This window comes from Pipistrellus kuhlii, unplaced genomic scaffold (genome assembly GCF_014108245.1).
Source record: "Pipistrellus kuhlii isolate mPipKuh1 unplaced genomic scaffold, mPipKuh1.p scaffold_m20_p_9, whole genome shotgun sequence".
Classification (NCBI taxonomy): domain Eukaryota; kingdom Metazoa; phylum Chordata; class Mammalia; order Chiroptera; family Vespertilionidae; genus Pipistrellus; species Pipistrellus kuhlii.
The window spans coordinates 60,447,274-60,569,169 of NW_023425595.1; the positions used below are offsets into that span (position 1 = coordinate 60,447,274).

The 121,896-nt window shown below is 40.8% G+C and overlaps 1 protein-coding gene and 1 pseudogene across 4 annotated transcripts; both read left to right on the forward strand.

Annotated features, from left to right (window-relative positions):
• The first annotated feature begins 1,697 nt into the window (after window positions 1-1,697).
• On the forward strand, window positions 1,698-2,435 carry LOC118713788 (annotated as a pseudogene).
• A 55,010-nt stretch (window positions 2,436-57,445) lies between these two features.
• On the forward strand, window positions 57,446-119,933 carry ZC3H12C (zinc finger CCCH-type containing 12C). 4 transcript variants are annotated; one of them, XM_036428295.2, is made up of 7 exons: window positions 57,446-57,684; window positions 70,401-70,469; window positions 90,089-90,840; window positions 107,221-107,360; window positions 110,419-110,653; window positions 111,749-111,855; window positions 112,731-119,933. In XM_036428295.2, the coding sequence occupies exons 3-7, from the start codon at window positions 90,161-90,163 to the stop codon at window positions 114,122-114,124; spliced, it is 2,556 nt and encodes an 851-aa protein (XP_036284188.1). In that variant the 5' UTR covers window positions 57,446-57,684; window positions 70,401-70,469; window positions 90,089-90,160; the 3' UTR covers window positions 114,125-119,933. The 4 variants fall into 4 exon arrangements, with proteins under 4 accessions (XP_036284188.1, XP_036284187.1, XP_036284189.1 ...); XM_036428294.2 differs by lacking the exon at window positions 70,401-70,469; XM_036428296.2 differs by lacking the exons at window positions 57,446-57,684; window positions 70,401-70,469 and adding an exon at window positions 82,862-84,276.
• Window positions 119,934-121,896: the final 1,963 nt, after the last annotated feature.

Consider the following 121,896-nt stretch of genomic DNA (forward strand, 5'->3'; position numbering starts at 1 on the left):
AAGGCTCCTGGGCATGTCTGGCCCATCTTGCTCAGTCCTAATCAGCCAGACCCCAACTGGTCAGAGCATCTGCCCCCTGGTGGTCAGTGCACATCATAGCGAGAGGATGAGCAGCCTTAGCATATCATTAGCATATTATGCTTTGATTGGTTTAACAGTTGACCAGTCAACTGGACACTTAGCATATTAGGCTTTTATTCTAAAGATTACCATCCAATATTACCCTAATAAATTTTACTTACATTTTTTTATTTAATGCTTTAAAAAGATTATGTAAATATATAATTCAAAATGTAAATGTCATTTGGTATCAATGGTTAAATAACATTCAAGAAGACAGCTAAGATGCCAGGTTGAAAGCAGGTGAAATGTGACTGCTGGCACATGAAAACATTTCAGCAAGAGAGTTAGTGAAGGATCAGGGAGTGAAGAATCCTATATAATAAAAGCCTAATATGCTGTGTCTAACCATTTGTTTGACCATTTGACCTGTAACTATGACACGCACTGACCACCTGGGGCAGATGCTCCAACCAGTAGGTTAGCTTGCTGCTGGAGTCTGGCAGTCCCTCGCTGGTCAGCCAACCTCCCATGGCTCCTTCCCAGCCCCAGTCATGCCTGGCCTGCACCCGCTCACAATCCAGAACCCCTTGGAGGATGTCAGAGAGCTGGTTTCAGCCCAATCCCTGCAGGCCAGGCCAAGGGATCCCACCAGTGCACAAATCCATTCACTGGTCCTCTAGTCATTAATGTAATGCACAAGTCAACATTGTTAGGGTCAACTCATCATCTATGCTAACAATAAATACAATAGCAAAGATAACCCAAAAATATTTTATATTTGCTCTTGAATTATAACATACTAGAGGCCCAGTGCATGAAATTCATGGGGGCGGGGGGGCGTGGAGGGATCCCTCAACCTGACCTGTACCCTCTCTAATCTGGGACCCCTTGGGGAATGTCTAACTGTCAGTTTTGGGATGGGGCCTAAACCTACAATTGGACATCCCTATCACAATCCTGTTCCACTGGCTCCTAACCATTCACCTGCCTGCCAGTCTGATCATCCCTAATTGCTCCCCTGCTGGCCTGATAGCTCCTAACCACCTCTTCCTTGGCCCCTGCCACTGTGGCTTTGTCCAGAAGGATGTCCAGAAGATGTCTAGTCTAATTAGCATATTATCCTTTTATTAGTATCGATTATTTGCAGTAGATTTATCTTCCCACCATATTTAAGATTTGGATATTTATTCCTGATGGATGGAAAGAAATACCCAGTACCATCCTCAAGGGCACATGAAAGTCAGAGAGATAATACTTTTCCAGAGATATTTACAAAATAAATTGTGTCAGTCAGTGAGTAGGAAGTGAGGCCTGCGATGCTAAGAGCATGAAGGGAAGCCAATCACAATACTTGATTGCTTTGCAGGCCATCTGCCAGCCTTCAGGGGGCCCAGGGATTATCATGGTTGCAAACGCTACTGGCTGCATTTACTCTCCTTTCCCTCAGGCAAATACCCACCATTTGCACTATTGTAGGTAGAGCATGTGGATGACAGGCCTCAAAAAAGTAGCGACTCTTCTGAGAACCCAAGCCAGAGAGTCCTAAGTGAGAGCCTCCTGGGCTTCTTTCAGGCCAGAGAAATCCTGAAGCCAGGAATAGCCAATATATGCTTTGACACATACTTTGGACGCTTTTTTCAGGAAGTCCTGCAACTACCCTCAAAACTGAATGTATTGTAGAACAGAATTATGGCCAATGCTGGCAGAGTCTATGCAGAACTTTGCTTCATGGTGTTCTGGGAAAAACCTTTCAACTTATTGACTATTCTAGTCAATATGATGTATGTGATTTTAAATACATTGGTAACATTGTTTATTATGTGTTCTGGACCATCAATCAAGCCTGAAATTCAAAATTCAGGTAGTATTGTCTTTGCAGAAAATCTTAGTTGACATTTTTAATGAGTCCAAAGAGGTGACACTGTGATTGCAAAAAGCCCAAGTGATCCAAAATCAAATATTTGAAAAAGAGTAAATGGTTTGGAAAGAGACAAAATTCTTATCATTATAGTCCATTAGATTTCTTTAAAAGTCATACTTATGTGCCAACAGATCATGTTTGGTTAGAAGATAACAACTTACAGAATCCTACAATTCCAGGTACTGTATACCTATTCCCCATGGACTAATAAATAAGAGGACATACTTCTTTGAGATTTGGCTTTAGAATAGATTTTGAATTTCTACGTGACAACTCTAATGGCCACAGATTTTCTGATTATTATTCTTTTGATTTAATTATTATCTCCTATTCAGAAGACTGTATTATTGCCACTGAAAGCATGTATTTACCAAGAGAACAATTTCTATCTAATAAAAAGGGAGCACCTACAATTTTGTGGACAAGTCCAAAGAAAGTTAATATAGATTAATTGAAAGATGAATGAGCTAAACTACGTGCTGAGAGTGGCCCAAAGAAAGACCCAATTTGCAAAGTAATCTTTCCAATTCTTAAGAAGATGAACTACAATTTATTAAAATTTCTCTATAATATTAAATTCTAGGGAAGGAACAACTAGTTTCAAATCTGAAGCTGAGGATCCTTAAGACCTTGATTAAATTTAGTTTAAAACTCTCTCTCTCTCTCTCTCTCTCTCTCTCTCTCTCTCTCTCTCTCTCTCTCTCTCTCTCTCTTCCTCCCCCCACCATATCCTATACAATAAAGAGGTAATATGCAAATTGACCATCATGCCCTCAAGATGGCTGCTTACAACCAGGCCAGCAGGAGGGTTAGTGAGGGATGACCAAATGACTGAACAAGAAGGCTGCATGGGGTGACCAGGCTGGCAGGGAGGGTAGTGAGGGATGCCCAAATGACTAAACAGCAGGCTGTGTGGGGTGAACAGGCCAGTGAGGGGCTGTGAGGGGCAACCAGGCCAGCAGGGGAGATAGTAAGAGGCAACTAGGCCAGCAGATGAAGTGCAGTTAGGGGCAACCAAACCAGCAGGAGGGGAAGTTCGGGGCAATTAGGCTGGCAGGGGGGCAGTTAGGGGCAACCAGGCCAGCGAGGGGGATACAGTAAGGGTCAATCAGCAATTAGGAGCCAGCTGTCCAGGATTGTAAGAGGGATGTCCCAGATTGGGAAGTGCAGGCTAGACTGAGGGGACGCCACCCTCATGCATGAATTTCATGCACCAGGAGTCTAATATATATATATTAGAATTCTAATGTATATATATTAGAATCCTGGTGAATATGAATATCTGAGACATAGCCTTAACCCCAAGAATCAATGAACACTCAAGTCAGCACAAGACCTCCAGGCAGCTAAAAACATCTTGACCTAAGTTATTTAAGTTCCTGAGTCCTAAAATAGAATGACCCCCTGGATTCTTTCTCATGAAACTAGACCCCAGAGGGACACTGGAACATACCTCAGAACTATCCTCCAGACTTAAGTAAATGATTCATCACCTTTACCTCCAACCAATCAGCCGTCAGCACAACCCCAAACCTTTAACCCATGTCTCATTATTTTGCACTCTGTAGTCTGTAATCTACAGACCTTTGGGAAGTTTGGGCTTTGGGGCATTAGCTTGGTGTTCTCCTGGGTGGCACCCTCCATATTACAATAACCAATACTCTTCTCCATTGCCATTCTTCGTGTCTGGTGTTCGGCTCTGCTAGCCTCAGGTGGACAAATTATTTTATTCTGTAACAAATCCTCCTCACAGAAACAGAAAAAAATCATAAAATACCAGACACTTCCTGAATGCTGAAAGTCAGGCATGTTGTGGACAAACAGGGAAAATGATCTGATTTGTGAAGTAAAGGTGAAACAAGATCGAAAGATCTCACCAAGCGCCAACTCTGGTTCCCACCCTGGAAGTGGTGTTCCCAGTGCTGTGAAAAGAAAGTTAATGCGAATCTTGGCACATTTCACCTGCAATCACTGATAACGAATCATAGCTAGAAAAAAAAAAATGTTGCTTTGACCATACACTTTAAAGTAATAATAAATCAAATGGACACAAAACTCTGGGGAGGGAGGGGATGTGCGGGAGGGAGGGAAGGGGGCCAAAAAAAATCAATAAAATATATTAAAATAAAAATAAAATAAAGTAATAATAAATCTAAGGCAAAGTGGTGTTTGAAAACCCAAAATTTTCCATCAGTCCTAGAGGTTGGTCTTTCTTCTTAACTGACATTATTTTCATTGCCCTCAGTGTGGCTTAAGATTTGGGAACTGGTCCTGTGTGTTTAGCCAGAGGGCTGACACCTAGGATGCAAGAAACAGCTCAGGTGGCCCCAATGTCAAGTTCCCAATTGAAAGTCCCAAAGTAACATACACTCAGAACTGCAGAATTTGGGAGCTCTTCTCAAAAGCTAGCTAGAGAGATGCTCAGCCCCAGAGTAAATGAGGACCTTCCTTTCAGAGATATAGGCTCCAAAGAGTCCTCACCATCAGGAGACAGAGCAAAGAATGCATGTTAAGATGAGCACTCACTGGGATGGGGTGTTTGGTGATTAAGAGCATAAATCCCAGAAACACAAACTCTACCTGGCTTCAGAGTTGAACTCTGCTTCTCATTAGCCTCTCTCCGAGAGCAAATCATTTAATTTCCCTGCACTTCAATGGCCAAGGCTGTAAAATGGAAGTATTGATAGTACTTAAATCAAGCACCTAATCATAGTATTAAAGATTAAATTAATTGATACCTTAAAGCACGTAGTGTCATGCCAGGGACCAATAATTATTGTATTATGCCTGTGTTTGATAAATAAATAAAATGATCTCCCCGACAGCATTTAGGGGACTTTTTTTATAAAGGAAGTTCTTTGTCTTACTAGTTCCAGATGCATAGCCTGAAGTCCTATTTACTCACATCGGTGTGGTAGTTTGGAAAGAGCGTGCCTCATACCACCTCAACACACAAACAAATGGAAGCTTGACATTTAAAGCTGAAATATTGCTGCACCCAGTTAGTCTCCAAGGTCAAAGCAAATCTCTTAAGAAGTTTTTTAGCCCTAACTGGTTTGGCTCAGTGGGTAGAATGTCGGCCTGCAGACTGGAGGGTTCCAGACTTGATTCCATTCAAGGACATGTATCTTTATTGCAGGCACATCCCCAATAGGGGGAGTCCAAGAGGCAGCTGACTGATGTTTCTCTCTCATCCATGTTTCTAACTCTTTCTCCCTCTCCTTGTAAAAAGAAAGAAAGAAGCAATGAAATCTGCACACAAGACATGAGCCATGTCACTGATCAGTAATGAGGGCAATAGGCTCCTGTATCTCTCAGATGTCCTCTCAATAAGGCAGACTATAATCGTTGCTTCGCAGACAACTGAGCTCCATCAGAGAAGGTTATCTGAATGCCCCTACGTGATAGGTCAGTGGGAATTTGCACATATTTGACATTCAATAAACAAATAAAAAATAGCAAATATGTATTGTCTGAGCATTGTACATTTACATAATTATATCCAACTAGGGGCCCTGTGTATGAAATTCGTGCACTGAGGTGAGGTCCCTCAGCCCACCCTATCCCCTTTCACATACTAGGAGCCCTCAGGGGATGTCCAACTGATGGCTTAGGCCAGCTCCCCGTTGGAGGCAACCGGCCTGATCAGGGAAAGGCACCAGCCCCATCATCCCACTGCTGCAGCCACCAAAGTATTTTCATCAACACGGACTCCAGTCTCTTCACCATGAAAAAATGATAACTTTCTTTAGCCATTTTCAAGATGTGTCTTTCATTGGACATGACATTTCTTTCTTTCTTTTTCTTTTTGTCCTCACCAGAGGATATGTTTCCATTGATTTTTTCCCCTTCCCTCAGATCCCAGGCTCGGCCCCTGCCCAAACCTAAATCCCTCCCCTCCCTCCCCCCTCCCCCGCCCCTCTAATCGCTGGTTTGGAAAGCTCCCCCTCCCTATCCTGCCCCTCCAATGGCCAGCTGGGAGTGACCTGGGTGCCAAGGAGGTTCCCAGGACCCAGGTGTGTATACAAACTATCCGCCATCTTTATTGGGTTAATTTGCATACTCACTCTGATTGGCTGTGGGTGTAGTGTAGGTATGGTCAATTTACATGTTTCTCTATTATTAGGTAAGATATTTACTGTGGCAAGCATTTTTCTAAGTGCTTTCCAATAATTCTGTAAAGTTATTACTAATTTTATCTCCAACTTAAAGATGAGGAGTATGAGGCAAAGAGAGCTTTACATTTTTTCTAAGATCACACATGAGCAAGTGTCACTGGAATTCAAACCTACACTGTTTGACTCCAGAGGCCATGCACTGAATAAATTTAGGATGCAGTTCAGAGAAAGGGTGTGCCAGTCACAGAAGCACGCTGTTCAGTTGTCAGGAGTTCCATAACTGCAGGCTACCGCTATTTCAGGATCCATAGGTTCTGGCCCACGGTCAAGCTCTTCCTGGGAGGTCAGTCCCCCACCAGCAACCACAGCTGAGGGTTCTAGGCCTGGCTGCTTGTGCCCAAGGCAGGCACTCTTTGCTCTGGAGCTCTATTAGGTTTGAAAAAACTGTCAGATCTGCACAGTGGCCTGAGGCTCTCCCTACTTAACCCCGATTCTCTTCCCTTCCCTTCCTGCTTTCACAGAAGTTACACCCAATCAACTTCTTGCACTATTAACTCCTCTCAGCATCTACTTCCCGGAAGAAATACCTGGTCTTTCCGGGCACATATCTGGCTGAGATCTCACCGGTAAGGAAGGAGCCTGAAACTTGAGTAACAAAAGTCTGAGCTGAAGACTATGAGCGGAGACCTGGCACGTGAAGGTACATGCAGGCATTGGCTGCCTCGCTCTCTCATGGGCACTAAAGCAATGGCCTCACACTGCTGTGCCAATTTGCTGACAAAACTTTCATCTTCACTCAAGGACTGATTTTTGTTGAATGGAGAAGAGACCACCTAAGAGGCAGAGACCCCTACCCGGGAAACAACTCCAACTAGCCAATTGCGGAGTCAAATAACAAATTTTATTACAGATTCGAATCTGGGCTGCCGCTGCCAGGATGGAGCAGGCAACAACAGCAGCAAGCAGTTACAAATCCAGCTTTTTATGCACATTTCAAATAAGGGGGTCGTTTCTATATCACTTAACCTTGTGGTTGCAAGCATCGGCCAGATGGCCTAATCTCCCTTCTTGGTTCGTTCTGTTCTTTTAGCCTTGACTAACCCAGACTGTTGACTTGGCCTTCAGGTCCAGGAGGGGGAGGGAGTAGTAACTTTCTACCCTCCAGGCAAGGTCAGTAATTTTCGACTCCTCAATTTTCCTCTTATGCTAGGATATCTGCTCTCCTTTTGTGATTTCAACACCAGTTAAGTGGATAAAACCTGACTTAATTGCAGAGCACAGACAGTTTGGCACAAGTGAATGCATCCTACTCTACTCCCTCTGTTTTATCTGAAAGAGAGCACAATGCCTTGTCCCTCCCCCCACAGCTCCACAAGGAAGCTGACTTCTTCCCTGGTGAAAGACAGACTGTTTGCCTTTTCAAAAGCCCACTAATCTTTCATGTTCAGTCAATTTATTAATTTATATTCTAGTACAGTAAAATACATAGAATCATATTGTAAAATGGTAAAACATTCAGATTTCTCTACCACAGAGTCAGCTTCTTGGAAATAAAGATAGATAGAATATTGCAGTAAAAATTGACAGGAGATAACTTATAGATTTTTAAATTGCTGAATATGTATTAAAGAAACCTTTAGGGAGCCATATTATAGAAGTATTTATATAGTAGATAGGCATGCCAGCATGTAGGTGGCAGTATTATTTAGGGTCCTTTGCTTATAAGTAGTAGATAACAACTCTAGCTAACTTAGGTCAAAGGTGTATATTAGGAAGACATGAGATTCACAGAAAGAATGACAAAGAAAGCAGGAACTGCAGCAATTGAGCTGCATGCAGAGAACTGCGTAATCAAGGAGTCTTGCTAGTGTGGAATAGAAATCCATCTACTGTCAGCACCATTGTCCTGTTCAGGATTCAAATTTCAGGAAAAGAAGAGCAGATTGGCCAAGCTTCATCATTACTCAGTCCTTGGGGAGGAGTAAACAGAACTCCTGATTATAATCCCAACAGGCAATATCCATTGGGAAAGAGATAATTCCTAAAAAGAAAATCAGGTTGTGTAAAAAAAGAAAGGAAGGAAAGGAGGGAAGGAGGGAGGGAGAGAGGGTGGGAGGGAGGGAAGTACCTCATATATTAAAGTACGTCATATAATTGGGATTATGGAGTATTTGTCCTCCTGTGACTAGCTTATTTTACGTGCATCATGCACGTAAGATAACTAAGCCATGAATGCTGAACAGCCAAATACCTTTAACTGTCACACTTTCCAATTAGCACTAGTGAACACATTCAGTAAGATGGAGATGACTTCTATCAGCCTTGGGGCTAATCAGTCTTTGGCGGAAAGCATACATGTGAATAAGAAGTTTCAGTACTATTGCATCAGTTCTTTGAGAGAAATATAGATAAATCAGAGTATCTTTTGAGGGGGTGTGTGTGTGTGTGTGCAGGGAACCATTCTGATAAAACCATATAAAGAAATGTTAAAGGGACTAAGAATAATTAGTCAGTAGAAAAAGGTCTCCAGAGGGATTGGTTTGCTGCCATTACATATTTGTCACACATTGATGACTTTATAGTCACTGTCTTCCCAAGAATTAGACTTAGAACCAGCAGGGTTCAGAACCAAGAGATAAACGCAGAATAAATGAGAGGAGCTTGGATCTGCCTTCCCTGGGAGTCAAGTGCTAAAAGAATTCCTAATGTAAAAAAAAAAAAAAAAAAAAAAAAAAAAAAAAAAAAACAAGAAGAAAACACAGAAAAGGGTAAAGCTGGGTTAGGAAAGTGTATAAGAAGAGAATTTAGTTGATATAACTATAGTAACAATAATAGCTCTACTCTCAAGAAAATACTGTATACTAGGCACTATGTTATACTCATTAAATATGACTGTATTTCAAACTTTCACACCTCAGTATCCCTAATGCAAGAACAGAGCAATCAGGGGGGCAAGACAAAAGAATCCATAGAAATGGTAAGATTGTTGGGGGTTCTTGAGTCTTAGATTAAAATGTATGGGGCCTTTAATTTTGCATTTATATTATGGCTTGTTTGGAAGCCTTTCGGAGCACCATTGCATAAATCTGGGGGTATGCATATTCCAGTTTCGGAAAGGCAGTCCAATATTTAGAAGGTTGTTTTACAAAATATTTAGAACTGTCTGAAGATGGATTGGATTACCCAAGTAAACTTGTATATAAACAGGGTGATTTCTAGGCTATCAAGAGTGAGATCAAAACCGTGCCCAAGAAAAAAAGTAGAGTCCTTCTACTTAACCGTCAGAAACACACTCAATCCCTATCCTTTAGCATCATCCCCACATCGGCAGTTCTAGGCACAGTGACCAGTAGCAAAAGATCAAGGACCGATAGAAGTTTTTTAAAAGGCTACTAAGTAGAAAACCCAACAAACAGATAGGAGGAAATAACTATTTTACTACTTACACATGCTCTGAGTTCCATTTCTCCTATTTTTGATGGTGAACAATAACATGTTCAAGAGACTTTGTCAGTGAGCCAGAGAAACAGTACATTTATTACATTATTCAGACTTGAGAGCTAAAAGGAATCTTCAGATTCATTTAGTCTCACTTTCCTCCGGTAGCCGTGGAGAGAGCTGAGTTCCTGTGAAGTAAAGCGGCTTGCCCAAGATCACGCAGTTTGAGGGAGAAGCTGCGACCCTTCATTCCCAGGCGAACACTCTTTCCGCAATGACAGGGTGTGAGGTGGTGGAAAGAGCAGCTTTAAAAGGTACACTCAGGCACAGCCAACCCTCTGGCCCTATGACCCAGGGCACGTTGCTTATCGTCTCTGAACCCACTCCCTTGTCCGTAAGGTGGGAATAATACCCACTTCAGTGGATGCTTCCAACACCTTAAAGAGGGAATGTTCACAAAGCAGGCAGTGCAAACCTTGTTGAGGAGTTTCTGGGAACCCCACACTTACTGTAGTCCCCCTCTAGGTCTCTCATGGAGGTTGCTTACAAAAATACTTTTGTTCTCCAATTTCCTGCCTTCTTTATCGGGTCGTTCCCCAAGTCTTCTTGCTGGTAGATGGTTTTTATAAGAAGAATGGACTTTCCACTCCTCTTTCCAAATCACACGATTGGGAGAGAGACATAAAGAGTCAGAGAGATGGGCCAACGCAATGAGATGTTAGTGGTTGAGAAATCTGGATCTGGGGGATGTTAGAATTCCTTGTACTTGACTTGCAAGTTCTCTGTTTAAGTATAAAATAATTTCAAAACAAATAAGTGTTTAGTGAAAAGATAAATCCATACCACCACATGTTTTTCTTCCATACTAAAGCCCTGTTGCATAGCAACTGGAATAAGGTTTTTTAATACTACATGCATCTTAAAACATATATTAGTAAGTGCACCTTTTTTACCCCTCTGTTAAGGTTTGCAATTAGTTTTTCATTTGTTGATCACATGATACAAAGAGGAATTGTAGGCTTGGAGGACAATCTGGAACTTAAAAGTGCCTTGGTCTGAATGATATATGTATAGTCACCCCACATTAACCACCAATTAAGAGGAGGTCATGTGCTAAATTGGAAAAGTCCCAATGTAAGAGAAAGCAATGGAGAGTCTTTTGTCCCAAAAATAGCACAAATAAATTCCAGCTGAGAAAAAGCAAAAAAGAAAAAAACAAAAGCAAATTTGTTTTTCTTTCACAGTGATCTTGAAAAGAAATTAAAAAAAAAAATTGGAGACTCATTTTCTGCTTCTTTTAGGGAAAAAATAGGCTCAACAAAAATTATCTCTAAAAAAACCACTTTGGGGTTAATAGTTCTAAGAAACAAGCGTCAGCTAACACTTTTCTTAGAGGTATGTATCCATGCATCTAGACATAATATAAGGTTGAAAGGAACATGAGTAATCTTCTCATTTAACCCTACAAGACTGTCTTATTTGTCTTTTCTTTTTTTTACCCAAATGTTTGCCACTGTTGAGCCACTCCTAAGGCATGAATTTTAACATTATCTCTGACACATGGCCATTGGCCAACACGTAGACTCCCTACCTCAAAGGCCAACACACTCACTACTTCTGGAGGCAGCCCTATTTATTTATTTTTCAGGCACCCGTAACTGCTATTGGCTGTCTTAGACTGAGCCAAAATATACTCCCTGTGATTGTACTCACCAGAGAAAAACACGTTAGGACACATGAGAAGTGGGTAGACAAAGGACAAAACGATGTGATTTAACAAGCCATAGAGTGACAAGGGCTCTTAGAGGTCTTTTTGAACTTCCATTTCACCAGATATGTAAAAATAATCTATGTGAGGAGAGAAGACAAGAATACTGACATTGTGAACAAAAGGAAAGGGGGTGAAAGTGAACCAGGCCTCCCTATGAACAGGGAGCGTGTTCATGCTTTTTTTTTTATAAATACTAATGGGTGAGAGGGGCCAATGTCCGAACTATAAATGCCTAAGGGTTCTCCTAGTAATGAAAGAGTGAATGTGAAAAACTCAAATGAATCACTGTCTTGATTCAGACTACAAGGCAGACATGGCAGTGAAAAATGTGTCCCAAGAGAAAGGGTCGTGCCTATTAAGACAAGTGTAGGGTGGTTTCAGACACAGCTTTCCTGTGCTCTGCTGAAAAGCCTGCTGATCATTCTCTACAGAGGGTGTCCCATTCACTGCCTACTGCCCTGGGAGCAGGAGCAGAGGCCAGACTGAAAAAGATAAGTTGTAAGTAAAGTGCATATAGAGGGGCCACCTGCCAAGGGTCAAGGGTTAGGTTTAGGGTCATTCTCTTTATTGGTCTGTTTTTGTCCTGTGAGGGCATGAAATATTTCTGGTTGTACATAAAAAAATGCAGTTTTGTGGAGAAAAGAATGATGCTTCATCTCTAATTGACTGCAACCCTGAGCAAATCCCTTAACCTTTTCATAGTGTCATCTGGGACTAAAAGGAAGGATGCAGCACAGGCCTTCCATTGGGTCTATTCTATTGGATCTTGTATTTACCCATATTATTTTCTCGATCATGGGTGCTGTGCTCGCCAAATTCCGAGAAGGGGATATGTACGTTTTTCTACCAAAAACATTTCTCCTAGCAAATAGCCGTAGTAACGGGCAACATTGTTGAGGAGTTTCTGGGAACCCCACATTTACTGTATAGACCCTCTCTAGGTCTCTCATTGCTCTCAGCCAAAACCCAACCGAGAGCTACTGAGGGAGCAAGTTGGTTCCAGAGATTATGAGTCACTCACAAGACCTATTACCAACTTCCTCCCCCAGGAACTTGTGGTTTCCTAAGCAAGTCCAACACCATGGCCAGTTTTCTTTATATTTAGGGTGATGATGCCCAAACCCTACAATAGACCTGACACAGCACTTAAAAGTGTACCATGGTGTCTAAAAGCGGCCCTAAACAAGTTGCTAAGCTTATTGGTGTCAGGAATTAGCAGATATTTTGTAGGTAAGCACACTAAATCTCAGATCTAATGTATTTTGCAGTTTATAAGTAATTTTTTGCTTTATTTATTAAATATATTTGGATCTCTTGATTTAAAAAAAAAGTAGCATCAAGTTAAAAGTTTGTAGCAATACACTGAGCTTTGCCTTTTGTTTTTTTAATTGTAATTTATTGTGATAAGATTACAGCATGAGATACCCTCTAAACAAATTTTCAAGGTTATAGTACAGTAATTTGTTGGGGAGGGAGAAATACCCCCCCTGCCAAAGGCAATTCCCATTTTTTTAGTTCTTTTGGAGTGACTAACAATGAAACTGACACAAGAACAGATTCATAGGAGAAAAAATACAATTTGACATGTGTTCATGGGAGATCTTAAATGTCACTCAGAGAAATGATGAACCAATTGGCTTTTAGACAAAAATAAGTAAATATATTTGTGAAGATTTGACAGGACAAAGAAATTTAAGTTTGGTTACTCTTCGTGAGAATTCTAGGTAAAGTGTGGGTTTGGGTAGTAAATCAGTACAGAAGTAACCAGGTTTATTGATAAAGGCTTCTTGGCCCTGGATTCTTAACTTTATCAATAAGTGTGTCTCTCTCCTCATCACCACTTCCCCACATCCCACCCAGGGAGCAAGGATGGCACCTTTCACAAGGGAGATTTATTTCCTGCATTCAAGAAGACAAGAGAGGTTTGAACCAGCTGCTATAATTGAACTGTAATTGAAAGTCACCAATATGTCCTGGTGGATATGTGGGGGCAGCCTGCCTTGGTAAGGTACCTGTTTGTACAGCTGACCTCCAGAACTTGTTCATCTTTATCAACTGACACGTTATGCTCATTGATGGGCAACTTCCCATTCCCCCCCTCCTCTGCCCCGGCGACCACTACTGCACTCTTTGGTTCTATGACTCTTTTAGGTGTCTCATAAACGGGGATTGTGCAGTATTTGTCCTTCTGACTAGCTTGCCTCACTTAGCATCATGCACTCAAGGTTTATCCATTTTGTTTTGTGTTGCAAATTTTTCATCTTTTTAAAGGCTGAATAGTATTCTATTGTATGTAGATACCACATTTTTTACCTGTGATGGCATTTTGGTAGTTTCCACATCTTGCCTGTGAATAGTACTGCAATGAATGTGGGAGTGATAATATCTTTTCAACATCCTGATTTCAATTCTTTAGGATAAATACCCAGAATGGGATTCCTGGATCACATGGTAGTTCCATTTTTAATTTTTTGAGGAACTTTCATCTGTTGTCCACAGTGGCTGCAAGAGTTCTTATTTCTCCACATCTTTGCCAATAACTTATCTGTGTGTTTGGCTGGTTTTTGTACAAGCCATTCGACAAATGTGAGGTTTTACTCAAATTTCCCTGATGACCTTGAACATTTTGTAGGCCATTTGTATGTCTTCTTTGGAGAAATGTCTGTAGAACTCATTAGTCCATTTTTATTTTATTTTTTAATATATTTTATTGATTTTTTTACAGAGAGGAAGGGAGGGAGATAGAGAGTTAGAAACACCAATGAGAGAGAGTCATCGATCAGCTGCCTCTTGCATGCCCCCTACTGGGGATGTGCCCGCAACCAAGGACCTTTGAGTCTGCAGGCCAACACTCTATCCACTGAGCCAAACCGGTTTTGGCTCATTAGCCCATTTTTAATCAGATTATTGATGCCTTTCTGAATTTTACTTGTGCCAGCAAAGACCAAAGTAATAACTTGAATGGAAAATAACAAAAAAAGAAATAATATAAGAATAAACTGTTTCACTTCCTCAGAACTGTAAACCTAGTCTTGCCCAACCCTGTATATTAATTATAGTAACTGAAAACAATTCCCTGACATCTGGATCCTTATGACTTTCATGAATTTTTATGAATTATGGCTTATTTAATTTTTCCAATTTTCCAAATAATTCAGCCGTGTGCTATACCACTAAAGATAATTAATAATGTCTTAACTCTAATGTTGTCATTCTTCACCAAGTATTCCAAAGGAATGAAAATATTCCAAAGTATTCCCTAAAACGAGCTATTATTTTTTCTGTTTTAATATAACCTTCCCACAAATCCACACTACACCTGTTTTTTCTGTTTTTAGATTCTTTTTGTCTTCTCTGATCCAAGTTTCATGGTGTGCTTTTCTGTTCCTTTTCCAATAACCTTATCTTTTCTTTGTTTCTGATGGTTTCAACTCCTGCGCATTCATTGCATCTTCTTCGTATTCCTCTCTGATATCTGCTGCTGTGGGTTTCCTTTGTGTCCCCAGCTTCAATGCGTGGCTTCCCTCCCATCTCCTCCCTCCCTCACAGTCCTCGCTTCCTTCAAGCTTCTTTGTCTTTTGTGCTGCTGATCAGAGCCACTCAGGCTTTGAGAAGGTCGGGAGGAGTCAGGATTCTGGTCACAGCTAATGATCCAACCGCTCTTTAAGCTGCAGGCAACTTGTAACATTCAAGCAGGAAAGGGAAGCACGGAGAAAAGGCTCTGCCACCACCTCTCCAGCAATGCCAGTGTTCTAGCAACGTGAAAGGGGCTCCTTCTCTGGAGTGCACCACTTAGCTTGCCTCATTCAACTAACAGATCTCCTTGTGCTCGGGCTCCTGGAGTGACTGCTGAAGGTCTTTTCCCATCTAATGGAATTGGGTTTGGTTTACGGTTTGTTGTGTTGTTTGGTTGTTTACCAAGAAAGCCATTTCACTTCTTGTGCTTTGCTTCACCCCCCTGCCTTGCTGGGAGATTTTCTAGTGCTTATTTACCCTTCCACAGAGGAGACAACAGTTTGTCTGTGCCTTGGTAGTACCACACTGGAGGGAGTGTCAGGAAACAGGGCGGTCACACACACAGCAGGGCCAACAAGGCCTCATGGGGCATTTTTCAAGCACGGATTTCTGAGCGCTTAACAGTTCTTTGTCAGGTTTTGGAGATGAGACAGGGGTTTGTTAGATGTGTTCACTGCCCTCCAGGAGGTAGCAATTTAGGTGGGGCCACAAGACTAATACAAACCAAAGAGATAAAGTAATCAAGCAAGACCATCCGAGATTAAGTGAGGGAGACAGATTGTAAGTGAAACCGAGGGTACTCATAACTTTATTCAATTTAGCTTTGAGTCCTAGCTCTAAAAATCATCAAGAGAAGAGAGAGAGAGAGAGAGAGAGAGAGAGAGAGAGAGAGAGAGAGAGAGAGAGAGAGAGAGAGAGAGAGAGAGACTGCCTTTTTCTAAAATAACCAGCAACCCCAAGGCAGCAGAAGACAGTAGCTGAGATCTGACAAATGGTAACATGAGTCCAGACCTCCAGCAGGCTAAAGATAACATCGTAAATTATGTTTCAGTTCCTGAGTCCTTAGGTGGAATGACTCCCTGGCTACTTCCTGAGACCCAATAGAGGGACACTGAAAAAACTCAGAGCTGTCCTCAAGTCTTGAAGAAATTATTCACCACCCTTACCTCACCTTGACCAATCAGCTCCCATGTCCCCAAGCTCCTTAATCTATGATGTCTTGCGATTTTCCCCTAAATAATCTATAACCTGCACATCATTGGGGAGTTCAGGCTTTTGAGCATTAGCTTCCCCTTTTGGGTGGCACCATTCCTATGGAAATAACCACTATTTCTCCACTGCTATTCTAGGTGTCAACTTTTTGGCCCTGCTAGTACCGGTGGACAAACTCTTTCTGTTCCGTAACGTAAGAGCAGCTGGGTTAAGATAAAGGTAACATCAGGGCTGACAGGGAGAAACAGGAAGATCCTCTTGCGTTGAGCTGCGCCAGGAAGGGTAGATAAGGACCCTGGAAGGTCAAGAGGATTCTAGGCCACAGGTGTCACACTACTCACACTACATGTTGGAGTGCCCCAGGTATTTGTCCTTGGCCCTTTTTCCTTCTCTATCTGTGTTCTTCCTCATGGCTTTAAGACTACCTAATCTAATGGGTTACTGATTCAAATTTATGACTCAAGCCAGGATCTTCCTATTCCAGACTTGCACTTTTGCTCACTTGATATTTCTAATTGGTTGTCTGATAAACATTTACAACTTAACATGACCAAAATAAAATTATTTTTCCCCCCTAAAACCCATTCTCCCCTAAAGACTTGCCTATCTAATGAAATTGCACCACCAGTCACCAGTTGCGTAGGTTGGGTATCTGGGGGGGGGGGGGGGGGGGTCATTCTTAATTCTTCTTCTTCCCTTGTATTCATTTCCAATCAGGAAGTCTGACATTCAGCTCTAAAGCATGTCACATGACTCCACCATGCTTGTCACTATAACCCTAATCCAAGCCACCATCATCTCTCCTAAACTATTTCATAGCCTCCACCTGATCAGCCTGCCTCTACCATTGACCCTATAAGCTTATTATCTGCACAACAGTCAGAGCAATCTTTTCTAAGGTGAGAATCAGGGCATTTGCTCTCCATTCCAATAGAATAAAATCCAACTCCTTATCGCAGCTCTGCCTGATCTGACCCCTGCCTCCTTCTCTGACCTCTTCTCTCACCATTCAGCTCCATTCACACTGGCCTTTCAATGCTTCAGTCCTCCCAAGCTGAGACTAGCCTCGACCTTTGCACCAGCTGTTGCCTCCATCTGGAAAGCCCTCTCCAATCTTAGTGTGACTCCCTTTTCTGTTTAGTCTCTTCAGCTGAAATGTCTTCTCAAAAAAAATTTTTTTCCCAAATATTCTAGCTAAAACCAATAATAAAAATCATTTCCTATCCTTCCTCACTGTCTAATTGCAGTGTTTTATTTCCTTCACAAAAGCTATCTGGAATTATACTGTATGTGATTTTTTTTTTTCATTGATTATTTTTTGCCTCCACTGAGTGTAAGCTGGGTGAGTACAAGCACTTTCTCTAGTGCTAGAAAGTGCTCAACAGATGATGGCTAATGAAGGAAGCTGGTGTGGAATGAGGCCTTGTACGCATGGGCAGAAATTCGGTCAGAATGAGGGTTCACAAGCTTGGCAGGGCACAGAGTTCAGGGTGAGGTGGAGCTCACAGGATGTATCCTGTGCACAGACACTGATACTATCTCCTCATCCAAGCAATTTGGATTTTGGACTCTGGAGAAGCCCTCATAGAGAAGGGTTCAAATAAAATGCATGCCACTAGCATTTCTATACTTACTGAGGACACGTGAAGACTACCACAATGGTAGGTCACGCCACCAGTTTGATAGGAAGATGATTAGGACCTAAAGCAGGTCTTTTCCTACACGCTTTGAACTTACTGTTGTATTTGGTCCTCACAACAGTCACATTATAAAGCAGATCTTATCGTTCCCATTTTATAGATGAGAAAAATGGACCTCAGGGAAGAAATGTGATGCCAAAATTTTATTAATATTACCTCTACTCCTATATCCTACCAGAGATATCCATCTCTCCTCCACCCCTATTCCCACATACTAGTACATAAAGACTCAAAAGTCCTCAGTTCTGCTCTGTTCACCCAACAATATCCTTGCTTCTGTTTATGTTGCAAAAGACCTAAAATAATCTTTGTTCCTGCTGATTCTTCCTGTCCCCAGAATTCTGTCTCTCTTCCTCATGGACACAGACAACAGTATGGTGATTACTAGAAGGAAGCGGAAGTAGAAGAGAGTATGGGAGAGTGTGTGTGTGGGGGGAGGGGGGGGTGGGGAAAGGGGGGAGAGAGAGATAAGTGGTGATGGAAGGAGACTTGACTTAGGGTAGTAAACACACAACACAATGTCCAGATAATGTATTGTAGAACTGTACACCTACATAATTTTATTAACCAATGTCACTCCAATAAATTCAAAATTAAATTTTTTAAAAAATAGCCGAAACCAGTTTGGCTCAGTGGTAGAGCATTGGTCTGCGGACTGAAAGGTCCCAGGTTCAATTCCGGTCAAGGGCATGTACATTAGTTGCGGGCATATCCCCGGTAGGGGGTGTGCAAGAGGCAACTGGTCGATGTTTCTCTCTCATCGACGTTTCTAGCTCTCTATCTCTCTCCCTTCCTCTCTGAAGAGAATCAATAAAATATATATTTAAAAAAAAATGAATGATGTCTTTCTTTGACATTATACATGTTATCTTCTGTTTCTCACCTTCATGATAGTTAAGCTTTTCCTTTTCTTTGCAGCCTGGGAAATATTCGCTCTAGAGTTCATCTCAGAACATGTCACCTGCCCATCTCCCAGCACCCCTCAACGAAGATAGGCAATGATAGATTTCAACAGACACCTGAATGCGGTTCTCACACCATTCCAGGCCTGTGCTATTTTCTGCAGGATGGTTTAACCTTGTCTTTCTGAGACCTGGCTGGGCTCCTTAGATCTCAATGGGTTCCACGCTCTTTCTCCCTACTTGAGTTCTCAAATGACTATTTAACATCAATATTTCTTTCTGTGTTCATGGCAGGTGGTAATTCATCTGTAAATGTTCACTTGGCCTTGAACCTCTTTCACAGTATTCTGCTGCTATCAGAGGAAAGCAAAGTACAGTACAGAGGCACTTACCAGCATGCCAAAAGTCAATTAGACCCTTATGCTGAGCATCCTTGCCAAGAAACTTCACATGGGCTTTAAAAACACACAGACACACACACACACACACACACACACACAAAAACACAAAAAAAAAAAACAACAAAAAAAAAAAAAAAAAAAAAAAAAACCTGTGCTTTCCAATATCTCAGGGAGGTAGATGTGTGTCCTAGACTTTACAGGAGAACAAAATGAGGCTTGGTATTTAACTATAGCAATCAAGGTACTAAATTACAGGAACATTCATTTTTTTTATCTATTCATTTGTAATATAATAGAGGCTCAATGCATGAAGATTCATGCAAGAATGGGCCTTCCTTCCCCTGGCTGTGAGCACCGCCTTCACTCTGGCTGGGAGCCACCTTTCCACTTTCCCACACTGCCCAGAAGCCCAGAGCACCTGGAAAGGGCAACAACACAAATGTCCTGCCCCACCCCCAGCCACTTGGCGCCTGCATATGCAAATTAACCCACTATCTTTGGTTAATTTGCATACTCACTTCTGATTGGCTGGTGGGCATTGCAAAGGTATGGTCAATTTGCATCTTACTCTTTTATTAGTGTAGATAAAGCCCTTCTTGTCAGGTCAAAGGAAACCAATTTTTCATCAACTTCTTATCAAGCCAATATCATTACTGGGCGATTCTCTGCTGCTGAAACTCCAGTATGTAGGAAACTTGAAAAATTCAATATGTAAACAATTTAATTTTCCAGTGACTAAAAAAAAAAAAAAATACAACATTTTTATTCCCAATATTTATCATTAAGTATCTCTCTAAAATGTGAGCTCTTGTTTCAGCCCCATTGAGCATGGAATAGTGGTCATGATTTACTCTATTTCTACATGATTAAGAACCTCACAATATTGTGGGATGAGAATTCTGAAGAGTAATTATAATTAGAACCAAGGTCCTTAATCTGGGGTTCCTGGCTGAACTTCACAGTTTATGAGCCATCTGAAATTGTGTACAAAATAGTACACATTTTTCTATGGAAAAAAAACAACTGGCCATAACTTTCAAGTTTTCAAAGGGATTGTAGTAAAAATAGACCTTCTTTTCTATATGCAAGGTATGTAGAACATGATATTATTTCTCTAAAGTTTTCAAAACAAAAAAGTTACATAGTTCTGGTTTATGGACCTACATAAATGTAATAAAAGTATAAATCCTGCTTGGAGTTGATAAACACCCAATTCAGAATAGTTCTTACCTCGGTGACTTAGTCTGCTTGGGCTGCTGTAACAAACTGCCATAAGCTGGGTGCTTACATAACAGAAACTTTTTCTCATGGTGGGGAAGTCCAAGATTAAAGTTCTTGCTGGGGAGAGCCCTCTTCCTGGCTTGCAGACAGCCACCTCCTCACTGTCCTCATGTGGAGGAGAGAGAGTTCTGGTATCTTTTCTTCTTGTGTTAAGGCACCAGCCCTAGAGGGTTGGGGCCCAATTCTTATGACCTCATTCAACCTTACTATTTCTTTGCAGGCCCTGTCTCCAAATATAGTCACTTTGAGAGTTACAGCTTCAATATATGATTTTTTTAAATTGATTTCAAAGAGGAAGGGAGAGGGAGGGAGAGACAGAAACATTAATGATGAGAGGGAATCATTGACCAGCTGCCTCCTGCATGCCCCCTACTGAGAATCAAGCCCAAAACCCTGGCATGTGCCCTTCACCGGAATTGAACCCAGAAGCCTTCAGTCCTCAGGCTGACACTCTATCCACTGAACCAAACTAGCTAGTGCTGAATTTTTATTTTATTTTATACAATTCAGTCCATAGCATTCTGGGAAGGGGAGTTGAAAAGGGAATGGGTCTGGAGAGTTTCAACTTTATATGCAGTACATTCTAAAAAATAAATAAATAACCAAGTGAGTGTGACAACATGTTGAGACCTGACGGGGTAGGGATATATAAATTTTTTGTGGAGTTCTGGTATTCTAGACAAAGGAAAGCATTGTATTTTTTAATATTTTTTATTTTTTTAAATTGCAGTTTACATTCATTATTATGCCATTTAGTTTCAGGTATGCACAGCCTAGTGGTTAAACAATTATACCTCAATACTTCACAGTGTTCCTCAACATATTTCCAGTACCCCCCTGTTAATAATAACATAGTCATAATACATAGTTAATTAATAATGCATAGTTATAATATTACTGCCTATATTCCCAAAGCTGTACTTGACATCCCTGTGACCATTTTTGTGACTATCAATTTGTCTTCTTAATCCCTTCACCTTTTCACCCAGCCCCTAACCCCCTTTCTTTCTGGCAGCTCAGCCTGTTCTCTGTATCTAAGTCTGTTTCTATTTTGTTTTTTTTTTCTATTAATTTTGTTCTTTAGATTCCACATGTAAATTAAATCATATGCTAATACAATTTTGTTATGTAATTCTTTTTGCATAAAATTTTTTTTTTTAAAGAAACAAGCAAAAATCCTTATGTAGATACCTCTGGAATGTGAGCTCCATGTGAGTGAGGAGTTCATTCCTTTTGTTCCCTGCTGTATCCCATCACTTAGAACAGTGCCCAGTCCAGAAATAGCCTTCGCTGCCTGCTGAATTCAATGATAGGACACAGGTAGAGGATTAACATGTCTCTTTCTAGTCTAAAATAATCAACAACCGAAAAGTTTTAGTAATGTTGTGTTCAGATTCTGGAATTTCTTTTCGTAGGTGCCTATTATGAATCACATTGACATGCAGGAAATATGGTCCTAAAATGACAACACAATCATTGCAGGGAACCTGGCTATTGAGAGAGGAGGGCAGGGCGAGGTGAACTCCTGACTGTGAGGCAGGGCGGAGTTATCCTCCATTTTGTGTAACTGGACCCTAGCCCTCATCCAACCAATCAGGATCAGCCAAAGCAGTGACATCACTGCCGGTGTAAAACCTTGGGGCTGGGCGAAATTCCCGCTCTCATCCACCATGCAGTCGGCATGTGTGGGACAGAGCCCATGTTAACATGGAAGAGGCTCTCTTGTTAATTGCATCGGACTTGGCTTCCTTCTGGTCTTTGGGGATCACGGAATCTCACAGAATCTCGGTACAACAGCTATGACACATGGTGTCTTACTTACAGAATTGATATGAGTCAGAAGAGATTTGGAGTTAAATCTGACTTTTTAAAAATGATTCCTGCCAATCACATTCACTTCTAAAGGAACACGATTACCTCACAGTCCCACTCAGTGACAGCAGCCAAGTTTCCTAACACAGAACCTAGCGTTCTTGACTGTAGGTGATTGTACCCAGTGGGAGCCAATCTTAGGGCAGCTCATCTAGAGGTTGACCAAAAGTCTATCATTGCTTCAAAGAGATGAGCAGCACCAGTCAGATTCCTTTCAGGTATAAGGAATTCAATGGGAACTGACAGACTGAGCAGTTGATAGCAGCAGTAACAACTAAAAATTAAGAACTGTCAGGAAGTAGATGGGGGAGACTAGCAGAGTAAACCAGGTAAGGATAAAAGTTCTAAGAAAATGGAAACTCAGAGGACTCACACGAAGACAACAGGTAGAGAGAGATTAGAACAGAACTACAGAAAAAGAGAGGCTGAAAGGGAAGGAGAGAAGTGCCTGAGGGTATTTCTAAAACCAACAGCAGCCCCTGCTGAACATCATCTAGTCAACCCTCTTATTTTGTAAGTGAGAAATCTGAAGAGGCTGGTATTTGCCCAAGGTCAACAAGAGTGATGGGGAAGGATGCAATGGTGTTTTCATCGTCCTCTGGTGCTTTTCTAACTCTTAGAATGCAATGATCCAGGGAAGAGGGGGAAAAACAACTCCCAGGATGTGAAGGCACAGTCTAAAGCAGGTTGCTTTCCCATTTTAGATTTACTCTAAAAATGTTGCAGTCTGTGCTATAGTGTCTCTGTTTTAATATGCATATAATACTATTTAAATGCATGCTGTCAAAGGCTGTCATATTTGGTCTCACAGTTCTAAGCTCTGCCCAGAACACTGACTCAGCCTCCCAATTTGAAAAGAATGCCTGTGGCAACTTCAGATGGAGCTCTTTGAATGGTGAGCTCTCTTTCTCTGAGCATAACAGATACTCATTTGGACCAGATCAGGGAGATGAACTTTGGAAGGAATCTTGCATCCTAGGAGTCCCTCGAGCTTCCAGACTTTTCTTTAACAACTGTTTCAGCAGCTTTGTCCATCTTGTCATATCCTGTGAGAAAGCCACCCTCCTCCCACCCTCCTGGGGGTGCATATGTTCTCACTGAGACCTTCACCTCAGTGGGCTGTTCCCACTGCATTCTCAGTCTACCCGAGGGCTCCCCAAACAACATAGCTGCATTGCTACAATGCCTAGAGCACACTCACAGGTGAGTGTGAGACATCTCTGTTCATTTTTTAAATTTATTTATTGATTAAGGTATCACGTATTTGTCCTCATCCCCCCCCCCCCATTCCCATCTCAAACCCCTCCCCTGTTGTCCATGACCACATATGCATGCACACAAATCCTTTGGTTGATCTCTCCCCTTACCCCCATCCTCCCCTACCTTCCCTCTGAAGTCCGACAGTCTGATGGATGCTTCCCTGTTTTTGTTAATCAGTCTATGTTGTTCATCATTTACTCTAGATGAGTGAGCTCATGTAATACTAGAAATACACTTATATGATCCAAAATAACATTGCTGACATGTACACATAAGGAACTGTTTGACATAGAAATTGAGACTCAAAAGAACTGTTGGCCCAGAAAGAAACTCATTACAGACTGATTCATTTTCCTCTCAACATAACCATTATTGCTTGAAACATCTCTGTTCTTAAATCTTCCTGGATCGCAGTGGGGTCTGCTGTTTTCCAGAGTTTTTCACCCCTTTGCTGGGGAACTACCTATACAAACTTTAAAGTCCTCTCACTGTCGTAGGCTGAACAGCTCAGATCGCTCTGGTTCTGCACTTCCTTTCAGGTCCATGTTCTGTGGGCATCAGCTTCCATTGCCAAACAGATTCATTCATGCATTTTTACTAAAAGAAAGAAACATGGATCTAAGCAAAGTTTGTGGTATCACATAGATGAGTCAGGGTAAGCCTCATTGAAATGTGAGATTTCTGCAAAGACTCAAATGTAGTGGGAGGGTGGCCAGGAGGTTCTTTGGAGGAAGATCATTATTGGAGGAAAAGCAAAAGTGCTCCAGCAGGAGAACCTGATGTGTGTGCGGAGCAGAGTGAGCAAGGAAGGGTAGTGGTGAAGGGGATGGGAGCAGAAAGGGGGACTGATTCTGACTGGACCGGAGCTTGGAGCATATGGTGCAGGTTCTGGCTTTTCCTCTGAGTGAAATAAAACCATCTTAGGCTTTTGAACCAGAGAAGTGACATGATCTGATTGGTTTCCAAAAGACACTACAGGCTAAGAAGATGTTCTTGTGAGTGGGCAGCCTGACGCAGAATGTCTGAGCTTGGCCAAGCAGGGAAAAGATGGTATCCCAGGTAGAGGTAACCTGGTGAGCAGGAAACAAGGGAGATGTGTGGGGAAGGGTTTTCCAGAAAAGAACCAGCATTCTTGACAAAATGCCTGATTCCAAGGCTCAGACAGGGAAAGTATATGATGAGCCTGGAACATTTGTATCTATCTCTCTCTCTCTCTCTCTCTCTCTCTCTCTCTCTCTCTCTCTCTCTCTCTCTCTCTCTTTCACACACACACACACACACACACACAGAAAAAAAAAAAAAAACACCAAGAAAATGTTCAAAGAATGATAGGAACATAGCAAAAGGATACAGAAGCCAACTTGAAAGAGATCCCACTAACCAAATTAGGGACAATTTGAGCATAGAAATAAATAATTATAGTCACCTGTAAAAATAAAACAATAAAGTAACATAAATTCAAAACAATATAGAAAACCATGAGTCCATACAGATACAAAAAATCTTTTTTAAAAAACATATATTTTATTGATTTTTTACAGAGAGGAAGGGAGAGGGATAGAGAGTTAGAAACATCAATGAAAGAGAATTATCGACCAGCTGCCTCCTGCACACCCCCTACTGGGGATGTGCCCACAACCAAGGTACACACCCTTGACCAGAATCGAACCTGGGAACCTTTCAGTCTGCAGGTCGATGCTCTTATCCACTGAACCAAATTGGTTTGGGCCAGATACAAAAAATCTTATATAATAAAAGGCTAATATGAAAATTGACCGAACGACCGGTCACTATGACATGCACTGACCACCGGGGGGGCAGATGCTCAGCACAGGAGCTGCCCCTGGTGGTCAGTGTGCTCCCACAGGGGGAATGCCGCTCAGCCAGAAGCCGGGCTCACAGCTGATAAGTACAGTGGCGGTGGCAGGAACCTCTCCCACTGCAGCAGTGCTAAGGATGTCTGAGGGCACCCAGATTGCTGGGCTGAGGGGAACCCCTTCCCCCACCTGAGTGTATGAGTCTTGTGGGGTCTCTAGTACATAAATAAATTGTGTTATAAAAAAGGTATATTTATATAATTTCCAAGTGACTTCATGCAAAATATTTATTAATTGCAAAGAGGAAGGAAGTAACTTTATAGTGGATAACATTGGCAAGCACTAAGTGATCAAAATGAATCACATCTGTAGCAAAACAAATTGAAATTCATAATGCCACCTAATAAGATGTCACAAGAAAAGCACAACTCATTCTGCAATATACTTGCCAAAGCAGCATAATTTGAATCTGTTTATGAAGAAATGTGAGACAGATTCATATTGGGAACAATTTTATAAAATAACTGGCCTGTGATTTTCAAAAACATCAACATCTGGAAAGTCAAGAAGAGGGTGAGGAACAGTTCCAAACCAAAGTTGTCCAAAGAAACATGACAATTAAATTCAATGCCGGATTCTTTTGCTATAAAAGGCAATGGAATATTATTCAGTGCTAAAAGGAAATGAGGTGTCAATTTATGAAAACACATGGAGGAAACCTAAATTCATATTCCGAAGAGAAAGAAGCCAATCTGAAAAGGCTACATATTGTGTGATTCCAACAGAAAACTATGGAGACAGTGAAAAGATCAGTGGTTGCCAGGAGTTGAGGGGGTGGGTGAGTAGGAACGAATATGTGGAGAATGGAGGATTTTTAGGGCCTGAAACTACTCTGTATGATACCACAATGGTAGGTATGTTGCATATCTGTCCAAACTCATGGATTGTACAAAACCAAGAGTGAATCCTCATGCATTCTTTGAATGTTGGGTGATAATGTGTCACTATAGATTCGTCAATTATAGAAAATATTAGAGGCCTGATGCATGAAATTCATGCAAGGGGCTCAGCCCTCGCTGTTGCCACAGCTTCGTCTGGAAGGACATCCAGTCTAATTAGCATATTACACTTTTATTATTATAGATTAGTGGCCCAGTGCACAAAATTTGTGCATGGAAGTGAGGGGGTTTCCTCAGCTCAGCTTGCACCTTTTCCAATCAGGGATCCCTTGGGGGATGTCCAACTGCCACAACCAGCACTAAACCAGCACTTGGATATCCCTCTCACAATCTGGGACTTCTGGCTTCTAACTGTTCACCTTCCTACCTGCCTAATCACCCCTAACTTCTCTGCCTGCCTGCCTGATCACCCCTAACTGCCTATGCCTCCCTGCTTAATTGACCCCAACTGCTCTCCCCTGCAATCCTAATAGCCCCTAACTGCCTCTGCCTGCCTGATCACCCCTAACTGCCCTTCCCTGCCATTTTGATCTTGTCCCCAACTGCCCTACCTTGCAGGCCTGATCTCACCCACAACTGCCCTCCCCTGCTGGCCAATTTGGTTCTGATTGGTTGGTTTCTATGTCAATCAATGTCAAAAGCTCAACCTCCTAGACAGCCATTGGCTCCTCACAGTTCACCCAGATTTGGTTCTGATTGGTCAGTTTCTATGCCAATTAGCATCTTCGGGCCTGTCTCCAGGCCTAATCAGACAGGCAGGGCTGATCAGCAGCCCCCATGGAGTCCCAGAGAGAAACAAAGGCATGTCTGCTGGTGAAGCCTAGAGAGAAAGAAAGAGGCAACAGCTAATCAATAGCTGCCACAGAGACCCTGCCTCTCTCTTCAAGCCTCTCTCTGGGCCTGATTCACAGCTCCCTCGGCAGTCAGTGCTGAGTCGCCATGACAACCCAGTACTGACTCCAGGACTGACTTCCAGTAGGTTGAGCCTTCAGCTGTATTGGACATTATGGACCCTGGGTTTTTATGTATTAAGATACCACTCTGGTGGAAGATGTTGCTAATGGGGGATATATGGGAATTCTATGTATAATACTTTCTGCTCAATTTTCATGTGAACCTAAACTTGTCCTAAAAAAAAAAATCTATATATATAAAAGGCTAAGTGACTGTTCGATCAGCAGCTATAACATGCAATGACCACCAGGGGGAAGATACTCTAACTGGTAGCTATGATGTGCACTGATCACCAGTGGAAAGCTGCTCAACACAGTAGCTGCCAAGCTGTGGTGACTTATCAGAGGCAGCTCTCGGGTGATGCACCCTGGAACCAGAGAGAAGGGAGCCCGGTTCCAGGGTGCGTCACCTGAGAACTGCCTTTTCACAATCCAGGACCCCTCAGATGATGTCTGAGAGCTGGTTTCAGCACAATCCCTGCAGGCCAGGCTGAGAGACCCCAGTCCCACCCTGCCAGCCACCTTCTAAATAATTTCCTTTCAATGTGCATGAATCCATGCATTGGGGCACTGGTAGTCTTATAAAAAAAGTGAAAATGATAAAATAAATAGTTTTTTATTTACAACATCAAAATTTTAGCTCTGATAAACTGAATAATATTCTACAAAGAATATCATTCTCCTAAAGATATCAGAGACAAAGAGTAGATTTGTTACACTGAATACAGCATTTGCTTTAAAATTAATCTCTCCATTTAAAAAAATGTCACTTGTTTATAAGATAGCAGTTTTTTTATATTAATCTGAATTGTCCTGGATTTTACCTTCTTGCCTCCAGTGGCTCTCTATCTAGAATTCAAACCCAGATTGTGTTTTATGGGTTCAGATAAAAGCTGCCTAATTCTAGGACACAAATGTCAACTTAATCTTATGATTGGCAATCTGAAGTCAGATTAGAGAAAAGGGAAGGGGATATCTTTACAGATTTTTCACATAGTAAATAATAGTAGACATAGTAGAAAATAGTAGACATGTGATTAATATGTTAAGAGGACATAATAGATATATAATTGATAAATAGGTCAATGGATTAATGAAAGAATAATTAATAAAAGAATGGATGTGTTTATTATTAATTTGTAAAATGATTAAAATGTTCAGCTTATACTTAGTGCTTCTTTTCTTTCTAAAGTTTGGCTTTATTTTTCCATTTCTTTAATTTATTGCCTAAAAGGACATTTTGTCTTGGATATTTTCCCAACATTTAAATATTTTAAACATCTTTAAGCCTATTCTGCTTTTTCTTTACTGTCAATAATGTCATCATTCTGTGGTTATGGTATGGTATGTGAACCCTGACAGTGTGGCAAAGAGCTTAACTCTATGTTAGATGCCAGAGAATAGGGTGTTTGGGGGTAGCGAAAAAGACAAAAGGGATTAAGAAGTACAAATTGCCAGTTATAAAAACAGTCACAGAAATGTAAAATACAGTATAAGGAAGTTTTCTGGCTTTTTTTTTTTACACAGGTTTTCAATTTCTTGCTCTCTGTCTCTTCTCCTTCTGGTACTCCCATGTGGAGGATGGTACACTTGAAGTTGTCCCAGAGCCTTCTTACACTATTTTCATACTTTTGGGTTATTTTTTTATCCCAGTTCTGATTAGGTATTTCTGCTTCCTTATCTTCTAAATCTCTGATTTGATCTTCTGCCTCATCTACTCCACCTTTGATTCCCTCTAATATAGTCTTCATTTCAGTTAATGTAATTTTCATCTCTTTTTACAGTTCTCTTTTAAATATTTCTAATTTCCTTTTTATGTTTCCTATCTCTTTGTTGAAGTTCTCACTAAGTTCATCTACTCTTCCAACCCTGTCTCCCTCAGCCACAATCCCCACTGTTTTTTATAGCCAGAGTTATGGGGGTTTCTCTTCCCAGCATTGGAACCCTTTACTGGTGTTGGACTGAAACCCATCCATCCTCAGGGAGGACCTCCATAGCCAAGATATTCCTCCTGATTTTAATCCACCACACCTGGGAATGGGACCAGCCTGTTCTGAGTCTCCACCCCTTCTACCAGTCTTTATATGACTCTTTATAGCCTTAGTTGTAGTATTTCTGTTCAGCTAAATTTCAGGTGGTTCTGAATGATGGTGGGTTTTTGTTTGTTTTTTGAGGAGGTTGTAGCTTTGTTGTGATTTTTATGTGGTTTGGGGAGGATGGGAATACTATGTTTACCTATGCCATCATCATAACCAGAAGTTGGTTCATTTTTCCCCCCATAGAAATATTGTTTTGTTCCAGAAGCATTTGTTAAAAATACTTTAATCCATTGAATTGACTTGATGCCTTGGTAAAAAAAAAAAATCATATATATATATATATATATATATATATATATATATATATATATAATTTTTTACCAAGGCACCAAGTCAATTGTATGATATATGTAATCATGCATGTTGAGCATATATGAAAGAATCTATTTCTGAGTTTCCTGTTCTGTCCCACTGATTTGTCTATTCTTAAACCCATACTCACTATTTTTATTATTGACTCCAGTTAGGGATGCAGGCTCAATCCACAGTGTGGGGCGTGCATGAGGCAGCCAATCGATGATTCTCTCTCATCATTGATGGTTCATTCCATCTTTCCCTCTCCCTTCCTCTCTGGAATCAATAAAACTATATTTAAAACACTTTAAAATGTAGCTACAAATTAACAAGGAAATTAATAAGTGAATGGTTAAATAAACCATAAAACAAAATGTGGAATAATTATGTAACATTTACCAAATTTTTTAGCATGCAAAATCTCACATGCATAGTGCAGTTTGTAAAGCAATACATATAGATTGAACCTTCTTACCCATTTTAAATTATATATAGTAAGTTTTTAGAAAAATAGAAGAATATACTTACAATTTAATAAATGTAACTTTTGGGAAGGCTAGTGGAAGTAGATAAGAATAGAGACCTTTTAACATTTTGTTATTTATATTTTCTATTGTTTGAGTCTTGAATTAGATTACACCACTTTTATTATATTGTGTTACTTGATATTGCTGCTATTCAACCATTTGACCTATGAAAATGGAAACGTCATAAGATTCAGTTTAATAGAGTAAGAATTTTTGGTGTATTGCCTTTGTAATTTAAATAAATAGATAAGGAGAAAAGAATATATATATATATATATATATATATATATATATATATATATATATAAATTCCCTTAGGACTGAGATAAATGACCAGGATTAGCCAGAATGCTCTAAGGATTTGTGAGAAGCCATCCAAAAACATGGCAGTACTCAGTCATTTATCACTTAAAATGGCTGTCCAGTCATCATATTGTCATTGTGCTGTTTGCCCAGAAATTTTATAACCTCTTAGGTTTGGAAAGATAGGCCCTTTAATTTCTCCTGACCTTGGGACCCTGGCTACTAAGTATGACAAAGGTCTCAGACCAATGTATTCCTCTTTGGACACATCTTGACATTTTTGCATTCTAGAAATAAAAATTCCTCATGTTACAAGAAGCATTGAGAAATGTAATAGTCACTATTCCTAAACTAGAGGCCCAGTGCATGAAATTTATGCACAGGTGTGTGTGTGTGTGTGTGTGTGTGTGTGTGTGTGTGTGTCCCTCAGCCCAGTTTCACCCTCTCTAATCTGGGTCAACCCTCTCACAATCCAGGACTGCTGGCTTCTAACCACTCTGCCTGCCAGCCTGATAGTTCCCTAACCACTCCCCTGCCAGCCTGATTGACACCTACCTGCTCCCCTGCCAGCCTGATTTCCCCCAGCTGCCTTCCCCTGCGGGGCTGACGGGATTGGGGGACTGAGGCTGGGTGAGACTGGATGCTATGGGGACTGGATGAGGTAGGGCTGAGGGGATTGGGGAACTGAGGCTGGATGAGGAAGGGCTCAGGGGACTGGGTGCCACCATCTTGTGGTTGTGGGCACCGCCATCTTGTGAGGGCATGATGGCCAGTTTGCATATTCCCTATTTATTAGATAGGATAATCCTGAGTTCCATAGCAAATTACTGAAAAACCAATGACCCAGACATCTTTTTCTTTTTTCTTTGTCTTTACTGAAAGCCCCATTAGCAATCTTATTTAAATAAACTGGGCATTTTCCTGTAACTACTGTGAACAATTTTAACCAATCTACTTTTTAAAAAATTGAGTATACATTGTTAAAATGTCATTTAAAAAAATGTGCTTTTTTATTTATTTTATTTTTTTTATTATTTTTTTAATGGGAGTGAAAGGGAGTTCTTTTATTTATTTATTTATTTAGTGTATTTTATTAATTTTTTTACAGAGAGGAAGGGAGAGCAATAGAGAGCTAGAATCATCTATCAGCTGCCTTCTGCACACCCCCCACTGGGGATGTGCCTGCAACCAATGTACATGCCCTTGACCGGAATCCAACCCGGGACCTTTCAGTTTACAGGCTGATGCTCTATCCACTGAGCCAAACTGGTTTCAGCAAAAATGTGCTTTTTTATGATCTTTACACTGACTTACAGAGAATATATAATATTAGTTAAAAGAAGAATCTGTCCTAGTCTATTTAAAGATGACAGACATAATTCACTTTTTAAATTTTTATCAAAGTAAATTTGAATAAGTCTGTTAGATAATAGTCTTTTAGATTGTTGTAAATTTCCTGACTGTAATCATTACTCCGTGGTTATAAAAGACTATATTTTTTATTTCTTTTAAGAAATGCACACTAAGCCTGGTTTTTGTGGTTCAGCAGTTGTGACAACCCAGGAACCAAGAGGTTGTTGGTTCGGTTCCCAGTCATGGTACATGCCCAGGTTGTGGGCTCAATCCCCAGTAGGCGGTGTGTAGGAAGCAACTGATTGATGATATTCCTCTTTCATCAATGTTTCTATCTCTCTATCCCTCTCCTATCCTCTCTCTCTAAAAAGAAATCAATAAAACTTATTTTAAAAAGAATTACACACTAAATTATTTAGTAGTAAAGGGTTATTATATCTCAACTTTAAAACATGTCAGAATAAAATTACACACACACACACACACACACACACACACACACATAGAAAGAGAACTATAGTATGAATAATAAAGTGAATATAGTATGATGTTAACATCTGGTAAAAATTGCTGAAAGATCAATAGGAGTTTTTGCACTCTTTTGCAACTTTTAGTCTGAAATTATTTTAGAATAAAAATTTAAAAAAATATGTATTTTCTCCTGTGGACAGAAGAGGGGTTCTATGGAAAGTAATCTCACAGGGTGATCTGCTCATAAATTCCTAACTGGCCAGGTCGTGGTGGGTGTCGTGCTCGAGGCATATAACTTCCTTAGTTAAAGGCTCATCTTTGCCTTAAACATCTAAGCCCTGTCCATTGTTCTGTGCATCTAGGTTAACATACCTTTGAAAGACCTCCTTTCAGAATTACCTGTGCCCCCCACCCCTTCCAGTGATCACCTTCAAGAGAGCACATAATCTTAACTATCCTGGAGTCCAGTCCTGCCTCACTTTCCCTCGTCTTCATATAATATTCCTATGTTCCCTCCTTAATACCAAATGCATGAAGAAGCTGCAAACTGTCATTTCTTTGAAGCATTTATCTCAGTCTGCTGAGCTCTTGCTTCTTGGCATATCCTCTGTTTGACTCAAATACATATTTATAAAAATTCTTTCAGGTTTGGACTTTCTTATATCGACATTCTCACAGTGATCCATGGATTCGATAGTAATAATAATTACTGCAGGACCTACTTGCCTCTGTGTGCCAGACATTGGGACAGGCCTTCGCAATGTCTACTTCTAATCCAGTCCCTGCAAGTGATGCCAACAGCCCCTGCCTCTGAGCATGGGAGGGTCTCCCCAGAGCTCAGCAGGGCTCTCCTGCGCCTCTGCTCAGCCCTGTCTGCTGGCTTTACTTTCTCCTTCACTCTTCCTACATCCTCCACCCTCTCAGCACATTAATTCATTTCTTTGTTCATTATGTAATTATTTCCTCTGTCTTCTAGATATTCTGAATCTCATCCTCTCCACGAACTCCCCTCTGGCCATATATACCCCAACCCAATTTAGAAGCCCACCCTGAACTCAGTGTCTTTCTCTGGCTCCCATCTTCTGAGCTTCCTTTCATAATCAGGCTTTTGAAAAGAATAATCTATATCCCCAACCCTCACTTCCATTCACACCAGTGAAGAGAGAGACTCCATGTCCTACTATGTGATTACTTTTTGCCTTTTTTTTTTTTTTTAATAGATGTGTAGAAAACAGGAAAACTGAACTAAGAAAAAAAGTTAAGGATAGTGCTGCAGGAAAAAACAGACTTTCTTCGGGTATGCAAAAACACACCATGAATGAAATAAATAGCTACTGGATCCCTATGCACAAAGCACTCTATTAGGTTTAGTTACTAGGTGTTTAAGAGAGGATTCTTGTTCATAACCTATTGCTGGCTGTAAATATAAATCTCACCACCAGAAACAAACAAACAAAAACGATAAAGGCAAAGATTCTTAAAATCATAGAACAGAATTATATCAAAGAATCTTCTAGTTTTTTAGGTCAGATAAGATACTGGCAACCAAGAATAACGACTAAAGACTGTTGCCTCCCTGGCCAGGTATCTCAGTTGGTTAGTATTGTCCCGATTCACCAAGATTGTGCTGGTTCAATCTGCAGTCAAGGCACATATAGGTATCAACTAATGAGTACATAAATAAGTGGGACAACAAATCTCTCTCTCTCAAATCAATTTTTTTAATTATATATAATTATATATGTATAATTATGAATAAATTTATATATATAAATATATATAAAATAATATATATATATATGATTTTGCCAGGTGAATCAAAGCTCTAATTTTTTATCATCAAAGGATAATCATGCCAATTTAAAGAAAACTTAAAACCCAGGGCAGTTTGGGGCTTTGCTTGTTTATGTGGGTGCAAAGTACCCTATGGATCAGATAGGACTCCCAGTGGACCCTAATCTCAAGTTGAATAAGCCCCTCCCAGATGCCTCCTCCCTCCAGGAGGGGGTGTAGTTAGTTTCCTCATCATTCCCTGAGGCCAAGTCTCCACTCCTACATCTGGGCACTTATCACCCTGCAAGGGCAACTTGGAGCTGCAGGAACAGAGGCCACATTCAGCATTGCAGAGTGAAAGGATGAATGAATGGATTGTCTCTCTAGTTTCCAGCACATAGATGAAATTTTAGGAATACTTGTTGAATGAATAAATAAATTCAACCCAATAAATAATAGCACAAACTTACTGGCCTTACAGTTATAACTTCAACCTTTCCCCACTGCCCTCTCCAGCCTACATCCCTCTCCCCACACTCACCCCCATCCTTTGAAAGCATTTGAGGGTTCAGCTAAGAATGAAGCCCATAACTAATCATGTTTTCATCTGGGATCATTTCAGAGCCAATGAAAGTAAAAGCAAACAACTTGGATAGTCACCTCAGAAGTGCTGTGGAGTGCATAGTCATTCTTGCTTTCTAGCTTGATTCATTTATCCATCCTTTCAACAAATAGCTATTGAAAAACCACTGTTTCAGCTATCCAGGGTCCCAGTCACTGGGGGCAGAGCAATGGAAAAGTCAGCAAGGCCCCCCTTGCTCTTATGGAATGTATCTCTTTATTCATCCAAATGACAAATACTGAGGGGCTACTGTGTACCAGGTTCTTTACTGAGCAGTGATTAGACATTCCTGCCTCCATGATCTATACTAGGGGTGTCGAACTCAATCAGAGAAGGGGCCAAAATCTAAAATCCAGCCTAAATCGCGGGCCGAATGGTTTACTGAAGAGTCATAAACTGTCATTGTGATGGAAACGCAGCAGAGTGCAGTGATGACAGCACGGTGTGGGCCACATTGCAAGGCCTGGTGGGACGGATTTGGCCCGCGGGCCTTGTGTTTGACACATGTGATCTATACTAATAAAAGGGTAATATGTAAATTGGTCAGGACACCCTCCCAGTAACAACCAAACAGCAGGCTGCATGGGGCAACAAGGTCATGGATCACAAGGCAGCAGAGGGGGGCAATGACGGGTACCAGGCCAGCAGGGGGGGGCGGCAATTGGGGGTAACCAGGCTGACAGGGAGGGCAGTTGGGGTGATCAGGCAGGTAAGTAATTAGGAGCCAGCAGTTCTGAATTGTGAGAGGGATGTCCGACTGCCAGTTTAGGCCCGATCCCTGTGGTAGTTGGACATCCCCCAAGAGGTCCCTGATTGGAGAGGGTGCAGGCTGGGTTGAGGGAATCCCCACCCCGCACCCCCCACCCCCTGCACAAATTTCGTGTACCAAGCCTCTAGTATTTATATACTAGTAGAGGAAAAATAGAAAAATAAATAAATAACTCATATTGCATATAGAAGATAATAAATCCTGCGTGGGGGATTGGCAGGAGATTGGAGGGTAGTGAAACAGAAAAGGAAGAGGGGCATGAAATTTTTAAAAAATATTTTATTGATTTTTCACAAAGAGGAAGGAAGAGGGATAGATAGTTAGAAACATCGATGAGAAAGATACATCGACCAGCTGCCTCCTGCACACCTCCCATCAGGGATGTGCCTGCAACCCATGTACATGCCCTTGACCAGAATCGAACCTGGGACCTGGGGCATGCAATTTTAAATAAGGAGATCAAGGTAGAACTCACTGAGACCGTGATGTTGGAACCAAGATGTTTAGGGAAGAGCATTCCAGAAATAAGAAAGCAAATGTAAAGGGCCTGAGCTTGAAATGCTCCTGGCATGTTCAAGAAGCAGTGAGAAGCTCAATATGGCTGAACCACAGCAAATAAGGAGGAGAACAGATGAGGTGGGGGAAGAGGAAACTGAGTTAGGCCTTGTTGGCCATTTTACAGATTTTTCCCCTTTCTCTGACTGAAATAGGAAGCCATCAGCCAGGTTTCATCAGGATCACTCTGGTAGCTGAGCTGAGAACACTCCGTGGGCAGCAGGGAAATGGTGTGGTAGCTTTGGTTCTTGTATGCTGATGGAGATGCTCAAGGGCAGTGGTTGGCAAACTGTGGCTCGTTGGCCCCTTGAGTGTGGCTCTTCCACAAAATACCATGGCCTGGGTGAGTCTATTTTGAAAAAGTGGCATTAGAAGAAGTTTACGTTTAAAAAATTTGGCTCTCCAAAGAAATTTCAAATCGTTGTACTGTTGATATTTAGCTCTGTTGACTAATGAGTTTGCTGACCACTGCTCTAGGGAAAAGATGAAATGATGCTCCAAGGAAAAGAAAGGATAATTGCTGGAGAAGTGACCTTAAGCAATGCAGAGGAAGACTTCTGTAGCTAAGTGGAGGCAGGTAGGGAAACAGGGTTCACCAGTAGTCTGGAGGGGGAGGCAGAGTCTATGGGCATAGATGAATGTAAATAGTTAAAATGTGGTGGTGGGAGCTTGTGTTCTTTCTCTCACATTTGCCTCAGCCTTTCAGTAATGTGGGAAGCAAGACCATTGGCTGAAAATGAAGATGGGGCAGGGAGTATGATATATTTGAGGAGAAAAAAGTTGTTCCTGCATGAATGCATCTTTAAATAATCCCTTAAAACATTCATAAAACAATACATATAGTACTAAAATGTGGCTATGGATATGGTTCTAGAAAAAAAAAAAAAAAAAGACCAGAAGATATTTTTACACGCACAGCATATGTAAAGCCATCTGAGTACAACAGCATGTACAAACAAAGTAACATGATTTGGCACATTTCCATGCAGCAATGAGCACTGATAAGTGAGTTACCTAAATGCTGTTGAGTTTTGAATAAGGCAAACACCTCTTTATTACTGGAAGTCATTTAAATGTAGGTCATTGCATTGAGACTTAAACGCTATAGTGTAAATCACCTGTCTAGAATTGAGCAAGTGAGAAGCATTGGCTAAGGAACATGATTGTAGGATCTGCCTAGAACAACATGAAATTCCAGCTGTCAACAGCCAGCCTAATCCAATTCTCTGTTGTACCTGAAATTTCCAGGATTTTTTAATCCTCCCTTCTCTGGTATTAGTTCAGCTCACAATTCCACTAGACTGTAGTGTCTAGAGGAAAACATGCCCAGAGTACACTCAGTGCTCGACCAGATTTTACCAAGTGGGTAAAGCAACTTCAGAGAGCAACATGGGAACCATTTGTGTAAATTAAAAACCCAAATGCATCTGTTTATTAAGTACTTTTAAGCATGAAACATTTTAAAGCATTATGCACTTCCTTGATATTTGAGAGCCTGTCTCCCAACCCAAACTTTGACGACATTTCCCAGCATTTAAGGCTGTTGTTGGAGCACCAGGCTGGGCTGGGTATGATCGGTATGCACAGGTGTCCCACAGCACAGAGAGCATTTAACCAAGTGGACAAGTGGACATGGGCGGGAACCAGCAGTGAAAGAGACAGGCAAGAAGCCATAGGTCCTTGCTCTTGGCCTTCAGCAATCTGGGGACTTACCTTGGAAGTAAGTAGCCTCATCTTGGAAGCTTTGGAGATGCTAGCCCTAGAATTTTTATGTTATCCTTTTTTTTTTTTTTTTTTTTTAATTTTTTAACTCAGGGGATTTAAAAAAATTTTTTTTTTAATTTAGAATTAAAAAAAACATTAGCTCATTGCTAAATTCTAAAATTCTAATTTTTAAAAATTTTGACTTAATTTGAATTTAAATTAAGTCAAAATTCCAATCTTGACTTAACTGCATTTTAACATATTATCTTTTTTTATTTTTAAAGAGAGGAAGAAAGAGAGAGAGAAAAATAACAACATTGATATGAGAGAGAAACATGGATCAGTTGCCTCCTGCACATGCACTAAGCAGGAATCAAACTCATAACCTAAGGAAGTGGCCTGACCAGGAATTGAACCTGCCACTTTTTGGTGTATGGGACGATGCTCTAACAAACTGGGCCACACTGGCCAGGGCTTTTATACTTATTTTTAAAATGTCTTTGCATATAATGATTTTCTTTTTATCTTAATAACTAGGGGGCCAATGCAAGAATAGTCCTTCCTTCCCCTGGCTGCCCAGAGGCCAGAGCAGCCATGGCGGGACAGAACACCTGCATCATCATCACCATGGCAACAATGCATACATCCCAACCCAGCTACCGCCATCTTTGTCACATCAATTTGCATATTCCCTTCTTATTGGCTGTGAGCACCGCCATCATTATTGTGAAGTGATGGTCAATTTACATATTCTGTCTATATTAGGTAGGATATCTAGTCTATTTTGTCCTCCTTACTATTTAATTTTTACATTTTAATATTTTAACAATATTCAACGCCTATATTTTATCTCAATTTGTGTCACTTTTAATTCTCTTATTACATTTTATAATAGTTACATATTTATTTCATATGTGTATACATATATATTTATATAGACTTTTTCTTTAGTTGCAGGATTGTTTGGCTTCCTAGATTGTTACTGGAGATGGAAATCTGATTTACAGGCAGCCGGCTTCCAGGACTGAGCATTCTAGATTAGGGAATTGGTTTCCTGGGCACATTGCTGCAAGTATGAGTCAGCTTTCTGCTCTTACACATGGCCTGGCCATTGTCTTTTTGTATATCAGCCTCTCATATTTCATTATATTTATGGATAAATATATTTATATGCATTGACAAGTATTTTTCATTCATATTTTTATAAAATGGCCAGTTTGTATTTTATGAAAAAAATAAAGCTATTTGGCCACCAGTGTGGCTCAGCAGTTGAGCATCAGTCCAGAAAGCAAGAGGTTACCAGTTAGATTCCCGGTCAAAGCACATACCAGTGTCACCCAGCCTCAGAGACCACTAGCACATAAGGCTCTGGACAGAGAAGGTAACCTCAGCATTATCTACCTCCTACGAGCTCTTCTTTTAAAATTCTTTATTGTTCAATGTATTACATGTGTCCCCTCCATCCCCCTTGTCTCCTCTCTGCCTACCCCACACCCTCCCCGACCCCCAGCCCTGACTTTTACCTGCCTATCTAGTCTGTGTCCATTGGTTATGCTTATATGCATACAAGTTTTTTGGTTGATCTCTTACTACTCCAACTCCCCCACACCATCTCCCACCTTCCCCTGCCTTCCCTCTGAGGCTTGACAGTCTATTCAATGCTTCTATGTCTCTGGATCTATTTTTGTTCATCAGTTTATGGTGTTCATTATATTCCACAGCTCTTATCAAAGCCTTGCTGAACGGTATTGTTTAAAACTTATCTTTTAGGATATGCAACCCCTCTGTTCTTCTAGGTACTATGTAATAGCCTTGAATCAAAGCAAACTGTCAAATGAGATATATCTATCAACAACATTGCAAGAAATAGTCATTAAATTCCCTATTTCATTTCTTATTTTTAAAAATTATTGGGATCATTAATGACTCTCTCTCTCTCTCAGAAAGTTTCATGTATAACCTTTCTTTAAAAAAATTAAAATTAAATAGGCCTTAGAATGCCCTGGCTATTCTGAGAGAAATTGGGTAAGCTTTCTCCTTTCTAGTAACATAAGTCAAAATTGTAGCCCAGCAGCTCACTTCTCTGGGTCCTCTGACTCCCACTCATAATAAAATCTCTGTCTAGTCATCTTCAGGCAATATGGTCACTCTAATTTTTACTTGCTATCTTTTGAGTTAGCAAGCCAATTCCTCCATCTCTTTTTGCTTTTTCTCTATTTTCTTTAGGCTTAAGCCTTTTACGTGATAAGTTCTTAGTCTTATTATTTTACTCACTCATTCAACAAAAAGTATTGAGATGTATTGAAAGTCTCCAATGTGCCAAGTATTGTGCTATCTATTGAAGGTCATGAATAAGACAGAAACAATCATGGGGCTTACAATTTTAGCTAGGAATCAACACGTGCCAGGTTTTCTTTAGCTCTTTTGCAAATCAACATTTCTCTCTCAAAAATTCCAGGCTCTTTGCAACTCTGTCAGCCTTCCTTATTGGTCTTCCCACATCTTATTACCAACAGAATATAATCCTAGGTGTTGAATTTGAGTTCATTGGTAAAGGTTAGAGATTCTTGATGTCTGGCAGAACTAGTTTTAAATTCTGGTTTCAAACCATTAACTAGTTGTATGACTTTGAGTAAGTCACTTAACATATCTGAATAAAGTTATTGTAAAGACTAAATGAGATTTTAGTCTTTTTTATTTTAAAAGTTTCAACATTGTTCTAAGTGCTTTACATGTATTAACTCATTTATCCCTTACAGGGGTGTCCATTCCATAAGGAAATTAGATATAAATATATTACCATTTTACGGTTACTTCTGCCAGCCCATACCCCTCCTACATGCCACACTCTGTACTTGTCAATCTCAGTATAAAGGCAGCTTGCTTGCCATGGCTGCCCTTGAGGTGTTACTAGCCCCAAGCATGCAGCCCTGAAGCCCTTCTGAAGTGGGCCTTCCAGCACAGGGTGTCTGCTTGGCTCAGATGAGCAGCCTGCAACACTTTGCACTAGCTGCAAATACAGCTCTGCATTTTAATCCCACAAAGCTGGGTTTGCTGGCATTAAGGACATGGTGCAAAGCACAGCTCTTTAGTTTCCAAATGAATGAAAATGACACATTGAAAGCGAGGCTGGCCACAGCATTGAGCTGGAAAGCAATAATGACTCACAGGAAAAGCAGAGACTGAGTAAGCACCAACGAAAGGCCACTCGTCCCTTTATTCACATCACTCGGGAAAACATGGTCTGACTATGGAACAACCACAAACATATGGACAAAAATCTCCCAGGCTTTTGAGGAGAGTCTAATTCCATCTGCTTTATAGCTCTCTGACTTCTAAATTAGCTGTGCAGAGTTGGAGGAGAATGTATAAGGGCCATGGATATTAAAAAATTTTACATGTAGCATGCATCTGGGTCACAGCTGGCATTGCTAATCAACTATGAAATGACTATTAGCTTTGATAAGACAGCGTGCTAGGTACAGCGTAGATATTGGACCACAGAAATATTCCACTTGGGACAAAATGAGGCTGAAGCTTCTTTCTGCATATCTATACTGTCAGAGTTCTAGACAGAAATCTAAAACAAACAAACAAGAAATACTAAGAAATAAATAAAATAGTGTGTTACTCCTCCCTTGTCTCTAGTAGTAGTAGTAGTAGTAGTAGTAGTAGTAGTTAGTATTATAGTAATACTACCTAATCTTGGCAAATCTTAAACACAAAAATAGAATACACAAGCTTTTCTTTAAACTTACTCATTGTTTTTTTTTATGGGCAAGCATTTACTCAATGTATTAATAATTATTTCTGCACAATGAAAAACACATCTTGATTTTTAATGTTAGTAAAAGTTCAAAATTTTGAACCAACCATGTGTTTACATAGCATTTCACAGGGGAGAAAACTTGCTTAGGTTAAAGTATCTAATGAATCAGTACTGTCTTCACTTTCTTGGGGACTTCTCAGGAATTGACCAGAACTGGGAGCTAAAAACAAACCTATAGAAGATTGAAAGTTACATGCTAAAATATCTTATAATAACTAAATCAATGGTTTATTAACCAAAATGAAGTATTCTTAGAAGATAAACTTTGTGTACATTTTTTACGTTTTTGGCTTTCCAGCATTTAAACCTTTTGCTCTGCGTGAGAACCCTTAAGAGGCAGAGCCCACCTGGCACTGCAAAACCTGAATTTACCAGGGGCTATCTTGCTTGGCTAACATGCTGGCACTTGACCTAGATTCCTCAGATTGGATGCACTCACCTCCAATTTTGAACCAGGAGCTAGTGACCAAAGAAGAAGGAACCTCATAGAGTCCAGTGCGGCAATAGTAACAGCAGGGGCAGAAGCTACATCCATTTTCCAGAGGCAGCAGGCACAGGTGTTCTTGCGGCCGTCTCTACTGCCAGCATCAGGCAAGAGGTTAGACAAACTGTGGTATCCCGTCAATCAACAGAGATACTGAGATCTTCCTGGGCTACTCCTGTGGTGTGATGTTGGACATGGTGCCTTGCTCTAGAGCCTCCGAGCCTGGTTTTCAGCCCTTCTAGAGCTTATGTCAGATATCCAAAATCATTTAATAAATTCTATTGTATGAGACCGGGATCCTGACTATTTCAATGTATTTACTTTTTAAAATATTGGACACATTACTCCAGCTATAGATTATAGATCGAGAAGCTGAGTAGTTTCTTCCAGGCTAAAAGAGAAGAAAACAGAAACATAAGCACCCCAAGGCAGTTGGCAGCCATCGCAAAAACACCTGCTATCAGATTCGAGCATTCTCACTCTGAATTCTAGATTATATTTCCAGGCGGCAATAAGTACATTTGACATGTGATGTGCATCGCATTGGGGTAACTGTTTGCTCCCTCTTACTTTTCCAGAGTCCTCAGGGTGGCTTCCAGCTGTTCTCTTCCACCCTGACTGGCCCACTTGGGGTGCTTGATGGGGTGAATCCCATCCATAGAGAACAGCTGAAAAATCCTAGGCCAACCCTCTTTTTCCATGGGACTGTCCCTCATTGTGCTCCTTCTCTTCCCACTTCCCTTAGTATGATGTCTTGTGTCTTTGAAGAAGACTATCCCTTCTTTCCCATTTCACTCTATTCCTTCAGAGATAATTCATCACAGTAAATTGTGCATGTGTTTAAATAGTCTTGCTAGAGTTGGCCCTATTAACTCTCATTAGCATTAAGGAAGTTCTTCCTATACCTCTGGGGGGGAAAAAAAGAGAAAATCTTTTGTGGAAATTATACCTTTGTCTTATTCACTGAGAGTAGTGCCTTTGAGCAGTATATTAACAAAAGTTATAGTTCAATTAAAACCATCACTCCTACTAAGCACAGAGGTTATTTGGGACCTGGGCAATTCAAGTTGATTAGTTTACACACAGGTTTCCAAAGCAAACACTTATGAAATGATAAATATTCTATATAATAAAGAGGGAATATGCAAATTGATCATCACTCTGTCACAAAGATGGCTGCACCCACAGCTGAGGCCAAGTTCCCATAAGGAGCCTCAATGAGCAATAGCAGGGACCTATTCTGCACAATGAAAAACACATCTTGATTTTTAATGTTAGTAAAAGTTCAAAATTTTGAAGATGTGTTTTTCATTGTGAGGGACTTGACAGGAGACCTCACACTACGCCTCCCACCCGTCAGAGCTTGACAGAGGACCTTAGGCCACATACCCCCACCCCAGTGCCATGCCAATGGACCTGAGGCCATGCCCCCTGCCCAGTGGGGCTTGACGGGAGACCTCAAGGTGCACTTCCCATCCTGGTGCTGGGCTAGGGGACTTCAGGCTGCTCCCCCGCCCCAGCACCAGGCTGGAGGACCTCAGGCTGTGCCACCCACCAGGTGAGGTTTGACAGGGGACCTCAGGTTGTGCCCCCCACCCAGCGGGGCTTGATGGGGGACCTCAAAGTGCACCCCCAGTGCTGGGTTGGGGGAACTCAGGCCATGCCCCGACCCAGCGGGGCTTGACGGGAGACCTGAGGCTGCTCCCCGCCTCCTGGTGCTGGGCCGGGGACATGAAGCTGTGTACCCCCCTCGCCTAGCAGGGCTTGACAGGGGATCTCAGGGCATGTCTCCCACATGTCAGGGCTTGACAGAGGACCTCAAGGCACACCCTCCACCCTGGTCTGGGCCAGGGGACCTGAGGCTATACCCCCTGCCTGGCAGGGCTTGACAAGGGTGAGACTGGCCAGGTCTGGATCTAGCCAATGGGGGGCCAGTGGGGTCTGAATCTCACACAATTTTGAGGTGCATGTGGGTGGGCAGGGACTTGACTCTGGGTCCCATGGTGTGCCCCAGACTCTGACAGGAGGAAGGTTTTCATATACATTTTACTAATTTTCTTTCATCTCTGACACTTCTATTATAGCGAGAGGGCAAATAGCAATATTAAATTATTTCCTCTAATTAATCCCCTTTTAATATGCACAAATTTCATGCACCAGGTCACTAGTTTACTTAATAAAAGAGAACCTCAGCATCAGAGAAATTTACCAACTTGCCCAAAGCACAGAGCTGCTTCAAAGTGGAACTGGATTACTGACTCAAAACCAGGCATTAAACTCCATACCTCACACCTTTCCTCAATGTAACTCTATCTCTCAGCTGTGTCAGTCATGGTGTTTGCCACACCCAGAGCCTAGAGTCACTTCTAATGAGAAGAAAACTGCTCCATCTTTGAGCCTGGGCAGCTCTGCCCAGCCATGGTGGCTCGGTCACACCCCTCTCTAGCCTCCACTGGCTGAATAGGATGGGCAGCTGTCCCCAAGGAAACCAGTTCACAGACTGGTCAGCAGTCTGCGAGGTAGCATGACACAAAAAGTTTTGACTCAACAGAGGTGACCTGAGTCAACTCGATTCTAGCTGAGTCTTGTTCCTTCAAACCAAGAGACCCTGATTGACTCAACCTTTCTGCAGTTAACTGTTGTATACACTATTCTGATGAACTGATCGAGTGGAACAACCCTGTTCAGCTTTCTATTTTACTCTTACGTAAACATGTCCTAACAGAACAAGACATCACAAGTTTGGAAGTTCCCAATCTTCTGAACCTCTGATAACTACCTTTTTCCTAGAAACAGTGGATCTCATGGCCCCATACCATGTGGGTCCTCTTTCTACTTTTAGGTCCCTTCTTCCTCTATATGCTGGATAGCATTCTAAGTGCTTTACATAAACTATCTGTAAGTCTCATAGCTATCCCATGAGGTAAATACTGTTGGTATCTTCATGTACAGATGAAGAAGATGAGAGGTGATCATTTGGATCAGGGTGGAGGCAGAGGAGAAAAGAGGGAAGATAGTGGTTATACTAATAATTTGAAAGCAGACCCAACAAGGCCTGGATTTCAGGTTAGATGTGGAAGAGAGGGAAGAAACGAATCATGAATGACGCTTAAGGGAGAGTGTATTTTGCTACTGTTTGCCCAACCTGTTGATCATCTCTAACTGGATGCTCCAGAAGCACCTCCAAAAGATAAGTTCAGCATGTCTAAAACAGAATTTATCATTTTCCCCATAAAACCTACTATTTTCTTTTTCAAAGAGTATTTTTATCATAGTTATTAAGTGAAAGTTACTTTACAAAAAGGGATGCAAAATAGAGAAGCAACTAAACTATGCTACAGATCTTCCTAGGTATTCAATTAGTTTTCTCCATCTTATTCATATACTTACTAGGTTTGTAACTCCCTCACTTGACCATAAGCTTTTCAGGGGCAGCGACTGTGTCTGTAATTAGAGCTGACATTTACTGAGTATTTTCTAAATGTCAGGGCTTGTGCTAAACACTTTGCATGCATCATCCCCTGTAGTTCTCCCAACAGCTTTATGAGACAGGGACTAGAGCACAGTGGTGAAGAAGGTGGACTGAACTGCTTGGGCTCAATGATCTGGAGGAAGTTACTCAACTTTTCTGGGCCTTGGTTCTCACATTCGACTGTGGGAGCACAGAGTAGGGACAATTAATCCAGACAGATGAGATTAGAGAAGGCTTTCTAGAAAGGAGTGAATGGCTCAGCTGAATCTTTATTCGCAAAGTATTAAGTGAAAGGTGTTATGGGCAGAGAGAGAAGCCTATGTAGAGACCCAGAAATAACCAATAGAACCTTCCTATACTCACCCATGTGGTTCACCAAAGACAAAGAAGGGTGGCAAACTCAAATACTGACAAGAACCAGGCCAGTAAAGTAAGGAAGAGAGGTTAGTCAGCGGTAAGATAAAGGGAAGGAAGACATGAGGTTTGGGGCAAACAAGAACACAAGACCTACCTAAAGGACCAGCCTCCATGCCCGCCAAGCTCCTTCCCTCTCATGAAGCTCCACTGCTCCTCATTCTCTTCCTTGACCTCCGTTTCTAGCTCCACGAACCTGTGCTAGCACAGTCCCTTCACTTGTCAGTTCCTCTACCTGCAAAGTGCTTTGCGTGGCTGGCTCCATTGCATTATTTCAACTCAAATGCAATCAAAAGAGGTTTTCCCTGATCCCTTACCATGAGCCAGTCCCAAACCTGCTAGTACCCAACTCTAATGTATTCCTTCAGAGCCTCTGCTAGAATGTGAAATGGTTTTGTTTGTGTGTGGATGTGTTGAATTGTATGCTGGTTATACATAACATAAGCTCTATTGGAGCAGGAAACTTTTCCAGCACCTGCAATAATGCTGACACGCTATAGGCTTTCCCTCCCCCCACCAAATCCATTAATTCATTTTGAGTAAATAAATATAATGTGCTTTTATTGTATGCCTACCCAGGGCCAGGTGATAGGGGCTGCTGATATGGACTTGGCAAACAGCAGAATGTAGGTAGTAGTTAACGCCACAGGAGTGGCTGAGAAAACCCCAGACAAGTGTGTGGAGCAAGAAAGGAATTCTTTGTAGGAGTGGACAGAACAAAAGTCCTATAGAGACTGATCGGGACAGATAAGGAGGAGCCAGGAGAGAAGTGGTAACAAAAGGCAGCAGAAAACAGAGTCCATAATGGAATCACCTTGATTAGATAACCTGCTCCTGGCTGACTGTGATGTGCAACAGGTACCCGGACAGCCAAGGCCTCTGACATTACTGTGTCTCCATGGTAGACCCATCTGGAGACTTCTGAAGAAAGCCTCGCCTCCATCACTACTGTCTGCCTGGGTTTCACGTGGTAGCTCCCAACAGTGATGTCATACCTGTTCTCTCTCCTTCCATCTTATTGAAATAAACTTTCCTGCCAGGACCGGTTTGGCTCAGTGGATAGAGCGTCGGCCCGCAGACTGAAAAGTCCCCGGTTCGATTCCGGTCAAGGGCATGTACCTTGGTTGCGGGCACATCCCCAGTTGGGGGTGTGCAAGAGGCAGCTGGTCGATGTTTCTCTCTCATCGACGTTTCTAACTCTCTGTCCCTCTCAATTCCGCTCTGTGTAAAATCAATAAAATATATATTTTTAAAAACAAAAAAAAACTTTCCTGAACTTTCATCTTCAGATAAATAAATTCCCATTAAGATAGGCATCTTATCAGAAAGATATATATAAGTAGCATTTTTATAAATGCTTAAAAAAATAAAAAGCAGAGCTAGGAGATGGATAATGAATGGATTTGAAGGGAGGGTATGTGTAATATTCTACGTAAGGTGTTGAAGGATGACCTCTGTAATAAGGTGGCATTTGAGCAGAAATCTGAAGAACATTAGGGAGCAAGCCCTGTGGATATTTGGGGAAGAGTGTTCCAGAGAGCAGAGACAGCAAGAACAAGAAAGCCAGTGTGGCTCATGGACAGTGCATGGTAGGAGATGAGGCGTTGGCACTGTACAAGATAGACTAAGGGAAGCAGTAACTGGCTTTGGCTTAGGAATTCTCCACGTTCACCTTAGGAAGTAGTGACACATCCTCACCACAGCACAGAATGAGTGCTCAGTAAACATCTGTTGAATAAATGAATTCCTGAGGTGGACAGAAAATTATTTTCAGACTAGAGGCCCAGTGCACAAAATTCGTGCACAGGGTGGAGAGGGGGGTGTCCCTCAGCCCAGCCTGCACCCTCTCCAATCTTGGACTCCTCGAGGGATGTTAAATGGGCAGTCGGACATCCCTCTCATAATCCAGGACTGCTGGCTCCCAACTGCTCGCCTGCCTGCCTTCCTGATTGTCCCTAACCGCTCTGCCTGCCAGCCTGATCACCCCCTAACCACTCCCATGCCAGCCTGATTGATGTCTAATTGCTCCCCTGCCAGCCTGTTTGCCCCCAACTTCCCTCCTCTACTGGCCTGTCCACCCCTAACTGCCCTCCCCTACAGGGTTGATTGGCTCCAACTGCCCTCCCTTGCAGACCTGGTCTCTCTCAACTGCCCTCCCTTGTAGGCCTGGTGCCTCCCAAATGCCTTCCCCTGCTGGCCATCTTGTGGTGACCATCTTGAGCCACATAGGGGCAGGATCTTTGACCACATGGGGGCAGCCATCTTGTGCGTTGGAGTGATTATCAATCTGCATATTATTCTTTTATTAGATAGGATACCTGTCTTAAGTATCACAGCCGACTGAGTTAGCCCCAAACGCAGGCATGTTTGGCACTTGGTCATATTTAATTTAGTGTTGTCTCTAGATTTTTATTTTCAAATGTGTGTTACCTTCCTGAGAAAATATTTGGTTTACTTAAGATGTGGACCATGTCTTTTATTTTAGGATTCCAAGTCCAGTGATGGAACTCAGTAAACACATGCTTGACCTAATCAAATCAATAAAGCTAGTGGAATATAAATGTACAACAGAAGAAAATGAAAAAATGGTAAGGGTGGTTAGCTCTGGTTGATGGGATGAGGGGGGGTCATTTGTATTTTTGAAACCTTATGTTTTGTTGTGCCTTAAGTTTTTTCTACAGTGAGCGGGTTGGCAACTAAGTAATTGCTAGTTTCACACATATATGGCTTCAGTTGAATTTTTAGGTTTGCAGACGTAGTACAAATGTAAAACACATTTTGTTATTTGATAGTTGGCTATTCAGCTGTTAATCAGTAAAAAAAGTTTTTTGATCTGTTTTGTAGTTTTCGTTTGGCGTTCGTTGAAAAATGGAAAATCAAAAGGAACATTTTCGTCATATTTTGCTTTTTTATTTCCGCAAAGGGAAAAACGCATCACAAGCTCATAAAAAGTTATGTGCTGTTTATGGTGACGAAGCCTTAAAAGAACGGCAGTGTCAAAATTGGTTTGCCAAATTTCGTTCTGGTGATTTTTCACTCAAAGATGAAAAACGCTCTGGTCGTCCAGTTGAAGTTGATGACGCCCTAATCAAAGCAATAATCAATTCGGACTGTCACAGTACAACACGTGAGATTGCAGAGAAGCTTCATGTATCACATACATGCATTGAAAATCACTTAAAACAACTTGGCTATGTTCAAAAACTCAATACATGGGTTCCTCACGAACTGAAAGAATCACAGTTAACGCAACGCATTAGCAGCTGCGATTTGCTAAAGAAACGTAATGAAAATGATCCATTTTTAAAACGACTGATAACTGGCGATGAAAAATGGGTTGTTTACAACAATATCAAGCGGAAAAGATCGTGGAGCAGGCCAGGTGAACCAACTCAAACAACATCAAAAGCTGATATTCATCAAAAGAAGGTTTTGTTATCAGTTTGGTGGGATTACAAAGGAATTGTCTACTTTGAACTCTTACCACCCAACCAAACGATCAATTCTGATGTCTACATTGAACAACTAACGAAATTAAACAATGCAGTTGAAGAAAAGCGGCCCGAATTGACAAATCGAAAAGGTGTTGTATTCCATCATGACAATGCAAGGCCACACACATCTTTGGTCACTCGGCAAAAATTAATGGAGCTTGGTTGGGATGTTTTGCCACATCCACCATATAGTCCTGACCTTGCACCATCTGATTACTTTTTGTTTCGATCTTTACAAAACTCCTTGAATGGTAAAAATTTCAATAATGATGATGATGTCAAATCGTACCTGATTCAGTTTTTTGCTAATAAAAACCAGAAGTTTTTTGAACGTGGGATTATGATGCTGCCTGAAAGATGCAAAAGGTCATTGATCAAAATGGGCAATACATTACAGAATAAAGTTATTTAGTTCCATGAAAAAATTGTCTTTGATTTTTTTAAAATCCGCAATTACATAGTTGCCGACCTATGATCTCACTAGATATGGAATCTAATGTACAAAGTAATTTAACAAACAAAATAGAAACAGAAACATAGATAACAGAGAACAGACTTAACAGCTGTCAGAAGGTAGGTGGTTTGGGGCGGGCTGGGTGAAAAAAAGATGATGGGAGATATATATATATATATACATATATATATATATATATATATATATATATATATATATATATATATATATTCATAGACACAGAAAACAGTATGGTGATAGCAGAGGGAAAGGGGATGGAAAAAAGTGGATGGAGGCAAATGGAGGATAAATGGGGACTGAAAGAGACTTGACTTTGGGCGATAGGCCCACAATGCAGTGTGCAGATGATGTTTTGTTGAGTTGTACACTTGAAACCTGTATAGTTTTGTTAACCAATGTCACCCCAATGTCACCTCAATAAAAACTTTCTACAATGAGCAAGCATTCTTTTATCATTTAAAATAATGCAGTAGAATATGGAAAGTACTATATAAAGCCAGTGAAATCTACAGCCATTAAGATCCCATTAGCTTACGTATTTGAGTCTCAATATCACTATTGTTGGGCTACATGTATAAAAGAGTCTTAGATAATTACAGCTTCTACTTCTATGCAAAATTACTGACCACCAAGACACTACAGTAATTGTATAAACTCAATTCTACTAACACTCTAAAATGTTCTCAAAAACACATATTTTAACAAAGCAAACCACAAAAGTGGTGATCATACATTTTGTAAGAACAGTGTCTTTAGATGACAAGTTGTTTTTGCCAAAGCTTAATGAACTGTCTCTTGCAGTTTTCCAAAATAAAGTGATAAATTCCTGAATTTCTCTAGCAAAATATCCATTTAAAAAGGGGCTGCCAAAGATAGATAATGTTCACTATTCAAAACAGATGTTTGTAAGCATGACCCAGGTGGCCTAGTCCTTTTCAATAAGCCTGAGGTCTGCATAAGAAACTCAAATAACTAGAGGAAGTCACAGGTGAATGAGAACTAGAGACACATTTTAGGAGACTGCTAACATTTCAAATAAGGTAAATGTTTTGACCAAACTGAAGGCCCTGAGACATAGTCTGATTCTACCTCTGCCTAAGTTAACACTTGTGTGCTCTGGACTGGCCAGATAATAGATAAAACAAAAATTATGTGTCGTTTCCCTAAAATCAGACCTACCAAAACCAATACAAGTCATCAGATCCAGTCTATTTATCTCTTCAGAGTCAAGTATTCCCTATCTAGGTCTGTAGCTCTCACAATGGAGCACAGGGAGACATTTCTTGCCTGGTTGGACTCTTCATTTCTGACTCTTGGATGCTCTTTAGCTGAATATTCCCTGAAATTTCCACCTTCAAACAAAAATAGCTCACAGTGTAAATTTCCCAGGGATGTGAGTACTTGAAACCGTCTAAGTTAGCTAGCTGATTTCTCTGACTAGGCTCACTTACCTATGTCCTAGCTTGGACTCTTGAAACCAACCGAGATGCAAAGTCAATGACTTGCCCAACCTAACCATCAGCAGCAGACCTGCTCGGATGATAATCCCGGCCTTCCTGTAAGCTGTAGACCTAATTATGGGGCTGTCTCTTTTATTTTATTGTTATGATGTTTGTTACCTGTTTGGGGGAATTGTCTAATTTTAATGTGTTTGCTGGATGGTTATTTTTCTTTTTGTAAGCCAAACCCCTACTTCATTCTGCTATCAATAGATGGTTCCTTGACTTGATACCTAACCCAGGCCTAAGTATTTTTTTTAATTCTCCAGTTCCTTTGAGGTTTGACTTCTGCTTTGACCACTGTTTCAGAGACTGGAGTCTTGAATCCTGGTTCTCATGGCCATGTCTTTACTACCTTCTAACAGATGAATACCTAACTAGCAGCCAGAAACTGGAGAGTCACTGGATGCTATGGTCCTATAGTCGAGACCAACTTGAGTGTCTTCCATGTGCTGAGCACGGAGATCTGAGGATGCTGCAGGGAGCCAGACAAAGCCTTCATGTAAGCTCCAGCCTTCATGGAGCTTACATTTTTTAAAAATATATATTTTATTGATTTTTTTACAGAGAGGAAGGAAGAGGAATAGAGAGCTAGAAACATCGATGAGAGAGAATCATCGACCAGCTGCCTCCTGCACACCCCCCATTGGGGATGTGCCCGCAACCAATGTACATGCCCTTGACTGGAATCAAACCTGGGACCTTTTGGTCTGCAGACTGACACTCTATCCACTGAGCCAAACCGGTTTTGGAGGAGCTTACATTTTTGAAGTAGGGAATCACGATAAAATAAACAAGCAAACATAAATCTAAGTAATGAGTATTAGGGGGGGGGGGGGGGAGAAATACTCCTGCCCCATGCCTACTGCTGACCTTCTGTGATATGAACTTCTCTCCTATCAGCTAACGAGAACTTCCCTAAATGTTCCCCTTGGTCAAAGTAGTCCCCATCAAAAATCTTTTGGAATCTGTTTGAAACTTTTGACAATTAAGTTATAAAGTCAGTGACTAACCCCACTAATGCTGGCTGGGAATCCTTTAGCAATCATGGGATCTCCCCTTCCACATGATCATAGGAATCTTTCCTCTCACTGGGAAGCCCCAGACTCCACACGTGCCACTCACAGGACTCCCACACTTCCTCTTCTTGGTGGCTGTGGAACTACTTGAAAAAAACAATATCTGTTTATTTATAGAATCAAATAGGAAGGCATGAACAATAGTAACCCATCACCAATAAATGTAGACTTCAAAATATCTTCTGAATAGCTAATTCAAGTACCCACTTTGGAATTAAAAAGTTATAAAAGGGTAAAAAGTAAAAAGAATCTCTCCTCTATCTTTCCTTCCTAGTCATCCAATCGTTTAGCCCAGGACAACCACCATTACCAGTTTCTTATATGTCCTTCCAGAGATATTATATCCATACTACAGGCCTGATGCATGAAATTCATTCAAGAGTAACCTTTCTTCCCCCATCTGCTGGCACCAGCTTCCCTCTGGCACTCAGGACCCAGGCTTCCTTGCAGCTCCAGCTGTGTCTGGAAGGACGTCTAGTATAAATAATATATTATGCTTTTATTATATAGTCACTTACTATACGCACTATTATTCACATTAACTTTTCAATAAACAGTGGATCTTATAGTTTATTACATACACATAAGGCCACTTCATTCTTTTTATTTTTTACTATTTTTATTTATTTCATAGAGAAGGAGGAAGGAAGGAGAGAAGCATCAATCGTGAGAGAGAATCATTGATCTGCTGCCCCCAGCATGCCTGCCACTAGGGATCCAGCCAGCAACCTGGGCATGTGCTTGGACTGAGAATTGAACTGCGACCTCCTAGTTCATGGATCAATGCTCAGCCACTGAGTCACACCGGATGGTCCACTTCATTCTTTTTAATAGATAAATGGTATTCTAATATATAAAGGTAATACAATTTATTGAAATAGTCTCCCATTAATGGACATTTAGTTTGATTCTAATTTTTTTGCCTTTGCAAATAATGCTGCAATTAATATTCTTGAGACATAGCTTTTAGTGTAAAATGCACTCTACCCTGGAAATTCTATAATTCTGTTTCCAACTATCTAGATTTTGTACATGTGTAATTCTATATACCAGCTTCCTTTTGAAATAATAGGTGATTGCAGAGGTACGCCTGAAATTATGTGTTGAAATGAAAATTTCAAAACTTCCTGGGCAGAGTGAACTGCACTGACAGGTGCTGTCCTTATCAAGATGGCAAAGTGCCACCTTAGGAGCATTTTCATTCTATTATTGCTTCTTTTTTCAAAATTCCTCTGTTGGTCAAATGTGGTGAGAGCAGAGCAGCCCTGCTGTCTGGTTCAGGTAGAAAACCCAGTTCTGGACCGTCCAGCACAGCATATTGAAAATCTTGCTGTTCTGGCTCACTGGTGGCCTCCCACAAACGCTGAAAAGGAGTCATGCTGCTAGTCTGGGATCTTGTGGCAACTCATCAAAAGAAAGTAGCTCTGGGATTGGTCAACAGCTCGTATCTCGTGCCCTTTAGTTTCCTTTCCCTAAGAACTCAGTTTTAAAGAGAAACTCTACCCAGTCACTGCAGCACATGGTCAAGAATGAGTTGTATGCCTTTGTATCTGTCTTATGAAGATCATGTGCTTGGGAAATGGTTGTTTAGGGTAATGATACTAAGGAAACTTTACATTTCATAGACCGCTAGAATAACCGGAACTTCTCTGAAAGACCTAAGAGAAACTGTGAATAAAAATCACAGGAGTCACCTGGCTGTTTGGGTGAAGCTCTTCAGAGGAAACCAAGTGCTGGCCAAAGAGCTGGAGGTGAAGGTGCTTGCAAGGGATTTCTGACATCGTTTCAACTACGGTAAGTGTTTTGGCAAAAATGGTAGAGGCAGGAGACATGAGAACAAGAAAAATAATTACCTTGTATCCCCAAGGGTAGACACTGGGTTCACACACTTTTTATGAGAAAACTTCTAAGGATGCCACTAGGAAAGTCCATGGAGGTGGAAGTAGGTGCTGGGGTGTGTACTGGTTTTGAACCTGAGGGTGACCCTTGAGGTCATAGGTAAGGTGGCTGGGCAATTAGAAGGTCCAGGTGGAGGCATCCAGATGAGATGTGGTGGGCACCTGAAACCCTGTTGTTTAAGGTTCAGATGTGAATCTAGGTGTGTGAGGATCTACCTAGGAGTTATATTTTAGAAAGAAATGCCCCCCTTTCCCTCCCACCCCCTGTCCCCAACCTGTCCATTCCAAAGCATTTGCTTTCAAACCAGCTGCTCAAGGTTTTGCCTGTTATGGAGTCATAGCCACTCAAAGTTTTAAATTATGTGCAAATCAGTCACAATGCAAGGTCCAGACTAGCCTTTATAACTCAAATGCAGATTGGCTCTCCAGAATTGGTAATAGCAAATGGGCCATACTTGGCTGATTTCTATTATGAGGTTTTGCTATTAGACACTGAAAGTTTATCTTCAGTTTTCCCTGACACTCTCTCTTGCTTCATGTCATCCCACTGATATGCCCTTCCTTATACTCTCTGCTTAGCAAAACATGATTCCTCAACAGTTTCTAGCTTGCATGCCCCTTTTTGAAATCAGAGTCATCTTCTTCTTTAAAAAAAAAAAAAAAAAAAAATATATATATATATATATATATATATATATATATATATATATGGATTGATTTTTAACAGAGAGAAAGGGAGATGAGTAGAAAGTTAGAAACATCGATTGCCTCCTGCACACCCCCTACTGGGAATGTGCCTGCAACCAAGGTACATGCCCTTGACCAGAATGGAACCTGGGACCTTTCAGTCTGCAGACTAAAGCTCTACCACTGAGCCAAACCGGTTTCGGCGCAGAGTTATCTTCTATGCAGACTCCCCAACCACTCCAACCTAAAGAGATTCCTCTGTCCTCTGAACCTTCGTTGCATTTATTACCCAGACACACATTGAACACTTGTAAAGTATCTTGTTTTCTTTTAAGTTTCCTGTTTCCATCTCCCCAAAGACAGAGGAAGGTCATAAAGGGCAGTACCTTATTCACAGAAGGTTCCTGATTCTAGAGTCAGACTGCCTACATGTCAATCCATGTATTGTTACTGACTGTATTTTGGGTCTGTTTTTGTTTTTTCACCTGTAAAATGGACATTGTGATAGCTATTCTCTCATGGGGGTTTTGTGGGAATTGTATGAGAACACATGAAAAGTGCTTAGCATACTGCCTGGAACATGGTAGGCATTCGCTAAATGTTAGCAGTTATAATACTTATCCAGTCTCTTACTTCTAAAGGACCTAATACAGTGCCTTAATCTATAGCTATGCTTAATCAATATTGAGTGGAATTTAGTTGAGTCCATTGAGGGAAATACAGTTGATTGCATGGGTGGACATTGTGAAGTAGGGGAATTCCCTGGCTTTTAAAAAATCATGCCAATGATGCCACCACTTACTGCTGTCAGCCACGCAGGCTTTCTAAGTCCCCACCCCTCCCTAGTGGTGCTCAAGAGACTTCTGAGGGTTTGGCTCAGTAATAGGAGATGCTTTTCCAAAGTAATCTTCCCTTCCTGCCAATAAAAACAAGAAACCTGGCTGCAGAGAGCAGGTTGCCAGACTTCCTAAGGGTCTTAAAGATGGGACCAAAAATGGGGACCAGAGGGCTTTTCTGTGCTCAAAAAGACTACGAGCCAGCTGTATCATCTACTACCTCCCACTGAAGTGGGAAGCAGGCTCAGTGAGAGGCTCCCCTTTCATCTCAGGGGTGTTAGAGTGCCCGCCCACACCAGCTAGTGAGCGCTCTCAGCTGGGACCCCATCATCAATAGCTAAAGAGCAACAGAAGCCAGCCAAATAGGTGAGGACCTCTGTGCTGCTCCATCCAGGCAGATTTCTTTTCTTTTAGAGGACATTAAACTAGAAAATACAAAATGTGAGCCACAATAAGCATCGTGGATATCACTACAATTAACTAGTCCAGGCTTAAACCATACATGCCCCATGGAAAACAATTCAGAGAGGCAAGAAATAATTCTCTTGAAGGGGATAAAGTGTTATCAAAGGCACGATTTCTGTTCCAGTGAAACAAATATGTGCTCTGGATGCAAACAGATCTGAATCCTTCATATTCAAGCTGTGTGTCATGTGGGGGAAATTCTCCCAACCTCTGTTTTCTGGCTGATAGAGGGGATCCTACCACATGGCTGTGGCGAACCTTAAATGAGAAAAGGCAGTTAGACCAGGCTCCCTAGTGTGTGGCACACAGTAGGGGTGCAATCCACAGAAGTCCCCTTCCCTTTCACTCTAAAAGGGGCTGCATCCTGTCCCGGGCTAGCAGTGAGGCGCCTGGGTGACAATCCCACAGGCCTGTGAATTCCCGTCCTGGAGCATTTCTGAAAAATGCTGACCTGAATCGTGCTGGAGGTCGTACCGTTCACACAAGCTGTTCCCATTGCTTTTCACCCTCGCAGCTCAGGAGCCAGTGTGGAAAGGCTGTCTCCTTCCCAACCTCCCCAAAGAGATCTGGATGTATTCCCCAGGTTTAAAACTCGATTTTTGACATAGTGCCATTTCCAACCAGGCCAGCTTCCTAACTGAAACAAGTCCTTGTTTTCCCGGGAAGCAATCCTAGCAGCTCCATGGGTTTAAAAATTCCCTGCCTGGTCTTGCTAACGATGGCCGATGGCCGTGGGTCTTCCCCATCACGGTTTATGGATAATATGGAAAATAAGAGAACGAGGCCGGGGAACTGGCCCTGAGAAGTCAGATCCCCGACTTCCCGGGCCGCCCGGGGGAAGATGCGTGTTCCTGCCGGGCGGGCGCCCCCTGGACCCGGCCGGGGAGGTGGGGACCCGGGCAGGGGCGCGGGGGGCGGAGGCCGGGCCGGCGGGCAGCCCCGGCGGCGGGGCCGGGCCGGGTCGGGCGGACAGGTCCCGGCAGCTCCCCTCGCCCGCTCCACGCCTCCCGGGTTTTCCCCGCGGCCGGGTTTCCTGTTTCAGTTCGCGGTGATCTCCAGCAGCAGGTGCTGGTTCGCCGGCCGCGCTCCCTCCCGGGCGGGCGGCGGAGCGGGAGCGGCGGGAAGGGAAGGGGCGGAGGAAGCGGCGGCGGCGGCGGCGGCGGCGGCGGCGGGCGGTCGCGGAGCGGGCGGCGCGGAGGGAGCCGGTCCGTGCGGCCGCCGAGCAGCGCGCGCCGGGCCGGGCCGGCGAGGAGCCGGCGGCCATGAGGGCGCCTCCCGCTCGCCCCGCGCCCTAGCGGCGGCCGCGGCGGCCCAGGGCGGAGGCGAGAGCGGCCGCCCGAGGCCCCGGGCTGCCCTCGCCCGGGACGCGCCGTGATGGCCGCTGAGCAGACGCTGCAAGTAGGTAGAGCGACGCCGGGGCCGGGCCGCGCGCTGCGGGGAGCGGGGCCGCCGGGGGCGCGGGCCGAGGGGCCGGGAACGCGGAGCGGGCGGAGCGGGGCCGAGGGGCCGGGGGCGCCGCCGTCGCCGCGGCCCCGCACCGGTCGCCGCCTCTCGCGCGGCGGCCATCCCATCCGGGGAGCGGTCCGCAGGTCTGTGGCCGGGAAGGGGCGGAGGGCCGCGGCGGCGGGCTGCCCCGGGAGCGGGGCCGGGAAGCCGGGATGGCGGGGTGAGGGGCGGCGGGGATGGGACCGTAGGTCCAGCGGGGCGGACGCCGGAGGGGGAGTCGGAGCGCCGCGGGCCCCGGCCCCGGGCCGGGAGAGGGAATGGCGGAGCGCATCCTCCCGCCGGCGGCGCCCCCCGCGGGGTCGGGGACGAGGGAGGCGGGTCTCCGCCCGCGGCCTAGGGCCCCGGCCGCTCCGGCCGCCCCGGGCTCGGCCGCCGGACATGGAGGGAGCGGCGCCCCCTGGAAACGGCCAGCCCCGCGCGCGGGTGCGGGAGGCCCCCGGCTCCCGGCCCCAGCCCCTCGCCTTCAGGACCCTCCGCCCCGCACCCTCCATCCCGCACCCAAACGGCCCGCGCCGGCCGGGACCCCTCGCCCCTCGCGACCCTCCGGTGAGGCCCCTGCAGTTCAGCCAATTTCCACCCCCAGCGCTCATTTTACTGCGCTGGTTCTCAGGGTGAACTCCACACAAAGACGTGTCACACACACAACTTGAAGACCTGAATCCCACTTTTCTTCCCTAAACGGTCTCCTCCTAAACCCCCTTTAAATTCCTTAAAAACAAACAAAACAAAAAAAAAAACAGCCTTACTCTGTCTGGGGTTCTGGCCTTTTGGGAAAACAGTAACAATCCCGATTTGTGTGCTCCGGGTATTGTGATCGAGAGGTGAAATGCTAATTCAGATTTAGGGGGACTTTTCCTATTGGTTGCAAGACCGAATTGGGATATCCCCCTGGCCCACGAGGCCCTCCTTGATCCAGATCCCAATCCCCCCCCCCCCCCCCCTTTTTGTTTTGTCTTTTTAAATCATCTTAGAATGGATGCAAAAATACTTGGTGCTAAGCACTCTACATCTAGGAATTTGGAGAAGTTCTGCATTTCTTCACTTATTTCATCCTATTTTTTCGAATAGAAAACAGTGGAAGGACCTCATACATATTTTTTTGGATTTCTCCAAAACCACAAGAAGTAACAATATATGTTTTACCTTTTTAAACTCAGTATATTTAGGGTTCAGTGGGTATGACTTCCGTTGGCCACTTGCACATGCAATCAGTTTTAGTAGTCATTTTAAATATTGGTGTTATTTAATATTTGAATATAAAAATAGCGGAACCAAATATTTGTGAAATTATCTTATTTTGATCATCGAGGCCGAGGCTTATTTCAGATGTGGCCTCTCTCTTGCTTCATCTCTTTTCTTCCAATTTGGCATTCTTATTTTAAGTTGCCTAAATCTGTCTACTTGAAGATACCCCAAAGACATCAGAATGGTCCAGTAACTGACTATAATTCAGAATGCTTAATTGTGTGTTTTTACTTCATTTAAGAACAGGTTTTACTTTTCAAAGTAAGTTACAATTCGGCCTCTAGCATCTGGTCATCACAAAAGTACTCCATACTATAAGCAAAATAAAATGCACTTTTAAGCAAAAAAAACACAACAAAAAAGAAGCCAATATTTTTAGCCCGCAATGTTATAATGAAAGGTCTAATGAAACTATTTTATTATAATGGAAAACATTAAAGGATAGGAAGCAGAAACTTGGAGTGTTTGTACGCTGATGAGAGTTTTTACTAGTCACTTCCTTTTACTACATTTTTGTTTTAATAAACATACTAATAAAGATATCCTACTTTATATTAATGGCTTCTCTGGAACTCTGCTTTCATGGATTACATCTGCCAAATTGGACCCCAAGTGTTTAATGAAAAATGTTTGTTTGTTTTTTAATGTTTTCATTCTACAATTAGGTTACCTTGTCTTCATGCTAGCAGCCCACAATAGTTCCTGCATTTAATTTTATTTTCTGTAACAGGTGTGAAAGTGCTGCTATCATTTTATATCTTTTTATGCCATTTTATATCTGTCATGTTTTTCATCGTTCTTGTATGTAAATCCAGAAGAATTCTACTTTCATTGCAGTTTTAAGGAAACAAGTTGTGAAGTAGGGTTTTTATTCTTTGGGTATTAGAATCGAGGATTGAAAACCAACCTGCAGTCATTGTTCTTTGAGACTGATAAACTGTTCCCTCGGCAAATAATTATTTAGTATCAAGTCTCTGTGCTATGAAAGGGCCCTGACCTATGAAAGGAGATTACGAACAGAACACAATGCCACGTCAGATGTTCTCTGTGACAGGAGGGAAGAAGTCAGTTCAGGTACTGGGGAAGGTGCATGCCTGGCCTCACAGGTAGAATGCTAGTATGCTAGGACCTACCTTTGCATACCTTGGAGATATTGCTGGTCTAGACTACTACAATAAAGGAATTTTTTTTTTTTTTTTTTTTTTTGCTAGTGGAGGGTCTTGCTTTCAATTTGTAAAACAAAACAAAAACGCAGCATTTGTGAGAAGCACAATAAAATGAGGTTTGCCTGTAGGTAGAGCTGGATGGGAGTCATTCTAAATGAATCTGTACTGTGAGTCAAGGGACCTTGGCAGGGAAGCAGGGAGTGAGAGGGTGGCCTAGTGTGTCTAGAGCATTAAGATGGGAGGAGTGGGTGATTAAGGTGGTGAAGGTAGTTTTGGGGGATATAGTGCTCGGAAAGAGTAATATTAAGTAACAAGGTCAGTAAAGAAGAATTTATTAAATCACGATTCCGAATTTAAATAAAAAATATTGGGATTCTAGGGTTGGATCTCAAATGTATCAGAGTTTCTAAAAAAAAAAATCTTCATGGTTTTTAAAAATATATATTTTTATTGATTTCAGAGAGGAAGGAAGAGGGAGGGAGAGAGAGAATCATCAATGATGAGAGAGAATCATTAATCGGCTGCCTTCTGCACACCCCACACACGGGCTCAAGCCCAAAGCCTGGCATGTGCCCTGACCTGGCTCACAGGTCTGCGCTCAACCACTGAGCCACTCCAGCCAGGCTCTTCCTGTGTTTTAAGTGTTAATAGGCTTCATGGACCTACAACATATAAAATCTCATGCCTTAAAAAGCTATAATGTGAGATTCATCAAAAACATAATCGTTGCTATTTCATTATTGACAGTTCAGAGAAATGATCAACACTTGAGAATGTTGTTTTGTTTTTTTAATCTATTTCATCCCAAAATATATTTACTTTTTCACTCAGTATGGTTTTTCTCTTTGACAGAGGATTGTTTTACTATATTAAAATGAAAATAGCCCTAACCGGTTTGGCTCAGTGGATAGAGCGTTGGCCTGTGGACTGAAAGGTCCCAGGTTCGATTCCCATCAAGGGCATGTACCTTGGCTGTGGGCATATCCCCAGTGAGGGGTGTGCAGGAGGCAGCTGATCAATGATTCTCTCTCATCAATGTTTCCAACTCTCTATCCCTCTCCCTTCCTCTCTGTAAAAAATCAATAAGATATATTTTTTAAAAATGAAAATAGAGTATAATCACCCATAAAGCCTAGTATGTATGATTTTATGTCACAAAAATGACAGTAAGTCTTATGCACAGTGAACTAGCCTAAAGCAAAGCCCAGGAGCACATTCGGAACATTCAAAGCATTCTGCCTTTAAGGAAATTATCATATCGTATAGGGAGTAAGTAGAAAATCCCAGGGTCTCCCTGCTTGCTTGGACATTTTCCCCTAGCTACCCTCACCTTTTGCCTGGCTCAGCCTTGTTACTCGGACCTCAGCTTAGATCTTAGTTTACTCCATGGTAGTTTAATATTGATAACTTACTCTGCCGCTCATTGTTCTAAGACGTGCTCCCCCTGTATTCATGCGTTTAATACTTACTACCCTCCTATGAAAAACTACTTCATTACTCTTCTTTTTCTTGTGAGGAAACCAAAACACAATGCGGTTAAGTAACTTAATGGGCCTCACATCAATGCCCGAGCGAGAGTTCCAACAAAGGCCGAGTCTCTTTTAGTCAAGTGGTAAGGTCTCTGGAACTCCGTGCATGTTAATAAATGTGTGTCATTGTGAGGTTTAAAATACATAATGGAATCCTCTTCCTTGGGTCGTTTGGTTCTTAAAAGATACATATTTTTTCTTCTATCGCTGGAATTAATACTTTTTATAGAGCTTTGTATCCCCCCTTCCGTTCCCCTCATAATGTACACAGAGGGTCTTCTTAGTATACGCTAAGACTATTTCAAATGTTTTCTTCCTGAGAACCTGTCATTTAATCATTCTTCTGTTTCAGTTAAACATTTGGGTTTCTTTTGCCAAAATTTTAGTATCGTAATGTTTAACTTGACTATCCCAGTAAAATATTTTTTTCCTCTGTGTTCTTAGGATGGATTCCTAGAGGTAATCATTCAAGATAATAAGTATGCTTTAAGGTTTTTTTATGCCAAAAATTTTTCCAGAAAAGTTGTGCTGATGTGCACACCCATTAGCAAGGCAAGAGGGCTGATTGCATACCATGTTTGAATGCACTAAGTATTAGCACTTAAAAGTTTGACAGTTAGATGAGCATTAATATCTAATTTAAATATTTTTCTCACTTATAGTTTAAATTATTAAAATACTGCAAGTTGATTAAAAAGAAGCAAAGTTAAGAGAGTTAAAACCACCTAGAATCTCATTACCCAGAAATAATGTCTGTAAATATTTTGATAAATATTTTCCTAACAAGTTTTAATTCCTGTAGTTATACTTTATAGAATTTTTACTTGGGTTTTAAAGTAAAAACACATGAGCATTTTCTAATTTCCTAGACTTAGGCGAAATGATTTGCTTACTTCTGTGTTTTTAAAATACTGTATTTTTTCCATAACACTTGGCATATTTAGTGATACTTAACTGTTTCTTCTTTGTCTCTTACTTCTTTTCTGCTTTCTGTGTGTCTCTGCTCTTCATCTAGAAAACAGGAAAATACTACTTAGACCATAAGGATTACCTAATAATACAAAAATGTCAGTAACAGTAGCTTACCCTGAGCCTAGGATTTTTATCTTGATCATAGTCTCTAGGCTCCCTGAGGGTAAGTCTGTGGTCCCAGTCTTCTACTTGGCACATAGTAGAAAACTTCATGGATGTGTTTTTATTATTAAAGGCCATGTAATACTTTAAATAATAATCTGATGTGAGTAGGGTGAACAAAAGCCAGTACATGATTAAGAGAGTCACTCAATAACAGAGCAAAAAGCACAATTGTTGTTACTCAAACATTTGTAAGTTAGCTTAGAATTCCTAATGTGTTTTCTGGAGGGCCATACATATTTGCCTTATCCAATATAATAAAAGGATAATATGCAAATTGACTGAACTGCAGAACAACCAGTTGCTATGAAGTTCACTGACCAACAGGGGGCAGGCACTCAGTGCAGAAGCTGCCCCCTGGTGGTCAGTGCGTTCTCACAGGGGGAGCACCACTTAGCCAGAAGCCAGGCTCACAGCTGGCCAGTGCAGTGATGGTGGCAGGAGCCTCCTCCACCTCCGCAGCAGCTCTAAGGATGTCTGACTGCTGGGGAGCGGTACTAAGCTGTCAGTCGGGCATCCCCCAAGGACACCCTCCCCCTCCGAGTGCACAAATCTTGTGTACCAGGCCTCTGATAAGAATATAATTAACAGCCGAAACCGGTTTGGCTCAGTGGATAGAGCATCAGCCTGCGGACTGAAAGGTCCCAGGTTCGATTCCAGTCAAGAGCAACATTGGTTGCGGGCACATCCCCAGTAGGAGGTGTGCAAGAGGCAGCTGGTCGATGATTCTCTCTCATCGATGTTTCTAACTCTCTATCCCTCTCTCTTCCTCTCTGTAAAAAATCAATAAAAAATATATTTAAATATATTTAAATATATATATATATATATATATATATATATATATATATATATATATATATATAATTAACCTTAACTACTCCACTTAACAGAGGAAGGATATTATAAAAGTGAATTTTCCAAAAAGTTACTCTTTAAAGTCTTTCAGTAGCAAACTATTTTAAATGGAAAAATGTGTACATATGCATTTTATTTTTCTTCCTTCAAATAATAGGTAGCCTATAAATTCACTTATTATGAAATATAATAATAGCCAACATTTATTGGGCAGTAACGCTATGCAAGGCATAGTATTAAGCATTTTGTTACCTGATTTAGTTTTAAAACAATTCTATACAGTTTACACTGTTGTTTTGCCTACCTTCCGTGTGATGGAGTGCATGCCTAGAGATTAACCTTACCAAGGTTAGTGAGGTTCTGATTTATCCTAATCTAAATAGCAATAGTTGTCATGCTTTTTTTTTTAACACATTTTTTAAAAATATATTTTATTGACTTTTTACAGAGAGGAAGGGAGAGAGGTAGAGAGCTAGAAACGTTGATGAGAGAGAAACATCGACCAGCTGCCTCCTGCACACCCCCCACCGGGGATGCGCCCACAACCAAGGTACATGCCCTTAACCGGAATCGAACCCGGGACCTTTCAGTTCGCAGGCCGACGCTCTACCACTGAGCCAAACCGGTTTCGGCTGCCGTGCTTTTTTTAAAGATGGTGGGGATAGCCGAATTCCATGATTCTCATTGGTTTATATCAGTCATTTTTGGTGTTTTCTCCTTGATGTTAGTTGTTCCTTGCTGACATTGTCACTCCCTCCTTCTACCATGTTTCCCAAAATAAGACATCATTCGAAAATAAGACCTAGCGTATGGAAAGATAAGACATCCCCTGAAAATAAGACCTAGCACAACTTTGGGAGAAAAAATTAATATAAGACACTGTCTTATTTTCGGGGAAACGGTATTATGCAGCAGGTATCTGCTGTGGATCATAAAACTGAATAAAAACAGCTAATATTTCTGAAAATAAAAGTACTTAGGTAGTGATTAAATGCTTTTAGGATGCTCAGAGAGTCTGGCTTGCAGAACTGAAATATTGGACTGTGTGGAGAAAGCAGGTGGAGCCTCTGAAATAGCGCTGGATTTGAATCCCCACTCTGCCGTGGCTGTGTTCCTAGGCAAGACCGGGTTCCTCCTTGATTTCTCATCCATCAAACAGCATGTACTTCACAGAGTTGTTTTTACCGTTTCAAGATAATAAGTGCAAAAGTGTCTGGTACATGGAAGGCACTCAGTTTTACTCTAATGTGACTAGAGGCCCAGCGCATGAAATTCGTGCGTGGGTCCGGTCTTGGGCCATCTTGCCCGGCTGCCTGCAGCTTGCCGCCACCCACCCCATTCTTCCTCCTCCACTGCCACCCACCCCATTCCTCCTCCTCCACCCACCGCCACCCTCCCCATTCCTCCTCCTCCACCCACCGCCACCCACCCCCCCATTCCTCCTCCTCCTCCACCGCCACCCCCCCATTCCTCCTCCTCCACCCACCGCCACCCACCCCCATTCCTCCTCCTCCACCGCCGCCACCCCCCCATTCCTCCTCCTCCTCCACCGCCACCCCCCCATTCCTCCTCCTCCACCCGCTGCCACTCACCCCCCCCCAATTCCTCCTCCCTCACCGCCGACACCCACCCCATTCCTCCTCCTCCACCCGCTGCCACTCACCCCCCCCAATTCCTCCTTCTCCACCCACCGCCACCCACCCCATTCCTCCTCCTCCTCCACCGCCACCCCCCCCCCCATTCCTCCTCCTCCACCCGCTGCCACCCCCCAATTCCTCCTCCTCCACCCACCGCCACCCCCCCCATTCCTCCTCCTCCACCCACCGCCACCCCCCCCATTCCTCCTTCTCCACCCACCGCCACCCCCCCATTCCTCCTCCTCCACCGCCACCACCCACCCCATTCCTCCTCCTCCACTCACCGCCACTCCCCCCATTCCTCCTCCTCCACCCACCGCCACCCCCCATTCCTCCTCCACCCACCGCCACCCCCCCCATTCCTCCTCCTCCACCGCCGCCACCCCCCCATTCCTCCTCCTCCACCGCCACCCCCCATTCCTCCTCCTCCTCCACCGCCACCCCCCATTCCTCCTCCTCCTCCACCGCCACTCACCCCATTCCTCCTTCTCCACCCACCCCATTCCTCCTCCTCCACCCGCTGCCACTCATCCCCCCATTCCTCCTCCTCTACCCACCGCCACCCACCCCATTCCTCCTCCTCCTCCACCGCCACCCCCCCATTCCTCCTCCTCCACCCACCGCCACCCCCCCATTCCTCCTCCACCCACCGCCACCCCCCCATTCCTCCTCCACCCACCGCCACCCCCCCATTCCTCCTCCTCCACCGCCACCCACCCCATTCCTCCTCCTCCACCGCCACCCACCCCATTCCTCCTCCTCCACCCACCGCCACCCACCCCCCCATTCCTCCTTCTCCACCCACCGCCACCCCCCCCATTCCTCCTCCTCCACTGCCACCCACCCCAATTCCTCCTCCTCCACCCGCTGCTACTCACCCCCCCCAATTCCTCCTCCTCCATCGGTGATAGCCCTGACAGCCAGGGGAGGGACTGAGCGGTGGGCTGTTCCCACTGCTCGTCAGCCCCGCCCCCCCGTAGGTGGCCATCAGGCCATCGGAGGAGCCTGCGGGGCCGGGCCGGGAAAGGACCGAGAGGTGGTCAGTGCACCTCATATGACTGGTCCAGTGGTAATTCTGGTCATTCTGCCGGAAGGGTCAATTTGTAATATATTACCCTTTTGTTATATCGGATAGAGGCCTGGTGCACGGGTGGGGGCCGGCTGGCCTGCCCTGAAGGGGACCCCGGATCAGGGTTGGGGTCCCCACTGAGGGATGGGGCTGGCCTAGGCGAGGGGCCACGGGGGGTTTGCAGGCTGGCCATTCTCTCGATCAGGGTGGGGGACCCCGCTGTGGGTGGGGACAGCCTGGGCGAGGGGCTTCAGACAGTTTGCAGGCCAGCCATGCCCCCGGTTTTGTCAGGAAGGTCATCCAGTCTTTCCAGTCTAATTAGCATATTACCCTTTTATTGGTATAGATTTAATGGTATCCATTTATTTTATCAGATTTTGTTTTTTCAATCTACTTATTCACTGGCTCTAAATTGTGTTCTGAATAATTGGGATTATGAAATACAAAATTTCTATAAAATCAAGTTTACTGTTACTGCTTTTAATGTCAGTTTATATTTTAGATTTTTAAAAGGCCTTCTAGTCTATTACTTCTTGACTTTTAGGTGCAGGCTAAAATTAGCTTTTGTTCTCCTTAGTCATCTGTGCTCATTATCTACTCAAAATTGTGTGGGCTTAATTTTATCTTTATTCTGTGACTTAGTCTGTTTCAAATCTTAGCTTTTTTGTCCAATTACAAGAGCAGGGTTCCCAAATAATTGAAGCTGCCTCCTCATTGTTGACTTACCTGATATTTGTTTTATCTTTAAGTCTTCATTTTCTTTTATTGTTCCATTTAGACCATACAAAATTATCAACTTAAAAATTAGCCTGCTATATTTGGTGAAACATTTAATTAGTTCATCCCTAATGCCTTGGCAGGGCTGGACAAAATGATTTCCTGGGCCTTCTCTGGCCTGCAGGCTGGACAGCCACCACCTCTGAGTTACAGAGTTATTTGGGAGAAAGTTTTAATTTATATATACTGGGTGTGTGTGTGTGTGTGTGTGTGTGTGAATTTGCTTTTAGCTATCTGCTGATAACTTCTCTTTTTTATTTATTTTTTTTATTTTAAATATATTTTATTGATTTTGTACAGAGAGGAAGGTAGAGAGATAGAGAGTTAGAAACATCGATGAGAGAGAGTCATCAATCAGCTGCCTCTTGCACACCCCCTACTAGGGATATGCCCACAACCAAGTACATGCCCTTGACCAGAATCGAACCCGGGACCCTTCAGTCCCCAAAGCTACGCTCTATCCATTGAGCCAAACCGGTCTCGGCAGCTTCTCATTTTTTATATCATGGTCAGAGTATGTTTCCATTACGTTGGTTTGTGTTTTTCCTAAGCCTTAAGTTGGTTAGCATAAATTTCTGTCTATATCTCAACTTTGAAGTCAAGAAACTCATAGTGAATTATTTGAGCACTTGAAATAAGGGTCATTTTTATTGTTGTAGTTTAAATACTATATACCCTGGAGTTTACTGCCATCATCATCATTTAAGCACTGTGGATAAGAGAAATAAATCTAATGCTTTGAATTGGCAGGGCTTTTTGTCATCTTTGTGGAAGGACAGAATGATGTAACTTTCACAAAAAGCTGATTTCCCAGTTTAAATGGGGTTTCTCTGCTTGTAGAACTTCAGGCCTCTCAGCCCTGGTGTCCTCCCTCTGCGTGTTTCCTAGGATTTCCTCGGGAGTCGGAAGAGCCAGCAGCTGTGGTTTCTCCATGGCCCTCCTTATGCTCTTTACCGGTTTAATCATATTTCAGAGAGCATCTTCCAGATACTTCCCGCTTCCACCCCCAGATTGTAAAGCTTTTGAGGGGAAATGAACTCTTCATCCCTGACCTGATTATGAATGGTATGAATGAAGAGGAATAGCAAAATTACCAGAATTAACTCCACATTCTTTTTTTTAAAAAAAAAATATATATTTTATTGATTTTGTACAGAGAGGAAGGGAGAGAGATAGAGAGCTAGAAACATCGATGAGAGAGAGAGTCATCGACCAGCTGCCTCTTGCACACCCCCCACTGGGGATGTGCCTGCAACCAAGGTACATGCCCTTGACCGGAATCGAACCCGGGACCCTTCAGTCCCCAAGCCGACGCTCTATCCATTGAGCCAAACCGGTCTCGGCAACTCCACATTCTTGAAAATGGAGAATGGTAGCAATTCTTGTAATTCCTGTAAGAAAATTAACCAAATGCCCTCCTTTCTTTTTTTTTCTGAAGAGAAAAAGATGCTTCCGATTATATTGAATTCTCTGTTTTCCAGTGTTCTTCCAGGTCTTTCAAGCGCATTAAAGAGAGATCCTCTGACTGGTTCTAATATCTTTTACCCCCACCCTCTGTTTAATAAGAACATCTGCAGAGAACATTCTTATTCAAAATTGAGGTTTGAGTAAAATTAGATTCAGAGTATAGGCAGCATTTGTTGAAAGTATGGTATGAAAACACATCAGGAATCCAGCATATAAGAAAAATGTCACAGAATTAATTTTGTGATTTGAGTTGAAGTAGGAAATCTGAGGGCTGGCCTCGGTGGCAGGGAAGCAGGTGCCAGGCTGGCAGCCGGAGCCGAGCTTGGAGACCCTCCAGTGGTGCGATGGCACCTGAGTGCAGGCACGGCAGGTGCAGAAAGCACTGGGAACTCCTGAGTGACAGCCAGAAGCCAGGATGCCAGTCTGGCAGGCAGCGGGCTATCAGGTGCTGAGTCTTGGGCCTGATCATTCCTCAGAATAACAGATGGGTCGTAAATGTTTATTTCCTACTTTGATAGCAAATGAGTACTTAAGCTTCATGTGCATTTTAATTGGGTACTTATTTGGTGATGAACACTTAAAATAGGCAGGACAGTTCAGCGTGGATTGACATTTGGCCAAAGTTCTGAAATAATTTTCTTCTCACTGTGTGATTGCCTCCTACTCAGCTTTTTGTATTATCTCTTAAAAAGATAATAAGAGCCCTGACAGGTGTGCTCAGTGGTTAGAGTACTGGCCTGCTTGCCTGAAGGATCGTGTGTTTGGTTCCTAGTCAAGGGCACATACCTCAGTTGGAGGTTCGACCAATAGATGTCTCTCATATCAGTGTTTCTCTCCTTTCTCTTCCTTCTCCTTTTTTTCTTTTCCACTACCCACTCTGATCTTCCATTTGGAGTTTTGACTTTTGGTGGGAGAGAGATTGGAAGGAGCAGCCACGATGAGAGTATTTAGACTGCCAAATGGCAGCAGTAAGCCTCTAGGGATCTTAAGAGCTGGGGAGGAAGATTGAAGATGGCTTAGAAAAGGAGGCAGGAGAGTGACTCCAACTCACCTCCTGCTCCCTGAGGACTGGGGGTCCTGCCAGGTGCCATCACCTTCACTCTCCACTCCCAGGCAGTCCTGGCCCGGGGTCTCCTGGAGGCTGGGAGCCGCTTGCAGAGCTGAGGGGGTAGACAGAGGAGCCCTTCCCTGCTTTCCTTCTGGTTTTCACTAAGTTATTATCCTGTTCGCTGTTCTCATTCGTTCATTCAGTCATTCACAGATACGCATCACTTTTCCCTCTCCAGCCCCACTGAACCCATTCTCCTGGGTTAAAGCTCCAAAAGGGAGAAAAAGAGCTGGGACCAGTTTGGCTCAATGGATAGAGCATCGGCTTGGGGACTGAAGGGTTCGATTCTGGTCAAGGGCATGTACCTTGGTTGCGGGCATATCCCCAGTAGGGGTGTGCAAGAAGCAGCTGATCGATGACTCTCTCATCGATGTTTCTAACTCTCTATCTCCCTTCCTCTCTGTATAAAATATATAAAATATATATTTTTTTAAAAAAGCATAATGCCTTTAAAAAAAAGGGGGGGGGGGAGAAAATGAAAAACTTATCCTTCCCTATACCCTCCAAACTACCTTTCTATATCTTATTCCTTTCCTGTCAAACTTATTAAAAGAACACTTATATTACCATCTCTTTTTCACCACACACTTGCCAGGATTTTTTTTTTTTCTTAATCAGGAGTTTTTAACCTGGATTCTGTGGTTCCCCTTTGCTATGGATATGAGTTTTGGCATTCTGTGATGCTGGGTGAGAAACAACTTTTATCATGCTATTGATATTCTCTATATGAAATTTAGCATTTTCCTTAATCATGAATGTAGGCAACAATCCCAGTATTAATAACAATATATATGACTTTGTCACCCACAGAAATCATAAACATTTCTCTGTCATGTTATAGTTGAAATAAATATTTGAGTATTTTTCACTTTTAAATACAAAATCATTGTAGTGATTAGATCTGCTGCTATATCTTATTTTAATGTATTAATGAAAAGGCATATATTTCATTATACTGCAATTTTATATATTTTGACAAATATATTTTAATATAATTGCTTTCTTTGTAATAAAATTCTATTTTTATAATTTATGTTTTTAAAGCATTACTTTGAATTTTTTTTAACAGTTATTTACGGGAGAACTCATTAGACTAAGAAAGTGATCAATAACACAAAAACATGGTTAAGCCCTACCCAGTTTAGCTCAGTGGATAGAGCGTCGGCCTGTGGACCCAAGGGCCCCAGGTTCAATTCTGGGCAAGGGCACGTACCTTGGTTGCAGGCTTCTCCCCAGTCTGAGCCTTGGTCGGGGCTCGTGCAGGGGGCAACCAATCAATGTGTTTCTCTCACATCGATGTTTCTCTCTATTTTTTCCTCTCTCTTCCACTCTCCCTAAAAATCAATAGAAAAATATCCTCGGGTAAGGATTTAAAAGAAAAAATAGATGATTCATGATTAAGAATAACTGTCTGTTCATTCCACAGAAATAGCTCCCTCAATATCCTCAGTCATTCTGCTGTATATTTATATCATTTGGTGCCATCAATTTTTTTTATTACTTCCTCCTCCTCTTCTGTCTTTAGTATTAAATCATTTCTGAGGTAGGTTAGTTGGTTATAGCATCATATTGATTCACCAAGATTGTGGGTTCAATCCCTGGTCACAGCACATACAAGAATCAACCAATGAATGCATAAATGAGGGGACAACAAATCACATCATTTCTGGACCCATTGACCCTATCTTAGAAAATGTCTCATATTTGTTTCTCTTTTTTCCCATCATTTCCTGGGACCAAAGTTGAAACTCTAATATAGCATTCAAGGCTTCCGATAAATTGGCCATTTCTAGCCTCTTTTACACATAATTCTATATATTTTATCATCTTTCACATAGCCGGGCCTTTGATTTTGTTGTTCTCTGGCCAAAAATATTCCTTTCTCCACCCTCCACCCCCTTCTTCCTGCACAGACACACACACCATAGTGTATATAGGAATGTGTTATCATCATCATTCAACCTTAGCTTCCATGTCACCTCTTGGCCTTCTTAAATCTGAGCCGCTGTGTTTGTCTCTCATACCGTAGGATATATCACTATTAAGAGCATAAATTCTGACATACCCTATATTATATAGATATTCCTTTATCTGGTTTCTCTATTATAAATTTTATATTTCTTAGGATAGCAACTATATTTATGTTTATCACTCATCTCCACTTAGCATTATCCCTTTCTCACTATAAGCATTCAAATAAATGTTTTTGAATGAATACATGAATTCATTGAAAACTAGTTTAACCTCTTATTTATTCTGATTGAGTAATCACGAACCTTTCCGCTATTTTCATCAGAATATTATTTATTAAAAGTTGTAAACAATTTTAAAATAAAACTTGATCAATTAGCTAACATCTGTAAAAATGCCCTAAGAAGTAAGATACTCTGTACTGAAATATTACTATCAGTAAATTCCTCAGTCATTAAAATCTTAACAAAATAATTTTTAACAATTTAAGGGAGATAATTATTATGGAGTTAATTTTTCAATAATTAATAGCTTATAGATCTTAGAAAAAAACTAACTCTGAAAAGTGTTAAATTTTATTACTTTAGGAAAATCTGTGGCCAAAAATTAAAATATTATTGAGGTGGGAAGAGATGGCTGCTCTTTGGCTACAGCCATTTATTTTTAAGTAATTTTTCATAGCCCACCATTTATAATCAGGGGTGGGGAATGTCCGGCCGTATCATTTGGTCTGGCCTTGCCGAAGCAACCATAGACGGGACTCGAAATTCAAATCTAGGAGTGTTTTTTTTCGTAACCACATAATTTTTAAGTTGATAGTTTTGTATGGCCCTTGAAGGATGGTTTAAATATCCAAATGGCCCTTGGCAGAAAGAAGGTTCCCCACCCCTAAACACTGAAAGAAATGTTTTCCACAAGAAACTGTTTCCTCTCAGGTGCCTGTTATATTTTCTTCTATTTATACTTCCATTTTCTCCCTCATCCCTTCACTCCTGCCCACCGTCAAATCAATGTAATTTTCCCTAAGCCATTGGTTCCCAACCATTTTTATACTTTAGTTCCTTACAAAGCTTTCTAACATCTTCTAATTATCCTCACTAGCTAAAGTATTCCATGACACTTAAATCATCAGTTTTTCTTATAAAAAAGGATAGGTATGTTTAGCTTTTCCAAACTAAATGTTGTCCCCTTTCCCTCTGAGAGACATTGTTCTAAATTATTTATTTAACAAAATTCACATGGTTAAACTCATGAACAGAGACAGCATAGGGCATTTGAACTTCAAGTCATTTGATTCTATGAACATGTGGTAAGAAAATCTAATGGCTCATGGGATAGTCTTTGTATCCTTGGCCAGCTTGACAGTCTGGGGTGTGTGTGTGTGTGTGTTTGCATAATCTTTCCCATCTATCCATATATATAAGAGGCTAATATGCAAAGTGTCCCCATGAGAGTTGGACTGGGAGACTGGGAGTTCTATTGCTGGCTATGACATGTGCTGACCACCACGAGGGCGGCATGGGAAAAAGGAAGCTGGGGAAGCTGGGGAAGAGAGGCACTAATGGGCCCTGATCACCAGCCAGGCCTAGGGGCCCTACCTGTGCATGAATTTTGTGCACTAGGCCTCTAGTAATAAAGAGAAAACTTTCAGAATTAAGTTAATGAGAACATAAAATAAAGGAAATGAGGTGTTTTTGTTGTTTTGCAATTGCACTTTTAGTATAAGCTTCTTAAAATATTTAACATTTACTATACGCCAAGCCCTGTTCTAAATTATTATGCATATAATTAATTTAATCTTCATAATAACCCTATGCTGTTGGTGGTGGTGTTTTCTCCATTTCACATTTGGAGAAACAGACTCAGAGCAGTGAAATAACTTTTCCAGATTACTTGGTTAGCTGTGGGGAGGGATGCATGGTATAGTGTTATATAGTTTTATAGTCATAAGTTATGAGATTTCCTTATTCTCATCTTCATGTCTCTGAGCCACATGCTGACATTTATACTAAGGGTTCAGGGACACGTTTCAGAATAGCAGTAAATCAGAAACAGTGGTGCCTGTGTGGGAACATGTGGCCAATCGAGCCTAGTTTCCTTTGGTACTCTGGGCATTGGTTTGCCATTGAGGAAAAGTTTGGATGAAACCATATCACTTTCTAATGGCAGCAAAATAGTGATGCCCAAATGTGTCAGAGAAAATGACAATCTAGTCACGGTTATCAATATAAAAAGTTTTAGGTAAATATCAATAAATATAACCCTTCTAAAATGTAATCATGTTTCTATACTAGGCAGTCTATTAATATACATGACAGTATTAATAAGCCAAGCAAAAATAATTATCATATATATTTTTTAATATATTTTATTGATTTTTTTTTTTTTTTAAGAGAGGAAGAGAGAGGTATAGAGAGTTAGAAACATCGATGAGAGAGACATCCATCAGCTGCCTCCTGCACACCTCCTACTGGGGATGTGCCTGCAACCAAGGTACGTGCCCTTGACCAGAATCAAACCCAGGACTTTTCAGTCTGCAGGCTGATCCTCTATCCACTGAGCCAAACCAGTTTCGGCTCATATATCATTTTAATAAAATCCACATTAAGATTTTTTCTTAAATCTTTCTGAAGGAGAAAAATGTATTTCTGTAAAAGATTTATAAAGGCTACATATAGTGTAGTATATCTATATATATTTATACATTATTATATACAATGTATGTCTATAAACATTATTTCATGTAGCTAACACTTACTGAGTACTTAGTATATGCCTGCCACTGACCAAAATGTTTCACATTGATTAGCACATTAAATTTTAAAACAACCTTATTACATATTTTTTTATAATTGAGGAAACTGAGGGAAGCGGAGGTAAATTTGTCCAGGGTGGTGTATGTGTGTTGTATATCTGTGTGTGTTTATATAAAATGCTTAATAATAAAACACTAGAGGCATTCCCATTAATATCAGAAACAACACAAAATAATCAGTGTTATTTAATATTATAATAATGTAATGAGATAAAGGCATGATACAAGAGATACAATCATTGATAAAGAAGAGGCAATCTGATGATTTTATTTTGTGCCTGAAAAATCCAAGAGCCTCAGTAAAACACTAGCAGAAACATTAAGAATCACTGAAATACCTAGTTCACTGAACTTTGTACAAGAAAAAAGAATGGGAATAATTTTTTTAGATGCCAACAATAACCAGATAGAAAATATAATGGGGGGAGAAAAACCCTCCATCCACAGCAGCAAGAACAAAACCAAAATGTTTTTAACACAAGTTTAATAAGAAATTCATAAGTCCCCATTAAGAAATCTAGATAACTGTGTTGAAAGATAGAGAAGATGCCAATAAATTGTTTTTGGTTAATAGCATCAGCAGTGCTTTTTAAGCAGGTATTACTGCAGTGTAGTCTCTGTCAAACTCCCAACAGCCTTTTGGCGAAAACTTGTCAAAACAATTCTAAAGTACCTGAAAGCGTGTACATGCAGAAACATCCATGGCAATAATATAAAAATGAGAAAAACTAATGATAGAATATTTGCACATGCAATGTACCCAATATATTATAAATCTACAGTTATTAATATTCAGTGTTGGCATAGAAATAGGTAAAGATCGATGTATAATAACACAATTGGAAGGGTGGAAGTAGGTCAAACTTATTAGACATTAGTATGAAATGTCACTCCATCTGCTCAAAGCCCTCCAAAGGTTTCCCATCTCAGAATAAAAGCCAAGTTTAACCTATGACCTTGCTACTCAAAGTAGGGTCCATGGACCCACGGCAGTAGCATCAGCTGTGATCTTGTTAAATGTGTTAATCTCAGACCCCACCCCAGTCTTCCTGAGTCGGAGTCTTCAGGGTCCGCAGATCTTCAGATGCTAAGTAACGCTTGAGAAGCATTACCCTTCAGAGTTCTACTGGCCTGGCTTCCCTTGACCTTATCTTTCTGACTCATTACCTTGCTCACTTGCTGCCAGTCATACTGGCCACCTTGACCCATGAGCACACTCATCTCAGGGCTTTGTACCTAATCCTCCCTCTTCCTGTTACATACTTCCTTTCACTTCATTTCGGTATCTGCACAAATACTACCTTACCAGGGAAGGCTTCCATGATTGAATTTCTTTAGCATTAATTGACCATCACCTGAATTGTATTTTTTGTTTATATTCTCCCTCTCCCCCACCCCACCTGACACCAAAAGCTTGGTGAGGGAGGGAGACTTGCTTTGTTCTTGCTGTAGTCCCAGTGCAGGGCTCTTGGAGGGTCCCAGTTGCTGAATAAAACTGGTATTAAAAATAGCTGCTAAGATGTCTATGAGTTCTGAAGCGGGAAAAATTACAGCCGATTCTTGTTTTTCATTGTAGTTCTGTTCTGTAAAATTGCTGCAAATACTGAACCATTACTCCTACCGGAAACACAGGATTTAGCCTCAGGTCAAAACAGTTCCATGGACCAATCAGTACATAACCTTGTACATCTATTGCTGTTTAAAGACACCTTATTTTACATATTAATATATATTTGATTAATTAACATTGAACTCACAACCAACATCACTGCATTTTTTTTTTTATCTAAAAAAAAAAAAAGCTTACCTAATACATAGTTTCTCCATAAGGCACTTCACAGCCTTCTTGGACTTAATAGATAGCACTTGAGCACTTGGGGAGCATTTAAACGGCAAATTCACCAACAAAAATGCAAAAAGGTAGTACTAAATAATCCTTTTAAGACACTTGTTTGCAGTAGGAGAGCTGAAATAAGAAGGAGAAGTGTCACTTTGTTCAGCCTCACGGGAATGTGTGTCTTGGGCGAGTCACATTCCCTGCCTGTCTGCGGGCCTGTGTGTAGAAAGACCCGAAAGCACCGTGGGTATTCATTTTGTGCCTAAAACTTTACTAAGGAGGCAAGTTTGCAAATAAAGAATCTGAATAATGAGAACAACCGTACATTCTTCCAGTAAATACTTATGTTTCTGTTATGTATTATGCCCCCAGAATTATTCACCACTCAAAGATGTATCCGGTCTGTTGGTCACAGCCCTCTGCTAGGGGCTGGACCTTCCGAGGATGCCAGCAATTGGAAGAAAACCTGAGTAGCCACAGACATATAGGAGAGACTTTATTCCAGTTAAGTAGTCATTGCAGCAAACACAGGAGCCAGTAGACAAAGCAGTTCTTCAAAGTAGCCTCCACAAAGCAGCCGCTCACCAGCTGGTCAGCAACACATTTTCATACTGACTCAAACAAGAGAGGCTTCTTGTCAAATAGCGCACCAGCGTGTGGTTGTAGAAAGGTATGCCTGCACAGTGCGTTCAGTAAAACTGTGCCATGGCCTTTGCACATGCATAGCACATGGGCCTGGAACACCTGGCCTAGTCTGGTCAGGGTCCCCACAAGGTCTTAACCATGACAGGCCCTGTGCAAACCTTAAATAGTCCAAAGTTGCAAAGGTTCCAGGAAAGTTCTCATGGCAAAGTTGGGTGTGTAGCTGAGTCTTCAATGATAATGGACAGGATTCTAACAAGTGAAGCTATGGAGAAAGGTATTTTAGAAGAAAGAAATTTTAAGCCAGTATTCTTAAACTTGGCTCCACATTAGAATCACTGGAGTATGGCAAGCTTTTCCTAGATCAAAAAAAAAAGAAACCTCTAGGGATGGAACTCTGGAATCCAAATATTGTATTTTCAACCTCCCTGATGATTCCAATATGTAAACAAATTGAGAAAACCACTGCTTTAAATACTTGGGTCTGTAGGTTATATAACGGTAAGTAAAGAAAAAATCTGAAGAAGAGATTTTGGCCCCGATACTGAAGTGCATCTTTTATTTAGCACGTATTTATTAAGTGCCTCTGTGTGCCAGGCTATCTGCTGGGCTCTGCAGATAAATCAGAAAGCAAAACACAGGAGTTAACAAACCAATTGCATTGGCAGTTGTTTAGGATGATTCATATTCTAAATTTAACTAATAATAGTATATGATGGTTCCTATTTAGAAGGAATCTTATCCTAAATGCTCAGAATGACTTTTTTAAATATGTTTTTATTGGTTGCAGAGAGGAAGGGAGAGGGAGAGATAGATAGAAACATCAATAATGAGAGAGAATCATTGATTGGCTGCATCCTGCACACACTTTATTGGGGTTCGAATCCAAAACCCAGACATGTGCCCTGACTAGGAATCAAACCATGACCTCCTGGTTCATAGGTCCACACTCAACCACAGAGCCACACTGGCCCGGCCAGAATAACAAATTTAATGTCTGAATTATTACCTCTCTTTCTAGTATGAAAGGAACGCTATGAAGGAAAAAAAAAAAAAAATTGTGAACTTTTTGCTAATTTCACTGAGCATTATCTTCTAACAGAAGTTCTTTTTATCAGCCTCTCTGTGTTTTCCAGTGTCTTGCACACCAGGACAGTTGTCTAAAATCAGTAGTGTGCAGTAATTTAAACTCAATAGTATGAGGGCCATTGGAAGTATTAACTTAGACATTTTGTCTTTCCATCTTATAAGAATTGGTATATAAGGAACTATTCTTGACTTGATCATTAATAAGAATTTAAATGTAGATCAAATTTATAATTAATAGAACTTTTATTGGGTGACAGATAGTTTGCAGTTCCTTTTGTATTATTTGCTGTATAGCATGCTTACTGTTTTCCTGTGTTCCTTTCCATTTGATACACACATGCTACTATTACACTCTCTTCTAGACCATTAGCAAGAACAGACAGACCTAATGAGAGAGCCCTATTTTAGTTCTCTCTAGTGCAATTATTCTTTGTAGCCTAAGTCTGTCAATTTCACTTTAGCAATGCTTTTGGTCAAGCAGCTTTGAATTAGTTTGCCAAGCAGAATTATTTAATACTTAAAGAATAAAACATGCACCACCCTCAGCTTGCATGACATACAGCCTGAAGGTGTGATGTGCAGACATAAGCACATACTGGGCAGGAAGTGAGGGATTTCATGGGGAAGATAAAGTGCGTGGCTCAGGAGAGAGGAGTTCTGACTAGGCTTTGATGATGATGTTGTAAATACTGCCATTACTAGACGAGATAAAGTGTCATTTACCTACCATTCAGTTGTGATATAATTCTGAGAATGTCTTGTATATATTTTATATAAAATTACACATTTTGGGTTTTTCCTCAGAGTTTCAGTTGTACTTAATATGACTGTCTTTGTTAACATGGATGATATCATGTGCTTTCTACTTCTTTTAAAATCATGTACCGTATACCTTTTTTTCTCAGGAATTGTCTCTCCACTGCTTCCTCATATATTAGCTGATTAGCATCCTATTACACTAGATTCCAGATGTAATTTGTATCCACTGACCTTTTCTAAGATTCCCTGAGTATTTATAAGTGTTATAGAAATTTAAGATAATCTGTTTATAGACATTTGTTTAATGAATTTTTTAAAATATTAAATGGAAAGCTAATCACTGGGAAATATTTGAAGTATAAGAATATGGTTATATTATCACTTAAAATTACTATAGAAAAGTTCCTTTGTTTTTAGACCACTGGGAAGAAATGCTGTTTTTGTGTATTCATTTAGTACTAGAGGCCAGATGCACAAAATTTGTGCATGGGTAAGTCCCTAGGCCTGGCCAGCAATCAGGGCTGCTCTGTGGGGTGACCAGCAGGGCGATCCGAGGTCCCTGCTGGCACCTGTCTTGGCTGGCTTGGGGCCTGTGGGCTGGGGGCAGCTCCTGCGTTGAGCTTCTGCCCCCTGGTGGTCAGTGCACATCATAGCAACTGGTGGTTCTGCTGTGAGGTCGATTTGCATATTAGCCTTTTATTATATAGGATATGTCTCTGAACCCTAAAGGTAGTTGAGGGTTGTTTGCTCTTAATGATAGAACACTGAAAGATTTTTAAAAAAATCAAACCCTAAGAATTTCTGTTTTGAGGACCATTATCTTCTTTTTTTATTACAGAATTTTGTTTTTCTTAACTTTGTATTTATTTTAAAAGTAGTCTTATCAGAGTTAATTTTTATTACTTTTCCCCCTAAATAGTTCTTTATAACAAAACTTTTTATTGTTGAATATTGTTTGAGTGTGTCTTTTCCTGCCTTAGGTTTGAACCCATAGAGAAATAAAGGATCCAAGCAGATGGACATCAAAATAGCAGTTCTTTTTCTGATAAAACTATTGTAGAACATGACTTAAGATCACAGCATCAAGAGCTTAGTTACATTGAACCTCCAAATTAGAAGGATTTAACCACTCAACCTCAGGCAGTGCTGGAGAGCAAAGCCACCGTGCCCTTACTCTGCACCTGGCAGACCCAGTGGGAAGCCAGCGAGCAGGGGAGGGCTGTGCTCTCACCGTTCCTCTTCCCAGACTTCCCCAGCAGACCAGCATCCTCGGGTGAGGAGGGATGGGCCTGAATGTTCCTCCAGTGGACACCACTCCGGTGGGAATTTGCAGCCAGCGAAGGAGAGTGTGTGGAGAGATCTGTCATCATCCGGAGGCCTGGCTCCCAGCGGCCTGCAATGGTGCAGGCAGCCCCAGTGGCAGAACCAGGGCTGCCGAGCATGGCAAACAGCTGAGGGCTCTTTGATAGGCTCATCTGGTCACAAAAGAGGGGAAAAACTTAGCAAGAGCGCGTTCTGTTTCTGTGAGGGCCTGCATTCCTTCCTGTTTGCAGAAGCCTGTTCTTTTACGGGTGGGTCTTGTTTTTCACTCCAGTGTTTTCTAGATGTCAGCACATTGCAGCACATCGGTTTTTTCTGTGTGGATTGTGGGAGAGTAAATGGCTCTGCCCTCAAGAAGGTTCCAGCCCAGTTGGTTCATAAGTAAGTGTTTGTGTTGTGCAATATGGACTCTATGTTACAGGAGTTAGGCATCATTAAAAACTGAATGAGTCCAGGAAGGTTTTATGGGGAAAATGAACACTGAGCTGGGCTTAGCACAGCAGAGGCGATCTGTGTAGGTGAGGCGGTGCCAGGGAACACACAGGGTGCCTTCACCTGTGCTCCCCAGCCCCTTCAGTGACATGGGAGGTAAAGGATTGCAGGGCCGGAGGGGCCCAGGGTGTAGAAAGAACCTTAAAAACCAAGCAGAGAATCTCCCAGACTCGTCGTTTGCTACTGAGACTATTTTTAAGCATGGGAGCGGCTGGTGTCAACGAAAATTACTTTGGCAGGGATGTACTTAGGAGCTACTCAAGGAAGAGATAACTTAAGAAGCAAAAGTAATCAAGGCCTGAAGAAAATAAAATATATTAAAGCTATCGTGGTCCATCAGGCTTCCTAAGTATAGTAACCTAGAGATTAGAGTGGGTGCCTGATTGATTCTGCGCCATTCTTTAGTACATCGTGTGTATAAACGTGGGGTTTTGGTTGGGTTTTTGTAACTCTCAAAAATAAGTTTTTAACCTTTTAATTTTTTGGAGGACAACTGGTAAAACGTGATATAATAATGTTTTGTATTCTGCATAGTGTTCTTGTTAGACTTGAAACTGATTGTGTATTAAAGGGGAACAAACTAAGTACCTAGGAGACAGGTACCAGGAAGATGGCTTGGATCACTGACCGAGAATTGATCCCAAACATTAGCATCAAAGCCCAGGAGTTTCACATTCAGACTTCACAAGGTCTTGTCATATAGTTGCAGTTTCAGATGTTAGACCCGTCCTCGGCGCTGACAGATTTTAGTATCTGCCTAACACGACACTGCCTTGTTCTCTTGTTTCTTCCGTGTAACTGCACAGTCACTTATTGCGGTGGGCCAGGCAGAGCCGGCAGCTGTGTGTCCTGGCTCTGCCTTGAGAAGTGGCCTAGGGAAGTGTGACTCAGAGAGACACCTCCAGATGTTGTAATGTGCTTAACACTATCCAATCCTAGCGGCCCAGATAGTGGAGAGACCGCAGCAGGGTCTGATTAGCTTTTTCAGATCGCTGCCTTTATTTGCTGCTGGTAAAAAAAAAAAAAAAAAAAAAGCTTAATCAGTGCTGGAGATCAGGCTGCCTGCTGGGCTCTTCCTTCTTTTCTCTCCTTTGTGTTCACGGCAGGAATTAGTGAGAGGATTCCTCCTCCTCCTCCTGAATTAAAGCTACAAAACGGTAACTATAGTAGCAAGGGATAAAGAGAAGAAAGGTAACCCAAAGGAAAGAAGGCTGTCTATTCATACTAAAGAGTTTCCTTTTCATACACAAAAGAAAAAGTTTTCTATCTGAATTCATAAATATTGACCGTAAACATTGATCTCTCTAGTCAGTGCATAGCTTAAGTTTTATTATTAGGTTTTAGTTTTATTTTTAGGTTTTAGTTTTAACTGCTTTGCATGAATATATATTTTTCATTATTATATTTTAAAATCAAACTCAGTTTTACCAGAAGTACAACTAAACCATAACTAGTGGCTTTATTTATCTTTCTTCCTCCTTTCAGGGTTGATACTCATGAAATTGCAAAAAAGTAACAGCATACCACACATACAAAAAAAAAAAGATAAATTCTTATTTTTTTAATTTCTTTAAGTTTCATGTGCTCTTACCCCTTATATAAAAACTGAATTCTGTGTAATTCACTTTATAATTTGTAATAAACTATAGAATATTGGAAATTATTTTGAGTGGACCTATGAAATTAGTCCATGGACTTAACTATTACAGAAGCATAACTGAAGCCCTTGGCAGAGAGAAAAGAATAGTTCTTGCTTTAGAAGTTAGTTTGTCATTCAGAACCCAATAAGTTCATTTAGTTCAAAAATATTTTCAGATTTTTAACTTTTCTTACATTTTTGAGATGGCATACCTTCAAGCTTTTTTGAAGAAAATATAGACAAATGGTCATCTACTGTGTCATATTTTATATTTCCATTTTTTTTCCTGGAAACAACAATAATTTCTATGCCTTTTGTGGGCATAAGGAATGCTCTCAGTGAGATAACTGAAAATTTTAACCCTATAGAGCACATCTTCCTCTTATTTTGTACAGAGAGAAGAGCTTACTTATACTTGGGTGGCACAATAAGGATGTGGCCAAGAGTCCCAACCAATATGATAGTAAGGGAAAAGCCGAGGTTCTGCATAAATCAGCCTGTGTAAAACAAATTGTAAGAGCAGCTTCTTGCCTTCACTCTTCTTATTTCCACTGGAATGAAAAGAGGGTGCTCGAGTGTGTGCAGGTGCTTGTGTGCACACGCTTTGTCACGTAAGTAAGGAGCAGGACAGATCTCCTTTCTCTGTAGTAGGGAAAGAGTCTCACAACATCTGATGGTGTTTACATTTTTATTGTATTTTTTTCATCACCAGAGGCCACTCAAGATATGACTTCTGCAGCCTCAGAAGCAGGTAGTCCATAGCATTATAAATCCTGCAGTCTGCAGCTGACATAGATCAGCGATAACAAGCCTCCTCACTGAGGGGCTGGGTTTTGTCTACTTTTATATCCTTCAGAAATATTACAATATTTCTTCTTTATAAAGTTAACTGTTTGCTGAACTGGAAACTGAATATTACATCTTACAAATTTCATTAAGTACAAATACTTTTAACAGGTTTAAAGGTTTTGCTTTTATTAGTATCCATCATAAAATAATTTTACACTACCCTTTGATATACGTAAGATGGGCTGTTCTGGTGATTTTAGGTTGAAGTTAGTTTTGTGTAAATTATACATTTCAGATGAGTCATTTGGCACAAAGTTGCACACAACTTGTTTTGACTTATTACACCATACTCCAGTGAGCTTACTTTATAAATCAATTGTTTGTAAACTCTTCAACCTTTGTTTCTAAAATATTAGTGTCATCTCTTTTCCTCTTTTTATTGTCTTGCAACATATCAACCAATATTTACCAATATTTTAGACCTCCCAGTACTTCCAGGGAAATAGTTTTATTATAATCTGTCTCATTTCACCAGCAACTCAGTTATTACAGAAAAGGGATTGCTGCAGCAGTTAATTGTTACTTTGAAACACATCATTTTCTTTCCTTCTCAAAAACAAAAAGCTGTACTAAAGAATAGTCTCAACTTTTTGGAAACCTGCAACTTTTACTACTTTAAATATAATTGGTCTCTTTGTTCCATGCATTATAAACAAGGAGGAAAAGCTGGTCTGCCCAAGCCAGGTGTTTCTTGTTGGCAGCCTGCTCCCTAATGACTGCTCTCAAAGAGCAGCTGCCTACTAGTCCGCTTTGTATGGCCTATTGTTGCCGCACACCCCTCGTTAATACACATGCTGCCCCGGGCAGACCCCAAGAGTGACATCAACTTGCTTATCTTAAAAACCTGGATGCAGGGTGCTGAGGTTGGCTTGCATCTGCCTGGCCAACTAATTGTGAGCTTTCTGGCCTATGATTGGCTGTTATTTCACTCGGTAGTAGGTTAAGCAGAGACATTGCCCGTCCATCTGTTCTACCATTCATTGTTCTTCTTGCCTGCCTGGAAGTCTGCAGCTAAAACTGTGTTAAGGAGTTACTGCTGAAGCTGCTACAGAAGCCAGTGTCTTTGTATTTTCCCGGTAACGTGAGTATCTGTGCTGCTTCATGCCTTGGGAGTTAAACTTTAGTAAATATTCAAGGTGTTAACTTGAACTCTGTAAAGGATAGAAAGCACCTCAAATGAAAGCCTACAATTTACTACATAGTGTCAAAATACCTGAAAAGTAAGTTTTTTCTGTAAAATATGAGAAGCAGATTTTTTTTTACATTTTTATAATTCTGGAGTTTATAATTACAGCTCCAGGAGCATTTACCAGGTGTTAGGTGTGGCATGTAATAATTTGGTACTTAAAGAAAAATTATAACATGTTCTGATATTTCCGTAAACAACAAATTTAGATTTTTATCTTGTCACAATCTTATGTTTATTAGTGTGTCATTGTCAGACCTAGTGCTGTAAAATTATAGTAAGATTTGATAGATTTTTCCATTGCCTTAAAAACCTAGCTTGTGGAGATGGATTGATATAGTTAGATGTTTCAAGCAGCTTGTTTTAAATGTGATGATTAAGCATTCTGTTACTTTGTCAGAAGTTTCAGTATCCACCTAGAGTTACTAATTTCTTCTTCCCATCGTTTTCTTTCCTTGCCCTAGTTTCAGATATTAGATTGAAGATGTCATTTCAAAAACTATTGCTTTCAAGAGTTCTGTTATGGGGAAAGGGAAGGCGACAAAGACTTTCATCTCTTAAGTTGGGAGAGAAAGAGAGAGCTCAAAGGGTTAAAAAGAGGTTTTCACTTCTGCCACATGCCCTATTGTGTGAACATATGCATAAGACTATTGAAAGTTTTCTGAAGATGGGCAGGCCACCAGTTGCTGGTCTCCTGCAGTTCCAGTAGACATCTGTTGCCCTAAAGAGCATTAACCAATCTGTTCAAAGGGACATCTTCCTTTGTTAGCTAGAGGGACACAGACAACAGCTCTCACTGAAGTACAATGGTAATTAAATACACAGAGACTACAGCAGTAGGTATTTATTACATATTCATTATTTTATTTTTATTGTTCTCTTAGTATTACTTTTTGGATAACAACCAGAACCCACTGTATGGCTTTGTAAATTTACATTACAAACAAATAAATTGATTTAACAAGTTTATGGTTTAATGTTCTTGATTCATATGAGGCTCTTTAGAATATAAAACATATTTGATTTGATTTGAGAAGAAGATTTTAGGATTATCCAAGTCATCTAATGAGAATTTTCAAAAAATTTCACTAAAGGCAACAACTTGCTAAGATAGTGTTTTTTCTTTTTTCTTTTGTTTTGTTTTGTTGGCCATTAAAATATTATAGTTCTTCATCATCTACAAAATTATGAAAATTTAGGTTTTTTTTAACAAATAGTATTATTTGCTTTTTTCACTTATTAGGCATTTAGCAAGAAAAAATGTTTCATTTCCAATACAATTTCTGAAGGGAATCTGTAACTTTATAAGTATAGAAATCTGTTTTCAGACAATTATATTTTTGCCCAATACTCCTTGTGTTCATGAGTATAGTATGTAAAGGCTAGTTATAATGGATTCCTGATAGAAAGCTTAAAAATATTTCTTCTATTGTTTTTTATAACTATCAGAGTATAAACTCTATGTTGCTGCTTAATGAATTGAGAAAAATTACCCTTTTTAGTTCAGAGTTGATTAAATATTATTTATATATGCTTGCATTTGAGTAAATACAAAACTTAAAAGTCTAATAAATGGTGTAGAAATGAAGGAGAAAATATTTTCTACCTGATATGTAATCACTTTTGTGACATTATTAGTCTTCACTATTTTTTCTTTTTCAAAATTATATTGATCATTTTTAAGGCATTGAACAAAAAGATCATATACCAGTCTTTATTGTAAGATTTCTTTTAAGCCAAAACCGGTTTGGCACAGTGGATAGAGCGTCGGCCTGCGGACTGAAAAGTCCCGGGTTCGATTCCGGTCAAGGGCATGTACCTTGGTTGTGGGCACATCCTCAGTAGGGGGTGTGCAAGAGGCAGCTGATGGATGATTCTCTCTCATCGATGTTTCTAACTCTCTATCCCTCTCTCTTCCTCTATGTGAAAAATCAATAAAATATATTTTTTAAAAAGTTTCCTTTAAATACTTGTAATTTTTACATATTGCATTAGATTGACAAATACTGCAGCAGATGAAAATATTTTTATCAGATTTTAAATCTTAGCATTTAAGTTTTTATTGAAAGATTTTAAAATATTGCCAAATTCTTTTTTTTTTTTTTAAGTGCCATATTAAGTTAGGGCAATCCTTTACTAATTTCAAGTGGGTAAGGAAGCATTTTAAAGGTTAAAGTTTTAAAAAAGCAAAACACAAATCTTTACCATCCAGCTCAATACAAGTCAGATTATTTTAGATTTATATTATTCAGAGAGAATATATGCAGTTTATAGGCCTGGCAAATGAACTCAGTTGACCTTATTTGTACTATATATTTCATATTTAGTCTATTGGTTAATATGTACTAAAAATGATATAACTGTTTAAGATGATATTGAATAACTTTCTCTGAGGTAACCAATGAAGAGAGGTCTGTCAGTGTGGAAAAAAAAAAGTTAAACCAAAATCTTTTAGAAGAAAACTTATTTTGCAACAAAATAAAAAGGCTTTTTTAAGTAGGTTACATCAAGCTTACATTTACCCTTAATATTAAAAATCATATCTGTCCACCTGGCCTGCGTGGCTCAGTGGTTGAGCATCCAACCTATGAACCAAGAGGTCATGGTTCAATTCCCGGTTGGGACATATGCTTGGGTTGTGGGATGGATCCCCAGTGTAGAGCATGCAGGAGGCATCCAGTCAATGATTCTCTCTCTTTCCCTCTTCTGTCTGTCTCTCTTTCCCTCTTCTTTTCTCTCTGAAATCAATACATATGTGTTTTAAAAATATATATATTAGTCCAATTTTTTTAAACTTTTGATATAAGTAGTATATATAAATCACATGATTTATCACAAGTTAAAGGTGTATTGTATTCATTAAATGCATTCATATGCAAATGAGTTTTATCTGGTTTAATATTGTAAGAAGCAAACAACTGATAATCTCATTTTTTCTCTCTGTATTATAGCCATATAATTACTTAGCAGATTTACATAATGTAATCAGTATTTTTTTTTATTAGACTGAAGGCTTAAGTACTTTTTTATGGTGACTAATTTTCAGTTTAAAAAGTACAGTATCTGGTTTTGTTTCTTTGAAAAATGTAAAAATTAACAATTTTATTTATGCTGTAAACATAACATTGCATTCTAATTTTCCCCCACTGGCTGCATATTTCATAAGTATTTATCTTGTTTGAAACAATCCATAACAAAAACGCTTCTGCTCAAAATTAAAATTATAATTTCTAGTTCAATTCAGAGATTTGGTCAGTGAATTATGATCTTGAAGAATTATCTCACAACAGCACTTAGGCGAAACCCAAAGTTTTCAGGGGAGATAAAAAATGTTGCCCATTAACTACACTTCCTGCAGGCAGAGCAGATTGTGGGGTTTACAGAACAATGATGTCGGAGCTTCCAGATTGGTTTGGCAGCTGCATTGTTCTCCGAGGGTAAACCAGACGCTCTTAAGTCCCAGTCTCTTTTATAGGCTTTTGTTCATACCAAATTATTCTTTCACTGTGCTAGCATTCATGATGGCATGTTAAAAGAGTGCAGCTTAGCAACCAGCTTCTGGTTGCCAGGCAGCCCAGCTTCCAATAGGTTTTCCTTTTTTAAAATACTTTTGGTGGGAGCTCTACGAAGGTCACAGTGCAGATTTTTCTTTTAACTATATCCTTTTATTAGGATGCTGTTGTGATTTGTTACTTGCATTATGGTGTCAGTGTATTACAGTAGTTAATAAATCAGTGGGTGTAAAGATTTGGTTCCAAAGTTTCATTAATTCTAAATAATTTGGCTCATGAATATCCATATTAGTAGAAAACAAAAACTGACACGGTGACAGCCTCATCCTCGTGCACATGTCTATGGAACTCTCCTAAGGAATATTTTTATCAGGTGTACGTTCAAGAGCCAGGAGAGTTTGATGAGTGCTACATTACTAGAACCGTGATATTAAAGTATCTGTCTTCTCAAGAGATAAAATGTGAAAAAACTCCTGTATAAGTATGTAGGAGTTCTACACTGAAGGGAAGTTAAGTGTATTGCATCAGGTGAAAGATTCCCATATTCTCTTTAGTATTTACCATCCTGAATATAATTTATTTCATTGTGTAGCAATATTTTGCATTAATAAGTTCACGAAGTATGTGTTCAGTGTGCGACTTAGAAAAATCACTTAGCATTTTCTTTCAACGTTTATATAATAGTTCCTTTCTAGTGTAAATAAGATGTTCAAGAGCTTTAGAATTAAATGTTTTCCCAATATCTTTTTTTAGGTTATATAAATAGATGTTTTATGACAGTCTCAAATTCTGCTGCCACTGGCTTACAATATCCATGGATATACACTGGGATTGCCTTAATAAGTAAACACAATTCTTCCAATGAAGCTCAAGAGAAAATAATTTTATTTTGCTAACCTGTTCCTGGTTGAGAAGTAACAATTACTCCCAGTAGAGTCTAAGGAGAATGGTAAAGCAGCAGAAGCATTTTAAACAGTAAAAGCAATTTTATAGGGGGAAAGCAAGAGAAAAGATGACTTTTTAATTAAATGCAGGTAATGGTTAATGAGTTATCTGATATGATATAGAAACATTTTCTCCTATAAAATTGAAGACATTAACATTTGTTCAACATCCATAATGATTTGCTGATTTTTTTTTTTTTTTTAATTTTCACCCGAGGATATTTTCCCCATTGATTTCTAGAGCAAGTGGGAGAGAAGAAAGAATGAGGGGGAGAGAGAGAGAAACACTGAGGTGAGACACATTGATTGGTCACCTCCTCCGTGTGTCCCTACTAAGGCTGGGGAGCCTGCAAGCAAGTACGGGCCCTTGACCAGGAATCGAGCCGACGGCCCTTCAGTCTGAAGGCTGGTGCTCTAACCATTGAGAAAACTGGGCAGGGCTACTGCTAATTTTATGTGAAATATTTTCTCTGCTTTCTATAAATGTGTATAGACTAAAAGAGCTTTTCCCCACTTCCTGGAATGAAATAGACTCCAGTGTTCCTGGCGCTAAATAAGGGCAGCATAACACTAAAAATTATGTTCTGTTACTGTGTTTAATGTTTACAAAATAAGATAACCAGGGAAAACTATCTCTTAAATGGATTACAGTTGACTTTATAATTATTTAATTTCTTACTGGCTGTTGCTGAATCTTTGTTCTTTCAACTCAGTACAGGAATCATTTTTGAAATGTCTTTAGATTGTTGTTTAAATGATTAATTTTATAATTAATGATACTTTTACAATCATAAGTTAGTGTTTTTCTTTCTTTACAATTTTTATGAGTTGCTTTTTTAAATGTACATAAACTGTCAAAGCATATCTAAAACATGCTTTTTGATAGTCTTCTATATGTCGCTTTAGAAACACACATAGGCCTTTCCTAACAGTTGAAAAAAATCTCTTCCATTATGGTTGAGAAGCAGCATGATTTAGTGAGAAAATGGGAGTTTTAGAATCGGACAAAAATTGGTAAAAAATGCAATTCACTACTTACTACTTTGTTACCTTGGAGGGGTCACATGGCCTTTCTAATTTCTCACTTGGTTTGCAAAACAAGGCTATCTTGGCAAGGGTGGTGAGGGATGAGAGGCTATAGGCTTACCATAACGAACATAGGTATTTATAGTTTGGTAATTCTCTTTCAACTTATATATTGAGACAAATGAAATACATATTAAATTCTAAATATCTTACATTCTTCTCTAGGAATACGGGGTGCTTTGCATTCAGGAATACAGGAAAAGCAGCAAAGTGGAGTCAAGTACACGGAACAGCTTCATGGGCTTGAAGGATCACCTGGAGCACGACCTAGGCCACCTTTGTGTGGAGAGCACTGACCCACATTTCAGCACATCTGTACCTTGGTCAATGGTAGAAAAACCAACAATGGATAGAGTTAATTCCGGGAAGGAAGGAAAGGAGGTGTCGGAAGAGAATGCGAGCTCTGGTGACTCGGAAGAAAGCACAAACTCTGATCATGAGTCCGAACAATTGAGTAGCATTTCAGTAGAGCCATGCTTATTAACCAAGACTCACAGACAACTATGTAGGTCTCCCTGTTTAGAGCCTCATGTCCTCAAAGGCAGTGAAATCTCACAAGACTTGAAACCCGAAGAGCCCCAGACTGCATCCAAGGAAGTGAAGAAACCTCCCGATGTGGTGCGAGAATACCAAACAAAACTGGAGTTTGCACTGAAGTTAGGTTATTCCGAAGAACAGGTTCAGCTTGTGCTGAACAAACTTGGTACCGACGCTTTAATCAATGATATTTTGGGAGAACTTGTCAAACTTGGAAATAAAAATGAGGCTGAACAAACAGTTAGTACAGTTAACAGTATAATGCGGGAGACGTCTTCACTGGAATCTCAGCGGTCCGATTCTCCAATGCAAGAGATTGTAAGCGATGACGGAGAAAACCTGAGACCTATCGTTATTGATGGCAGCAACGTGGCGATGAGGTAAGTGGGGAAATCGTCAGTGATTGCTACCAAGACATCTTTAAAAGGTATTTCTAATTTTGTGACTGTTTCTCTTCTGACAGTTATTAAAGTCAACTTTATTCTGCATCCTAACATTAGCTTACATATTTCTAATTGTATCTCTTTTAATGATCTATCTCTTTTAATGATCCATTTTCACCCCATTTGTCCCTAAATAGAGATCTCCTTCCTCAGATATGTCTCTCTCTCTCTTTTTTCTTTTCTGGCCCTATTACTATGCTATAAAAATTAGCATTTGTTTCTGGCTTAGTGTTAACCACTAGTTTTAAATGAAGAATTTGAGTGCAATAATAGTCAACAATTTTGGAATCTAAATAGCCTATTTCTACATGAAATCAAATAACCATAGGAAAAAAAACACAGTTCTGCCCTAGCTGGTTTGGCTCAGTGGATAGAGCATCGACCTGTGGACTGAAGGGTCCTGGGTTTGATTCTGTCAGAGCACATGCTCGGGTTGTGGGCTTGATCCCCAGTGTGCAGGAGGTAGCAGATCAATGATTCTCTCTCATCATTGATGTTTCTATCTCTCTCACTCTCCCTTCATCTCTGAAATCAATAAAAATATATTTTTTTAAAAAAGAAGAAAAGAAAAAAAAAACAGTTCTTTTAGAAAATAAACTATCTTTATGATTTGGGAACAAATAGTTTCAATTTTTATTTTATCTGAGAGTTGTAATTCAAAAGTAATTATTTAGGAACTGAGAGGGGAAAAACAAATGCAGAACTTCTAATGAAATATTTTTATAAATTTTGATGGCTTAAAATTTAAAGTGCATCTAAATTCAATTAGTACCATATAGATAACTGCCCACAATGTTCAGAACACTGAGGACATAAAGTATATGAAGGCATTAGTTATTCTTTTATAGAGCTTATAATTTTATATATTATTTCTCAAAAGGTAATCTGAGAACTTGTTAAAAATTTCAACAATAACGATAAGTTTTCAAAATACATAAAACACGTTCTAGGACAGTGATGTCCAATGGAAATGTAATGTGTGGCACATGTGTCATTTTAAATTTTCTGGTACCTTCCTCAGTCCCTCCCCCATACTCCCTTCCATTCTCTCTAAAAATCAATGGAAAAAATATCCTTTCATGAGGATTAAAAGTAATTTTTAAAAAAGAAACAGGTAAAATGAATGTAAATAATAAATTTTGTTTAGCCTAATATTAGCCAAAATATCACTGTAGTATTTAATCAATTAGAAATTGTTAATGAGATATTTTGAATTGTTCCTTTCATATGTCTTCATATTGGGCACCTTACCCTCACAGCACACCTCATTTCAGACTTTCAATACTGCATGTGCTCAGTAGCCACATGTAGCAAGCACCTATTGCACATTGTTGTTCTAAGACCTACCAAGTCCACACACAGACCTGTCAAGTCCAGATCAAGGTGTAGACATCTCCTTTTGTAAGCAGTACGCATTAATAATGCACACTGAAATTTGAGAACCACTGTTTTTAGTAGGTAATGACAAGTTCAAAGGTGTAAGAAGGATCAACTTGTTCAAATAACCTTTATAGGTGAAAGCTATATTACCTTACTTGCATTTATAAGCAGATGAAACTTGCAGGATTTAAATTACTTGCCCAAGGCAGAATATAGTATCAATCCAAAAATGTCTGACTTCAAAGTCTTTACATTCATTTTTAATACTTTTTATTGAAAGGAACAATTCAAAATATCTCATTAACAGGAGGAGGACATAACAGCCAGGAAGTCCTTGTCTTCAGGAATGCCATATGATATTAAAGATAGAAGCCCAATTATAGGATGTCAAGAAATGAAGGAATAGCGCTAGACTTTTATTCTAGAACTAGGGGCCCAGTGCACCAGTTCATGCACCTTGAAAGGAACTGTGGGCTGAGAAGCTGTGGTGGGCATAGAGGTGGGTCTCAGCCCATCCTCCGTGTCCCAGCCAGCCCCTCCCGCTTCGGCCCCTGGTACTGTCTGCCGGAAGCCTCGCTCCCGCCGCCGCCGCTGCTTCCAGGCACTAATGGCACCAGGCCCCGCTTGCACCTGCTGACATCACAGTGATCACTGATGAGCGCCAGCAGCGGGTGGAAGTGGCGGTTGCCAGCCCTGATTGCCCCTCTGGGCTTCTCCACCTCCCCCTGCTCCTGTGGGGCTATTGGGGCCCGCAGCCGCTGCTCAAACCTGCTGACAGCGCTGAGTGATCAGGGCCAGTGCTGAGCGCTGGCAGCAGGTGCGAGTGGGGCAGTGCACGGGAGCAAAGGATTTTCAGTCACCACCAGAGGCTCACCCCAATGACAGTGACCTGTGCCCTGCCTTGGTTTAGGGCCCCCGCTCACTTGCTCTGCTATCCCGCCGTGGCAGACGCCTGCCATGTTCCGCGCTCTGCCACCATATTCTGCACGTGCTCCCTGGTGGTCAGCACACATCATAACAACCAGTTATTCCATTGTTCTGCTGTTCAGTCTATTTGCATATTAGGGTTTTAGATGATAGGTGATAGATAGATAGATAGATAGATAGATAGATAGATAGATAGATAGGTGTTGACAGAGGAAGGGAAGAAAGAGGAAGAAGAGGGGTTGGGGAAAGATTTTGTTTTATTTTTAAGAATGAAATTACAAGCTGAGGGGACGGGAAAGTCTCCACAGGAGAGGAACTGACATATGAGTTAAATTTTTGAAGCAAAGTTCTGAAGGAGGAGACAAGAAAGGCCCAAGTAGGGGATTTGGCATTGGAAGTAAATGCAGGTCTTGGAGGAGAAAGAGAGCCTTAGATTTATAAAACCTGGAAATGAATTTTTAAGATGGGTATCATCAAGATAAATGATGGCACAGTTGGGTCAGCCTGATGTCGAGTCACAGGACCAAAACCTAGTTCTCAATGGTAATGAAAAGTCCTTGAACAACTGAAAATTGACCGAACACTCTAAACAACGCTTATCCCATATGGTGAAATTTTTTTATAGAAAAACTCTAATGTAAAAAAAAAAAAAAGATGGCATAATTAAGGCATTTCAGATCTCTTCTTATGTAGTTATGAAAACAAACCTATACCCCACACTTCTGCACAATCCTGTCTCTTGCTGTCAACATGGACGGTGTAGATTCGACCTTCTCTCTGTCATTTACTTTGACACTTAGTGGAAGTGCTACAGGCATTCCAGGACTGAGCAATGCGACAGGAAATCTTATTATAGCCGTATTTTACTGTCAGTCACAATAAAACATACCACATCCGTAACTATGAAAGTACCAGGACTCCTAAAAACTCATAGAAGACAGTTTACATTCTGCCATTTATAAGATCTACTTAAAGTAGCAAAGTTGTTTAAAAATGCATATCTACTTCAAATTCAGAATCTTAATTTAACAAAGATACAGAGAGATTTCACCATTTCATGTTGCATAAAATATGACATGCTTTTACTTATGAAATTAATTTCCTACTCATAAGTTTAGCAAACCTTATAATAAAAAATATAAATTGTACATATTGTAATAAATCATAAGTAAGTGTGGGGATGGGTTTTATTTCCTTCCTTGATCTCTCAGATATATTCCTTATATAAGATGAATATATTTTAATTTCATTTAAATGTGAGCCATGGAACTGATATAAATAATTCTTTAGATATAAATTAAAAGTAGGAAAGCAAGGCATTTTTATTAAAATTAGCACAATAGACTTTTTAAAAAATGTAATTAATTCTCTACAGAAATCTAAGTTGTTTATACTCCCTAGCCTCTATTTGCAAAATTATAAAAAGGGGACATTTTTATATTGCAGGTTTCTTATTAAAATTAGAGATAATTAATAGGCATAGCATAGGTGCTGAGTAAATTAAGTTATTATCTTAAAGAACCAGAATATAGTAACTACTGTAAAAAAAACCTAGTTATTCCTTATTTAACAGAAACAATTTAGAAGCCCATTTTATTTTCATTGCAGTTTATATCATCAGTTTTCAGTGATGATAGCTACAGTTTCATAAAGGAGACATGATTAAGATCTGGATGACTCCAAAATAGCAAAGGGACAAGCTACATAGATAGAGTATGCAGCTGAGGGTCCTAAAATTGCAGGGATCCTGTATTACCTTGGGGAAGCATACATCTAGTTTTGACTTATTTACTATCCTATTTCAAATGTGTTACCTTAATAGAAGCTCTGGATAAATTTGTTGAATGAGCAAAATTTGAGATAAATCCCCAGAACATAGTCTAGCATAATTTGTGACAGATGTTTCATTGCTAGATATAGGAGCAAAGAGGACATAGTGTATAAAAATAAAAAAGAGGGTAAAGTACGTTTACAGAAAGCCCTACACTTTTGCATATTAAATGTTAAGCATTCAAAAAGTGCTTGGTTTCTGAAACATGAAAGGAATGAAATTTACATTCAGTGGAGCTGAACTAATGATTCTTGACAAAAAGCTGCAGTTAATTTTAATTCTTAAAAAAAAAATAATTTAGCAAATTGGTCATTCAGCAAATAGGCCTCTGTCCTTACTAAGGCAGGTACCTGATAATATAGATATATGATGAAATGTATATTCTGGATACAGACAGAAATAAAGCATGATTAATATTTCTGAAATGAAATTCTATGATATTGAGATTTTTATTTTCTCTAAGTAGCTTACAAGCTTTCACATTTGTGATTCCATTAAACTTAAGATATATATAGGCTGTGACAGTCAATTAGCGTATTCCCTCCATACTGATTGTGGGTGCTTCCATCTTTGAGGTCAGGGCAGTCAGCATCCCCCCTCCTTATTGGCTGTGGGCACAGCCATCTTTGAGGGTGGGTCAGTCAATTAGCATATCCTCTTCTTATTGGCTGTGAGCGCCGCCATCTTTGTGATGGTGTGAGGCTCAATTAGCATGTTCCCTCTTTATTAGATAGGATAAGGAAAAGTGATTAGAATCAATGCTTTCTAGTTTGTCACTATTGAAGACATTTTTACATCTACTTAACAGATAAGTTCTCTTCAGCTTTTTTAGATTGATCACCCCCTAGGATCTGGATTAGCTACAAGTGCTTCCTAGTATTAACTTTGGTTTCAAATTATGGACATTATAAGGTCAAAGAAATCTTTCTCATTTTCTTTTTCCTTACCCTCTTCCATTCTGAAAATTCTCTCTCTAAGCCAAACTGCTATTATGTCTGTAACCAACTGGAAGCTAATAGGAAGTATTTCATGTCAAGACTTCCATTGTAATTTTGATGTTGGATGTTTTCATTGTCCTAAATAAATAATTTATTAGACATTCTTTTTCTCTAAAGCAGTACAATCCTGCAAATCTTGCATGGAAGCCCAGTATTTAAAACAAACAAAAGCAGAGTCAGTTTAGTGCAGAGGTGGAGCTGTGTTTCCCACTTAAACTTTCTTCCCTGCTCCCAGAAGGGTCTTTGAGCCAAATGGTGGAATTTCTGTTTGTAGCAGGGGAGCGTGGACTTCGTTTTTTGGTGGTATGTTCAGTACTGAGCATCCTGATAACTAGTCTTAGCCTCAAAGTAATCTTGGAAAAGAAATCAGAGATAATAGATTTGAGAAACTACAAGAATGACAAAATAGCGTCAATCAATATTAGTAAGTAGATTGTAGAAAGTAAAAGAAAGAATTCTAGATGGCATGAGTCAGCACATGAAGTTAGTAGGTTCTCAAATACAATATGAACTTCACTTAGACAACAGTGATAGAAAGTCAGGTGTCTGGTTTCCATATTGAAGGTGATATCCAGCTGCAAGCCTTTCTCTGCCTCAGGGACATAAGCTATAAGAATTTCTTTGCAATAGTCATTTAACATGGAAAATATATTAACGAAGAGCATGTTAAAGCCATTTTTCTAAGAATCCTTTGTAATTAAAATCTATTTTCATATGTCCAACTCTGTTTTAATAATGAGGCCTAAAATTTGAGGAAAAATTTTAATTCAACAAATATTTAATGAGCACCTGGGTGTATTAATTTAGTGTTTGATAAATATTTTTATAACTGCATTACTATTATTCTGTGATTAATGTCCAGTGCACCCTGACTTTCTATAATATATTAAGCTAACTACATCTAAACTTGAAGGACTTGGTACTAAAGAGTCAAATGTAGTTTTCTAATTTAAAAGGATATTTTTTTATTTATATTTTCACATTGTAGGTATTTGACTGACTGACAAACCCTGACAACTTGTGTCCTTTTCAACATAATGACCCATTAAATTTATACAAGTTTTACAGTCATACTTGAATCCTCCAGTAGGGAGTATAACAACCTTATAGGTCTAGTTTTTTATTTAAATAAAGGATGATATATAGAAAGTTATCAAAACAGTAATTGTCTTTTTTTGTCCCCAATTAATTTGGTCTATTTTTTTTTTAACTAAAACTCTTTAGTTGACTTCCATACATCAAACATATTGCTCTAAGAATCACAATTTACCATCAATGGTGAGATTAAAGCTGTTAAAGATCTATTTTATTGGTTTTATTTTCATTCCAATGCAAGCTAACGGGACACAAGAAAGTGAAGGAATTAATGTTTATTGAAGCCTCCAGGTACTCTTGTTCAATCCCAAAGGCCCTATAAACTTGGTGGGATTATCTTCATTTTACATGTGAGAAAATTGAGGTTCAGAATAAGTAACTTGGCCAAAGTCACACAGAAAAGTGGTAAAGAAAATACTTAAAATCATGTCTGATTCCAAAGACTATATTTTCACTGTATTGGCCTACTCATCAAAGCCATCTCTATTTAGTAGTAGTACTAGTTAGTAGCAATAGCACTAATATTATATTCATTGATAGTAGTATTAAATAAGCCATTCTAGGTTTAATTTTTATAATTACATTTTAGATGATTTATGGGAAGACTTTTTATGAATAGCTTTTCTTTTATTATATATTACTTAGTACATAAATTTTAGAATATAAAAAAGTAAAAATCCTATGATTTTAAGGTTCTGTATAACATTATAAGTAATATGTTAATTCAAAACAAAAACTAAAGCAAAATCAAATTGAGGAAATAAAATAATTGAAAAGAGATCCTTTGTTCTTTTATTTTTAATGCCATGAAAAATAAAAAGAGGGGGTTCCCTTTAATAATAAGTTACTTCCCTTTTTTTTAAGTTTCTTCTTTTTTTTATTGCTCCTTACACTAGAAGAGAACAGTTATAATTCTGAAATAACTTTTCCTGTACTGTGATTAACCTAGTAAATGATATGTGTGTGTATATAACTTAAGAAAATATAATATGAGATTATATTTCCTAGATATATCAAATATTGAGCTTCCATGTGGAAGTTCCAAAGTACATTAAAACGTGTGTTTCCCCGCATTTTTCTCTGCATTACAAAATATGCCATTATAATCTATTAACCATAATTGATGATATTTAATGGCACATTACTGAGCAAGTATACTTCAGTTCTCTAGTGGGAATATATGTGGTGTTGATAAAAGATGTAGCAAATATATTATTTTGACTGATTGAATTGCTTTTCTGTCGAAGACAGAAAAGAATATGCATGGTTTTCAAATTAGTTATAGTAGTGTATATGAATAAATTAAATGTAATCCCATTAGATGTGAGGCAAAATAAATTTGGGTAATAATGAAAAGTTATGACAGTGAAAGTCTAACGTTTGTCAAAGATAAACTGTTCATTTTAGCCTCCCTTGGTTTTCAGTCTCTAATTCAGAGGGGGTTGCATGTCTCTGAAGCTGAATGGGAGTTCCTGGGTATAAGTAATGGGACTTCCTTACCCCAATCCAAACTCCAGCAGCCCTTCACAGCTTGTTCTGCAAATTAATTCCATCTCATTGTCTGAAATTATAATTCAGTGAGTTATAGAAATCTGTTAGGGAAGTTGCAGTGACAAATAAGTCAGCAATAAGTTGCCATTGACGTTAGAAAGCCTCTTTGTTCTGTGGAGGCCTGGTGCGGCGGGGGCCAGATATGGTAGGGATCTCCCTTTACCGCGTCCAGCATGGAAAGAGAGATGAACGAACCGGTTCTAAGTGGAGGCAGCCAGGGATTGAGAAATAATAGAAAGAAAGGAGATGCAGAAATAGATTTAAAGCTGGGAGCCAGGTGGGACGCCATCCTTCCTCTCTGATGGAGAGGCAGGACAATGACCACCTGACTCCTCCCAGTGCATTTATTTTATACCCCCAATACCAGGAAGTATCACCAACTAATTCGCATTCTTAAGTAGGCCCTAGCATGCCTGGATTTACATATCTAGTCCTGCCCCTACTGACACCTGGGATAATATGAAGGCCAAGCTGACAGTACTGTCTGCCATCTTGGGGAAATGTGTTCCCAGGGCGTGGCTCTGCCTATCGCCCTGAGTTCAGCTGACAATAATTAAAAGAAATGCCCATGTGCCTTCCCAGGTGGCCCTCTGTTGTTCTCCAAAATTTGGCCCATAGCATGGCGGACCCCAACACGGATTTACTGTCAGTGTAGGTAAGCACATGTTCTCCACCTTGGTGCCTTGTCTCCCAAGAGCTTCACATACACTCTACCCGAGAGCAGCCCTTCGCTTCTGCAGCAGGTCTCTTCCAGCAGGTCACGGCAGTAAGGAAAGTGACCTAGTCCTCCACAGAGCACCTCTCCGCTCAGGAGCCTCGCTGGAGAACGAGCAGGTGGAAGGTTGTTCAGAGATCCCCACAATGTGTGTGTGTTTCTGGGTCTGGGTGAAACCAGGAAGGTCAGTAGAAAATGCATGGCTCCAGGATCCGTAAGAAAGGCCAGGAAAAGATTAAGCAGGAAAAAGAAATGTGGATATGAAGGTTTCCCATTCCCAGCTCGGGCGCTCTCCAATTATGTCCATTTTGCGCATTAGTTTGCACTATTTACCAGTTATAATGCAAACTAACACTGGTGAGAGTCTTGGGGGAAGAGTCTCCTGGTGGAGGTAGTAAAGCTTCATAGTTAACTAGGTCACATTCCTTGTGTCTTCCTGAGTCTCTCAGTATTCCTCTTCCAACGTCCGTGGCTTCTTACAGTGGCGTCATACTGAGTCTCCGTTCGGGAGCCCTCTCTCATTTGTTGGTGTTCCAGAAAAAGGTCTCCTCCCTTTGTGAATAATTCTCACTGGGCAGGTAACACTGCAGCCCTGCGCTTCTCTTTGTCTTCCCCTTCCTCCGTCTTTCCCGAAAGCTGGATTGTTATTGCCAGTAACTGAGAAGCTGTCTATCCTTGCCATCCAGGTACTTTTTCTCACTTAAATTCCCGCAACGAGGCTACCACCGAGCTGGAGCGGGAATCCATCTGATCTGCCCCCGGATCCATCCTGTTAAATTAGAAAAGGCCCCATGATGAAATCAATGAGACTCCTGCAGCGGCTGCCCGGCAGCCTTTCCAGGTCAGCTGCTGCAGAAGGATTTCAAAGATTACCGCCAGCAGTGCCCGCAGTGCGGAGCAGCCTGACTGGAGGAGGTGCCCCAGCCTAGGGTTCTCCCTTGTGAGGGTTATCCTTGGGCCCCATGATGCCTGTTTGATTAGTCGAGCAGAGTCATCAAGAGGCAGGACTCTTGCAGCAGCCGATGTCCATCCTGCAGAGCTGCAGATGGCAACGTGCTGGGGAGCCCTGGTGCATTTTTGCAGAGCTTCCCAAAGCGCGGGAAGGTGACTCTGGGTGGGTGATGTGAAGTAGGGAAAGGGGCATACGCACTCTCACCACATCCGATATACCCAGCAATCCTGGGTAAGAAAAGGGTTTGCTGAGCAGTGAGTTCACAGGAGGCACGCGTCCCTGGGGCTCCAAAGGAATAGGGTTGATTTTTTTTTTTTTTTTTTTTTCACTTTGAGATGAAAAGTGAGTTGGTTTGAATGGCACTGCAGTTTTAGTCTCATTTTGCTGTTTCCCTTTCTTCCAAGTTATCAGAGCAACCATTCGCCAACCCGAGGCCTTCATTCTTCATTACAGTCATTTATCTGAATCCTCAGACTCCTTGTTCCTTCCTGTTAATCATTTCTACTACCGTAGCTGTTTTGCATGTGGAGTGCCAGGGGATTCCCAGGGTTAGAGTCCATATCACAACATTAGGTAAGGCTGGTAATTCTCTCTTTCAAAGGGAAGTTACCCCCAGATCCTAAAGCCATTGGGAACCAGCCAGCCGAGCAATGGTCATCTCCCAGGCCCCAGACTGAGGCAGAGAAGGGTGAGAGGCACAGAGGAGCAGGAGCAACAGCAGAGAAGGGTTGAGAACCAGGAGACAGAGAAAGGAACTTTCTGTTTCTTAATTCTTTATGGCTGTCCAGAGATACCAATAGTCCTTTTACATAATGAATGGCTTTCCTAAAAATCTCTCTAAATATACCAATTTATTTCTTCAAACGAGCCTTCCTCTGGCCATTGCAAAACAGGATTTTATATACTTCCCTGTTCCAAACATGACAGTAAATTAAGGCTTTTAAGAAAGAGACCTGCTGGCAGGTTTCTTGTCACTTGCTACCATTAAAACCAATGGTGAACCACATGCAACCCTGAAGCATGTGTTACCCATTTTGATCAATAGTAATTCAACATTTGCAGTGAGGATTTGGAATTTTCCCTGGGAGCCCGATTCCACTGAGCCAGCGTAGTTGAAGGGATGCTTTTTAGTAAACCTCCCGGGTTTCTTAACTAATTAAAAGTGGCCAATATCTTTCAACAAATTCACCTAGCAAAGGACTCACTTGAGGTAGAACATCCTTATTCCCAAAGGGTTGAATTAAAAAAGAATTTGAGGCCCAAAGGAACATGCGAATTCATAAAATTAGAATTAGTTCTTTTTAGTACTGAGAACAAATGACCCTGAATTTGTGCAGCTATAGCTTGAAAGTGGCTACAGAACTAGGTATGATTTTTCTTCTCTGTTTATATGAAATTAAAGCTACAGTTTCTAAATACCATCCAACCTTTTTAGTAAACACTCAGCAGATAGTTACTTTGCACCAGTGAGTACATTGTGCTTACTCTGACATCCTGTTTTTATAATTGGTTATCACAACTCCTCAGTTGCCCCTTACATTGTATCCAGCACATGTGATTAGTCACATCCTTCAGCGCATCCTTCAGTCACATCCTTCCTTCAACCTCAGGAAGGTTAGGTGAAGGTTAGTCACCCACAGCCTCTCCTGGTCTGTGGAAGTGCCATCTGCTGTTTGGACCCAGTTGGTAGTTGTCTACTTGGCCTTTAATAGGAATGACTAGGGGTGATTATGGGCCTTGGCTGGCAAGGAATTCTAAGGCACAGCAGCCCTTCCAGGGATTTCCAGGTCAGCATTCATTTCTTTGGCCTGGCGAGGGAAAGACTGGCTGGGAAAGTATTGGAGACTCAGGAACCCACCCTACAAGTCCCCACTTGTCTGCCTTTCCTTCTCCCTGTAGGAGAGAAGACTTTGGGCCCTAGCTGGTTTGGCTCAATGGATAGAGCATCAGCCTGCGGACTGAGGGATCCCAGGTTCGATTCCGGCCAGGGGCATGTGCCAGGTTGAGGGCTCGATCCCCAGTGGTGGCCTGCAGGAGGCAGCCAATCAATGATTCTCTTTCATCATTGATGTTTCTATCTCTCCCTTCCTCTCTAAAATCAATAAAATATAAAAAGAAAAAAGAAAAAAAGAAAGAAAAAGAAAAAAAGACTTTAGCCTGCCCCCATGTGAGATCTAAGGCTGGGCCAAGAGTGAATGCCAGCTGCTAACTGCATTAAACCTTTTCAAGTACCGTTGGGTTTCTTCAACCTAAATGTGAAATACAGTTTTAGAGAAAACACGCCTTCAACTTTATAAAGTTTTGCCAAATTATTCTCCTGAATTGTTACCCCAGTTCACACTCCCACCTGTAATCTATGAGTTCTTGCTTTCACACATCCTTGGCAACATCTGGTGTTTGCAAACTTCATTTTTTCCAATCTGATGAGTGTGAAGCGGTGTCTCATTTTGGCTTTGATTTGCATTTCTTCACTACTGAGCATCTTTTCATGTTTGTTGGTCATTTGGGTTTCCTCTTATGTGAATTTGCTCATATTTTTGCCTTAAAAAACAACTGGTTACACAAAAAACTTCCCTGTGTTGGGAGTACTTTATATGTTACTAGTGCCCTGATGCATGGATTCGTGCATACTGAAAAGAAATTAATTAGAAGGTGGCCAGCGAGGCAGGACTGGGCGAGACAGGCTGGACACCCCCCAGAGCCAACCTCCCGCAGAGCCAACCTCCTGCCGTCCCTCCCCCGCCGGCTGCACACAGGGCAGCATCAGGGTTCAAAGGGCATCTGTGGAGTGAGTGGGGTCCCTCCAGCAGGTGGGATCCCTCGGCCTGCCTGCGGGGATCGGGCTGAAACCTGCTCTCTGACATCCCCCAAGAGGCCCTGGAGTGCGAGAGGGCACTCTGCAAAGTTGCTGTCGCTTAGCAGCTCCTGTGTTAAGTGTCTGCTCCCTGGTGGTCAGTGCATGTCACACCTACAGGCCAGTTGGACAATCAGTAGGTTGGTCAAACTTTCACTTCGCCTTTTAATAGATGAGGACTAGCCTTTTGGTTGGGGCTCTATGTTGCAATGACCTCTCCCTATGGCAGTCTGTGGCATTTTTATTTTGTTCATGGAGTCTTTTGCATAAATAAGTTTTATGTGCCCAAATGTATCAGTCTTTTCCTTAATTAACCTGTTAACCGGGGAGTTCCCTTTTTAATTACGCAACCTGTAATGGGCACGTACTCTTTCACTAGGACGTGTCAGTATGTCACGCCCGGAGGACGTAATTTCAGATTATTATTATTTTTTTATTTATACTTCAAGTAAATGATATATATATTTTTTCATTTATTTATATATAAAGCACAAAGGAAAATACAAAATTTCAAAAAAATAGAAAAGAATACCAACAAAAAAAAATGGAAACATCAAATTAAAAAATTATAAATTTTACAAACAAAGATTACAAAAAATATATACCGTCCCTCTCAGGGCGCAACATATATTTCCAGGACGTATTCATAGGTACTACCTGTTCCCTTTGTTGTTTACGTTTGACATATTTATACGTCCCGCTCGGTTAACAGGTTAACATAGCACGTGCTTGCATATCTTCCTTAAGAAGTATTTCCTATCCTGATGTAAATGTCTCCTATAATTTCTTCTAAAAGTTTTATAATATTTCCTTTCAAATTTAAATCTTTGATCTATCTACAGCTTACTTCTGTGTGCGATTTGAGATAAAAACACTATTTTATTTTTCCCATATAAATAACTAAATACCCTAATACTGTTTGTTGAATTGATTTATAATGTCACTTTTAACATTCATTCTTGTGTGTGTCACTTTACACTTACTTTTCTGTTACATATTTTATGTTTTTGTTTTTGTTTTTGTTTTTTATCTTTGCCTGTATCAGTACAACAGTGATTGGATTTCTGTAGCTTTATAGTAAGTATTGATATCTGGTGGGGAAGGTCCTCCTCTTTTGTTCTTCAAAAGTGCTTAACTATTCTTGGCCTTTTGTTTTTTTCATGCTAACTTTAGGGTCAGCTTTTCACGTTCCATAAAAAGCCCTTTGAGAATTTTTCTGGGAGTTGCAATGCACTATAGCTTAATTGGGTATTGCATCCAGGAAGATGGTTCATTGTTCCTTTCACCTGGGTCTTTTCTTATTCCCTTTACTACAGGTTTTCAATATTCATCTTCTCTATAAATCTCTTGCTTTACCTTTTTCTTTAGAGTTGTTTAGTTTTTGTTATTGTTACAAATGGGGTTGTTTTTTTAACATTTTAATTGGTTTGCTGGTGAACAGCAATAATCATTTTAAATTAAAACCTCTGTATCTCCATTGTAATAACATTGTCAGTGTATGTTATCTGAAGTCCGTTGAAATCTGTTCTGAGGCCTAGCACACAGCTACTTCCATCAGGCTTTCCTGTGCTCTTGAAAAGACTTTCTCTTCCCTAATTTTGTGCAGGGTTTTCCCATGTCCATTAGATCAGGCTTGTAATTGTTCATTGTCCAGTCTAAGTCTCACCACGTGTTTTCTGCTCCATCTGTCCATTTATTCTAGAAATCCTGTGATCTTTTGCAATCCTCATATGGAGACTGAGATCACAATTAGTATAGCTTCCTTGTGAATTGTTCCTTTATTACTACGGTATTATGTAATAACTTTGTTGCTAGTAATCTTTGCCATCAGGTATTTTTTCTGATATTGGTATAGTTTTGCCAGTGTTTTTGGTTTATGGTTAAGGATGTGTGTAGCTACAAATAACAGAAAAATTGACTACAGTTTCTTAAACAAATGAGGGAGGGTCTTTTTTCTCTGATAACAAGATCAGAGATGGCTGTGGGTCCATCGGCCTAGAAACCCGGGTTCCTTATATGTTTCCATTCCCCATTCACAGTGTGGCCTGCCTTCCTCCTGCTCTCTCCCGGTGAGGTTTTGTGGGATGGGGATGTGGGGGCTTGGGCCGAGGGGAAAGAAAGGATATGAAACAACTTATACTGTCAGTATCCTGTTTCAGCCTGTGTGGAACCTTCCTCATGTTTGCTGTTTACCCACGTTGTATGGAAGTTCTTTAAATAGAAGGTGGGATCTTCTCTTCCTGCAGTGAAATGTGGCAGTCGCCCTGACAGATGAAGTCACTGGGCAGAAAATGCCTCTATTGTCTCTTAGCATCAGAGCAGGTCAATGCTCAAGTCTGAGTGAGCAAATGGCATAATGACCAGCACATAGCCGTACACTTAGGTTTCAGAGCATCCATGCAAATCAAGATGGTTATGTTTTAGCACATGGAGTGTTTCTATTTAGGAACAGTTAGTATGTATATATTTTCTCTCAAAAGATGCTGCCAACATTTTCTGTAGTTTTTCAGACTGACTAAATGTCAGTGTTTTCCATGAAACCTGGCATCATTTTGTATCATTGGTGAGGCTTCAGGTAGCCCTTCTTCCCCAGAAAATGGGGCTTCAGAGTCCCCCAGCCTGTATCCCTTTCTCTGAAACTTCCAGTATGTCTGATTTCACCTGGATCCTGCCCAGGACCATCAGGAGGGGCCTGGAGCCATAGTGCCTCTGGTTTGCATTTATAGCCTTCAATATCTGCATAACAAGGTGGTCTGTTTCCCTTTTGTTTTCACAATGATTAGCCATATTAGATGGCTCCAGTGTTTCACAGGGGACCACTATAACAATATAGAAACATATCAATACTTAACGTTCGATCTGTGCCAAACATTAGTAAAGCATTTTTCCACCTATTTCATTTAGCCTTCCTCAGGCATAAGAAGTAAAGAATATCTGTCTCATTAAAGATAAGCGCAGCCTTCAGAGCTCAAACTATAAAAGAATGCAGTGTCAACAATAAAAAATAACGTTTTTAAAAAGAATGCACTTGCTGTATTCAAAACAAGAGACTTTTTTCACAAACCTCAGAAGTGTCGTTTTGAATCCTTAGGCTGCAGTGCACAAGCAAAGCCTGGTGCCGCAGGAATACTTGTTGAAGGACCATCTCATAGTTGGGCATTTTCTTTTAGGCATTGAAACTGCTGATCCAGCTCTGAATGCCCTTGTGTCGTCGTTAATCCTTGTCTAACCCAATAGTGTTAAACGGAAACCAGGTGTCTTCAGGGAAGGACATGGAAAGTGTTTCTTGTATGAGACTAAGCACTGTGAACATACTTTTCCCATGTATGTTGTTTTACATGGTCACCTAATACATTTTGTACATTACTGATTCGTTATATTGAAATATAATAAGTCTTGAGAAGGAAGTTTTTAAAAACAAATAGGTATTCCATTCCACTATTTTGTTTTTTAAATAAGTTTTTTTTGTCTTCAGAGCGGGAGAGAGAAACATCAGTGATGACAGAGAATCATGGGATCGGCTGCCTCCTTCATACCCCTTATCTGGGATTGAGCCTATAACTCAGGCATGTGCCCTGACCAGGAATTGAACCGTGTCCTAGTTCATAGGTCAATGCTTAACCACTGAGCAACACTGGCTGGGCTCCATTCTACTGTTTTTACAGATTTTTTCCTATGTGGCTTTTCTGTTACATTTGACTGAAACTATTCTTGCTGTGTTTGAGGCCCCTTTCTGGTCAAAAGAGCATGTATCTTTCTGACTTGTTATTCTTTACAACTTTACATACAATAACTTTTCATTATTCTCCACACAATAATCATCCCAATTTTCTTAATTTCTTTCTCACAGATTTTCAACTTCGAAGTTATCTTGAGTTTCTTTGAGCTATTCAACTCCATCTCAAATTTGAAAGCTCCTGTTACATTGTAATGATGTGATCATTCCTGTTTTCACATTTGAATTAAGTTAAATGTAGGTTTTGTTGTGTAAAGCGTTCTAAAATAATCTTTCAGCCACGGGAACAAAGAAGTATTTTCCTGCCGAGGAATAAAACTGGCAGTGGATTGGTTCTTGGAAAGAGGCCACAGAGATGTCACTGTTTTTGTTCCTGCCTGGAGAAAAGAGCAGTCCCGGCCCGATGCTCTCATTACAGGTAAGCCCGTGGCTCTGCCTTAGTGTCAGGAGCATCCGCACTGCCCCCTCTCACTGCACACTGTCAGCCTGTTTCCGTTTCCTCTATCTGATGGCCGCATGGCCTTGGATGGAAAATTAACTTTAATTTTCAAACCATCTGATGATGTTATACAGTAATCCTTGCTACATGAGCTGAGTTTTTGTTTTGTTTGAATTTTGAAACTTTTTACTTCAAATGTTGTGAAATTCTGACCTTAGAGACATGTGAGGTGTCAGGAGATTTAGATTCAAATTCTGCCTTTGCCATTTACTAGCCATAAGACTTTGAGCAATAGACAGAACCTTTTTGGACCACAATTTTCTCATCTACTATAAAAATTAGACTAGATAACAATCAAATTACATTGATTGCAGATCAAAAAATATCTGAGACTCAGGATGTGTTGTTTGGTATCAGGTGGCAGGAAACACTCTGTCCCAATAAAGTATCTGTGTTTTGCATTATTCTGTAATTTCTGAATGTCTGAGTTTCAGCCAAAAATGTCTCCTGTGCCTGCTAATTGTTGTTGAACATTTTGCTCAAGTCAAGTGATTCTCGCTCCTCTCTACACCTCCAGCATTAGCAAAAACTGAGGACCTGGGTGAAGAAAATACACTTCACACCCAAAAGCAAATGGACAGACCACTTACCATTTACCTGAAGTCTCAATTTAAGACTTTATTTTTATCTATAATCCTTAAATCCCTAAGATTAGATAGATAAGTTATGGTAGGAAGTACAGAACCAAGGAATCAGACCTGTGGAAACTGGAAAGTGGGAGAGGCAGGCATAATTCAGCCAGTAGTACCAAGACATTGGATAACTTTTTGAGAAAAATATACATATTTACATCTTGATCTTAAATCATATGACAATTGATTCCAGAGGGTTGAAGAATTAATTGTCATAAACTTAAACCATTGGAGATTTATGTAAGTAGTCTTTGAATGGCTGGGGAGAACTATCTAAATTTAAAATTTTTTAAAGAAATTATGAAGGAAAAGATAGACTCAATTGCATCAAAATTTAAACTTCTGTATTTGGGAAACTTTCTTAAAAATGAGAAATATTTTTATTTTACTAAGAAAAAAAAATACAACCAGTAAACACAGAACCCATGTTCTTAACATATAAGGAGCTCATATGCATTGATAAGAGTTTTTTTTAAATATATAAGTGGTACTAGGGGAGGAATAGACAGCTTGCAGAAGAAAGCAGGTGCTTTATAAAAGGAAAAGGTTCACCTCAGTAGCAATTTAAAAAATGTAAATTTAAGCAGAGTCTACACAAAGATTTCTGACTACAAAGACATTTAGTGCAATATTATACTAGAAAGCAATGGAACCAAATCATACATTCTTTAAAAGAATGGTTCAGGTAGCCGGTTGCTCATCGATAGAGCTTTTGGTCTGTGGATCGAAGGGTCTCAGGTTTGATTCTGGTCAAAGGCACGTAGCTAGGTTTGCAGGCTGCATCCTGCTGGAGCATGTGAGAAGGCAACCAATCCATGTGACTCTCTCACATCGATGTTTCTCTCTGTGTGTCTCTGCCCCTCCTTCCCACTTTCTCTAAAATTCAATGGGGAAAAAATATCCTCGGGTGAGGATTAACAAAAAAATAAAGTAAAATAAAAGAATGGTACAATAAATTAGTATATTTTGATAGAAGTGCTCTTTTACACACAGGGCAGGTTTTATTATTATGTTTGTGTGTGTATATACACACATATACATACATATGTACATATATAAACAATGGAGAGAAAAAGTACACAGAAAATGACTAGAAGGAAATATGCCCAAATATTAACTGTAATTGAACTGAAAAGAAACAAACAATACTTAAACATGACTGGCAAGCTTCTTGAGCATAGAAAGAATATGAAATTAAGAAAGGGAAAAAGACTACCCAGCTGGCGTGGCTCAGTGGTTGAACATCAGCCTATGAACCAGGAGGTCATGGTTCGATTCCTGGTCAGGCACATGCCAAGGTTTCGGGCTGAATCCCTAGTGTGGGGTGTGCAGGAGGCAACCGATCAATGATTCCCTTTCATCATTGATGTCTTTCTCTCTCTCTCCCTCTCCCTTCCTCTCTGAAATCAAAAAAATATACTTTTCTTAAAAAGAAGGGAAAGGATAATACACAGAGTCGGTTGTGCCTAAGTTTAGCTTTTGAAACACCAGCATGATGCATCCGGAACCCTTCAGTATGCAGTTGACTCTGAAATGCACACATGAACTGTCAGAGGTTGGATATTTCCTCCAGGATAACCATCCTCCTGACTAAAACTGGGAAATGGAGAAGCGGGCGCAGTAGGACTGATGCCATAGACATAAAGCAGCAGAACCTGAGCATTAGCCTTGACTTGCTGACTTCAAAGCCCACATTTCTTCCCCTCCTCTGCTGCTTTTCTAACCAAAGTTCCGGTCTCAGTGAACTTTGACACTTTATCGGGAGCATCATGAGATTTATATGCCAGTCTCAGAGCTAGTTGGCCCATATTGCTCTTCCATCCCCACTTCCCTCATACTTTGCTCATCCTTCTGTTGTGGCAATTACAACCCTTGTTACTAGTTTACATGTTTACCCAATCCAGTACCTAAGACATCCTGGAAGGGAGGTCATTCTTCATCTTGGTGGCCATTAACACTTAGCATAGTATATGCCATTGAGTAGGCATGTAGTGATTGTCTGCTGAAGAGATAGAAGTTTTAAAAATTAGTAACTCCAGTTAATTCACAAGTTGTTCAGTCATGTTTAAGATTTATGCTTTTAATTTTTCTTAACTTTTAAACATTTTTGAAGTTTTAAACATTTTATATTTTTTAAATTTATTTGAAGGGGACTATTATTTTTTAAGCTTTATTAGAAATCCTGAAGGAAAAATATTAGGAATTACAAATTTGCTACATCCATGAACTGTAAAATAATAATCCCTAAGGATTATATATATCCAGTTTGTTTTATAAAACCTCACACTGTGTGAAGTTGCTACATGTGTTACGTATGTATTTATTCCTGAAATTCTACCCTGCAGATCAAGAGATTCTTCGTAAATTAGAGAAGGAGAAAATCCTGGTGTTTACTCCGTCCCGGCGAGTCCAGGGCAGGCGTGTGGTGTGCTATGATGACAGGTTCATCGTGAAGCTGGCTTTCGAGTCCGACGGAATAATTGTGTCCAATGACAACTACAGGGATTTGGCTAATGAGAAACCAGAGTGGAAGAAGTTCATAGATGAGCGATTGTTAATGTATTCATTTGTCAATGACAAGTGAGTAAAACATTTGCTTACAAGTAATATTGCTATCCTGAGTTATGATGATGAAAAGCTATTAAACATTGAATCATATGTTAAAAAGACAAAGCATAAAATCTGTGTTTGTAAAATGGAATATGCATACAGAAAAATGACTAAAATGCAACACATAAGTAGAAATTAATTGCATTAAGATTGTAGGATTGAGTGTCTTCTATTTTTAAACTTTTAATGTTGCCCTATAATTCTTATATTAATATTTGCTAAGTGTTACTACTCATCCATGTTGACACCCCCTTAAGAGCTCATAAATTATTCACATTTTATGGGTAAATACTTGGTTTCTTTCACGTTCAAACAGTAACTTAACTAATAGCAGAACTTTGCAGTCATCACTACTTTTCATTATGCACACTGTGAATTCTTGCTTCCATTGGGCAGTCGGTCCAATATAATGTTTATTTTCTTAAGACATTTTCTACATCAGCTGAAAAGCACCTTAGGAGAGTGGGAAGGGAAATGACTGTGTGGAGTCAGGCTCTTGGCTGCACATGTGAACTTAGATGAAAGTAACTTCCTTTATCTAAGCCCGAATTAGAAAAGTGTGTTAGCCCCCAGAGCAGTGCAGATGCTGCAGGGATCCTGGAAGCAAGAAACGAGATGACATGTGCACAGATTCCGACATGCAAGTCGTTAACTGCCGTCCATGCTCCGTCTCCCTTCTCTTCCTCAGTGGCCCCTCATCATTCCCCTCCTGTTCACCCTGCTTCACGGCATTGATGGTTATAAAACTCTCCGATAATGTCCTTGGGATTGTTTTCTGAAATCCTTACAAATCCCCAAGATTGAGAGAAAGGAAGAAATAATTAGAACATGTTTCACTCAAAGCTTATTTGAATTAAAACAAATATGAGTTTAGCTTGAAATATTTTAATTTTGTTATTATCAAGAGAACTTAGTCCATTAATATTTTTATCCTGTAAATGTTGAATCGAAGTATTTGGATTAAAATTGGAAAAAATACCTTAGAGTAATAAATGTTTACACTGTCTTTAGAATTACATGATAAACTTCCTAGTTAGGAATAATTTTGTGTTTTACTCATGACAGGTTCATGCCCCCTGATGACCCTCTTGGCAGGCACGGTCCGAGCCTGGACAATTTTCTGAGGAAGAAGCCTATTGTTCCCGAACACAAGAAGCAGCCCTGCCCATACGGTAACTTCTTTCTGGGTGTTTAATATCTGCCTTTAGAGCACAGTGTATTGTTAAATCCTTAATAATCATTTTTAATCTTGAATGGCATAATATCAGTTCTTTCATTTGTAATTAAACCTAAGAAAACATTCTAACCGCCGGGACCGGTTTGGCTCAATGGATAGAGCGTCGGCTTGGGGACCAAGGGGTCCCAGGTTCGATTCCGGTCAAGGGCATGTACCTTGGTTGCGGGCATATCCCCAGTAGGGGGATGTGCAAGAGGCAGCTGATCGATGACACTCTCTCATCGATGTTTCTAACTCTCTATCTCTCTCCCTTCCTCTCTGTACAAAATCAATAAAATATATTTAAAAATAAAAATAAAAATGTTTTAAAAAAAAAAAAAGAAAAGAAAAAAGAAAACATTCTAACCATGAAAAAGTAATTATTTTTACCTAATTGGCTTCAATGCAAATGCATCTCCCAAACTCAGTTCCAAAAACTCGGTTCCTTCTACATGAAGTTTTCATCTAGATCAACATTTGGAGTTCTTACATGTAGATACACATCAGATCAGAACGTCTTTATCACATTATATTAGTACTTCTTCCCCCCCACCCCACCCCCCAATGCCCTACCTTATTATAAAGTCATCCTGGAAGAGAATGGGTAGGTCGGAGTTGAGGACACATGGAGGCAATTATTAGTCACTGGGCCAGCTTCTTAGTGCTGTTACTGGAGGGGAGACGGCAGGCGGCATTTCTCAGAAGTGAGGCGCACTCGGTGTGCCTCCGTTCCTGCCTTCGTTTCGCTCACCAGTCCAAGTCGTAGTACGGGGCTGAGCGCTGGGGGCCTGGGCATATGCTCCTCCGCCTGATTGGTCTTCCTCCCTGCAGGAAAGAAGTGCACCTACGGGCACAAGTGCAAATATTACCATCCGGAAAGGGGCAGCCAGCCCCAGCGGTCCGTAGCCGATGAACTCCGTGCCATGTCCAGAAACACGGCTGCCAAGACTGCAAACGAAGGCGGGCTGGTGAAGAGCAACAGCGTCCCCTGCAGCACCAAGGCCGACGGCTCTGCCGACGGCAAGCGAGGCGCCCCCAAGAGGCAGTCGGACCCCAGCATCAGGACTCAGGCCTACCCAGACCTAGAGGAAAAGCTTCCCACCAAAAACAAATTGGAAACCAGGTCTGTACCCTCCCTAGTGAGTATACCGGCTACTTCTACTGCAAAACCCCAAAGCACTACATCTTTAAGCAATGGCCTTCCATCTGGAGTTCATTTCCCACCTCAGGATCAAAGACCGCAGGGACAATATCCTCCAATAATGATGACAACCAAAAATCATGGGACGCCAATGCCTTACGAACAGTACCCCAAGTGTGACTCCCCCGTTGACATCGGGTATTACTCCATGTTGAATGCATATTCGAATCTGAGTATCTCGGGCCCACGGAGTCCAGAAAGGCGTTTTTCCTTGGACACGGATTACAGGATCAGCTCCGTGGCCTCTGACTGCAGCAGCGACGGGAGCATGAGCTGTGGGAGCAGCGACTCGTACGTGGGCTACAACGACCGGTCCTACGTCAGTTCTCCCGACCCCCAACTGGAAGAGAACCTAAAGTGTCAGCACATGTACCCTCACGGCCGCCTTAATTCCCAGCCCTTCCTGCAGAACTTCCACGACCCCTTAACCAGAGTGCAAAGTTACAGTCACGAAGAACCAAAGTACCATCACAAGCCTCCTCTCCCACATCTGGCCATGCACCTGCAGCACCCAGCTGTGGGGGCCCGGTCCAGCTGCCCCGGCGAGTACCCCTCTCCTCCGAGCTCCGCGCACAAGGCACCGCACCTGGGGCGGTCCTTGGTGGCCACGAGACTGGACAGCGTCTCTGACTCCCGGCTGTACGACAGCTCCCCTTCGAGACAGAGGAAGCCTTACTCCCGCCAGGAGGGGCTGGGGGGCTGGGACAGGCAGGGGTACGGGGTGGACGCCTACGGCTACCGGCAGACCTACTCCCTGCCCGACAGCTCCACGCAGCCGTGCTACGAGCAGTTCACCTTCCAGAGCCTCCCCGAGCAGCAGGAGCCGCCCTGGCGGGCCCCGTACTGCGGGCTGCCCCCCGAGCCCCCACGCTACCCGGACAGCCGGGAGAAGGTGTACATCAACCTGTGCAACATCTTCCCGCCTGACCTCGTGAGAATCGTCATGAAAAGGAACCCTCACGTCACCGACGCCCAGCAGCTGGCCGCAGCCATCTTAGTGGAGAAATCGCAGCTGGGCTACTGAGAGACGATGCATCTTTGTGGTGTTTAGTAGTTTTTTTGTTCAGCTCAAATGCTGAGGGAGGTTTGCTACAATAGCACATGTGATCTCCTTCTCGGCAAGGAGGTTCTATAGTATCCATTTATGTGAAATACTGTATCATGGAATCTGTATGTATAGCCCCACATAGTGGAAGTATCTATCACGGGATTGCTTTACATTCAAACGTTTTTTTAAACATTTCCTTTTTAAAGCTCTATCCTTGGCTGGAGATTTCTCCAGTTTGATTTATTAGATGTGATCTTTGATATTAATCTTTGGTGCATCAGGGGTTTATATGCAGCACTTTTTATCCTTATTTCATGTTTTATTAACTTGGTGTTTCTCTATCAATTGCAAGCAATTACAATACCTTCAGAATGTTGAACATTTGACTAGACCTAGCAAACTATTTTTTCAAGCCAAGCTTAATTGAACCTTTTACAGCTTTTTAAGTTATTTTTATTTGGGGAAAGTGGGCTTCTTTGTGTTATAATCATTATTTATAGAAACAAAGATATACTACAGCACTGACTATATTTTAAACAAATGTAAGTTACCAGTTTTATGTTGAAATGGGTAACAGTATATACTAGAATGATCTACAATATGGCACTTTTTATTGTTTATTTTTGTTCAGATTTTTTTTTTTGTCTGTTACGTAATTAGTTAATTTAATATGGCAGATTTAAAGGAAAGCAGATGCAATCAATGGGAAAAAAAGTGTTTCCATTTTTATTTTATGAATAAGGCAAAAGCCGTAACTGTTACAGTTTAGAGCTTTGCTATCCAGCTGTGATGTGCTTCTAGAGAGTAGAAATGGAATTGAATTCCTAGATTTTCATTGACCTGTATTTTTTAATGTGTTTGTCTTTTTGTTTGGGGGCACAACAATACTGGATAAAGTAACCCTTTCACAGTACTTGCCTGTTTTTAATGAATCTAATTATTCTCAATGCAACTTTTATATTTAATATACTCTCTAACTTTCCTGCTGTTTATCAAGGCTGGCCTGAGGTGGTTTTATGTGTTGAGAATATGCAACACTTATTGATACTGCACTATGGAAATGGCGATGGAGGAGTTGTAAATGGTAACTTAACATTTTTGTAAGATACTGTATATTTTCCATTTTCCTGAAGGTTGTTTTATGGGGGGCGGGGGGCCTATTATATTATTAAGGCCAGATTCTTGCCACAAATAGTGTAGTGTTAGATACAGACCAAAGTCTGTTTTAGTATTAGTAAGGGATATTTCTGGTTTCAAAGACATGGGTTTTGCTAGATGCTAATTCATTTTCATCGGTTAGAAGGTAGGTACTGCAGTCAGTGGCAGACAGTGGTGTGATTGGCATGACTTCCCTGTCGCCTCCAGTGTGTGACTTGTACGTAGTGTGATGACTCCTTCCGGTCTGTGTCCTCAGTCTGCCGGGATTCCCCGGGTGTGCTGATTACTCCACGTGCTACAGTTCGAAGTAAAGCCCTGAAAAACCAGAAAGTACCTTTTACTGTTGATACAAATTGTATCTTTTTAACTATAAGAACTTTTTGATTTGTAGATCTAGTTACAACACAAAAGTGTAACATGGTTAGACTTTTGGGCAACATTTTATCCCTTATTTAAATACAAATTTTTTACGTAAAACTGAGGTCTAGAATAGGGTAGAAAATTAAAGTAATAATTTAGGTAAATAAAAGTGTCTGTCCTAGTTTTATATAATATATTGAAGTATATTAAATAAATTTATTGGCATTTTCTTTCTCCTAAAACATCTAGTGTGAACTTAAAATAAAGGTAAAATGCTGCCTGAAAATAATGTCCAAGCACCTTTGACTAGGCTAACATTTTCACTACTTGTGCGACACTGTGTGTTGCATGGAGTAGGGTTTGGGTATACAGTAAATGCTTCTAAAAGGCATTGTGCATATTGACATATCCAATAATCTGAACCGTGTTCAGCAAACTTAATTCAGGAAAGTGGTGTTCTACACAGTCATTGCTGTTGTTGTTGAGGCAGGTGTGGCTGTCACTGTAACTGGAAAGAAGACGGAGGAGGCCGCACAGCATTCTGGGTGGTGTCTGCCTGAGGCCCCCTCGCCTGTGAACCTGTCTCCTTCTTTCACTACCTGTAGGACAAGCTCAAATGCAGAGGCGAAATCAGTGCCAAAAATAGGGTTACACGTGCATAGTACCTTTTATTTTATCATATTGCAAGTCCTTTTTTTTTTTTTTTTTTTTTTTCTTTAAGTGTGAAATCACTTTTAAAATGCACATGTTGTTTTTGCCTTCCGTTTTCTTAACTTTAGAATCTTAGTTGTTTGGAGATTCTGGCAAACGTGACTAAATTTGTTGAAGCGAGATTTTAGGTGAAATGTATGTCACACCTTTAATTTTACCTTCTGGCTGTTTTCAGTTAACAATCTGTCCTTGCTTCAGGGGTTTCAGACTCCAGGGAGTTGGGGGCTTGCCTTGCCTGTCCTGAGCGGAGAGCTCTGAGCTGCCCACGCTGAAACCCCTCCGTGTAGCTACGCATTAAGATAGAGGCATTTCCTTCTGACAAGAGGGCAGTTTGCCGCCCCCCTCTCCCCCTTTTATTGAAGCACCAGTGCTGCTTTCAGAGATTAAGAATCAGGTATTTGGCAGACTTTAGATACATCCAGTTCTTAATTATCTAAAGCAATATGTAAAAGGATCCACCATTAAAATAAACCCAGAGCTGGATCCAGACCTTTAATTTAGCCAAAACTTTTACCTTAATCGTATCTTTTACCAGACTCGCTAATAAATAAGAGAGGTGGTTAGTTAGTAGTGAAGCTGCCAGGAGAAAGGATTCCACTTGGAATTTTCTGAGCTGACTGTACTTCACACAGTAATGAGCCAGTTCTTTGTTTCTGTGTCTTAGCACAAAGGGAATAGTACCCAGCTGGCCAAGAACTGGCCCTTCGTATCTCCTCTTTTCTCGCATGTGATGTGTAAGTCTTCAGGCTCCTTTTATGGCCTCTGTATCTATAGAGTTTGTCATTGACCTAAATTGCATTGGAAAGAAATGCAAACCAGTATAAAATATTTGATGCTGGCAGTAAATAGAACTCTGTGTTTTCATGAGAATTCATTTATAAGCATATGTAATATAACTAAAATGGATGTTTATATATATATATATACACACTTGTTATGAAGTATTAACAGTGGGAGGGTGTTAGAATTTTGATGGCTAACTTTTCCTTCGTTGAACTGTGTTTCCTTGATCTGTGCATGCCCAAGTCTAGAGTCCAGGTGACCAATGATAAGATCTGGAAACATTTGAATGGAAAGTGACTCTTCACTGGTTTTATTTCTGTTGTTTTTAAAGACTTATTTTGATAATTTTAATAGAGTGTGTAACTTTAAAGCACACGCAAGAAAAACTTTAAAGTAGTATTGATTACACAGATAATTATTTAAAATGCCTTTTATGGATGTATCTATATGTATATAGATAGTAATATATTTATGAAACAAATACACTTTCTGTTTAGCTGTCAGTTTGTGGTAGGTGGGAGGGGTGTGTGTGTGTGTAAAACTATCGAACTGTTTTTCCCAATTGAAAGGCATTTACCCTAAGATGTATTTGGTTTGGGTTATTCTTTTTGCTCTCCAACTTCCTTCTTCAAGATGAAATAAGATGCAAGTTTTTTTGGCCATTCTATTAGTGTATGGCCCCCCCCCATTTTATTATCATCCAACTCCCAGAGCATTCCAAAGTGACAGAAGTCAAACAGGTCATAGCCATAGGGAGTGCTTATGATTGAAATACATTCAACATGGGAGCCCGGCTAGAATGTTGGCTTCCTAGGTGTATACCAACAAATACAATTAACTATAAAGTACATGGACTGTATACATGTATTAGAAGAGAGAACAGGTGTTGAAGTAGAGGAACATGCATTAATTTACATTATTCGGGGAAACCCCCCAGGGCCAAGGTTGACAAATTTTTTCTGTAAAGGATTGGATAGTAAATAATTCAGGCTTTGAGAATGAATTATATGGTCTGTATAAACTATTCACCTCTGCCCCTGCAGCATGACATTAGCCACAGACATTATATGAGTGAGTCAGTGTGGCTGTGTGCAAAGAAAACTTAATTTACAGGAACAAGCAGTCATTCAGATTTGGCCAGTGGGGCCACAGTGTGCTGATCTCTGCTCTACAGGGAGAAAACAGACATGTTAAGCAGTAGATCCTGATATATGTTAAGAAATAATTGTATTTCAGTTGACATAGAAAGAAATCATTTACTAATGGTCTTCAAAAGAAGAATGTGACAGTCATAATAAAGCATCTTAATTCATTTATGTGTCCTACCAGCTCATGCTCATTATTTATTAGTGAGGTTTCTTATGTTTAACTACCAAAAAAGGCATTCTGAAAAAAGATATTTTAATAAGCATTGAAATTTTTTCATGAACTTTGTATTTCTATTGATAAATGGGACTCCCTCACCTACCTTTTGTTGCTTAAAGGGCCTCACGGACCAAAAATTCTGTTGTATTTTGAAAATTAGCATATAATTAACCACTACATATTTTAAAAGACTGCATTTATCAGTTACATTTTTTTCTGCTAGTTTTTGACTTCTAAAAATTGACAGGTAGGCCCTTCTTTAAAAATGGTTTTAAAGAAGATAAATATATTGTAATTGCATATACTATAGCTTTATTCTGTAAGGTTACAAATTGTGACTAGTATAATGGTAGCTAAAAAGTGAATGCACTCACTGTATTGGCGTCTCTATAAGAAACAGTGTACCGCTGCTTTCGCTGTCCAAACCTTTGGTGTAGGTTTTTTTAAAGATGCCTTGGGGACGGCCCGTGGTGAATGGCATTCTTAACATGATCATGTGTAACTTTAAATTCACGGGACACACACGCTGTGGAGCATGTTTGCTCAGTGTTTTATAACTTGTTACAGCAGCAACATCATTTCCATTAGTCTTGAACATTGCAATCCACTTAAGTAGTCATCATTTCTTTTAAGATTGGAATACAGCTCAAGCTTCTAACAGTAACTGGTCACTTAGTATTTTTACTTTAATGCATCTGTTAACCTGCTTTTTACTTCCATTGCAGTAATACTGTTGTGTGTTTGGAGTGGCTTTTCCCCAAAGTCCTTAATCTTTCAGACTTAAAAACAATGGAAAGTTTTGACGATTAGCAGTTAAGAAAATGCCTGCGCATATTTTAATTGTTTATAAAATTTGTAAAGTTTCACTTTCTAAACTATGTACCCAGGTTGCCAGTTTTCCGTCCGGGTATTTCAGATGAATAACAGATGGTTGTACATGGAAGCTTTTGAACCTGTTCCTAACACAGCGTGTGTCTCAATGGAAAAGGATACTGAAGCAGTGGTTTGCTTTTGTAAAGAATGTGATTTAATTTCCTTAGATTTTTTGAAATTATAAATCTCCCAGCTGACACAAAGCACCCACACACATGCAGCTTCTGCAGACGCACACACAGCGTTGCACTGAGCCAGGTCACTGATGTGGTCTCCCCTTTGCCAAAGCGTGGTTGTGTGCTGACAGCAGTTCCTGATCTGATCCTGGAAACTTTTCTTACAGGAAAATAAGGTTGAGAACAACCATTCAATCAACTGATGTGATTTCTGTTTATCCTATGTCTGTTCTGTGTGTTTCTGTAATGGAATTTTTACCACTCCAAAAAGCAGTATTTTAGACCTACTGGAAATCGTATCAAAACGGCTATGTGTTTCTGCCTTTGAGAAAAAATAATTAAAAAATTCATTTTTCTTATGGTGGTTTGTTTTTGTTTTGTGAAGAAATGGACCTCATGCAGCGGCACAGGTGCTGTGAGCACCAAGGCATCCTTCCCTGGCCCACCCACCGCAGCCAGTGCTTACTGACAGGAGTCTGCAGATCAGCCCACGTTCAGTGTCAGTGAGTTAGAGCCACAGTAGTTCCTATTAAAGGCTCAGATCTGTCAGTGAGTAACCTGAGATGCTTCTGTCTTCACCTGGGGGTTCCTGTGTCACCTCCTGTGACCTGGAAGTCTTGATTGTATAGATCCGTGGTCGGCAAACCAGCTCGCGAGCCACATGCGGCCCTTTGGCCCCTTGAGTGTGGCTCTTCCACAAAATGCCACGGCCTGGGCGAGTCTATTTTGAAGAAGTGGCAGTAGAAGAAGTTTAAGTTTAAAAAATGGGACTCTCCAAAGAAATTTCAACCATCGTACTGTTGATATTTGGCTCTGTTGACTAATGAGTTTGCCGACCACTGGTATAGATCTTCCTAGTTTTCTGCATCCCTTGCATGAATGAAGCTTAGTGTCTTACTAATGCCTCCCCTAAAAATAGGCTCGTTTCCCTTTAAGAATTGAAAATACTCTTATTTCATATATCATCATGATTATAAAATGGTCTAATGCTCTTGATGGTTCAACATATTCAAACTCTGTGTCAGTTTATAGGAAACTATTCCAAGGAGCAGATTTCCCCCCCCTTCATTGTTTTGCAGACTTTTGCTTATTTTCCCCCTTAAAATTGCTTTTTGCCATTATTAGATTTTTCTCTCCTCCCTTCCCTCTCATTTTGTGTTGTTTCACTTCTCTTCAGCTGTTTACCTGGACTCTTATGGGTTTAGGTAATTTATTTCAGTTCCTGAGCAGGTTTGACTTGTTGATATTCTGTTACAATTGCCAGAGAACTCAGGATTTCCAAAGCAAGTGTTAGGTGGGAGAGACACGGAGCTGGGACGCTCGTTTGGGCTACATTGTGGCCTAGAGTTAGTAGTTTATCCCCCTACACTCCCTGCCCACCTAGTGGCTTTGTCTACCGAGAAAGGACTCACAGACACTGATGAATCAAATCATGTTTGGAAGGTGAGAGTTGTAAAATGCAACTATAATCATGAACTTCCTGAATTTATTCAAAACAAAATACCTATAGTTGTGCCCATTAAACATACGTACTTACTAGTATTTGTGCCTCTCCAGGCACAGCACTGGGCTGTGGCACCCTTATCCTTCACCTGCTCCAGGCTCCATCCAGGCCACCAAGGTCACCCCAGTGCTCTTGCCCCTGAGACTCCCTGCACGCCCACTAGCACAGCTCCCACCCAGCGCAGCTGGTGCCAGGGACATCCTGCAGACCACTCCGGTCTCAGCTACAGCACCAGGCTTTAGCACAGCTTGCCGCCAGGACTTCCCTGATCAGCTCACTCCAGTTTCAACTCCAACTGGCCTGCCAAGGCTTTCCCAGCACAGCCTGTCCACAGGACTCACCATGGCTCACACATGCTTCAGGTAAAACTGGGTCCCAGGGTTCCTTGCACCAGGACTTCCCACAGCCCATGCTTATGCCAGCTATAGCTCCTGCCTCTGCCAGGCCTACTCCTGGGATTCCCTTTGGCCCAAGCCTGATAGAACTACAGCCCTGGCCACCCTGCCAGCACAGGCTGCTGTTTCACTTAGTTCACAGAAAGACCCAGAGAGATAGCCAAAACGAAGAGACAAATATGCTGCAAACAAGAGAACAGAACAGAAATAGAGATAAGCAATATACCAGATAGAGTTCAAAACAATGGTTATGAAGATGCTCAAAGAACTTGTGAGAGTAGATAAATTCAATGGCAAAGAGACAGAAAATACAAAGAAGCTGTTAAACATACAATAATTAAAATGAAAAATACAGTAGAGGCAATTGATAGCCAATTAGATAATGCAGAAGAATAAGTCAGCAAGTTGGAAGACATGGTAGTG

Excerpts from the sequence above, each read along its gene's own strand:
- ZC3H12C (XM_036428294.2), top strand. The coding sequence starts at position 57,661 with ATGGCCGCTGAGCAGACGCTGCAA. Across the intron at positions 90,841-107,220 it reads GGCAGCAACGTGGCGATGAG|CCACGGGAACAAAGAAGTAT; the intron begins GTAAGTGGGGAA and ends ATAATCTTTCAG. Across the intron at positions 110,654-111,748 it reads TATTCATTTGTCAATGACAA|GTTCATGCCCCCTGATGACC; the intron begins GTGAGTAAAACA and ends TACTCATGACAG.